Source organism: Kogia breviceps, chromosome 3, assembly GCF_026419965.1.
Source record: "Kogia breviceps isolate mKogBre1 chromosome 3, mKogBre1 haplotype 1, whole genome shotgun sequence".
NCBI classification, from domain to species: Eukaryota; Metazoa; Chordata; class Mammalia; order Artiodactyla; family Physeteridae; genus Kogia; species Kogia breviceps.
In genome coordinates, this window is record NC_081312.1 from 73107105 (window position 1) to 73251283 (window position 144179).

The following is a 144179-nucleotide window of genomic DNA, read 5'->3' on the forward strand; positions in this document are numbered from 1 at the left end:
AAAAGGTAGATATATGGAAATGTATAGCTGATTCACTTTGCTATACAGCAGGAACTAACACAACATTGTAAATCAACTGTACTCCAATAAAAATTAATTAAAAAAGAAGTATTCCTGAATCAAGTAGATAGATTGAATTGCTTCTTCCTTGGGACTTTGCATTTCTCACACCACATGTCGTGTTGAAACCAAATTCCAAGGATTTAACTAAATGGCTGCACATAGAATCCAGAAAAAATAAGTTGATTTCCTTTTGTACTGGACATTATACCATGGACACTGTACACTCATCTAGTGCTTTCTAGATGAGTTTTTTATAAGTTTTTTTCAGACAGAGGGCATAATGAACTGATCAATGCTTTATGGGGCCTATCTTGATGCTTTAGACACCACGGGCCACAAACAAGATTTATCTAATTTCTTGAATTATCTAATTATAATCATATAGCTCAAGGATGGAGCTTTCCCTAGACAGTGAATATAAATGTATTGCCATTCATGTTTTCATTCAAATATCAAAGCCCCAAGGCCCCACCTCTTGAAGGAGGTAGGAGTCTATTTTACAGAATTCTCTTATACCAATATTTCTGAGAATCTCCAACAGTGCTGACAAATGTCCATAAGTCTGTCATGATGGTCACAGCATGCAACTGCTTCCTGATAAGGATCATGTAGCCTAGGCACCACCATCTTACTAAGAAGCCATTCAAAGCTGGAATTCTATTCCTAATTCAATTGCTGCCACTGCCATAACTAGATCAGAAATCCTTCTCAATGATTTTTGAAGTGAGAAGGAGAAAGCTTTTTCTGCGTTATGCTTAACTGATGGGAGTGGAGGTGGGGTGGGAGTGAGCCCTTTAATTAGAACACAGAACTGCAAAGCTTTATAGCAGCTATCAATAACTTTCACTCACTGTCACAGCTAGTAAAACCATGGCTTTGCAGCCCAGGGTCTGTTAGTCCCACAGACATGCCAGTCATATCTAGCCATCTAATCTTGCTACTGCTTTTAGGTGACTGATTGCCTAAAACCTTAGCACCTTTGCTACTGTCAACGGGTCCCTCCAGCACTATTCCTTACCACTGACACCACAGTAGTAGTTGGAGCTGGCAAGCCAATGACACCACCAGCATTGCTACTAGTCTTGCTGAGTAACTTACAGTCCCTGGGTTCATTTGACATAATAAAGTGCTACTTGCTCAAGCTGCCTATTGTACATTGTTATGTAGCTCTCCCCTCATTCACCTGGGCAAAGGTGATACAGTGAGAAATCTTGTGATTGTTCTTTAGTGTTCCCTTAGAATGTGTACCCAGCAAAGTTGTCTGAGATCAATTCAGCTTTTTCAATTTGTGCATGCACGTAGCTATATTCAGGTCTTCTGCACTCCACCCTGACCTCCCACTCATCCCATGTATGGCTGGATTCGGATGAGTTCTGGTGACAGCCACCTAGCTGTATGAGAATCAATACTTCTTTCTCCCTTCAGCCCACTATACCGGGCTCACTATTTCAGTCCTTGTCTTTTATCATGAAATCTCTCAGGGGTCCTATTTCCTTTCCTGGAAAGGACTCCATTAGAGTTACAGTGGTCCGTTTGATATGTCAGTATAGGCTTGAACCTCATTGGTGGTCAGGTCCAATTCTTCTATTTTATCTCATGAGATCTCCCATCCCAATATAAATTAGTGAATGTAAGTGATATGGGGCACATGAAGTGGCATTTGAGCGCTTTATCCTGACCATACCAGACATCTATATTCACCACATATCAAAATTATTTTAAAAGTTTTCTAAAGTCCCTGGAGAAGACCAAGGAATTTAACAATTTGACCATTACCATGCTTAGCTATTCAGAAGAGTCTTTGTCAGTACATTTGTATGAGATAACTACCTGAGGCTCTGCACAGAGCCACCCAAAAAGAGCGAACAGTGCAAGGCACTCAGAGAGAGCTGACAAAAGTGCCTGTTCATACCAGCCAGACTGGGCACACTCATTCAATAGCCAATATGTAAAATTCATAATGACTGCCTTCCAATCAAAACCTATGAGACACATGAAGAAGCAAGAAAGTATGAACCATAATGAAGAGAATATTCATCAAAAGAAAAAGACAGAATTGGTACATATGTTAGAATTAGCAGAGGGCACTGAAACGTTCTTATAACTGCATTCCATATGTTCATAAAGTTAAGTAGAGATATGAAAGCTATAAAAAAGATTCAAACAAAACTTCTATAGGTGAAAACTTTAATATCTGAGATGAAAATTATACTGGATGGGATTAGTGGAAGTTTAGATATTGCAAAAGAGAAGATTGAAAGATTGATGACTGAACACATAGCAATAGAACTAATTCAAAATAAAATACAGACAACAAATTTAAAATGAACAATGAGCTGTTGGAGAACTTCAAGTTACCAAATATATGTGTGATTAGAATTGCCAGAAAGGAAAGGGAGAAATATTGAAAGAAATAATGTATAATTATTTTTCCAAATTTGAGGAAAACTGTAAACCCACAGATCCAAGCTCAATGAATCTCCAGCAGAAGAAACATAAAGAAAACTACACCAAGATACACAATAATCAAGGTGCTCAAGACCAGTACTTAAGAGAAAACCTCAACAATTGCAGCAGTGGAGAAAGACACGTTACATGAAGAGAAACGCACAGACAGCAGCAGGTTTCTTGTTGAAAACAATAGAAGTAAGAAGAGAGTGGAGGGAGGGGGGAAGGGTAAGCTGGGACGAAATGAGAGAGTGGCATGGACATATATACACTACCAAACGTAAAACAGATAGCTAGTGGGAAGCAGCCGCATAGCACAGGGAGATCAGGTAGGTGCTTTGTGACCACCTAGAGGGGTGGGATAGGGAGGGTGGGAGGGAGATGTAAGAGGGGGGAGATATGGGGATATATGTATATGTATAGCTGGTTCACTTTGTTATAAAGCAGAAACTAACACACCATTGTAAAGCAATTATACTACAATAAAGATGTTTAAAAAAAGAAAGTGCAGCAACATCTTTAAAGTACTGAAATTTTAAAATAATAATAAAAATATAAGCACCAACTTAGAATCCTATGCCCAGCAAAAGTATCTTTCAAACTGTAAGGGAAATAAAAAATTTTTTCAGAAATATGAAACCTGAGAAAATGTATTATGAGAGGACTTGGACTATAAGAAATCTTTAAAACCTTCTTCAGGCAAAAGTAAAATGACACCGGACAGAAATATGGACCTACACAAAGTAATGAAGAGAATGGAAACAGCAGCACATGGGTAAACATATGAGATTTTCTTCTAACTATTTAAATATCTTTAAAAGATAATTGACTATTTAGACAAAAATAGTAATGTGGCATGTATAATATGTATAAAAGTAAAATATATGACAACAGTAGCACAGAGGCTTGGAGGAGAGACATGGAAATGTACTATTGTAAGTATCTTATAGGTGAAATTGTATAATGCCACTTGAAGGTAAGGCATGATAAATTTAAAATGTATACTATGAATCCTATAACAATCACTAGAATAACAAAACAAGAAGTATTGTTATAGGTAATAAGCCCGAACAAAGAAGATAAGGTGAAATTTTAAAAGACTCAATTATTCCAAAATTCGACAAGAATAGAGAAAAAGAACAGCAGAATAAATAGAAAACAGAGAACAAAATGGCAGATTTAAATCTAGCCTTATCAATAACCATATTAAATAAAAATGGTCTGAACACCCTAATCAAAAGGAAGAGATTGTCAGATTTGATTTTTTAAAAAGACCCAACTGTATACTGTTTAAAAATTACCTGTAAAATATGAGACAGATATAAAAAATAAAGGAATATAAAAAATATGGTATACAAACACCATATAAAGGCAAGAGTGGCTATATTAATAACAGACTAATTAGAATTCAGGACAAGGAATGTTGTAAAATTTAGGAAGGGCATTTCTTAATAATAGAAGTATTAACTCATCAAATACAACAATCCTAAATGTGTATGTAACTAATAACAGAGATGAAAAGACAAGCAGACTCACAATTATGTTTATATTATTTATAAAGAGACATATTTTAAAGAATTCGCTCACACGATTGTGGAGGCTGCAAGTCCGGACCCCATAGGGCAAGCCGGCAGGGTGGAGACTCAGGCAGCTGTTGATGCAGCCGTGATTGCAGTGGTTCACAAGGGAATTTTTTAGGATGAGAGAATATTTTATATTTTGATAAGAATGAGATTCCATGGGTGAAAATCTTCATTAAAAAGTATCAAACTGTTCACAAAAGAGTACATTTTAGTAAATTATACTCTAATAAAATTAAAATTAGAGCATTTTTTAGGATACATACTCAATGTAACAAGTCAAATAGAAGAGTATTTTAAAATGTAATAATCCACCCTAGCTAAAATCCCCATCCCTGGAAACAGTGGTTAAAAAACTTATCTATGCTGAATTCCTTGACACCACTCTTTTCTTCTTATTTACCAGCTTTCTCTGTTCTTTACTGGAAATTCTGATTCTGCTGGCCTCTAAATAACAGGGCTCTTCAGTATTCTATATTAAAACCTTTTCTTGAATTGCTCTATACGGTCTTCTTGCTGATCTTACATTTATTTATTACCTCCAAACTGATGGTTTCCAAATCTAATATCAGTGACAGTCTCTTCCTGCAAGTATCTCTCCCTAAATGTCCCATAGGAATCTCAGTGAACATGTTATATTTCCCCAAATCTGCCCCTTGCCTGTGTTCACTTCCCCGTTGAACCACACTTTCATTTACTTAACCTTTTTGCTTGAAACTGGGAAGTCCATCTAGAAAATGACGGGCAAAGAACAGTAAACGTTCAGATTCACAGCAAACCCTGCCTTTACTACATGCTTTTCAGCCTCCTTCTAGCGAATATTTCTTTGACTCGAGAGAAAATGACCTAGTTAATTTTACCTGCAGTAACCAGGTATGTCTCCTACATAGTCTGTGGAGGGAGGGTTATACAGAAAGTTGCCATGCCCTTGGATGGTCATCCCGGGTTTCCACTAGCTTGACAGTTCAAGCCACGTTCCCTCTCACCTCACCATTTCTTACCAGACTATTAGAATAGATTCCTAACTGGCTTCTTGGCTCCAGTCTCCAAATATTCAATGCAGGCACCTCTCCCCACATTGCTGCTAAGTATATTTTCTAGGGAAAAAAATGTACCAATGATTTAGGATGGTGTGTGAGGCTCTGCATACAGGATATGTCATAGCTGCACATGCCATGCCTCTGCCATACGTTATTCTCCAAATTTGAAATGTCGATTTGCCCTCCAGCTTTTGCTTCATTCACTTCTTCAGCCTAAAATGCACTTTTCACCACATCCCTACACACCAAGAAAAATTCCCAATTATTTTTCAAGTCTTAGACAAAGCATTATCTGTTCAATGAAAATGTCCTGACATCTCTCCTTACTCCAGTCCTACTATAACTCATTTTATGTCCTCTGTGCTTAACCAGTATTGTCTTATACTATAGCACCTATTAAATATTTTTACTTTATATGAAGAAATGTCTTGTGATTTATAAAATTTTTATATTCAGGACCCAACACAGGATATCTCAATCTTTGTACTACCAACATTTTAGACCAGGTAATTCCTTGTTGTTGGGGGCTACCCTGTGCACTGTCGGATGTTTAGTTGCATCCTTTGCTGTTAAATAGAACTCCCTCCACCTCAGTCATGACGATCAAAAATGATTCCAGGCATTGCCAACATCCCCTTCGGGGAAAAATCACTCTGGATGAGAACTACTGGCCTAATACATATCTGGGCACATAAAAGCATGTGGAATAAGAATATATATTGCTTTTCAGGGCAATCAATAGCAGGAAAAAGCGGAACTTAACATGTCCTATATTTAGCCTTGAGACGAGAGGGATGCAGTGGATAAAGAGAGGACCAAGGCAAAAGCTGCAACGTTGGAGCCTGAAGTGGGGGAAAAGGAAAGGTTCCATGTGGAATCAAAGCAGGATCAAAACATGAACGCATCCTCTTTTCTCTTTACAAGAGAAGTCCAAGCTACTCAGTATAGAGACAGACTTTTAAGTCTGGTCCTCACCCTTAACCAGAAAGAGGACTGTGTGGATTCCCAACATAAACATGATTGAACCTGAAAGCATATCCAGAATGGGCAGGAATGTGCTCCAATATCCTCACCCAAAGTGCAAATAGCTTTCATTGGTTCATGAAGGTGAACAATAGTTAGATATTTCCTCAAACTTGATCACTGCCTTCCTGGATACTTGAGAAGGAATGATGAACTCCACTCCAATGGAATAGAAATGAGGTAGAACCTCCTCCCTTCCCAGTTCTGGATTTGGTCACCAAGATTTGAAAGACACATACAGAAACAACTGCAGAAGGACCTGGATTTTAAAAAGCAGGGTTTTTGGTTTTGTTTTTTTTTTAGGATAGGTCAAATATATTTTTGCACTGAAATAAAGAACATGTGAGAGTCATAATAGAAATGCAGAAATCATAAATAGCAAAGCTAATGCCAACACAGCAGCAGTACAGAAGATCAGCAAAGAGGCATGACTGAATGTTAAAAATAAAATAGGTTCTGAACAGACTTACTGAATATAGGAATTTTTTTGTTTTGTTTTCTGAAGCCAGTGTAACAAATGATGGTAATAGTAACTTTGGCAGGCTGCTAAAAAGCTGGTTATATCAAAAAATGATTCTCTTTTCCCTTGCAAAAATAATATGAAAATGAAACTGGGATATTTATTTCCCCTTTTAACACAGCAGGGATCACTTACAGCAAATAAGCCTAACAACACTCCGATGCGGGAAGCACTGATGCTGTTAAGAACTGACCATTGTCATTATCCATACAATGCATCAAATGCCCAAACCGTGCCTAACAACAGTCTTTTACCTCAGCCTTCTGCTTTCAAAGTGCTGTTTCTTTTTCCCCATAAAATCGTAAAAGAGGTTATTAAACAGAGCAGAAGGTCCTCACATATTCTCTCTCTCACCTCATCCTATGCTGAGTCCCAGAAGGAGAGTAAGTAACCCAAAATGTAGCAACAAGATTAGGATACAGATGTGGAACAACTTACTGATTCAACAATTATTGTTCTTGTTATTCAGCATCTCCATTGTGTCAGGACTTTGTATCAGGTTCTGTGCCAGTAAAATATATGTATATTAACAATCCGAGGAAACATTTTTTTCTGGAGCTTGAGAATTGTTAAAGAGAACAATAGGCCATGAAGCAACTGTATGTTTACAAATCAGGCTGCTTAGATCAGAGAGAAGAATCAAAGGACAGCTGGGAATCTTCAAGGGGCCTCAATCAATGAAGAATTTCAAGGAGAATGTTTAATTGTTAAAGGTGCATGACAGACACTTAAAAGTAGAACAGACCCTTATCAACCTGAGAGAAAATTAGATTTAATAGCACTTGAAATCAGAGGGGTGAATTAAAGGGCATTAATATGGCTGCACTGGCAGCCTTGACAAGGTGGCTCCGTCTCTCTGAGCCTCATTTTTCTCATTTATAAAATGTTACAGAACTAATTGCTTCTTCATAGGCTGGTTGTGAAGTTTAAGTGAGGTAATGTACCTTGCACATGCACAAGCAATGGAGTTGTTGTTACTATTATTGCAATGAGTTCCACGGCATGAACTTAAAATTATTGGACAGGAGAAAATGCACCAAACTGATCAAAAGCAATTGTCTCTTGATAACTGGGATTAGAGGTGAACTGATTTCCTTCTTTCTACTTTTCTGCATTTTCCGTATTTTCTATAATGAGCATACATTATGTTATAATCAGTAAAACATCAGCCTTTAAAACAGATTTTCAATTTAACTTTATTGAATGAATTATTTTGTAGGATAATCAATGTTAATCCAACTCCCATAATCAAGTGGCTTTTGGATAAACAAATCCTTGATCATATTGAATACTTAAATTGTGCCAAACATTGTCCTAAGCCACATGCAGAAATGGGAAAGCATGCTTCCGGGCTGCAGGGAGATAAGCCTTGTGAATAAATGTCTTCTTTCCTCTGTCTCTCCACAAAAGCAAATAAACTGCCATCATGTACATAGACCTGCATGAAAAAGGTACCAAAGTCCAACCTTTAAAGGTTCAGGATTGGGAATTAAATGATGTGAGTTCAACTGCTGGTTAATATTCATCAAATATTAATTGACTGCCTACTATGTGCTGGACATTTTCTAGGCATGAGGAAAACAGCAGTAAACAAACAAGTATGTAGTTTTGGATGTGGTTTTTTAATCTTTCCATTCCCGTTTTCTTACTTTTCCAATGGAAAGAAGTAAATGAAATAACATATAGTGTCCAGAATAAAGCAAGCACACAGCATCCTTCTGTACTGAATCTTTCCCATCAGCATTCAAATGTACTGGTAAATGTCCCATTTTTTAAATAATAATAAAATTTATTTGATTCCACCTCCCCCTCTAGTTCCCAATTTGTTTTTCTTCTACTGCTGATGGACTACCCTGTGGGTAAGAATTGTCCATACTCACTGTTTCCAACTTCTCTCCTCCCATTCTCTCTTGAACACATTCCAAACAGGGATTGGCCCAGAAATTGCCTTTGTCAACAGGGATTCAGCTAGTAAATACTATGCCTTGTGCAAATTAGGAAATGGCACCCATCTGAATGGATGCATTATAAATAGCTGTGCCCTCCACATGGATGTAGCAGATGCAGGGAGTATTTCACAACCACTTACCCATTTGAACAGACCTTTGTACAATGCATAAGCAGCACATCCACAGTGATTCTGCTTCTTATGACTGCCAGTGGTTAAACCTACTGATCAATTCTCAGCTCTTATCTTACCTGCATTATCAGTAACATATGCCAGGGTGGATTCCTACCTCCTCTTTGAAGCACCTTCTTTATTCTTTTTCTCCTTGCTGGTTTCTCTTTTTCCCCCAGCTTTATTGAGATATAAGTGAAATGTAACATTGTATAAGTTCAAGGTATACCGTGTGATGATTTCATACATGTATGTACTGTGAAATGATTACCACAATAATTTTAGTTAACACCTCCATCACCTCACCTAAGTACCATTTGTGTGTGTGTGTGTGTGTGTGCACACATGTATGCACGGGTGCGCCTGTTTGGTGAGAACATTTAAGATCTACTCTTCTAGCAACTAAGTAAATAATAGAGTATTGGGAACTATAATCAACATGCTGTACAAAAGCTCCCCAGAACTTATTTATCTTATAACTAGAAGTTTATACCCTTCAACCAACATCTCCCCATTTCTCCTTCCCTCCAGCCCCTGGCAAGCACCATTCTAACTCTCTGATTCTATGAGTAAAATGCTGCATAGTCTTACCTATTTGTGGAATCTAAAACAATAAAAGCAAAAAAAATATCAAAGTCATAGAAACGGAGAGTAGAAAAGTGATTGCTAGGGGCTGGAGGAAATAGGGAGATGCTGGTGAAAGGGTACAAACTTTCAGTTATAAGATTAATAACATCTGAAGAGCTAATGTAAAATATGGTGACTATAGTTGATAACACTATATTGTATAACTGAGTGATTTTAACAACAAAAAAAATATTTGTCTTTCTCTGACTTCTTTTGCTTGGCATGATGCTCTTAAGGTCCATCTATGTTGTTGCAAATGGCAGGATTTCCTTCTTTCTTCTGGATGAATAGCTTTTTATTGTTATATATATATATATATATATATATATATATATATATATATATACCACATTTTTTTATCCATTCTTCTGTCGATGGACATGTAAGTTGTTTTCATGTCTTGGCTATTGCAAGTAATGCTGAAATAAATAAAGGAGTACAGATGTCTTTTCAAGATACTGATTTCATTTCCTTTGGATATATACCCAGAAGTTGGATTGCTGGATCATGTGGTAGTTCTATTTTTAATTTTTTTGAGGAAGCTCCATACTGTTTTCCACAGTGGCAGCACCAGTTTATGTTTCCTCCAACAGTGTACAAGGGATCAATTTTCTCCACATCCTGGCCAACACTTGTTATCTCTTGTCTTTTGATAATAGCCATTCTGACAGGTGTGAGGTGATATCTCATTGTGGTTTTAATTAGTGATGTTGAGTACCTTTTGGCTATTTGTGTGTCTTCTTTGGAAAAATGTTATTCAGTTCCTCTGCCCATTTTTTAATTGGATTATTTTGGGGGTTTTTGTATGATTTCTTTATATACTTTGGATATCACCCCATGTCAGATATATAATTTGCAAATATTTTCTCCCATTCCACATGTTACTTCTTCACTTTGTTGATTCTTTTTTCTGTATGAACTTTTTAGTTCAGTGTAGTCCTATTTGTTTAATTTTTGCTTTTGTTGCTTGTGCTTTGGTGTCATACCCAAAAAATCTTTGCTGAGACTGATGTCAAGGACTTTTTTTTCCATATGGTTGTTTAGGAATGTGTTTTTTTGTGTGTGAATTTTCCCAGTTTTCCTCTTGTTATTGATTTTTAGTTTCATGTCACTGTGGTCAGAAATATACTTGGTATGATTTCAGTCTTCTTAAATTTGCTAAGATGTTTTGTGACCTATTATATGACCTATACTGGAGAATGCTCTGTGAACACTTGAGAAGAATGTGTATTCTACTGCTGTTGGATGGAATGTTCTGTATAAGTCTGTTAGGTTAATTTGATCTAAAGTATATTTCAAGGATGCTTCCTTATTGATTTTCTGTCTGGATGATCCATCTGTTATTGAAAGTGGTGTATTAAAGTCCCCAACTATTATTGTATTGTTGTCTATTTCTCCCTTCAGGTCTATAAGTATTCGGTCATATACTGGGTACATATATTTTTATGATTGTTATATCCTCTTGATGAATTAACCCCTTTATATTACATAACCTTTTTTGTCTCTTGTTACAGTTTTTGACTTAAAGGTCTACTGTGTTTGATATAAATATATCCACTCCTGCTGTCTTTTGATTTCCATTTGCATGCAGTATCCTTTTCCTTCTGTTTACTTTGAGCCTGTGTGCCCTTAAAGCTGAAGTGAGTCTCTCATAGGCAGCATATAGTTGGCTCTTGTTTTTTACCCATTCAGCCACTCTATGCCTTTTGATTGGAGAATTTAATCTATTTACATTTAAAATAATTATTGAGATGTAAGGACTTACTAATGTTATCTTACAGTCTTATGTGTTGTGTTGTTTTGTTTTTTATAGTTCCTTCATTCCTTTCTTCCCCTCTTGCCACCTCCCTTTGTGACTTGATTTTATATGTGCTTTGATTCCCTTCTCTTTATCTTTTGTGTATATACTGTAGGTTTTTGCTTTGTGGTTGCCATGAGATATATATAAAACATATTACAGATTCAACAGTCTATTTTATGTTGAAGCTAATGACTTAGCTTTAATCTCATATGGAAATTACTCTTTTACTCACCACCATTTTGTTTTTGATGTCACAATTTACCTTTTATATTGCATATCCATTAACAAACTATTGTAGCTACAGTTATTTTTATGCTTTTGTCCTTTAATCTTTATACTAGAGTTAAATGTCTAATACACCACCCTATTACAGTATTAGAGTATTCTGAATTTGAACATGTGTTTTCCTTTACCAGTGTGTTGTATATTTTCATATGTTTTTATGTTACTAGTTAGCAACCTTTTATTTCAACGTGAATAATTCCCATCAGCATTGGAAGGCCCTGACCCATGAACTCCTGTATCCAACTGCCTCTCAGTCATTTCCCCTTGGGTATCTAATAGGCAACTCAAAGTTAACAAGGCCAAAACTGAGTTTCCAATCACTTCCCATCATTCTAATTGTTCAGACCAAAAACCTAAGAGTTACAGAATTCCTTCTTTGTCTCATACCTCTGCATCCACCTGTAAGCATATTTATCAGCACAACCTTCAAATGTTGAAGGAATTCAACAATGTCTTACTACCTCTGTCATTCATAGTTGGTCCAAACCAACACCATCATTCATCTATTATTTCAGTTGCTTCCTAACTGGTGAATCTGCTTCTGTTCTGGTGCCCTTTCAATCTATTTTCCACGTAAGTCAGAGTGAGCTTGTTAACATTCAAGTCAGATTATGTCACCTGTCTGTTTAAAACCTCCCAGTGGTTTCCCAGCTAAACCATAGGAAAAAGCCAGTGATGGCTCCCCTTGGCATCTGGCCTGAATTGCCTCTCTGACTTCATCTCCAATACTTCTGCCGCCTACACACACTATTCATTTCTCTTCTGCCACATTTGCTGATTTATTTTTCCTTGAGCACACCAAGCACACACACACTTACCTCAGGGATTTTTCTACTTACTCCTCAAATGTTGGTCTTTGTTTCTTCCCTCAGAAAGCTCCCTTATTTACTCCCTACTTTCTTCAGATGTCACCTTCTCAATGATGCCTCTGTGAACACCATCTTTAAACTGCAACCCTCCATTTTCCTTTCTAACCTTATTATACAATAATATAAAATATATTTTACTTATATTTTGTTTGCTTTTTGTCTCCCCCCAAAATAATATAAGCTCTACACAGGTAAAAAAATTTTTTGTCTTAACTGTTTTATTCCTAGAACCTAAACCAGAGCATGACAATTAGTAGGTGCTCAATACAAATTTGTTGAATAAATATATTCATATATATGTATATATTAAATAATTGGAGGAATATATAACTATTAAGAGTGGCACAGATTTTTACTTGACTATTTGCAAACAGCAGCACCAAAGAAGATTCAGAAAGGGGAGGTGAGTCCAATGATTCTGGAAGTGACTAACCAAATGCTTGCAGTGACATGGCAGAATACAGGTGCTGGGGAAGCAAAGGCAGTAGGAATCCCCATTTGTGAAATTTACCAAATTTATATTTCTTTCATTCTCAAGCACAGATCAAACTCAGATGACTGTAAAGAAGATTCCTAAAGAGACAAATTAAGTAAATTATATAGGTCAGAGAAATTTAAGGAGATTAAAAGTGTAGACTAGTAAAATAGGCATGTGTAGACATGTTGAGGTTCACTGCTATCACCAGTATCTTGCTCTCCTTTCTTTTCTTTTCATGCCCCTGCAGTTAGTTATGGTCATTTGATCAGCCCCGGACAATGAAATGTGAACTGCACATCCACTTGCCACTACCTGTGCTTAGCAGTTTTCTTTGTATTTATCATGTTTGGTGTTCTGTTCACTGTGATTCTTGAATCGGTGGACTGATATCTTCTATCTGTTTTGGAAAATTCTTAGCCATTATCTTTTCAAATATTGCTCTATCCCGTTCTCTCATCTCTTTCTGATACTCCAGTTATACACATATTAAGCCATTTGTCTGTATCTCTTATGTCCTTTATGCTTTGTTATTGTTCTTTTTAGTTGTTTTCTCTCCTGAGTTCCATAATCATGTCTTTTGCCTTGTTCAAGATGATGGCAAAATTCATTTAAAATTTTGAATATTTTAGTTCCAGAATATTCATTCTTTTTTACAGTTTCCAATTATTTAATAAATTCTTCTATCTTTTCATCCTTTTTGTCAATCTTTTCTCCAATTTCTTTAACTTATTTAGTTATTTTATAGTCTTTTCCAATTCAACATATACGTGTATCTGCTTCTATCAATGATTTTCCCCCTAATTATTGGATACATTTTCTTGCTTCTTTACAAGTCTTTTAAGTTTTTATTATGTACTAGACATCATACATAAAATAAACAGTCTAAAATTGATCTAATTTTCTCCAAAAAATGGTTTACTCTATCCTATGTTGTGCAGATGAGTTGAGAGGCTGATCAAAACAATCCTATCAGGAATTGAGTTTAGTCAAAGCTAGGTTTTAGCTTTAATTAGAATCATTCCACCTCTAGTTTCAAGTATCTCCAGGAGGAAATTTGTCATCTGTATGTTGTAGACGCCCTCCCTCTAGTGAGACTTTTCCTTCAAAGCACCATGAGACTGTGGGGGATTTTACTGTCTTTCTAGTCCAGACCCCAAGATCCCCTTACTACCCTAGCACTCAAATATCCCATGGAAAAAACATACCAGGAGTTTGAGATCCTTCTAGATTCCAGTCTTTCACACTAGCTCATGTGGCCATCAAAAGCTTTGCTGGTTTCTCTTTCCCCCGATTGCACCCTTCTCTCTGTGCCAAGCACATCCCCAGTCCATCTCCAGGCATGGCAAATGCCACCACGGAAGCAAATATCTTGTGAGCTAAATTCACCAAGCCTCTCTATCTCTAGAGTTTCACTTTATTTGTTTATTTTTTCCTTCTAAAGCTTTCCTATGTCTGTAAATACAATGTCATAAATATTGTTTTTTATTTTTCTTAGTTACAGCTTGCCACTACCTCTTACATCATAAATACCCGTGAGTCAAATTCTGTATTTAGGCCTTTAGTTGGCTAAACCTAAACATAGCACTTTTATGTTAATCACTCTTAGGCTTTAAGTCCACTGATCAGGCTTTGAAATATTAATTATTTTATTCAAAACATTAGAAATTATTGCCAGTTCTGTCTCCTCTAATACTTAGATTTGCATATCATCTGTATATTCAATCAACAAATTAGCTAGGACTAAGTTACTCTGACTAGGATCAACTACAAATCTTTCTGATGAAATATTAGAAAACTTTGCTGGAATTGATAACTCCATCAATTAACACTCTTTAAGCAAATATTCAACCAGATGTTAGATCATTCTTCACTAATGCTTCTGTCACTTCTTCACCTACAAAAGAGATTATCAATGGGAGCTAAAGGGGCAAGATACTTTAGAGCAACTGTGGCAGGCTGGCTTAATTTCCCTAAAACACCTAAAGCAGTCAGTTGTTTTGAAGTTGATAACTTGTAAGTTAAAATTATAACTCAATAGTTGTAATAGTAGCTTAGAAGTGGTAGTACATTATTCAAAATATTTAAAATCATTGCAAGGTGAATAGATAAAACATCCATCTTAAATCTGAAAGCACAAGTCACTGAAGAAAATACAGGTCTCAGATCTGAACCATAACAGAAATTAAATTCTAATAAAGGAAATCAGCACATAAAATAAAGATGTTCTAGAAGTGGTATTTGTGAGAAAATGGTAAGAGAAGAAGCACTTTTCATCTGTACAAATATATTTCCTTTTGTTGCTGTAAATTATACAACAATTTTTAAAAATTTGATTTAGTTTTATTTCAAAATCAACACATTTTTACTATGCTTTTAAACCCATATATGTAGGTTTTTCAACACTGATTGTATATTAGGATTACCCAGGTGTCTTTGTTTTGAAGTCCATGAGGAGCCCAAGCATTAGTATTTTTTAAAGTACTAATACCAGAACCTCTGGGAAAGGAGCCCATGCAATGTAATTTTTTAAAAAGACTTTTTTAAAGAATAGTTTTAGGTCTACAATAAAATGGAGAGGAAGGTACAAAGATTTGCCATATATCCACAGCTCCCACATATGCGTGGCCTTCCTTATTATCAATATTGCTCATCAGAATGGTACATTTTTACCAAGGATGAACCTGCATTAACATATCATAATCACCCAAAGTCTATAGTTTACCTTAGGGTTCACTCTTATTGTTATACATGCTATGGGTTTGGAAAAATGCATAATAAAATATATCCATCATTGTAATATCATACAGAGAATTTTCACTGCCCTAAAAAATCCTCTGTGCTCTGCCTATTCATCTCTTCCTCATCCCACCCTTGGCAAACACTGATCTTTTTGTCTCAATAGTTTTTTTTTTCCCAGGATGTCATATAGTTGGAATCATACAGTATGTACCCTTCTCAGACTGGCTTGAGCTCTCACATAGTAAAATGCATTTAAAGTTCCCCCAGGTTTTTCATGGCTTGATAGCTTTTTTTTTTTTTTTTAGCACTGAATAATGTTCCATTGAATTAATGTACAATAGTTTACCCATTCACCTACTGAAGGATATCATGGTACTTCCAAGTTTTGGCAGTTATTGATAAAGATGCTGGAAAAATTTGTGTGCAGGTTTCTGTGTGGACATAAATGTTCAGCTCCTCAGAGTAAATATAGAGGAGTGAGATTGCTGAGTCAGATGGTAACAATATGTTTAGTTTTGCAAGAAACTGCCAAACTGTCTTCCAAATTAGCTGTGCCATTTTGCATTTCTACCAGCAATGGTTGAGAGTTCCTATTGCTCCATATTTATATCTAAATTTCATTCATTTTATCTGATCCCCTTGGATCTAACAACCTGGATTTATTTCTTATTCATATTTGACTTCATTTCTTTTTTGACCCACTCTGAATTTACTGACTATATCTTGATCAGTTCCCCAGCTTAGACCGAAGTTTCTTAAGAATTCAGTATTCATCAACTTCCATTGACCCACATAGACTATGTGTAGGGAAAATCCTACCCTTACGTACTGTTGAAAATTGCTGCTTTATAGAGTTGCCCCCTCATTGAAATACTGGGCATGATTTTCCAAGATCACAGTCAACTTCATTCATAGTTTGGGCAAGTAGAATGGAGGTCAAAGATGACACACCACAACTTTCCTTATAAGTGAATATATGTTTCAAACCTAAAATCCAGCAGCTGGAGAAGATCAGCAAAGGCAAAACAAGGCTGGTAAAGGGTGTGGGCATATCAGGTAGTGAGAGGAGGTAAAATAGATTTGTTGCAGGAAAGAAAGTGGGGTGTGAGAGGATGGTCACATCCCAGGTCTCAGGAAAGTCCCTGGGATAGCTGCTGAGTGTGGGTTCTTGGCTTTGCACAGGAAAGAATTCAAGAGTAAGCCACAGTAAAGTGAAAGAAGGTGTATTCAGGGAGGTACACCTCCATGGACAGAGTGTGGGCCATCTCAGAAGGCCATGGGAGAGAGACACTCCACAGACAGAGTATGGGCCATCTCAGAAGGCAAGAGGCCCCAAAATATGGCATGATTAGTTTATAGGGGTGGGTAATTTCATAGGCTAATGAGTGGGAGGATTATTCCAACTATTTTGGGGAAGGGGTGGAGCTTTCCAGGAGTTGGGTCCCTGCCCACTTTTTGGCCCTTTATGGTTGGCCTCAGAACTGTCGGCCTGTGGGTCTGTTATTTAGCGTATGCTAATGTATTACAATGAGCGTGTTAGGAGGCCCAAGATCTACTGGAAATCAGTCATCGGCCATCTTGAACCTAGCTGGTTCTAACCAGTTTATTTTGTGTCCTCAACAGCTATGTCATTCTTTTAAAGGTTGTGCCCTGCTCCCTTCCTGTCTCTGGTTGACTTTTGGAACCAAATTAGAATGAGACCAGAGCAGAATCCTGGTAGCAGTAAGTTGGATCACACTGCCATGTGATTGTATAGGTGGCAAAGATGGTAGTACTTATGTTCAGGAGTTCCGACATGGGGTCCCTAAAGGAATGTTCTGTGACTCAGAGAAAGTCTAAAAATTATAGAAGGTGAACTGAACAAGAACCTAAAAGTCATTACTTGAGTTAGAATTACAGATCAGACAAACAAGAAGCATGGCTCCATACCAAAGCTTAGCGATCATTCAATCAGAACTCCATACCACTTCCTGCCTCTGCCTCTGCCTCGAGCCCAAATTACACCAGGAAGAAACACTGATGTAGATCATAGATTATACAATCAATAGGCCCAATTATGTTAGAATTGAGCTGGGCAGGAAGGTGGTGGTAGGTAGATAGATAGCATGGACCAAGTAAATAAGTCAGGAGCCAGTGAAACAGAGAGATAACACTTTTCTGAAATGAATTGACAAGAGGTTGAGTAGGTGGAAGCAAGGTTGAATGTTGCCTCCAAGCTGAGAGGTAGAGAACAAAGGAGGTTCTGTGCTTAATGACTGCTCTGGGACCAAGAAGTGCTTATGAGCAAGAAGCTAGGTCAATGTCACCTTGTTTTATCATCTTTCTTTTTAAACATCTTTATTGGAGTATAATTGCTTTACAATGTTGTATTAGTTTCTGCTGTATAACAAAGTGAATCAGCTATATGTATACATATATCCCCATATCCCCTCCCTCTTGCGTATCCCTCCCACCCTCCCTATCCCACCCTTCTAGGTGGTCATAAAGCACTGAGCTGATCTCCCTGTGCTATGCAGCTTCTTCCCACTAGTTATTTTACATTTGGTAGTGTATATATGTCAATGATACTCTCTCACTTCGTCCCAGCTTACCTTTCCCCCTCCCTATGTCCTCAAGTCCATTCTCTATGTCTGCATCTTTATTTGTGTCCTGCCCCTAGGTTCATCAGAACCTTTTTTTTTTTTTTTTTAGATTCCATGTATATGTGTTAGCATACGGTATTTGTTTTTCTCTTTCTGACTTACTTCACTCTGTGTGATAGACTCTAGGTCCATCCACCTCACTACAAATAACTCAATTTCATTTCTTTTTATGGCTGAGTAATATTCCATTTATATATGTGCCATATCTTTATCCATTCATCTGTTGATGTACACTTAGGTTGCTTCCATGTCCTGGCTATCATAAATAGTGCTGCAATGAACATTGTGGTACATGACTCTTTTTGAATTATGGTTTTCTTGGGGTATATTCCCAGTAGTGGGATTGCTGGGTCATATGGTAGTTCCATTTTTAGTTTTTTAAGGAACCTCCTTACTGTTCCCCACAGTGGCTGTATCAATTTATATTCCCACCAACAGTACAAGAGGGTTCCCTTTTCTCCACACCTTCTCCACCATTTACTGTTTGTAGATTTTTTGTTGCTGGCCTTTCTGACCAGTGTGAGGTGATACCTCATTGTAGTTTTTATTTGCATTTTTCTAATGATTAGTGATGTTGAGCATCCTTTCATGTGTTTGATGGCAATCTGTATATCTTCTTTGGAGAAATGTCTATTTAGGTCTTCTGCCCATTTTTGGATTGGGTCGTTTGTGTTTTTGATATGAGCAGACCACTTATCAGGCCATTGATCATGCAATGAATGCAAAAGGAAGTTGGGAACTGAACTAATTAATAAGTCAAAGATCACTATAGATAAAATAAAAGCCAGTCTGTGCAAACTGTAGGCTGATAACTTAAGGGAACAGAAAGAACAGATGCTGACAACTTACACAGCAATGTCTTCCAGTCTTGGAATTGTGGATCCTCGGGGAGACCCTGAACTATTGTTAGGAATGTTTAGATCCATAAGCATTCCAGGCATTTTCAAATGATGAGATAATGTGCTTGCATATATACTACTCTTTTCAAATGTCTGTTGATGCTATAAGATTAATCAAATGTAAATTAATTTAAAAGATATATTGTTTTATTGAATTCATAGAAGTTTATTTTCATTTTGTATTTTCTAAGCAATTGCAAATTCTAAAATATAACTACTGTCAGTTATTGGTCTGACAAAATGTTTGACGTGAGAAAATATTTCTCATAGTCACATAGGCTGAGAACTATTGTTTTAAAGGAAAAGAGAGAGGCAATATCACCCCAAGGAGCAAGCAGCTAGACTTGGGTGAAGGCAGTGTGATAAAGTAGAGAGAACTCAGTTCAGATCCCCTCTGCACCATTTCCTAGCTGTGAGCAAATTATTTATCTTTCTATGGCTGTTTTGTCATTGTTAAAATGGTTATAGTACTATCCAAGTTTAGAGTGTTGTTGCAAGACTTAATGACAATGTATGCAAAGAATCTGGCACATAATAGCTACCCAATAAATTGTAACCATTATAGCTACTGCAAAAAAGAAGATGATTAATAGTGAGAAACACATGAGATTCAAAATAAGGAAAAGTAAAGAAGGCTGAAGAATTGGTCAGAGAAATGTAAATACAGAGTCAAGGTATAGGGAGATGAGAACTTTACTCCTGGATCTGCCACTAAGGAGGTGAACATAAATAAATTACTTAACTTGTGGACTCCAGTTGCTTCCTCAGGAAAATGAAGTAGTTGGTCTCATCTTTAAAACTGTATGATTTTCCTGTGATTACTTTTAGGGAGAATAAGAATGTCAATCCCAGATACAGGAGTTGGTTGAGCTGTTGAGTAATTAGTGTACAGTCCCTCTAGCTTCCTGATCTCTGCTCCGGCCTCACCCCTTGTAAGGTCTCACAGAACCTACAAGTAGGGACCAGGCCTGCAGCCAACCAGGTTCCAACCACATAGGTTTCTAAGAGTTCTCTCCAAGTCAGGTATGTGGATTTAGAATGAATTTCCCAGTCACTATGGTGATTGGTTTCCTGTGTTATAATAAACACCCAACCAAGACCTATTCCATCTCCCAAGTGATACCGAAACATGGCCTCTGTACACCAGTGCCAGATTAAATCTTGGAGTTTTGGGTGAAGTAGAAAGAAATAGCTTTATTGCTTTGCCAGGCAAAGGGGGCCAGAGTGGACTAATGTCCTCAAAATTGTGTGTCCCGAGCTGGAGGGGGTAGTGAGGAGCTTTATATTGATGGTTCAAAGAGCAGGGCATGATCAGCTCATGGACATTCTTCTCACCGGTTGGTGGTAAGGTAATTGGGAGTCAGCATTATCCACCTTCTGGTTCCAACCAGTCTGGGGTCTACGTGCTGTGGGCAGCATACAGTTAACTTCTCCCACCTAGTGGGGGTTTCAGTATCTGTGAAACAGCTCCAAGGACATGGATCAGAACATTATCTATAGTCCTTGTGGAAGAACTAAAAGTCCTTGACTTTGTTTTGTTTTTGTTTTGTTTTTGTGGTACGCGGGCCTCTCACTGCTGTGGCCTCTCCCATTGTGGAGCACAGGCTCCGGACGCGCAGGCTCAGAGGCCATGGCTCACGGGCCCAGCCGCTCCACGGCATGTGGGATCTTCCCGGACCGGGGCACGAACCTGTATCCCCTGCATCGGCAGGCGGACTCTCAATCACTGTGCCACCAGGGAAGCCCCTTGACTTTGTTTAACAGCTAAAATATTATTTTGTCTTGCTTGACTGTTTTCCTTTCTTTCTGCATTTTTTCACTTCTCTGATTACATTTATTCTTTGACTAAAGTTTTTTCTACAGGCAAAAGGCAGGCAAAGGACATGCATGGGGGTTCATTCTGGAAAGGCCTCATAGGATCCTGCTCAGTTACACAAATACTATGAAATCCTTGTCTCTCAAACACAATCCCCGTTTGTTTCCACAGTGTTTGGATGCTTCCTTCCCTCCACATCGTCTCACTTTTCACAGCCACTTCTCATTACCCTTTAATATACATAACTCTTCCTTACTAATAGCTGTATAAAAATAATGCTGTACAATTGTACCATGAAAATAATTTTGTAAAAAGATGCCATGATTGGTGCAAGCTCCTACTTATAAACTTTTATCTGGTTTCCAAGTTTTATTTTATGAATAATGCCACCCCCCCAAAAAAAGTCAATTTACTTATGTGTTTATGTATTCATACATTTATTTCTATAGGATAGGATCCCATAGTTTAGTATTTCTAGTTGAATAATGTAGTTTTAATTTTAATAACTACGCCAAATTGATTTCCACAAGAGCCTGCAATAATGCATATTTCTATCCTTAATATCTGAAAATGTCTTCTTCTATAATCTCCACCAGCAGTAGGTATTATTTTTTGGGTAATTTTTGCCAATATAATGAATGGAAACTAAGTTCTCAGTATAACTTTGATTTCTCTGAAAATTGGGTACAAAGTCAGGCTCCACTTATTTTCATACATGTATTTGTGATTTGAATTTGCTCTCTTCCAAAAAGTTTTTTTGTAACTTTGGTTTGTTTTCCTTTTGGGCGGTTTGTTTCTTTGTTATCAGTTTGTAAGAACTTTCTCTCTACTATAGATGGTCATCATAAACTATGTATACTGCCACATGTGAATCAAGCTGCTTTATTCCTCTAGCACTTAGGTTTTGATCTTTGATAGTACTTTTCACTAAAGGCACCCCTATTCTTTGGGGCAGGAAAAAAATCAAGATGGGCCTGGAAAATGCTGTTGCTAGAAAACAAGGATGCTTTAATACCTGAAACAGTGCTGAAAACACAAAAACACTGTCTAAAGGGGTCTGCACTAGCCAATTATAACAACATGAGTATCAAAAGGAAAACAAAAATTCTGGTTGACTGGAACAGGTTGTTTTTGTGAAAAGCCATCTGTAATCATACTCAAAAAAAAAAAAAATGGAAAAGTGAATGTAAAAAGAATTGATGAATTTATATAGTTTTAATGAGAAGAGTATTGATTTGTGCAGGCCTTCTGTTTATTCCATTAAGTATATATTTGTGTATAGAAAATAGATATACATTTTCTCTACCAGTCTAAGTAGAGTGGATAGAGAAAACAGGAGATAGACTGGATAATATCAGAGAATTTGGCCCAAAAGATGGGCATGATGTATACAAAGAAATTTTACATTGCTTCTGAAGAATATAAAAAATAAATGAATGAAAAAACATGCAATATTCTTTGATAGGAAGACTCAGTATCATACAAGTTTCAATTTAGTATAAAAATTTATTGTAACCTAATAGCAATAGAGGTTGTTTTATTTTGTTGGACTGGGAAATTAATTCTAAAGTTTATAGGAAAATTTAAAAATATATATGAAAAGAACAATAATTTTGGAAGTATATTTCTAACATATAAAAAAATGTTAAACAAAAAATTTAAAACTTTAGAGAGTGCCCAAAATTATGCAACTCATAAAGAGACTTCATACATAATAAAGATAAAATTTCTAATTAGTGGGGAAAATTATTCATGAATGGCATTCAGGAACAGAGAAATGATTTAGAAAATTATAAGGTTTTATCCCAAATGTACCAATTACATTTAAATAAATGTAATAAAGTTTAAAAAATTAAAATGGAAATTATAAATTATTAGATGTCTTATAAATACCTTTTCTCAAGTTAAGAAATTCTTTCTCTGCCTGGGGGTTGGTTTGTTTTTGAATGGATGCTCAATAATATTCAGAATTGTTTTTGTTTTGCTTGAGATCAAGCAAGCTGACTTTTCCACTTTAATATATATTAATGTGGTGAATGATATTTCTAGATTTTCTTTTCTAAACCATTATTTCATCTCTGGGATAAATAAAACTTGGTCATGCTTTACTAATATTTTAATAAACTTTCTTAGTTGCTTTGCACATATTTTCTTTGAAATTATCAATGATCATGAGTGATATTGGTCCATGATTTTTGTTTTTTCATGGTGAGTTTGGCTTAGTTTCAAAGTTATACTGGCCTAATAAAATAAGTAGTAAAAAATCTTTTTCTATTTTCTGGGAAAGTTTGTATAAAATAGGAATAATTTGTCTACTACTTGGTAGAAGTCATCTGTACAACTATCTGGATTTCATTTGCTCTTTATAGGAAATTTTAAACTTCTGATTTGACTTCTTTTTCTTAAGTCAATCTTTTATTATAATATAATTAGAAAATTTATTTCAACTTAACAGTACCTTCTTCTAAATATATATCTTTTAAAAAAATTTTATTGGAGTATAGTTGATTTACAACATTGTGTTAGTTTCAGGTGTACAGCAAAATGAATCAGTTATACATATATATACATCCACTCTTTTTTAGATTCTTTTCTCATATAGATCATTATAGAATATTGAGTAGAGTTCCCTGTGCTATACAGTAGGTCCTTACTAGATATCTATTTTATATATAGTAGTGTGTATATGTCAATCCCAATGTCCCAATTTATCCCTCCCACCTTCCCCCATGGTAACCATAAGTTATTTTCTACAACTGTGACTCTATTTCTGTTTTGTAAATAAGTTAATTTGTACCATTTTCTTTTTAGATTCCACATATAAGTGATATGTGATATTTGCCTTTCTCTGTCTGACTTACTTCACTCCATATGACAATCTCTAGGTCCAACTGCGTTGCTGCAAATGGCATTGTTCCATTCTTTTTAATGGCTGAGTAATATTCCATTGTATATATGTATCACATCATCTTTATCCGCTCCTCTGTCAATGGACACTTAGGTTGCTTCCATCTCTTGGCTATTGTAAATACTGCTACAGTGAACATTGGGGTGCATGTATCTTTTTGAACTATGGTATTCTCTGGATTCCCAGGAGTGGAATAACTGTATCATGTGGTAGTTCTATCTTTAATTTTTTTAAAGAACCCCAATGCTGTTCTCCATAATGGTTGTACCAATTTACATTCCCAACAACAGTGTAGGACGGTTCCCTTTTCTCCACACACTCTCCAGCATTTATTGTTTGTAGACTTTTTGATGATGGCCATTCTGATAGGTGTGAGATGATACCTCATAGTTTTGATTTGCATTTCTCTAATAATTAGTGATGTTGAGCATCTTTTCATGTGCTTTTTGGCCATCTGTGTATCTTCTCTGGAGAAATGTCTATTTAGAACTTCCACCCATTATTTTGATTGGGTTGCTTGTATTTTTGATATTGAGCTGAATGAGCTGTTTGTATATTTTGGAGATTAATCTCTTGTTCATCACTTATTTTGCAAATATTTTCTCCCATTCTGAGGTTTGTCTTTTCATTTTCTTTAAGTTTTCATTTGCTGTGCAAAAGCTTTTAAATTTAATTAGGTCCCATTTGTTTATTTTTCTTTTTATTTTTACTCTAGGAAGTGGATCAAAAAGGATATTGCTGAAATTTATGTCAAAGAGTGTTCTGCCTATGTTTTCCTGTAAGAGTTTTATAGTAACTGACCATACATTTAGGTCGTTAATCCATTTTGAATTTATTTTTCTGTATGGTCTTAGAGAGTATTCTAATTTCATTCTTTTACATGTAGCTGTCCAGTTTTCCCAGCACCACTAATTGAAGGGACTGTCTTTTCTCTACTGTATATTCTCACCTCCTTTGTCATAGATTAGTTGACCATAGGTGTGTGAATTTGTCTCTGGACTTTTTAATCCTGTTCCACTGATCCATATTTCTGTTTTTGTGCCATTACCAAACTGTTTTGATTACTGTAGCTTTGTAGTATAGTCTGAACTCAGGGAGGCTGATTCCTCTAGCTCTGTTTTTCTTTCTCAAGATTGCTTTGGCTATTCAGGGTGGTTTGTGTTTCCATATGAATTGTAAACTTTTTTGTTCTAATTCTATGAAAAATGCCATTGATAATTTGATAGGGATTGCATTGAATCTGTAGATTGCTTTGGATAGTATAGTCATTTTGACAACATTGATTCTTCCAATCCAAGAGCATGGTGTTCCATCTGTTTGTGTCACCTTTGATTTCTTTTGTCAGCATCTTATAGTTTTCTGAGTACAGGTCTTTTGCCTCCTTAGGTAGGTTTATTCCTAAATATTTTATTCTTTTCGATACAGTGGTAAATGGGATTGTTTCCTTAATTTCTCTTTCTAATCTTTTGTTGTTTGTGTATAGGAATGCCAGAGATTTCTGTGTATTAATTTCGTATCCTGCAACTTTACCAAATTCATTGATGAGTTCTAGTAGTTTTCTGGTAGCATCTTTAGGATTTTCTATGTATAGTATCATGTCATCTGCAAACAATAATAGATTTACTACTTCTTTCCTAATTTGGATTCCTTTTATTTCTTTTTCTCCTCTGATTGCCATGGCTAGAACTTCCAAAAAAACGTTGAATAAAAGTAGCTAGAGAGGAACTCGTTGTCTTGTTCCTGATCTAAGAGGCAATGCTTTCAGTTTTTCACCATTGAGAATGATGTTAGCTGTGGGTTTGCCATGTATGGCCTTTATTATGTTGAGGTATGTTCCCTCTATGCCCACTTTCTGGAGAGTTTTTATCATAAATCAGTATTGACTTTTGTCAAAAGCTTTTTCTGCATCTATTGAGATGATCATATGGTTTTTATTCTTCAGTCTGTTAATGTGGTGTATCACATTGATTGATTTGCATATATTGAGGAATCCTTGCATCCCTGGGATAAATCCCACTTGATCGTAGTGTATGATCTTTTTAATGTGTTGTTGGATTCAGTTTTCTACTATTTTGTTGAGGATTTTTGCATCTGTGTTCAGTGATATTAGCCTGTAATATTCTGGGTTTTTTTGTGGTATCTTTTTCTGGTTTTGGTATCAGGGTGTTGGTGGCTTCATTGACCTTGGGATTGTTGCTTCCTCTACAATTTTTTGGAACAGTTTCAGAAGGATAGGTCTTAACTCTTCTCAAAATGTTTGATAGAATTTGCCTTCGAAGCCATCTCCTCCTGGACTTTTGTTTGTTGGGATTTTTCAAATCACAGTTTCAATTTCATTATTTGTCATTGGTCTGTTCATATTTTCTATTTCTTCCTGGTTCAGTCTTGGAAGTTTGTACCTTTCTAGACTTGGCCCGTTTCTTGTACATTGTCCATTTTATTGGCATATAGTTGCTTGTAGTAGTGTCTTATGATCCTTTGTATTTCTGTCAGTTGTAACTTCTCCTTTTTCACTCTTAATTTATTGATTTGAGCCCTCTCCTTTTTTTTCCTGATGAGTCTAGCTAAAGATTTATCAATTTTGTTTATCTTTTCAAACAACCAGCTTTTAGTTTCATTGACCTTTTCTATTGTTTTCATCTCTATTTCATTTATTTCTGTTTTGATCTTTATAGTTTCTTTCCTTCTACAAACTTTGGGTTTTGTTTTATTCTTCTTTCTCTAGTTGCTTTAGGTGTAAGGTTAGGTTGTTTGAGATTTTTCTTGTTTCCTTAGGTAAGATTGTATTGCTATCAACTTCCCTCTTAGAACTGCATAGGTTTTGGATTGTCATGCTTTTGTTTTCATTTGTCTCTAGGTTTTTAAATTCCCTCTTTGATTTCTTCAGTGATCCATTCATTGTTTAGTAACATATTGTTTAGCCTTCATGTGTTTGTGTTTTTTACAGTTTTTTTCCTGTAATTGATTTCTTTTTTTTTTTTTTTCTTTTTTTTTTTTTGCGGTACGTGGGCCTCTCACTGCCGTGGCCTCTCCCGTTGCACAGCGCAGTCTCCAGACTCGCAGGCTCAGTGGCCATGGCTCACAGGCCTAGCTGCTCTGCGGCATGTGGGATCCTCCCGGACCGGGTTACAAACCTGCATCCCCTACATCGGCAGGCGGACTCTCAACCACTGCGCCACCAGGGAAGCCTCCTGTAATTGATTTCTAATCTCATAGCATTGTGGTCGGAAAAGATGCTTGATACAATTTCAATTTTCTTACATTTACCACGGCTTGATCTGTGACCCAAGATGTGCTCTATCTTGGGGAATGTTCCATGTGCACTTGAGAAGAAAGTGTATTCTGCTGCTTGTGGATGGAATGCCCTATAAATCAATTAACTCCACCTGGTCTAATATGTCATTTAAGACTTGTGTTTCCGTATTGATTTTGTCTCAATGATCTGTCCATTGGTGTAAGTGGGGTGTTAAAGTCCCCCACTATTATTGTGTTACTGTTAATTTCACCTTTTATGGCTGTTAGCATTTGCCTTATGTATTGAGGTGCTCCTATGTTGGGTACATATATATTTACAATTGTTATGTCTTCTTCTTGGATTGATCTCTTGATCATTGTGTAGTGTCCTTTCTTGTCTCTTGTAACAATCTTTATTTTAAAGTTTATTTTATCTGATATGACTATTGCTAGTCCAGCTTTTGATTTCCATTTGCATGGAATATCTTTCTCTATCCCCTCACTTTCAGTCTGTATGTGTCCCTAGGTCTGAAGTGGGTCTCTTGTAGACAGCATATATATGGGTCTTGTTTTTGTATCCATTCAACCAGTCTATGTCTTTTGGTTGGAGTATTTAATCCACTTAAATTTAAGGTCATTATCAATATATATATATATTCATTTTGCCATTTGCTTAATTGTTTTGGATTTGTTTTTGTCGGTCTTCTTTCTTCCCTTCTTCTTTGGCTCTCTTCTCTTGTGGTTTGATGACTAGTGTTGTGTTTGGGTTGCTTTTCTTTTTTTGTGTGTGTGTCTATTGTGGTTTTTTGGTTTGCATTTTCCATGAAGTTTTGATATAGCAGTCTATATATGTACAAGTTTGTTTTAAGTTGCTGGTCTCTTAATTTCAAATGCAATTCCCATTTCCTGAATTTGTATTCACCTGCTCTCATGGTTGCTGGTTTTGATACTATATTTGTGTGTAGATGATTTCCTACTATTACTTTACATTTCCTTTACCAGTAAGCTTTCCCATATATGTTTTTCTTTTTTCTAGTTGTGGCCTCTTTTTTTTTTTCTGCCTAGAGAAATTCCTTTAGTATTTGTTGTAATGCTGGTTGGTGGTGCTGAATTCTCTTAGCTTTTGCTTTCCTGTAAAGCTTTTGATTTCTGTCAAATCTGAATGAGAGCCTTGCTGGGTAGAGTATTCTTGGTTGTAGAGTTTTTCCTTTCATCACTTTATATATATCATGCCACTGTCTTCTGGCCTGCAGCATTTCTTCTGAAAAATCATCCGATTACCTTATGGGGGTTCCCTTGTATAGTATTTGTTGCTTTTAATATTTTTTCTTTGTATTTAATTTTTGTCATTTTGATTAATATGTGTCTCTATGTCCTCCTCCTTGGATTTATCCTGTATGGGACTCTTTGAGCTTCCTGGTCTTGGGTGACTGTTTCCTTTCCCATGTTAGTAACATTTTCAGCTATAATCTCTTCAAATATGTTCTCAGGCCCTTTCCCTTTCTCTTCTTCCTCTGGGACCCTTATAATGCAAATGTTGGTGTGTTTAATGTCCCAGAGGTGTCTGAGATTGTCCTCATTTCTTTCATTCTTTTTTCTTTGTTCTGTTCTGTAGCAGTGATTTCCACCACTCTGTCTTCCACCTCACTTATTCATTGCTCTGCCTCAGTTATTCTGCTATTGATTCCTTCTAGTGTATTTTTCATTTCAATTATTGTATTGTTTATCCTTTAAATTTTCTATCTCTTTGTTAAACATTTCTTGTATCATTTCGGTCTATGCCTCCATTCTTTTTCCAAGATTTTGAATCATCCTTACCATGATTACTCTGAATTCTTTTTCAGGTAGATTGCCAGTCTCCTCTTCATTTAGTTGTTCTTGTGGGTTTTTACCTTGTTCTTTCATCTGCAACACATTTCTCTGTCACCTCATTATGTCTGACTTTCTGTGTTTGTGGTCTCCTTTTTGCAGGCTGCAGGATTGTAATTCCTCTTGCTTCTGGTGTCTGCCCCATGGTGGCTGAGGTTGGTCCAGGGGCTTGTGTAGGCTTCCTAGTGGGAGGGACTGGAGGCTGCCCTCTAGTGGGTGGGGCTGGGTCTTGTCCCTTGGTGGGCAGGGCCATATCAAGGGGTGTGTTTTGAGGTGGCTGTGAGCTCAGTATGACTTTAGGCAGCCTGTCTTCTGATGGGTGGGGCTGCGTTCCTATCTTACTGGTTGTTTGGCCTGAGGCTTTCCAGCACTGGAACCTGCAGTTTTTTTGGTGGGGCCAGGTCTTGGTGCTGAAATGGGGACCTCTGGGTGATCAGTATCAGCTCTCACTGATCACTATTCCCTGGGAACTCCACTACCAGTGTCCTTGCCCCCACAGTGAGCTATAGCCAACCTTTGCCTCCCCAGGGGGCCCTCCAAACCCCTAGGTAGGTCTAGGCCATGTTCCTATAGAGGTACTGCTTTGTGCTGGGTTCCAGTGCATGTGAGACCTAGTGTGCATCCTCCAAGAGTAGATTCTCTTTTTCCCCCAGCCCTGTGAAGCTCCTACACTCAAGCCCCACTGGCCTTCAAGGTTAAATGCCCTGGAGGGTTCTTCCTCCCAATCCCAGACCCTCAGACTGTCTTGGAGTGCTATTTTTATGTGGAAACATCCCTGTGTAGCCTGCATGGGTTTAATATTTTTTGGTGCAAGGGCTGTTTTTAATATAGATGTCTTCCACCTCTTTCCTCAGTGTGTGCTGGCCATTATCCCCTTGACAGGAGGTGTGACTGATGTTGTGGTGACCAGAGCCTGCACTGGATATTGAGCATGGCCTCCCCTTTGCTCTGTGGTTGGTAGTACCCTGTCAGGGGACGGGTATGCTCTCTAGTTATTGGACTAGAGGCCCCAGATCTGTTTCTTAGCTGTGTTTCTGATCTTTGGTGTGAGGTAGGTGGGATTGGAGCTCTCCCACTGGGAGAGAAGCCACTGAGTATTCCTTCTCTGGAGTGGTTCACCTGTGGATGTGCTCTGTTGTGTCACCTTTCACCCACTGTGTGAATTCTCAGATTACATTGTTGTTTGCACTGCTCTCAGACCCACGTTAACTGTAGATATACTGTCAATTGGCCATGCTGTCTCTCAGGCATTGTTTTTACCAGACCACCAGTGTAGATCCACTGAAGTCACATCCCAGAATTGCACTAATCATGGATCTGGACTCATCATGGATGCCATGCGGGCAGCTCAGACTCTTGCCTGGCCCAACCCCCATGTGTATGTGTCCATAAAGGCCATAGCTGGTAAAGCTAGACCTGTCTTGGCTGTGGGAGCACTCATCATTCATTTAGATGTTCTGCAGGCACTGAGTTTACAAAGCCAGTCGTGGGGGTGTAAATCCGCAGTTTGCGCAGCCATGAGGAGAGATTTCAACTCTTCTTCCCTGGGGCTCAGCTGTGGTTTCAGCTCCACCTCTGTATGTGGGCCACCACAGGCGTCTGCTCCTGAGGCTGCCCCAAAGCACCCGAGCCTGCCCCAGCAGGGAGGGGGTGCAGAGGAGGTGGTGGCTGGGGGCACAGGAGCCCACCCTGGTGGGAGCCCTTCCTAATACCCAGGGAGGCAGGGGCCGGCACATGGGGAGAGAAGATGCAAAGGTGGCCCTGCCTTTTGCTTGTCATTCAACAATGGCACTTCTCTTCTATTGTGGTCCAGGCTGCCTCCACGATCATTCCCGGTTGCAGAACTCCTCACCCCTGTTCCCACTGGCTGTCTCCTCACAGCCAACAGCAATCCTCTCCTCAGGTCTGCACTCCAAACCCCACGTTCCAGTACCCAGCCCCATTGCATGAGCAGACACACATCCCAGGCTGGGGCACACAGGGCTGTAGCACGGACCATCTGCATAGGTCTCACTCTGTCCTGCCTACCACAGACAGGTTGCTGTGCTCTCCTCTGAGCCCCTGAAGTGCCCCTTCCATTCCAGCTGATCTCTCGACTGGTGAGGGGGTTTCCACAGATGTGGTAACTTCTCCTCTCCTTCAGTTCCCCACCAAGGGGTGCAGGTCCCATCCCACATCCTCTCCTCTTTCTTTTCCTTTTTTCTTTCTTTCATCCTACCTGGCTATGTGGGGATCTTTCTTGTCCATTTAGGTGTCTGAGGTCCTCTGCTAGAGTTCAGCAGGTCTGTGAGAATTGTTCCATTTGTAAATGTATTCTTGATGCATTTGTGGGGAGAGATGAACTCCATGTCCTCCTACTTCTCAGCCATTTTACTCCTCTTGATTTGATTTCTTTGATAGCATTGGGACTATTCTGGCTTCCTACTTTATCTTGAATAAATTTTGAAAAATTATATTTTTCTATGGAATTGTCAACTTCATCAAATTCTGTAATCCTCCATAACTGCTGTATAACAAACCATCCCAAAACCTAATGGATTAAAATAACACCATAATTTATTGTGCTCACTAATCTGCAATTTGGGTGGAGTTTAGTTGAATGGCTTGTTCCTGCTCCACATGACATTAGCTGGGGAGGCTAACTGAAGCTGAATGGTCCATCTCCAATATGGCTCACTCATGTGGATGGTAAGCTCTCTGCTGGGACCTGAGCTGGGGCTGTTGGACTCAGGCCTCCATTATTCTCCATGTGGGTATTGCCACAGAATTGGTTGGAGTCCATAAAGCAAGATGGATTGGTTCCAGGCATGAATGTTCCAAGAGACAGGAAATGGAAGCTGTCAGTCTCCTAAAGCCTGAGTGCATGAATGGAACACACCATAATTTTTCCATATTCTATTGGTAAAATTATCATAGAGCCCTTCCAGAATTAAGGACAACAGACATGGATCTCATGTCAAGGAATTGTTATTTGATCACTACAATTTACTTGTATAAAATTATTCATTTCGTTTTATTACCATTTAAATATCCTGTCTGTAGTTACATTTTCATTTTCATTCTTACGAGTATTTGTTTTTCTGCAACCCCCCTTTTTTTCCCCTGTCTTGTTAGTTAATTTTTTTTTAACATCTTTATTTGAGTATAACTGTTTTACAACAGTGTGTTAGTTTCTCCTTTACAACAAAGTGAATCAGTTATACATATACATATGTTCCCATATCTCTTCCCTCTTGCGTCGCCCTCCCTCCCACCCTCCCTATCCCACCCTTCTAGGTGGTCACAAAGCACAGAGGTGAACTCCCTGTGCTATGCGGCAGCTTCCCACTAGCCATCTAATTTACATTTGGTAGTGTGTATATGTCCCTGCCACTCTCTCACTTCATCACAGCTTACCCTTCCCCCTCCCCATATTCTCAAGTCCATGCTATAGTAGGTCTGTGTTTTATTCCTGTCCTACCCCTAATCTCTTCATGACATTTTTTTCTTCTTAGATTCCATATATATGTGTTAGCATACAGTATTTGTTTTTCTCCTTCTGACTTACTTCACTCTGTATGACAGACTCCAGGTCTATCCACCTCATTACAAATAACTCAGTTTCATTTCTTTTTATGGCTGAGTAATATTCCATTGTATATATGTGCCACATCTTCTTTATCCATTCATCTGTTGGTGGACACTTAGGTTGCTTCCATGTCCTGGCTATCGTAAATAGAGTTGCAATAAACATTTTGGTACATGACTCTTTTTGAATTATGGTTTTCTCAGGGTATATGCCTAGTAGTGGGATTGTGGGGTCATATGGTGGTTTTATTTGTAGTTTTTTAAGTAACCTCCATACTGTTCTCCATAGTGGCTGTATCAATTTACATTCCCACCAGCAGTGCAAGAGGGTTCCCCTTTCTCCACACCTTCTCCAGTATTTATTGTTTCTAGAGTTTTTGATGATGGCCAATTTGAACGGTGTGAGATGATATCTCATTGTAGTTTTGATTTTCGTTTCTCTAATGATTAATGATGTTGAGCATTCTTTCATGTGTTTGTTGGCAATCTGTATATCTTCTTTGGAGAAATGTCTATTTAGTTCTTCTGCCCATTTTTGGATTCGGTTGTTTGTTTTTTTGTTATTGAGCTGCATGAGTTGCTTATAAATTTTGGAGATTAATCCTTTGTCAGTTGCTTCATTTGCAAATATTTTCTCCCATTCTGAGGGTTGTCTTTTGGTCTTGTTTATGGTATCCTTTGCTGTGCAAAAGCTTTTTAGTTTCATTAGATCCCATTTGTTTATTTTTGTTTATATTTCCATTTCTCTAGGAGATGGGTCAAAAAGGATCTTGCTGTGATTTATGTCATAGAGTGTTCTGCCTATGTTTTCCTCTAAGAGTTTGATAGTGTCTGGCCTTACATTTAGGTCTTTAACCTATTTTGAGTTTATTTTTGTGTGTGGTGTTAGGGAGTGTTCTAATTTCATACTTTTACAGGTAGCTGTCCAGTTTTCCCAGCACCACCTATTGAAGAGGCTGTCTTTTCTCCACTGTATATCCTTCCCTCCTTTATCAAAGATAAGGTGACCATATGTGTGTGGGTTTATCTCTGGGCTTTCTATCCTGTTCCATTGATCTATGTTTCTGTTTTTGTGCCAGTACCATACTGTCTTGATTACTGTGGCCTTGTAGTAAAGTCTGAAGTCAGGGAGCCTGATTCCTCCAGCTCCATTTTTCGTTCTCAAGATTGCTTTGGCTATTCGGGGTCTTCTGTGTTTCCATACAAATTGTGAAATGTTTTGTTCTAGTTCTGTAAAAAATGCCAGTGGTAATTTGATAGGGATTGCATTGAAACTATAGATTGCTTTGGGTAGTAGAGTCATTTTGACAATGTTGATTCTTCCAATCCAAGAACATGGTATATTTCTCCACCTATTTGTATCATCTTTAAATTCTTTCATCAGTGTCTTATAGTTTACTGCATACAAGTCTTTTGTCTCCTTAGGTAGGTTTATTCCTAGATATTTTATTCTTTTTGTTGCAATGGTAAATGGGAGTGTTTTCTTAATTTCACTCTCAGATTTTTCATCATTAGTGTATAAGAATGCCAGAGATTTGTGTGCATTAATTTTGTATCCTGCTACTTTACCAAATTCATTGATTAGTTCTAGTAGTTTTCTGGTAGCATCCTTAGGACTCTCTATGTATAGTATCATGTCATCTGCAAAAAGTGACAGCTTTACTTCTTCTTTTCCTATTTGGATTCCTTTTATTTCTTTTTTTTCTCTGATTGATGTGGCTAGAACTTCCAAAACTAGGTTGAATAAGAGTGGTGAGAGTGGGCAACCTTGTCTTATTCCTAATCTTAGTGGAAATGGTTTCAGTTTTTCACCATTGAGAACAATGCTGGCTGTGGGTTTGTCATATATGGCCTTTATTATGTTGAGGAAAGTTCCCTGTATGCCTACTTTCTGCAGGGTTTTTATCATAAATGGGTGTTGAATTCTGTCAAAAGCTTTCTCTGCATCAATTGAGATGATCATATGGTTTTTCTGCTTCAGTTTGTTGATATGGTGTATCACGTTGATGGATTTGCGTATATTGAAGAATCCTTGCATTCCTGGAATAAACCCCACTTGATCATGGTGTATGATCCTTTTAATGTGCTGTTGGATTCTGTTTGCTAATATTTTGTTGAGGATTGTTGCATCTATGTTCATCAGTGATATTGGCCTGTAATTTTCTTTCTTTGTGACGTCTTTCTCTGCTTTTGGTATCAGGGTGATGTTGGCCTCGTAGAATGAGTTTGGGAGTGTTCCTCCCTCTGCTATCTTTTGGAAGAGTTTGAGAAGGATAGGTGTTAGCTCTTCTCTAAATGTTTGATAGAATTCGCCTGGGAAGCCATCTGGTCCTGGGCTTTTGTTTGTTGGAAGATTTTAAATCACAGTTTCAATTTCAGTGCTTGTGATTGGTCTGTTCATATTTTCTATTTCTTCCTGGTTCAGTCTCAGCAGGTTGTGCATTTCTAAGAATTTGTCCATTTCTTCCAGGTTGTCCATTTTATTGGCATAGAGTTGCTTATAGTAATCTCTAATAATCTTTTGTATTTCTGCAGAGTCAGTTGTTACATCTCCTTTTTCATTTCTAATTCTATTGATTTGAGTCTTCCTTTTTTTCTTGATGAGTCAGGCTAATGGTTTATCAATTTTATTTATCTTCTCAAAGAGCCAGCTTTTACTTTTATTGATCTTTGTTATTGTTTCCTTCATTTGTTTTTCATTTATTTCTGATCTGATCTTTATTTCTTTCCTTCTGCTAAATTTGGGGGTTTTTTGTACTTCTTTCTCTAATTGCTTTAGGTGCAAAGTTAGGTTGTTTATTCGAGATGTTTCCTGTTTCTTAAGTTATGATTGTATTGCTATACACTTCCGTCTTAGAACTGCTTTTGCTGTATCCCATAGGTTTTGGGTCGTCGTGTCTCCATTTTCATTTGTTTCAGGTATTTTTTGATTTCCTCTTTGATTTCTTCAGTGATCATTTCCTTATTAAGTATTGTATTGTTTAGCCTCCATGTGTTTGTATTTTTTACAGATCTTTTCCTGTAATTGATATCTAGTCTCATAGCGTTGTGGTCAGAAAAGATACTTGATACGATTTCAATTTTCTTAAATTTGCCAAGGCTAGATTTGTGACCCAATATATGATCCATCCTGGAGAATGTTCCGTGAGCATTTGAGAAAAATGTGTATTCTGTTGTTTTTGAATGGAATGTCCAATAATTATCAATTAAGTCCATCTTGTGTAATATATCATTTAAAGCTTGTGTTTCCTTATTTATTTTCATTTTGGATGATCTGTCCATTGGTGAAAGTGGGGTGTTAAAGTCCCCTACTATGATTGTGTTAGTGTCTATTTCCCGTTTTATGGCTGTTAGTATTTGCCTTATGTATTGAGGTGCTCCTATGTTGGGTGCACAAATATTTACAATTGTTATATCTTCTTCATGGATCGATCCCTTGATCATTATGTAGTGTCCTTCTTTGTCTCTTGTAATGGTTTTTATTTTAAAGTCTATTTTGTCTGATATGCGAATTGCTACTCCAGCTTTCTTCTGATTTCCATTTGCATGGAATATCTTTTTCCATCCCCTCACTTTCAGTCTGTATGTGTCCCTAGGTCTGAAGTGGGTCTCTTGTAGACAGCATATATATGGGTCTTGTTTTTGTATCCATTCAGCCAGTCTGTGTCTTTTGGTGGGAGCATTTAATCCATTTACACTTAAGGTAATTATTGATATGTATGTTCCTATTACCATTTTCTTAGTTGGTTAGGGTTTGTTATAGTAGGTCTTTTCCTTCTCTTGTGTTTCTTGCCTAGAGAAGTTCCTTTAGCATTTGTTGTAAAGCTGGTTTGGTGGTGCTGAACTCTCTCAGCTTTTGCTTGTCTGTAAAGGTTTTAATTTCTCCATCAAATCTGAATGAGATCCTTGCTGGGTAGAGTAATCTTGGTTGTAGGTTTTTTTCCTTCATCACTTTAAATATGTCCTGCCACTCCCTTCTGGCTTGCAGAGTTTCTGCTGAAAGATCAGATGTTAACCTTATGGGGATTCCCTTGTGTTATTTGTTGTTTTTCCCTTGCTGTTTTAACATGTTTTCTTTGTATTTAATTTTTGACACTTTGATTATTATGTGTCTTGGCTTGTTTCTCTTTGGGTTTATCCTGTATGGGAGTCTCTGTGCTTCCTGGACTTGATTGACTATTTCCTTTCCTATATTAGGGAAGTTTTCAACTATAATCTCTTCAAATATTTTCTCAGTCCCTTTCTTTTTCTCTTCTTCTTCTGGGACCCCTATAATTCGAATGTTGGTGTGTTTAATGTTGTCCCAGAGGTCTCTAAGACTGTCCTCAGTTCTTTTCATTCTTTTTTCTTTCTTCTGCTCTGCAGTAGTTATTTCCACTATTTTATCTTCCAGGTCACTTATCCATCCTTCTGTCTCAGTTATTCTGCTATTGATCCCATCTAGAGTATTTTTCATTTCATTTATTGTGTTGCTCATCGTTGCTTGCTTCCTCTTTATTTATTCTAGGTCCTTGTTAACTGTTTCTTGCAATTTGTCTATTCTATTTCCAAGATTTTGAATCATCTTTACTATCATTATTCTGAATTCTTTTTTCAGGTAGACTGCCTCTTTCCTCTTCATTTGTTATGTCTGGTATGTTTCTATCTTGCTCCTTCACCTGCTGTGTGTTTTTATGTCTTCTCATTTTGCTTATCTTACTGTGTTTGGGGTCTCTTTTTTGCAGGGTGCAGGTTCGTAGTTCCCGTTGTTTTTGGTGGCTGTCCCCAGTGGCTAAGGTTGGTTCAGTGGGTTGAGTAGGTTTCCTGGTTGGGGGGACTAGTGCCTCTGTTCTGGTGGATGAGGCTTGATCTTGTCTTTCTGGTGGGCAGGTCCACGTCTGGTGGTGTGTTTGGGGATGCTGGTAGCCTTATTATGATTTTAGGCAGCCTCTCTGCTAATGGATGGGGCTGTAGACCTGTCTTGCTCTTTGTTGGGGATAGGGTGTTCAGCACTGTTCGTTGCTGGTCCTTGAGTGAAGCTGGGTCTTGGTGTTGAGATGGAGATCTCTGGGAGATTTTCACCGTTTGATATTGCGTGGAGCTCGGAGGTCTCTTGTGGACTAGTGTCTTGAGGTTGGTTCTCCCACCTCAGAGACACAGCCCTGGTGCCTGGCTGGGGCGCCAAGAGCCTTTAATCCACATGGCTCAAAATAAAAGGGAGAAAAAATAGAAAGGAAAGAAAAAGAAGGAAGGAGAGAGGGGAGGAAGGAAGAAATGAAGGAAGGAAGAAAGCAAGAAAGGAAGGAAGGAAGGTGGAGAGGAAGAAAGGGAGGAAGGAAGAGAGGAAGGGAGGCAGGAAGGGAGGAAAGAATGGGGGAAGGAAGGAAGAAAGGAGGGAAGGAAGGAAGAAAGGAAAGAAAGGGAGAAGACAAAATAAAGTAGGATAAAGTATAGTTATTAAAATAAAAAATAATTATTAAGAAGAAAAATTTCCATTAAAAAAAAAAAAGGGTCGGTCTAACCCTAGGAAAGATGGTGCAAGCAAAGCTATACAGACAAAATCTCACACAGCAGCACACACATACACACTCACAAAAAGAACAAAAGGGGAAAATAATAGTATATCTTGCTCCCAAAGTCCACCTCCTCAACTTAGGATGATTCGTTGTCTATTCAGGTTTTCCAGAGATGCAGGGCACTTCAAGTTGATTGTGGAGCTTTAATCCGCTGCTTCTGAGGCTGCTGGGAGAGACCTCCCCCTCTCCTCTTTGTTCGCACAGCTCCTGGGGTTCAGCTTTGGAGTTGGCCCCGCCTCTGCGTGTAGGTCGTCCGAGGGCATCTGCCCTTCGCTCAGACAGGACGGTGTTAAAGGAGCAGTTGATTCGGGGGCTCCGGCTCATTCAGGCTGGGGGGAGGGAGTGGCATGGGCGCAGGGCGAGTCCGCGGCGGCAGGCCGGCGTGACGCTGCACGGGCCCGAGGCACGCCGCGCGTTCTCCCGGGGAAGCTGTCCCTGGATCCCGGGACCCCAGCAGTGGCGGGCTGCACGGGCTCCCGGGAGGGCTGGTGTGGAGAGTGAGCTGTGCTCACACACAGGCCTCTTGGTGGCGGCAGCAGCAACCTTAGCGTCCCACACCCGTCTCTACTGTCCGTGCCAACAGCCGCGGCTCGCGCCTGTTTCTGGAGCTCCTTTACGCGGTGCTCTTAATCCCCTCTCCTCATGCCCGAGGAAGCAAAGAGGCAAGAAAAAGTCTCTTGTCTCTTCGGCAGCTCCGCGCCCGTTTCTGGGGCTCCTTTAAGCGGCGCACTTAATCCCCTCTCCTCGCGCCCAGGAAGCAAAGAGGGAAGAAAAGTTCTCTTGCCTCTTTGGCAGCTCCAGACTTCAGCTGGACTCTCTCCCGGCCAGCCGTGGCGCACTACACCTTCAGGCTGTTTTCACTATGCCAACTCCAGACCTTTCCCTGGGATCCGACTGAAGCCCGAGCCTCAGCTCCCGGCCCCCGCCCGCTCCGGCGGGGGAGCAGACAAGCCTCTTGGGCTGGTGAGTGCTGGTCGGCACCGATCCTCTGCGGGAATCTCTCCGCTTTGCCCTCTGCACCCTGTTGCTGCGCTCTCCTCCGCGGCTCCGGATCTTCCCCCTCCGCCACCCGCAGTCTCTGCCCACGAAGGGGCTTCTAGTGTGTGGGAGTCTTTCCTCCTTCACGGCTCCCTCCCATGGGTGTAGGTCCCGTCCCTATTCTTTGTCTCTGTTTATTCTTTTTTCTTTTGCCCTACCCAGGTATGTGGGGAGTTTCTTGCCTTTTGGGAGGTCTGAGGTCTTTTGCCAGCGTTCGATGGGTGTTCTGGAGGAGAAGTTCCACATGTAGATGTATTTCTGATGTCTCTGTGAGGAGGAAGGAGATCTCCGCGTCTTACTCTTCCGCCATCTTTAAGCCATCCTCTATGATCCTTTTAATGTGCTGTTGGATTCTGTTTGCTAGTATTTTGTTGAGGATTTTTGCATCTATGTTCACCAGTGATATTGGCCTGTAGTTTTCTTTCTTTGTGACGTCTTTGTCTGCTTTTGGTATCAGGGTGATGGTGGCCTCGTAGAATGAGTTTGGGAGGGTTCCTCCCTCTGCTATCTTTTGGAAGAGTTTGAGAAGGATAGGTGTTAGCTCTTCTCTAAATGTTTGATAGAATTCGCCTGTGAAGCCATCTGGTCCTGGGCTTTTGTTTGTTGGAAGAGTTTTAATCACAGTTTCAATTTCAGTGCTTGTGATTGGTCTGTTCATATTTTCTATTTCTTCCTGGTTCAGTCTCGGCAGCTTGCGCATTTCTAAGAATTTGTCCATTTCTTCCAGGTTGTCCATTTTATTGGCATAGAGTTGCTTGTAGTAATCTCTAATAATCTTTTGTATTTCTGCAGTGTCAGTTGTTAATCTCCTTTTTCATTTCTAATTCTATTGATTTGAGTCTTCTCCCTTTTTTTCTTGATGAGTCTGGCTAATGGTTTATCAATTGTACTTATCTTCCCAAAGAATCAGCTTTTACTTTTATTGATCTTTGTTATTGTTTCCTTCATTTCTTTTTCATTTATTTCTGATCTGATGTTTGTGATTTCTTTCCTTCTGCTAAATTTGGGGTTTTTTGTTCTTCTTTCTCTAATTGCTTTAGGTGCAAGGTTAGGTTGTTTATTCGAGATGTTTCCTGTTTCTTAAGGTAGGATTGTATTGCTGTAAACTTCACTCTTAGAAGTGCTTTTGCTGCATCCCATAGGTTTTGGGTCGTCGTGTCTCCATTTTCATTTGTTTCTAAGTACTTTTTGATTTCCTCTTTGATTTCTTCAGTGATCACTTAGTTATTAAGTAGTGTATTGTTTAGCCTCCATGTGTTTGTACTTTTTCAGATCTTTGCCTATAATTGATATCTAGCTCATAGCGTTGTGGTTGGAAAAGATACTTGATACGATTTCAATTTTCTTAAATTTGCCAAGGGTAGATTTGTGACCCAATATATGATCTATCCTGGAGAATGTTCCATGAATACTTGAGAAAAATGTGTATTCTGTTGTTTTTGGATGGAAGGTCCTATAAATATCAAGTAAATCCATCTTGTGTAATGTATCATTTAAAGCTTGTGTTTCCTTATTTATTTTCATTTTGGATGATCTCTCCATTGGTGAAAGTGGGGTGTTAAAGTCCCCTACTATGATTGTGTTACTGTCGACTTCCCCTTTTATTTGCCAGTTAATTTTATCTGTACTCTTCTCAGAATCAAATTTAAGCTTGGTTGATTATATTATAGTTTTACTATTAATCTCTTTTTTTCCCCATTGTTTCATTCCATTTTTTAAGGTTAATTCTGCCATTATTCTAATTTCTTCTTTTGGATGACTTTTAATGTAAGCATTTAAGGAGATGTATTCTCCAGTCAAGTAACTGAATAAAAACTACCAGAGCAGGCCTGACTGATGTTCTTTGAAAGGCTTTATTACAAGGTTGGACCTTGGCTGGTATCTAGTAACTTGGATTTTTTGGAGGGTTCCCACCATTAATTGACAACAGTGGTTCACTGTGCGTAAATTGTGTAAGCAATATCATTTATTCTGAACACCTGCTTTCATTATGGGAATCTGGAATTTGGGTACTTACGAGGCAAGGGTTACCTATGTGATCAGTTCCCAATAAAAACCCTGGTCATTGAGTCTCTAATGAGAGGCCCTGGTTGGCAACATTTCTTACTTGTTGTCAAAAGTCCTTGCTGTGTGAATTGAGCATGCCCTGTGTGATTCCACAGAGAAAGGACTTTTGGAAACTTGCTCTTGGTTTCCCCCAAACTTCACCCCATGTGCTTTTTCTCTTTGCTGATTGCACTTGGCTATGACTTATTACAGCAAAAGGGTACCATGAGTACAGCTATATGCTGAGTCCTGTGAGTATTCCTAGCAAATTATGGAACTGGAGGGTCATCTTGGTGACCCCAAAACAGTAACAATTTAGCTTCATTCTGCATATTTTGACATATAGTCTATTCATACTTACTCATTATAAGTTCCATTATGATGTTTTTCTTGGACCTGTCACTTATTTGGAAAGAGACTGAAATATCGAGTTATAATCTTTTTAAAACATTTTTATTATTAATTTCTTACCTAGGTGCATTGTGGTCAGAGAGCTGATATATGATATTAACACTGACATTTTTGACACTTCTTCCAGGCCTAGTATATATTCAGTTTTCATAGATGATGCAATTATGTTTGTAAGAGATGTATATGTATTGTCAAATCATCATTTGCAGTTGTATGATTCTAAGTACTGTCGACTGAAAAACCACACAACGTAAAAACTGTGAGTTGAGTTTATTGAGTGTCTTACTGAGGACTATAGCCTAGGAGGCAGCCTCTTAGATAGCTCTGAGAAACTGTTCTGAAGAGGTAAGAGGGGAAATCAGTATTTATGTGATTTTGGCTAAGGGGTATGTGCAACCAAGCACATATCCCAGTAACTAGTTGCTGCTAGTCCTGAGGAACAAATACCTTAGTTAATGGTTTTAGTGCTTTTCTAAGTATGGAAAAATGCAAGAATTAGGGTTCATTAAATTTTCTCCTGAAAATATCTAACTCTCTAAAGGCCTGTTCTGCCAGTTTTCCTAGAGCACAGAGTACCTCATTTCTTATTTCTAACCCAAATTCTTTTCAGGGTTTGTTGAAGTTCAGGAACTCCAGTAGCCAGTGACTTAATTATTGTAGAGCTGGGTGGCAAGTGACATCCTTTCACTGGCAGTGCCTCCTAATGGTCATAAATTCAACCAAGGTTTGGGAAGCATTTCATGACCATTTTGTCCCAAAGTGCTAGGGACGCTTATTCCTAGGCTAGAATTTCATTGATAGGCTATTCAATGTGCTATTACTGGACTAGGTCCTAATAACGGTAGACAAAACTCTCTGGATTATGTTTTACTAGTCTGTTATAGTCCAAGAAAAGAGTACCTCTTGTTGCTTCTCCCCCCACACAGAGTTACACTATTATAATCATTGATCTCATAGAACTATATATTTGATGGATCATTTCACATCACTTAGTCATCAGTATTTTTATTGGAGACCTAGTCAGTTGCACATTTGGTAATGCAAGAAACAACAATCTTGTAAAATAGGCAGAGTACAAGTAATATAGCTAGTATAATTAGTAAGGTCATAAGGAAGAATTTAAGCCAAGGACTTTCATTAGGCACAGCCCAGTATATCCCCAGGTCATTTGACCAAGTTTGTTCTGTACCAAGTGCTATCTTTAAATGTAATGATATACTAGCATTGTTCATAAGGCAACTAGCCCAATTTCCTAGTGTTATTAGGCTGATATCCCTAGTATGGCTTCATTGTTCCCAACATAAGTGCTTTTAAACTTAAATAGTCATAGCATGATGTTAGCCATATAAATCCATCCCATAGCTGAGGGAAGTTATATTTTTTGACTGAAATTTAGCTCAATGCTCTGATTAAGCTTGAATAACTTTAAATAAAATTCTTATTTATGGCCATGGTCAGAGCAAGTGTGGTTGATTTGCCAAGTGAGGGGATCTCATTTAATAATATCAACTGTGGCCTGAGCACAAATACAATTTCTTTCTTCTAGAATAAATTTCCTAAGGGCCATCCAATTAGGGCCTTGGAGTAGAGAAGTCTACATAAGTAACCCAGAAGTACTGGACTTAGGTAATTAACTATAAACCCAACAGTTGTGATGATTTCTAAACTCTGCATAGGATCATACTCATGACAGAAAAATATTTGATTTATGCAAAAGTCCAAGAAATCCAAAAAATGCTATTAATAATCATGTGGGTCAGGTGAGGCATCTTGGGATAGCTGTCTACTGCTGGTGTCGTCATCTTCTCATCCTGATGTGGGTGTAGTTTGTCCTCTTTTAAAGCATTGTTTTAAGGTGATTTTGAGGTCAGCTCTATAGACTGGTCTGGTGCAGGGGCCCTTTTTAAGTGGGAAGTATAAATCCAAGAGTCAATTACTCTTAGTTATGATGCACATGAGCTAGTCAAGAGTATCTAGTAAGGGCCTTTCCATCTAGGCTGGAGTGGGTTATTTAAGTGTTGTCTTTTCCAGCATACATAATCTCCTGAGTGTAGGTCATGAGATATCTGATCTTCATTTAAAGATAGATTATTGTGATAAGCTTCAGAAACAAGCTTACAATGTCCTTTTAATAACTCAATTAAATTTTACAATAATGTTAGAATAATGTAACATAGCAACAAGCAACTATCTGGGCAGTGAATCTTTCTTTGGCAGTAAACACAGCACTAGAATCCAACATATACTGAAACATCTTAAAACGACTCTCGATTTTACCAAATATAGCCAAATTAAGACTAATTTGTTTGTAAAATAAGTCTGGTTTCAATAAACTTAGCCAGATTATTTATATAAGTAAGCATAACTGATCATACGGGCTTTTTAAAATTGGCTTTGCTGGAACTTTTCATAAGAAAACTCAGATTAAATTTTTAAAAGGCCTCTCAAGGCCAGGAAAGCCACGTCAAGCGTTTGCCATCAGATTTCACCTGCAATATCTATAGATATGGGTGAATTCCTCTCTTCTTGAGGTCCCCAAAGTAACTTCAGATTCCTGCACCTGTGAGGAGGTAACCTTCCTTATTTGCCTGATAAGGCTGCTGGGAATCTAAGAGTTTCCAGTTTCTGGAGTGATCAGGTAGAGAGAAAAGATAAATGTTCCAGTTTTGCTTACAAAAGTATAACTTACTAAATTGCTGCAAGTCATAATTAGCTTAAGAGGAAACATTTCCTTATATCTGGAAAACACAGATTAAAAGCCAGTAATATTTCAGAAAAAGCATAAAAATTATAACCATATTAATCAGTTCACTCAGTCCTATGTAACTAATCCTTGATCTTTTGCTAACAGTTTTATGAAGGCATCAGCGTTCCCATTAGAATGCTTTAATTTCTTACCCAGTTCAGGGGTATGATCTGGAATTTATTAGAAACCTTTACTTTTCAAAAAATCCTTCTTAAGAATCTTCTTGAAGATTAAACTTTTTTGCAAAGGCATCAGAGCAAAACAATAACTGTCTATGAATGACAAAAGATTTTTAAAGGCATGGTTAAAGACCTGATTACAATGCAATTGACTTGGTTACTGCTGTGACATACAATATTTTAAGATAATAAGCAGAATTAAGACATAACATTTTACTGGGACATACTAGAGTTTTAGGAACCCCATATAATTTCTAGAATAGGAAAACCTCAGCTTGCTACAGGTCAAACTTCAATTAGAATTTTATCTTTGGGAAGTTTGTCAAAAATATCAAAAAGTTTTTAAAACACTTGACCAGATAGGATCATAGGTCACTGTGAAACAATACTTACTCACGTAACGAAAGTGACAATTAAAGATTTCAAAGGCAAATACAGAAAGTTCCAACAGATTACCTAAAAGATAAAAAATCTTTACAATCTGTTCTCAAAAGCAGATCAATATTTTAAGAAAACTTTGTCCTCTTAACATACAGAGAACCAAATTCAGGTTTTGCACCACTTTACCTTTAATATTAAAATTAATTTACAGTTCAGCTTATTCTACTCTTAGGTCTAACCACACACAGAATTGCTTTCTAAAGTTTCTTTTTTATTCCCTCACAAATCTCCTACAACTTTCTATATTCATATTAATTTGTCCCTTATTTTCTTTCCCATTTAGAAATAACCAGCTTTAGGGCCAAATTACTTTCTTTCCCTTAATAAAATGCATTTCTATTTCTTATAACTGTTTTCTTGCATACAAAGATGTTTTCCTTATTAATTTTAGTAGTTTTAATTACAATATTTTAGTTAGAATTCTCAACTCTTAAAAACCTTAGTTTCTAGTGAAGACTAAGAAGCAAGCAATTATGAACTGTCTTTTACACTAGCATTCTGTAGATTGGCAAACATAAATATTTATAATTTCTAAAAACAAGTGCTTTCTTATAGAAAATGCCTCAATGTGGCACAAAATATATTAATAGTCCCACATACCTGTAGTCTCTCTGTAAAAGGAAGTCAATGTTCAGCAATTAATGTTTCAGTATTTTATTTTATTTGGGAATTATCTAGATATTCAATAAACTTATATTGTTGAACTTAACAAAACTCTAAAGTTTTAAGTTGCCAAAAATATGGAGAAACTATTTTTAAGTAGACATTCCTAAAACATAATTGTTCCTAAAGGGTTTACCTAAAGGCTCTCATCCCATTTACATTTAATTTACTTATAAAAATTCATCATACCAAGGTATTTTTCTTGCTGACAAATTTTGCAACAGATATAATAATTTATTTGACTTCTAGTAATTCTAGGTACAATAAAATTATTATGCTTAATGTTGATGACTATAAAGACATATTAATTTAATACTGAATATTTCCCAGATCACATGAGCCTTAAATTCCTTTGGGTTAGTTGCTTTTACATTTCTGAGAATTTATATAAGTGCTTAATTTCCTTTAAGCCAATTAAATATAGCTCATTAACAAATTTGATAAAACTGTCCATAGTAAAGTCATATCATATCTATAAGGTACACACAGACATACATCCATATAGATAGACATCTCAGTTTTATTTTAAAACTTAATCATGAATCAGGTATTATAATATAAAACTCACTAGTTTATAAGTAATAGTTGGAATAAGTCAAGTTTACTCACTTGAGTTTAAAAAGTTCTCTTTTCTTATTCCCCCTGCCACCTTAGTCTCAGGAATTGGAGACAGTCTAAATAAGATAAGAGTTCTTGATAGTCCTGGTAGAACATTTACATCGCAAGGCAAAGGGAGAGACATGCAAGTTCCTCCTAGAAAGACTTATTCCCTTAGGATCAGAATTCTGGAAAGAGAGCTTTGTTCTGGATCTCTCTAGCTTTCTTTCCTTCCCTGAAACCCTAGGCTTGGTCTTCCTCTCCCTGCCAACCTGGTTTCTTTGGGAGGTCACCAAAACCCTGAAGGGTGCTAGATCCTGCTAGGGGTGCCCTCTAGCCTGTAGTGCTTGCATCCTTCATTTGGGTTTCACCAATCTCCTGGGTGAAAGTGGCTGTCTAGACTAAAATGTGCCAAAAGGGACCAAGCACTTGATATAAAGCCTATTAAGCCCAACTCGTAAGGTCTGAGACCGGTGGGAGGAGGAGCTAGGCTCTGAAAAGTGCAGGTATGAGTTCTGGAGTTCAAGTGAAATACAGAAATGACTCCTTGGCTGAGCTGAGTGAGTGATGTTAAAAAATTCAATGTTAGAAACTTGCCCAAGATGGCAGAGTAGAAAGATTCTGATCTCATCTCCTTTCATGGACACACCAAAATTACAGCCATTTATAGAGCAACTATTAATAAGAAAGTCTGGAATCTACCAGAAAATATTTTCTACAACTAAAGATATAAAGAAGGAACCACAGAAGATGGATAGGAGGGGTGGAGTCGTTGTATAGTTAAGACCCATAGCCCTGGGTGGGTGACCCACAGATGGAAGAATAATTACAACTGCAGAGGTTCTCCCCAAGGAGAAAGGGGTCTGAGCCCCACAGCAGTCTCCCCACTCTAGGGGTCCCACACAGGAAAATGAGCACCCAGAATGTTAGGCTTTTTTTTTTTTTTTTTTTTTTTTTTTTTTTTTTTGCGGTACGCGGGCCTCTCACTGTTGTGGCCTCTCCCGCTGCGGAGCACAGGCTCCGGACGCACAGGCTCAGCGGCCGTGGCTCACGGGCCCAGCCGCTCCACGGCACGTGGGATCCTCCCAGACCCGGGCACGAACCCGTGTCTCCTGCATTGGCAGGCGGACTCCCAACCACTGCGCCACCAGGGAAGCCCAGAATGTTAGGCTTTGAAGGCCAGCAGGGCTTACTTTTGGGAGAGCCATGGGGTTGTGGGAAATAGACTCCACTCTTAAGGTATGCACACCAAATCTCACATGCTCCAGGACCCAAGGCAGAAGCAGTAACTTGAAAGGAGCCTGGGTCAGACACACCTGCTGTTGTTGAAGAGCCTCCTGAAGAGGCAGGAGGCAACTGGAGCTCACCCTGGGGATATAGACACTGGTGGAAGCCATTTTGGGGAGTTCGTTCTATCACCAGAATACTGGTGCTGGCAAGTGCCATTTTTAAATCCTCCCTATAGCTTGTTAGCCTCAGGATCCAGCTTCACCTCTGCCCACGAGCCTATAGGCACCAGTACTAGGAAGACTCAGGCCAAGCAACCAGCTGGGGAGGGAACCAGCCCCAGCAACCAACAGGTTGACACTAAATCTGGGAATACTGGCCATACAACCACCTATCCCAGAACCCAGCTCTGCCCACCAGTGAGCCAGAACTAGCCCCAGGAGCTCCCAGGGTTCTGCAGCCAACCACTTCATGACTTGGCCCAGCCAACCAGCAGCTAGCATCCTCTGCACAAGGTAGGGCCTGGCAACAAACCAAACTGGGGGCCAGCCATGCCTACCAGATTGCCCACACTAGTCAGCCTGCCACAACAGAAGGACCCATGCAGCACATATAGGGTGCAGCCCTAGAGCATATAGCTCTGGTGACCTGAGGGGAATGTGCTGCTGGGATGCATAGGCTGTCTCCTACAAAAGGCCACTTCTCCAAGGTTGGGAAATTTAATCAACCTACCAGATACATAGAAATAAAATCAGCAAATTAGGCAAACTGAGGTGACAGAGAAACATGCTCCAAACAAAGGAAAAAGATAAAACCCTAGAAGAAGGCAATATAACTGGGAAAGCATTCAAAGTAATGATTGTAAAGATGATCAAAAAACTCAGGAGAAGAATGGATGAACAGAGAGACAATTTACAAGTCTTTAATAAAGAGATAATATAAAGAAGAACCAAACAGTGATGAAGAATACAATAACTAAATTGAAAAAAAACCCCAAAATCTATAACATATATGCACAAAAGAGATAAAGAAATCTAAACATAACAATGAAGATAGCCATTAAGTCACAAGGGAAGAGAACAAAAAAAAAGAACTACAACAGAAAAACACCAAACAATTAACAAAATTGCAATGAGTACATACCTATCAATAATTACTTTAAATGTAAATGGGTTAAATGTAAATGCACAGATCAAAAAATATAGAGTGGCTGAACTGATACAAAACTCATATATATGCTCCTACAAAGACTCACTTCAGATCTAAAAACAAACTGAAAGTGCAGGGATGGAAAAAGGTATTCCATGCAAATAGAAATGAAAAAAAAAAAAAAAATCCAAAGTAGCAAAACTTATATAAGACAAAATAGACTTTAAAACAAAGAGTAACAAAAGACAAAGAAGGACATTACATAATGATCAAGGGATCAATCCAAGAAAATATAACCATTGTAAATACATATGCATCCAACACAGGAACACCTAAATACATAAAGTAAATATTAACAGACATAAAGAGAGAAATCGATAGTAACACAATAATAGTAGGGGACTTTAACACCCCACTTACATCAATGGACAGATCATTCAGACAGAAAATCAATAAGGAAACAATGACCTTAAATGAAACATTATACAAAAAGGACTTAATAAATATATATAGAACATTCCATCCAAAAGCAACAAAAGACTCATTCTTTTCATGTGCACATGGAATATTCTCTGGGACAGATCACACGCCAGGCCACAAAACAGGCCTTGATAAATTCAAGAAAATTGAAATCATTAAAAATTAAGAAAATTGAAATTTCTCATCTTTTCTGACTACAACATTGAGACTGGAGATCAACTACAAGAAAAAACACTGCAAAAAACACAAAGATGTGGAGGCTAAACAATATGGTACTAAACAACCAATGGATCACTGAAGAAATGAAAGAAGAAATTAAAAAACACCTGGAGACAAATGAAAACAAACACAATGATCCAAAATCTGTGGGATGCAGCAAAAGCAGTTCTAAGAGGGAAGTTTATAGTGATACAAGCCTAATTACTGAGTGGTTTTCCCTATGGAATTGTTGCAGGGTATGAGGACTCTGCCTCCACAACTCATAAATTTCTTGGTTGCCTGAGAAAGTGGTAACTGACCAGGAGAATCCTTGTCCTTCTTTGGAGTCAAACTCTCATGTAATATCTTCACTTTTATCCTTACAAATTCTGTCAAGGTAGACAAATTGAGGAAAGACATCAGGTCAGCTTCCTGCCTAGTTACCCAGGCAAAGCCTCCTTTGTACTCTAAGGCTGACCAAAATAATCCCAGTTGTTTCTCTCAATGGGGGTAATGCCAGGGTCTCTCAACTGAGCAAAATTATACTAATATTTTTCAACTGGGGGTAACCTCAGTGTCTTTCACCTGAGTAACATATAGTCACCTCTTCTTGAACCTAGGTTCAAGGATAACCTACTCTTCATAGTGAAGAGTTTATCAACCTCTGAATAAACTCTGAATCTTCCACCAAAAACGGGAGATCCAGTATCAGGAGAGACTCACAAAGGAAGCTGATGGGCACAAGGGGCCCTGCTGGTACCAAGGCTCCAGATCCTTATAGGGTTCAGGTGAAGAAGAGAAGTCTGCTCTGGGTCCCTTCATAGTCACCAAAACTGTTGACAAAAAACAAAACAACAAAGTAAACACACAACATTAAAGCTGTGAGTCGAGTTTATTCAGTGTCTTACTGAAAACTGTATATAGCCTGGGAGACAGATTCTCAGATAGCTCTGAGAAACTATTTCAAGGAAGTAAGAGGAGGTCAGTAACTATGTGATTTTGGCAAAGGGTGAATGTGCAACCAAGCACACATCTTGGTAGAAGATTATTAGTTGTTGCTAGTCACAAGGAACAGATATCTTATTTAATGGTTTCAGTGCTTTTCTAAGTATGCGAAGATGCAAGAATTGGGGTTCATTAAATTTTCTTTTGAAAACATAACTATCTAAAGGTCTATTCTGCCAGTTTTCCCACAGCACAGAGTGCCTCATTCCTAAGCTCTGACCTGAATTCCTTTCAGGGTGTGTTGAAGGTCAGCAACTCCAGTGGCTAGTAACTTAATCCTTATAGAACTGGTTGGCAAGTGACATTCTTTAGTTGGCAGTACAAATTATAAACATGGATTTCAAGGAAGACAAATTACTGAAGGAGTCCCTTTCTCTGGATCAATTAAAAGTGGCTCCTCTTGGTATTTTCTAGGAATTCCAGACATGAAGAAATCTAATATGGGGAATTAGGTACTTCCAAAATAACTAGAAGGCCTGACAGATCAAAGGTCAAAGAAAATAATGGCAAGTTTTTAGGAAATCAGGACATTGTAAAAATGATGAAATCATGGTTTCATTTTCCTGCATCCCTGAGGCAGCTGATTCACAGAAGACCCAGATACCTCTTGTGATATTGTAATTTTTAATAATACATATATATTTGTTCTTTGTCCCAGTTGCTGGCACAGAGCTCCTAAATAAAATCTTTGGAATTTCCTAAGAGATAAGAATGTTAAAGATGTCTTTTGTTATTCATAACAAACTCCTTTCAACCAGACCTGAGTTTATGTTAATGAAGTGACTTGTGGAAAGCCTCTAAGCCAGAGGAACCAATCTCCTGGTTAGAGGGTTGGAACTTTAGCACCCCCAACCTCCCAGGAGGGGAAAGAAGCTGAAGATTGAGTTCAATCACCAATGTCCAATGATTTCATCAATCAGATCTAAGTAATGAAGACTCCATATGAGCCTACTGTTTCCCCATACCTTGTCCTGTGCATTTCTTCTCTCTGGCTCTTCCTAACTTACATCCTTTTATAATGAACCAGTAATCTGGTAAGTAAATAGAGGAATTTTCCAAGACAGGAGTGTTTTTCCTCTTTTACCTCTGGTATCTGCCAAAGCCCACACACCACCTTCTCCAGAGCAGTCAAGGCTTCTGCTTCAAGTAGCTTCAAAATGTCACAGGATGTTTCTCATGGTAGAATCTAAGCTAGAAATCTTAGGGCAAGGGAGTTAAGAAAACACATCTGCTGCACTTCCTGTCCCTGAAAACCAGGAGAAAAAATAAGAGTTGGGACAAATGCTGGTTACAAAATAAGCAGGCAAAATGTACACACACACACACACACACACACGCACGCACAAGGAAATAAAACCCCACACTATGTAGCACAGTAGACCAACTAAAAGACAGGTAGCCTCTCCTGCAAGCTGATTCAGAGCCACAAGAGTACGTAGGGCTCCGAGAGCTGGGTTTAGTTTCCACTGAAACCTTGTCATCAACGTTGTATAGGATGCAATACCAGCAGGTGTCAATGTCCTTAAGTCAAGCTTATTAATCTTGTGGTTTAAATAATCTTCACTTTTACTGATTTGGGGCTGCTCTATTCATCAATTAATGAGAGAAATGTTGTAATCATTTACTATGATGGTGTATTTATTGTTTTCTTGTAATTTTGTAAATTTTTTATATTTTTAAGTATATACAATTATAGAGTCACTATATCTTCCTGGTGAATGAATATTTCTTCAATATGTAGTGATTCTATTTACCTTTTTTTTGCCCTGGAATCTACTTTATTTGAGATGAATATAGGCATACCAGTTTTCTTTGAATAGTATTTGTCTGGCATATATTTATTTCATCTCATCTATTTCAATCTTTCTATGTTATTCTTTTTTAGGTTGATGCCTTATAAATAAATAGCATTAGCTAGATTTTGTAGGATTTTTATTCAGTCTGAAAATTATTGTCTTTTACCTAGAAAGTTTGTACATTTGCCAGGAAGACCTATTTATTTGAATTTATTTCTACCATATTATTTGTCTTATTTTTTTCTATATTCCTTTTTTCTCTCCTTGAATTCTTTTGAATAAATTAAATATCTTTTGTTTTCATCTTAAAATATTCCTATACTAGTTTGGAAGTTAAATATTCTGCTTCTATTCTGTAGGTATTTACCTTTACATTTTAACTTGCCAACTTAGTTTCTAGATTTAAACAGTATATTACCCCCTCCCAAATATTGCAATTAGATTGTACAGTTATAACAATGACTGCCTTCATAAATTACATGCTACGTTTCTAGTACTTTAATTCTGTGTTGCTAGTACTTTAACTCTATCTCCTCTAATTAGCAAAAATTAGATATTACTATTGTTGTTTACAGTTCACATTGGTTTAGAATTGTTCGCATGTTTTCTTTCTCTAATAAATGATCCGATAAATAGCACATCTCCTACTTGTTCAGACTACGAACTAATTAAAAGATAAGCAAGAAGGATTCATGCATATGGGGAAAAAATGACTGATATTCAAGAACATGGCTTAAATCTGTGGCAAGAGAGCTTCATAATACTGAGCCAGAGAAAGAGAAATCTACCCACAGGCAGTGTGAAAATGTGGGTCCCTCTCTACATGGGAGTACTCCCCTAGAAACATGGATGGAGGAGCAAAGTGGAACTTGTGCATCCTGCAAATAGGCGTCTGATCACAGTCTACAGCACTAGTGCTTTTGTTATATGTTAAGTACCTTATAATAACAGGTTTTGTAATCAGTATAAAATACTCTGTTCTGTCCATTTCTTAAGAATTTGAAGCATTTAAATGAAGATGAAAGTTTAACTCTACTTTCTAATCTTCAAAATATACACTTTTTCAATTCTATATTTAGCTCAGGGAAATTTTCTTCTATATTGTTTAATTATTGCCTTTCTTCCATCTGTTCCCCCCATTTTTTCTGGGACACATATTATTGGTATATTAATTTTCCTGTATCTCTTTTGTAGGCATCTTATTTTCCCTATGAGATTTATAATTCTTTGATCTTTCCTTTTATATTTTATGAGTTAATTTTTCAGACCACTAATTCAAGTTTCAACAATGATTTTCTTCAACTAAAATTCTCTGACAATATTGTTTTAATTGTTTTTTAAAAATTTCTAGGAAGAACAGGGTATCTTATCAAAGGGTTGGTACAGGAGCACATAACACTGAGGTATTTAAAATATATAGCAACATATACACACTACTGTATATAAAATAGGTAATAAGGACCTACTATATAGCACAGGGAACTCTACTCAATACTCTGTAGTGGCCTGTATGGAAAAAGAATCTAAAAAAAAAGAGTGGATAAATGTATACATATATAACTGATTCACTTTGCTGTATACCTGAAACTAACACAACATTATAAATCAACTATACTCCAATAAATTTTTTTTTAAAAACCCAATAAAATATATAGCAAACAGCATTAAGAAGTGTTTTCAGCTAATTCTAATGGTTCAAGATCAGAGTTCCATTCCTTAAGAAACTGAAATACTAGGCAAATTAATGAGCTTGTGCAAGGGATATATGATAAGACACCAGTAATCAAAGCTGGAGTAAAAGCAAGGAGAGCATAGTGAAAATTTGGCAGACATCCTGTCATTAATATAGGGGCCAAAGTTCAAAATTAGGTATTCAGAAAGCTAATCTTGTTGCTTTATCTAAAGGATGCTCCATAAATGACTGCCTTATATGAAGAATGAGATGATGATGAGCATCTAGAGATCCAGGTGTGACAGGAGTCTGAGTATTAAACTGCCCCTGTCTGCTTCTAGAATAAATTGTTTTCTAATACCAACAAACTAATGGATTTAGGGTTTGGAGAGCAGGTCAGCAAAGGTGGTGGCTCCTTATTTATGTGGATCAGGCCCACTGATTGTTTGCAAGTGAGGGGATGTAATATCATCCATATTAATAGTGGAGATAATCCTCATGCAACAATTCCAGAGTCTGCACATGCTATTTACACGAAGTACTGAAATAGAGTATACCATTTCTAGCGATGTCTGGGATAACATATTGGGTCAAGGTTGGACAAAGGGAGCAAAATGAGCATGGGAAACAAAGTATAGTTCACAGAATTCACAATGCTGCAACTGCTATTCAATGTGATGGGAGGAAATAAACCACCCCATGGCAGGAACAGAGGATGAATCTGTCCAGATCAAGAGAGAAATGGCCTGTGTGGGAAAAGGATGGTTGGAGAAGCATTTGACAAATGTCATCAGTATTAACAGAAAGGTCAAGGAGAATAAGAGTAGAGGGGAAAAACTGAGAACAATTGGAAAAATAATCAATATCTAGATTTTTAGAAGAATTCTGAAGCCATGAATACCAAGGCTAGCCATCATGATTTTGCTGAGAGAATCAGCAAGATAAAACAGAAGGTCAGTGTACTGATGGAGTGAAGATGATGTTTTCTCATCCATCTGACAACAAATATATGCATCATGTGTTGTGATCTGTGGCTGTCTCTAGAGCTTTGATCACTTATGAATGTTATTTCATCATATGCATGATATGTGTGTGGGGGGAAATCCTATATAAATGATTGGGATTCCTGCAACGTGCACCTCACAGCTGCATGCAGTTTGTAAATAATTGAACAAGATTTTCTTGCCACTGCCAACCTCCCAGGTGAGTTAGACATAGGACACATTAAAATAAAGTTAGATCAGTGTAGTTCCATCTGGGCTTGTTATCATGTGAAGACCATCTTGTAATGAAGAATACTCAAGGATGATATCTGAAACAATAGTTCCTCAGGTTGATGAGTTCAGTAATGAATCACTGTGTGATTTCCTTCCCAGATTGAGTAAAACAGCACTTGAGTTCCAGAAAACACTGAAGTGCTTGTAAATGAAGCAAACAGATGTCTGGTGAAAAACAAGGCAGGGCATGCTCATACAGGGGTCAGTGTCTTTATGGTGAAACAAAATCCCCTCATCAAACTCATATGAAAGTATTTCTTTCATATTGAATAATTCTGATTTTGTGAGAGAGGCTTCTCTCCAAGTGGGTTGATTGTAACCTCTATCTAATGTAACTGGACCAATATTAAGAATCTGTTTATTATTTATATTATTTATATCTTCACACATAGAGTCTGCAAGGGTATATATCTTACTTAATCATGCATTCATTCAAGAATTATTGAAAAAGCACCTAATGTGTGAAAATGTTAGTTTCAGATGGTAAAATAAAACTGAATTAGATCTAGCGTTGACCAAGAGGAGCACACTAACAGGAAGATAATTAATATCCATTACTCACCAGAATATGCTATATTGTAATATAGTCCATAAGAAAAGTATAAAGTATTATAAAAGTTCTGTTTTGTTTTTAAGCTGAAGAGAGATTGGAATAGGCTACTTTGAGGATGGGATATATGAACAAGACAAAAAAAAGTTAAGATCTACTTATGTAAGAATATACAGTATTGGGAGAAAACCCAGTGATCAAAGGAATGGAGAAATGAATAATAGTAGAATTGTAAACTTGAAGGGACCACAGGGGACATTTGATTCAGGAGATATGTAAAATATCTTGATTCAAAATAATTTCTATTAAGTTTTATAATATTTGATTAATAATTATGATAATTAAAATAATATTATTATATATTGCCTTATTTGTATATAAGTGTATGTCTTTGTGGGCCCGTAAGGACAGGAATCATGTATATATTTACATTCCCACAGAAAGTGCTTAGTATGTAGTTGGCCAGCAAAAATACTTGTCAGGTCAAAACAAATATATGGAAGAGTATGGTTTTAGAAACGGTGGGTGGACCACCTCCTCTGGTTACTTTTTGTTCCCCTTTCACTTTGAATAATAAGATATGATTTCTGCATATCTTCATTCTCCATAGCTTCTTTTACCCATTTTATTACAGTCCTTATAATGCACATCTCATTACTTTCTTCAATTTTCATGTGACATGACATCATTTCCTTCATGCCCCTCATTAGATTATTTAACCTGCTCATCTCATTACACCTTTCCCATCTTGCATCTCTTCACACCTCTTAAACATGCACACCTCATTACACAGTTCTTACATATCTCATTACACGATTCCATTTTTGTATCTCATTGTCATTTCATTTCTGCATCTTATTACATTAAAACCTAGTTCCCATTATATCTTACATATTTGGAAAATTTATATAGTCTACCTTCTTTCTTTTATGCATCTAATTATATGGCCTCTCCTTTATGTGACCAGCTCATTACACTTTTCCTTTCACCCATCTCATTTCAGTTCTGAAGGATGCCAATCTCACAGGACACTTCCTGAGACAGCTCATTACACCATCTCACATATTCACTTCATAACAGCTTTTTAACATATATGTCTTATTGCATAGAACTCTTCATGAATCTCATTAAAATCTTGGAAGGTATGCATCTCACTATCCTCTCATGCATCCTGTCACTGCATCACAACTACATATCTCATTAAAATATTCATTTTTATTATTTTAATATGTCCCTTTTAAAATAAACTTTCTATTTGCGAATATTTCAGTACTTCATTACATTTTTTATTTCAATGTATAATGAGAATAACCACATATCTTTCAAAAACGGGGTTTTCTTAAATACTATTTCATATGTCTTTAAATTATTACATTACATGGATGCTTCTCAAACTGTGCTCTGGGGATGTTAACAGATATGCAGTAAAAATAAGTTCAAATACCTTTGGGTTAATAATAATTTTATAAGTTTACAGAGGTTAACAAAAATTAATTAAATAAAAAACTTATTTGAGGATTTCTTGGAGTTTTTTATATGCTCTTGAGAGCTACACATATTCAGAAAAAAGGTCTGGCTTGTAACATTTCTCAAAGGGATCAGCCATAGAACACATATTATCTGCTCACAAAACTTGTGTCCCATAGAGCACAATTTAAGAAAGTCTGCAGTGTAATATTTTATATATTCATATCTATATGCAGTTCTTTATTTACCACTACTTATTTTACTTGCAATTCTACATAGCTTTCTGGAACTAATGAGTGATTCACTGAGTAATACCTCATGACAGTGGTTCCTAAACTCTGGCAAGTAGCAGCCTCACCTGAAGAACTTGGTGAAAATACAAAGACCTTAGCTCCATCCTGTTTCAGCAAGCCTGGCCTTTGTGTGCTTTATTAGCTTTCCAGGTGACTCTGATACACACTGAAGTTGGAGAACTACTGCTTTATTGAGTGCTTACTGTATCACATTCTATGTGAGAATACATAATGACATACCAAGACATGGGCCCTAATCATGAAATTATAACAATGCAATGATCATGGCTGCTTTCTTTCTCCTTGGCTACTAGAAAAAGACATGCAGGTACTTTTTCCCAGTGAGTTGGCCTGCTTATCTAACTGCTACCAGGACACTGAAGCTATTTGCTTAGCGGTTGGAGCACAAGCTTTGACATCAGACAGACCTCAGTTTGAATCTCCTTTCTACCAACATCTGATGATTTTGGCAAAGGACACTACATCTTCGGGCATCAATTTCCTCAACTGTAAAATTGGGTAATGATACTTTCTTATAGCATTATTGTTAGGAATAAATGAGCTTAGTACAAAGAAAATTCTTATCACAATCACTTGCACAGAGTGGCTCCTCAAGAAATAATAACTATTATTGGTAAGTTTATTTTGACCCCCATATGCCACATTAAGTTGACTGCCTTTTGAAATTACTACTACTGTGTATCAACTGATAATCAGTAAACAGAAGTAAGGATTAAATGAAGACACATAATTTCCCATGTGATCATCAAGAAAGATTGTACTTAAAAACTACAACTTTTCCTGTGTACTAGGGACTTTACAAACCTTAGCATATATGGCAGATTACCATCCTATTATAGGACAAAAATCCAGAAGTTACATGCTCATACATGCATAATAAATGGTGTGGTAGTGATCTAGACAATAGAAAACCTCAGTGCCTGTCTCCAAAGTTGAGTGATCTTTAGATAAGTTGTTTCGCTTCTGACAGTCTTAATTTCTTATCACCTGTGCAAATGACACTAACAATCCTTGACTAAAACATTGTCATCATCACATAATATCATCCATGTGAAAATATATTATACAAAATATTTAATACAACCCTAAGAGGGGAATTTGTCATTATTTCTCAACATTTTTCAGAAAAGTTAGCTCTCATGAGAACCTCAGTTAATTACAAGTGTATTTGCAGATAGCAATCTCTTAACTATTCACACTGATTCTTTGAGAGGCTCAGGCACACACCTAGAGATTCTGATTCATGAGATCTTGGATGAGGACAAGACAAAGATACTTTTTGTAAAAGCAACCCCTTTCCATCCCCAAGTTTATGCAGGAAAGCTGATAAAGAATCCTGGAGGAGTGGTTCTCAAACTTGCCTGCATACTGCAATCAACTGAGGAGATTTAAAAATAGGATGCCTGGGTCCCACCAACAGAGATTCTGAATTATTTGATCATGGTGGGATCTGGAAGTCAGAATCTTACAAGGCCCATGGCTGATTCTAATGTGCAATAAAGCTGAAGAACCTCTGCCCTTTCAATTCAAAGGGCCTCTGGCTCTACAATCTGTTTTTCACTTGAAATAGGGAGTCAGTTTGATTTCTATATGTTGTCTTTCTATTGATCCCCAGCATGGTGGTCTCCTTTGGAACCATTCTTTCTTCCTAATTACTCTAGAGCTCTTTTAAAAATACTGACACCAATCCCTGTCCTTTCTCAGAAGTACCTGGTCCAATAATTAGGGAATTTCATGATTGAAGTGAGGAACAACTTTGCTTTCACTGGCCTATCGGTTTCACTGGCCTCCTCAGCACCTAGCATCCTGCTGACATCTAAAGCTCACTGAATAGATGGTTACTGACTAAGCCCTGGCCATGAATATTGCCCAAATCAGATTTTTAATTAGCTATACTAATCAGAATTAGTATACGTACTAATTCTACAAGAATCAGAAGCAAAGTAAAACTATAGCTTATTTTCTTTACAAACCAATTCCAAACTTAAATTGAGAAAATGTTGCCTGCTAGGAGATGTATATACTTTTGGAGGGCATCTCCGTACTCAGATCCAAACATCACTTTAGGTTAATTCTAAAGGTGAAACAATGTCTTCTCTTAATGTTATGATTATATTACATTAAATGAGGAAAGACGTTGGCAGGCTCTAGAGTCTACATGTTTGTAGAGAACTACCTTTAAGCTTCTTTGTCTCTATATTTCTCTATATGATAGAAATGACATTAATTCACTGGCCTTACATAATATATTGTTCCTCACAAATTATGAAGGATGGTTCCCCAATACTACAATCTTACCAAAATATCAAAAAATAACACATAAATATCCCAGATTAAATATGAGCAAGTAAAATTCTGATTCAAAATATTCAAGAGTCTAAAACTCAATGAAAGCAAAAGTAAGATCATGTAAGAAATAAAAGGAAAACAAAAAATATTTGAAAAAGAATTTAAAAAAAACCGAGAGGGCAGACAGAAGAAGCAAGAATAATGACAATCCTGCAGCCTGTGGAACAAAAACCACATTCACAGAAAGATAGACAAGTTGAAAAGGCAGAGGGCTATATACCAGATGAAGGAACAAGATAAAACCCCAGAAAAACAACTAAATGAAGTGGAGATAGGCAACCTTCCAGAAAAAGAATTTAGAATAATGATAGTGAAGATGATCCAGGACCTCGGAAAAAGAATGGAGGCAAAGATCGAGAAGATGCAAGAAATGGTTAAAAAAGACCTAGAAAATTAAAGAACAAACAAACAGATGAACAATACAATAACTGAAATGAAAACTACACTAGAAGGAATCAATAGCAGAAAAACTGAGGCAGAAAAACAGATAAGTGACCTGGAAGACAGAATGGTGGAATTCACTGCTGTGGAACAGAATAAAGAAAAAAGAATGAAAAGAAATGAAGACAGCCTAAGAGACCTCTGGGACAACATTAAATGCAACAACATTCGCATTATAGGGGTCCCAGAAGCAGAACAGAGAGAGAAAGGACTAGAGAAAATATGTGAAGAGATTATAGTCGAAAGTTCTCTAACATGGGAAAGGAAATAGACACCCAAGTCCAGGAAGCGCAGTGAGTCCCAAACAGGATAAACCCAAGGAGAAACACACTGCAACACATAGTAATCAAATTGGCAAAAATTAAAGACAAAGAAAAATTATTGAAAGCAGCAAGGGAAAAATGACAAATAACATACAAGGGAACTCCCATAAGGTTAACAGCTGATTTCTCAGCAGGAACTCTACAAGTCAGAAGGGAGTGGCATGATATATTGAAAGTGATGAAAGGGAAGAACCTACAACCAAGATTACCTGGCAAGGATCTCATTCAGATTCCATGGAAGAATCAAAAGCTTTACAGACAAGCAAAAGCCAAGAGAATTCAGCACCACCAAACCAGCTCTACAACAAATGCTAAAGGAACTTCTCCAAGTGGGAAACACAAGAGAAGAAAAGGACCTACAAAAACAAAAACAAAACAATTAAGAAAATCATCATAGGAACATACATATCGATAATTACCTTAAAGGTGAATGGATTAAATGCTCCAACCAAAAGACACAGGCTTGCTGAATGGATACAAAAATAAGACCATATATATGCAGTCTACAAGAGACCCACTTCAGACCTAGGGACACATACAGACTGAAAGTGAGGAGATGGAAAAAGATATTCCATGCAAATGGAAATTAAAACAAACCTGGACTAGCAATAGTCATATCAGATAAAATAGATTTTAAAATAAAGAATGTTACAAGAGACAAGGAAGAACACTACATAATGATCAAGGGATCAATCCAAGAAGAAGATATAACAATTATAAATATATATGCACCCAACATAGGAGCACCTCAATACATAAGGCAACTGCTAACAGCTATAAAAGAGGAAATCGACAGTAACACAATAATAGTGGGGGACTTTAACACCTCACTCACACCAATGGACAGATCATGCAAAATGAAAATAAATAAGGAAACAGAAGCTTTAAATGACACAATAGACCAGATAGATTTAATGGATATTTATAGGACATTCCATCCAAAAGCAGCAGATTACAGTTTCTTCTCAAGTGTGCACAGAACATTCTCCAGGATAGATCATATCTTGGGTCACAAATCAAGCCTCAGTAAATTTAAGAAAATTGAAATCATCTTAAGCATCTTTTCTGACCACAATGCTATGAGATTAGAAATGAATTATAGGGAAAAAACTGTACAAAACACAAACACATGGAGGCTAAACAATACGTTACTAAATAACGAAGAGATCACTGAAGACATCAAAGAGGAAATCAAAAAATACCTAGAGACAAATGACAATGAAAACACAACAATCCAAAACCTATGGGATGCAGCAAAAGCAGTTCTAAGACAGAAGTTTATAGCTATACAAGCCTACCTCAAGAAACAAGAACAATCTCAAGTAAACAATCTAAACTTACACGTAAAGGAACTAGAGAAAGAAGAACAAACAAAACCCAAAGTTAGTGGAAGGAAAGAAATCATAAAGATCAGAGCAGAAATAAATGAAATAGAAACAAAGAAAACAATAGCAAAGATCAATAAAACTAAAAGCCGGTTCTTTGAGAAGATAAACAAAATTGATAAACCATTAGCCAGACTCATAAGAAAAAGAGGGAGAGGACTCAAATCAATAAAATTAGAAATGAAAATGGAGAAGTTACAACAGACACCACAGAAATACAAAGCATCCTAAGACACTACTACAAGAAACTATATGCCAATAAAATAGACAACCTGAAACAAATGGACAAATTCTTCGAAAGGTATAACCTTCCAAGACTGAACCAGGAAGAAACAGGAAATATGAACACACAAATCACAAGTAATGAAATTGAAACTGTGATTAAAAATCTTCCAACAAACAAAAGTCCAGGACCAGATGCCTTCACAGGTGAATTCTATCAAACATTTAAAGAAGCGATAACACCCAACCTTTTCAAACTCTTCCAAATAGTTGCAGAGGAAGGAACACTCCCAAACTCATTGTATGAGGTCACCATCACCCTGATACCAAAACCAGAAAAGATACTACAAAAAAAAAGAAAATTACAGACCAATATCACTGATGAATATAGATGCAAAAATCCTCAACAAAATACTAGCAATCAATCCAACAACACATTAAAAGGATCATACACCATGATCAAGTGGGATTTATCCCAGGGATGCCAGGATTCTTCAATATATGCCAATCAATCAATATGGTGCACCATGTTAACAAATTGAAGAATAAAAACCATACAATCATCTCAATAGATCCAGAAAAAGCTTTTGACAAAATTCAACACCCATTTATGATAAAAACTCTCCAGAAAGTGGGCATAGAGGGAACCTACCTCAACATAATAAAGGCCATATATGACAAACCCACAGCAAACATCATTCTCAATGGTGAAAAATTGAAAGCATTTCCTCTAAGATCAGGAACAAGACAAGGATGTCCACTCTCACTATTATTATTGAACATAGTTTTGGAAGTCCTAACCACGGCAATTAGAGAGGAAAAAGAAATAAAAGGAATACAAATTGGAAAAGAAGAATTAAAACTGTCACGGTTTGCAGATGACATGATACTATACATTGAGAATCCTAAAGATGCCACCAGAAAGCTACTAGAGCTAATCAGTGAATTTGGTAAAGTTGCAGGATACAAAATTAATGCACAGAAATCTCTTGCATTCCTATACAGTAATGATGAAAAATCTGAAACAGAAATTAAGGAAAACTCCCATTTACCACTGCAACAAAAAGGATAAAATACCTAGGAATAAACCTACCTAGAGAGACAAAAGACCTGTATGTAGAAAACTGTAAGACACTGATGAAAGATATTAAAGATGATACCAACAGATGGAGATATACCATGCTTTTGGATTGGAAGAATCAATATTGTGAAAATGACTATACTACCCAAAGCAATCTACAGATTCAGTGCAATCCCTATCAAATTACCAATGGCAATTTTTACAGAACTAGAACAAAAAAATCTTAATATTTGTATGGAGACCCAAAAGACCCCGAAGAGCCAAAGCAGTCTTGAGGGAAAAAAACGGAGTGTGAGGAATCAGACTCCCTGACTTCAGACTATACTACAAAGCTACAGTAATCAAGACAGTATGGTACTGGCACAAAAACAGAAACATAGATCAATGGAACAAGATAGAAAGCCCAGAGATAAACCCACACACCCATGGTCAACTCATCAATGACAAAGGAGGCAAGGATATACAATGGAGAAAAGACAGTCTCTTCAATAAATGGTGCTGAGAATACTGGACAGCTACATGTTAACGAATGAAATCAGAACACTCCCTAACACCATACACAAAAGTAAACTCAAAATGGATTAGAGACCTAAATTTAAGACCAGACAGTATAAAACTCCTAGAGGAAAACACAGGAAGAACACTCTTTGACATAAATCACAGCAAGATCTTTTTTGCTCCACCTCCTAGAGTAATGGAAATAAAAACAAAAATAAATAAATGGGACCTAATGAAACTTCAAAGCTTTTGCACAGCAAAGGAAACCATAAATAAGATGAAAAGACAGCCCTCAGATTTGGAGAAAATATTTGCAAATGAATCAATGGACAAAGGATTAATCTCCAAAATATATAAACAGCTCACAGAGCTCAATATTAAAGAAACAAACAACTCAATCCAAAAATGGGCAGAAGACCTAAAATGACATTTCTCCAAAGAAGACATACAGATGGCCAAGAAGCACATGAAAAGCTGCTCAACATCACTAATTATTAGAGAAATGCAAATCAAAACTACCATGAAGTATCACCTCACACCAGTTAGAATGGGCATTATCAGAAAATCTACAAACAAATGCTGGAGAGGGTGTGGAGAAAAGGGAACCCTCTTGTACTGTTGGTAGGAATGTAAATTGATACAGCCACTATGGAGAACAGTATGGAGGTTCCTTAAAAAATGCAAAATAGAATTACCATATGATCCAGCAATCCCCCTACTGGGCATATACCCAGAGAAAACCATAATTCAAAAAGATACATGCACCCCAATATTCATTGCAGCAGTATTTATAATAGCCAGGTCATGGAAGCAACCTAAATGCCCATTGACAGACGAATGGATAAAGAAGATGTGGTACATATACACAGTGGAATAATACTCAGCCATAAAAAGGAACGCAATTGGGTCATTTGTTGAGACGTGGATGGATCTAGAGACTATCATACAGAGTGAAGTAAGTCAGAAAAAGAAAAACAAGTATCGTATATTAACACATGTATGTGGAACCTAGAAAAATGGTACAGATGAACTGGTTTGCAGGGCAGAAGTTGAGACACAGATGCAGAGAACATACATATGGACACCAAGGGGGGAAAGCCGTGGGGTAGTGGGGATGGTGGTGTGATGAATTGGGAGATTGGATTGACATGTATACACTGATGTGTATAAAATTGATGACTAATAAGAACCTGCTGTATAAAAAAATAAATAAGACTCAAAATTTTTTTTAAAAAACGAATAAAAAAATCAATAGTATACATCAATTCAAGGTCAAAATAAGACAAATGAAATGCGGTACAAAAACACTTGATAAAATTTAGTACAATTAATGATATTTTAAAGATTTCAAAAATGAAGAAAAACAGGAAAAAAACCCTACAACACTCATTTTGGAGAAATGCTAGTAGCATTTTTTTAAAAAATCTAATTTTGGCTGCATTGTGTCTTCGTTGCTGTGCACGGGCTTTCTCTAGTTGCAGCGAGTGGGGACTATTCTTCGTTGCAGTGTGCCAGCTTCTCATTGTGGTGTCTTCTCTTGTTGTGGAGCATGGGTTCTAGGCACATGGGCTTCAGTAGTTGTGGCATACAGGCTCTAGAGCGCAGGCTTAGTAGTTGTGGCATGGGCTTAATTGCTCCACAGCATGTGGGATCTTCCCAGACCAGGGCTTGAACCCGTGTCCCCTACATTGGCAGGCGGATTCCTAACCACAGCCCGACCAGGGGAGTCCTGCTAGTAGCATTTTAATTAAAATCCAGAACAATGTAAATATGTTTAGAAGCTGATGTTTATTTAACATAGTTTTGGAAATTTGGGCCAATGTAATGAGATGAAACAAACATGGTAAGTATAGATATCAGGAAGTAGGTGTGAAAATTATTTTCACGTGATATAATTTTCTGTGTGAAAACCTAAAAGATAAAGTTTTGTATCTCATGATTGGACTGCCAAAATATCAATATACATAAATATGCTCACTGTCTGCCAGCACTGTCCAATCCAAATAAATAATTTTTAAAAAATCCATTTTCTATGATAGTTTAAAATATAAAGTATTGGAAATAATTTTAACAGGAAATGTGAAGTACCTTTGTATCTGGTGGTTATAAAGCTGCTAGGAGATCAGGTTTCTATTTTATCTATTTATTTCTCTCACACCATACGAATTTGCTGTTCTTCTCATGGGATTGCCAAAAACAAAAGGAATAACCCAAGGAAGCTGCACTTAAATGAGAGGAGTTATATTAATTTGATCTAAAACATAAAGATTACAGCATTTAAAAAAAACATTATTTGTATAAGCAAAGACGGGTCCCAGCTTGTGGTGACTTCACAGATGTCAGTGTCTCACTTTGAACCATCCCTAGGCATTCTCCTCCAGCCACTGCTACATAACAGTATATGATCAAGCATCTATAACCCAAAGTGCAGCCGTGTAAAAGAATGGGTCCTTCTGATGGGGTGGTAATATTTGAACCCCTAATCTCCAATTCTGGTGACTCCATGAGTTTGTTCAAGTCCCGTGTAGTGAATGGGGCCAATGTATAAATGCTTCTCTTCTCAGCTCTTCTGAGGCTCATAGCAAGACTGTACTTCCCAACCCATGTGAAGTTAGGTGAGGACATGTGACTCCCTTTGGCCAATGAAATATGAACAGAAGTCAGCATGTGTTACCCTTGGAAGAAAGATATAAGAGCAAGCGTACTATGTATCACCTCACCACAGAAATAATGGAAGCACATGTTGACAAGGAGCTTCCACTAGCCTGAGACCCTGAGTAACTATAATTGGCCAAGCCCCCAGCCAACCCACAGTGAGGAAGAAAGAGATACATATTGTGTTATTAAAGAAATAGGTCCTGATTGTGTTATGCCATTGAGATTTTGGAACTGCTTGTTACCATGGCCTTATGTTACCATAGTCTGACTAAAGAAAGTTCATTTTAGGGTTTTTACAGAACTAGAAGTAGCCAATGAATCAGTGGCCATTGATTCATTAGCTAATCTAATGAGATAATATTGCTACCCAATTGCTATCAAGCAAGAAAAAGTTGGTAAAGTCAGCTATGAGTGTGATTCTAAGTAGCATGGAAAAATCTAACTCTGGACATTATATTGTCACTGTCATCAAAATCAATGGAATGTGAAATATTAAGATTAAAGTATTACTCAGTGATCTAAGGGTTGTAGAATAATAATTGAGTTCTTCCTTATTCTTTTGCTGAAATACTGCCTCTATATTTCTTTGGACTGAGAGCCAGCTCACTTTTTAAAAGGTGTGGTCACTCTGCCTCCCTGGAGCCACTGGGTAAGATGCTTGTCCTACACGGAGAGGTAAGTAGGAAGGAGATACTGTGGGAGGGAGGAGAAAAGAGAAAAGGAGAGACAGAGATTCAAGGGAAATATGTGCATACTATAACCTCTTGAATTTTTTCCTGGAAGGAAAAATAATGATTTAAATTTAATAAAGAAAGAGAAGAGGAGGAATAGAGACAAAATAAGAGTCAAAAGACAGAATACATGGGGGGAAGGGGAAAAGACACAGGCATAAAAAGAGCACTAAGAAGGAAAAAAACTAAATAAGAGAAACTTAAAGAAACTGTTGAATGCCTGCATGATTTTCTAAGTGCCTCAAAGATTTGTTTTTCTAATAAGATGAACACAACTGATATAATGCTATTCATAAATAACCAGATCACCTTTTGCAGCACAAATTGTATTTTCAGCTGACTAGTTTATAATAAATAAAGATTCAGGAAAGTGCATGCTTCTTGAGATTGGGTCATTTAGAAACTTCCATTCCATTAAAAGTAAGTTTTATTTCCTTGACAAAGGCCACTAGCTGAAACGTCAGTTGCCTGTTCTAATGGACGACACCTATAAGTAAAATAAACATATTTTTAATGGAATAGATTGTCAAAGAGACCTTATTGCAAGATAGCATGCACTTTGGTGAATATTTATTGCTGAATTAAAGAGATCCTAATATGGAAGGACAGTAGTTCCTCTTCATTACCTTTCCTTGCTATATAAAGGCAGGAATTTTTAAAATTCTCAAATTACTTTCAGAATTTACCAATCATTGTGTAAAAACTTAACATACATAATAAACACTATGACTAATTTGAAATAAACCTGCTAGTTTATTTCAAATTAATAACGTGTATATTATACATTAATTTATAGCATAATTATAAATATTAATATTATGATGCTCAAATTAACCATATTTTCTGCCAACCAAAATTCTTATTCCATTTATCACCAATACCATTATTTGTTACTCTACAACATTTAGTTGGTTTGCAATATATTTTCAAACAGTAACAACCAAATCCAAGTCTATTGATGAAATACACAACTGAAATGTCAAGCTATATTTTTTAATTAAAAAATTTGGTGATATATTGTATTTTAAATTCTTGACTGGGGAAAAATATCTATACTTATATTGGATTTAGGTATAAGGTTTCAACTGGTGAGAAATGAAAAGATGACATAAGATAAGGTAGCTCATTCAAGTTAGTAGAAATTATACCAAATTGGTATAATTGCCTTGGGGGCAAGGGAAAAAAAATGCCAGAGGTGTTTGTTCTAAGAGGTGTTTTTGATGTGTTGTAGATTTACAAAATCTAATATTTTCAAGTTATGAAGGATCTTTTGAAATCATGTAATTATGTCTTTTATTTTCAAGATTAATAAATTAAGCCCCAGAAAGTTCAGATGGTTTGGTAAGATTCCTAACCCTGGACATTTGTACAATTAGAGCCAGAGCCTTGATTCTTTGGAGAGAAATATACAAGGTGTTCCCTTCAAAGCTCTGTGCTGCTCTGCCTGAATCATAACCACTGTAGTCAATATTCCTGCCTCATGTTCCACATTACATAAAAAGCCTTCATGTCTGGCCTATGTGCAAGTTACCTATTGCTACTTAAAAAAAAAAAAAATCACACTGAAACTTAATGTCCAAAATAACAGTAATTATTCATCATCTTTAAGAAATTTGGGAGCAGCTCAGCTAGGTGGTTTTGGCTCAGGGTGTCTTAGGAAGTTCAGTCAGATGTTGGCTTGAGCTGCAATCAACTGAAAGCTTGAGCTGGATAATCTCCTTCCCAGATCTACTTTGCTCCCAGGACTAGCAGATTGCTGCTGGCTATTGCTCAGAGCCCATCTGCACAGTGGCTGGCTTCACCCAAAGTGAGAGATCCAAGATTACCAAGGTTAAAACTTCAATTCCGTTTATAACCTAGCCTCAGAAAACATAATGTCTCTCCCACCATATTCTATTGGTCATATAGAACCAATTCTAATTAAATGTGAGAGGAGACCACACAAAGTCATGAAGACCAAGAGGCAAGGATTATTGAGAACAAACTTGGAGGCTGACTACCACAGTCTGCCTCATGGTCTCAAACAGTTCATGTCACTCCCACATGCAAAATACTGACCCACTCCCAAGGCCCACAAAAGTCTTATTCCATTATAGCAAAGATTTCTAGGTTCTCATTCCAAAAAAAAAGAAGGTTCAGATACAAAACGAGGCTCCTTGGCTATGGTTCCTTCACTCCTTGAATAGAGTCTTCCTCAATTTCAAGATCTATGAACTTAAGAGCAAAGATGTCTGCACACACACACACACACCATACAATGGTGGGAAAGACCTAAGATGACTGCTGTAGAACCATTCAAAAAAGGAGAAAACAGGAAGTACATAGGGGTTACTGGTTGTTAAAAATTCTGAAATCCAGCCAGGCATGTCTTGGCAGTTTCTGGATTAGGGCTGGGCCTTGTTCTCTAGGAATGATCTTCACAGCTCTGCCCTCTGGGGCTTTTTTCCCACCCTCTGAGTCTTCCTTCTTTTTCCTTGATAAATGGCAGTATCTGTAAGTGAATATTTTTCTCTGTCTGCTTCCTGTCTATAGCAGTTAAGAGGTTCAAAGGCCTCTTTTCTTTTGCACTCTCTGTCCTTTTTACTTCAAGGTGACAATGTTTACCATGGTATAATTCTCTTAAAAACCTATGGGCTTCCGGGCTTCCCTGGTGGCGCAGTGGTTGAGAGTATGCCTGCCGATGCAGGGGACACGGGTTCCTGCCCCGATCCGGGAGGATCCCACGTGCCGCGGAGTGGCTGGGCCCGTGAGCCATGGCCACTGAGCCTGCCAACCGGAGCCCGTGCTCCGCGACGGGAGAGGCCACAAAAACAAACAAACAAACAAAAAGAACCTATGGGCTTCCTATAAAACTATTGGCTTCAGTCCACTAGACAAAATCCACACAATAAGTCCTTCTCTACCTTGAGATTCTTGGAAAGTTCCTGTAGGCCAACACATTTAATATTCATAGGAGCCCTATTGTTGAATGAGAATCTATGAAGCACAGCGTTAAGATTCTTAAAGGAATTTTTTTTCTGTTTGAGGCACTACTTAAAATCTTCCTGAGGTTTTAATAGTTTTTCAATCATACATTCAGTTTCATCTTCAGGAGTTATCAAAATGTGATCTGAGGACACCTGGGGCTCCTCAAGACACTTTCAGAGTCCACAAGGTCAAAACTATTTTCAGAATAACATTAAGACATGATTTGTCTTTTTCTGTCTTATTATCCCATGCAGTAGAATTTTCCAGAGGTAGACCTATTTTATCTTCCAGCTGTCTTCTATCAAGTCAGGTATTAAAGAAATTTGCAAACATGTAAAAGAATGACATTCTTCTATTTTTTTTGTTTTGAAACATATTTTTTATAAAAATATATCATTGTGTTACCACGTATGTGTGTTGTTTTAAATTCCTCAATTTTCATTCCTAAATCAATAGATATATAACACACATACAAAAAGCATTTTGGGTTTTGGAGTCATTGTAACAGTACAAAGGGCACTAAGATCAAAGTGTTTGAGAAATACCACTTTAGATTTTGTTTTGTTTACAAAAGAGTGTGTTCATTCAATATATTGCTTATATATTAGCTATTATTATAAAGATGCTCTGCAAATAGTACAAATAACAGCAATAAAAAATAATCCAAAATAAAATAAAACAAAACCTGTACTGCAAAGAATCACAGGACAGACTGCCTGACTTAGAGATGAGTAAAGTAGTACTAGAAGGTTTTTTAATAAGATAATTGTCTAGCATTCAAAATTGTATTTTTTTCCCCCTATGGAAACAACATGTGGACCACAAAGACCCAATAGTGCATCTTTCAAATGGAACCCAACGCAAAATAGGCAGTACCTATATGATTTTCTCTTCCTTTGACTGAGGAAGCTAGGTACAAGCAAGATCTCATTCTTACAACAAATATGGATAGATCCAACAAATATGGATAGATCCATATGCACAAGCCTAAACTCAACCAACAAATCAGATTAAAAGGAAAGGGCAGATGCAATACACACATAGTCATTATGTGTGTTTATACTATAGGAAACATTTTTCTAGGATAATTGAACTAGTAGCTGGAGCCATATCTTATTATCTGAATCAGAACAATTCACTGTTTAGTCATCTCCAACCTAGCCAAAAGCCAACAAAAATATTAACCAGACTGTTGTTATTAACATGGTATCATATGCCATCTTAAAGGTATTTCCAAAGAAAGACTTCTTTTTGTTAGAGCTTAAGTTTAAAATCAGATATGAAATGAAGTTGATTCTTGAGTAAGATTTCAATACTGTTAGGTAAAACATTGAGTATCTTAAGCTTTCAGATCATTTTGTGCATTCAAGAAATGTCTGTCACTTCACTTTAGTTCCATGCTCAATCATTTAGAACAAAACACAACACAACAAAAATCCCAATCCATTCAGCCAGCTCAACAAAAGGCTTTGTGTGGGTGTGTGTTAGAAAGTAATTATGAGGTTTTTATTTCACTAATTATTCTTCAGCCTTTGAAATGTCAGTGTAGGTCAAAGTAGCAGCCAATGTTTTGAACCAGATCTGAATTCAAATGAGGAGACCACTGAAGGAATAACAAGAAAAAGAATCAACAGTAAGTAATTTGACATTATGAGTGACAGAAAATGAGACTCAAGGTCACGGGAATTTAAAAGTTTCTATCCAGAGAACTTCAAAAACCCCGAAGTGTCATGCAAAATTTATTTTTTAGATACAACATGATTAACAATGCCTTTATATCCACACTGCATTGGTGTTCTAAGTATAAATTAAGACTTAATTAATGAGATTATTTTAAAATATTTTAAAAATTACAAAATCATATAGGGCTTTTTCTTCCAAGCAGCCATTTTGGGAGATTATAAATTCATACTGAATATTGTATAACTGCTCCAAACATTTTCCTTGACTCTTCTTGAGAAATTATTTTTTTGAGCTGAGTTCATAAATTAGAGGATTGATCCCACTATGTTATAACAAAATTTCATTTTTACAAATATTAAATTGTGATACTTTCTAACTTCAACAGAAAATAAGTGCATCCTCTGAGAAGTGAACATGAGTAAAACAGGCAAATTGATTGACTGTCTCTTATAATAACTAATATGCATGAATATGCTGATTTTTTGTTCATAAATTATCTCAGGAAGGTTAGTAGACTTAGGTGTAACACTGATTTCCCTGACCCCAAGCCATCAGCATCAGCTAAGTTTACACAATAAAAGCAAACCAGATTGGAGTAAAGTGATTCCATTCATTTCAGTCATGCTCATGCCTGATACCTGTTGTCCTGACCACATTGATCAAACAATGGTCTCCATCAATCTCTGCAACAGTAGAATTGAGCAGATTAGTTGTGCTGTGGCCTGTTCATTTCACCTTCTCTAGATACAGCTCAATCTGAGAGGAGAAAGGGGAGTAAGCTAAGAGAGGATAGAGGGATCTCTCTGACTTTATGACAATCACCTCATCCCTCTTCTTTGTTCCTAAATTTTGAGTCTGGTGGGTCTAATGTGTCCTAGCCTCTTGCTTCTTCATGTGTGGTCCTCAGACCTGAAGGCCTGGCATCAACTCAGGTACCTTCCCAGACCCATAACTGAGACTCTGCATTTAACAAGAACTCCTCCCACCCTCATGATTTCTTTGCACTTTAAATTTAAGAAGCACTGGTCTGGCCATAGCTACGTTTGGGGTTGATGGAGCTCTCCATATTAAGCAAGTGCATTATATATAAGGTCTGACAAAGTTTGTATGTCTGGAGACCAGGAGAGGTGCTCAAGAAGAATACACCAAGAGACCAAATAAGGATTTCAGAAAAATTTCCCTAAAACGGATCAAAGTATCCCTTTCACTAGAATCTAAACTGTTTCTAGAACAGAAACACTGTCTGCAGGTTACTTTGGCTTGCCCAATTCCCGACGCTCTAGTGCAGCACTGTCCAACAGAAATAAAATGTGTGCCACAAGAGTGAGCCACACATGTAACTTTAAATTTTATCCCACATTAAAGGGACAAAAATAAACAGGTAAAATTAATAATACATGTACTTTAACACAATGTATCCAAAAGATCATTAATATTTAATCAATATAAAAATATTAATGATATAGTTTACATTGTACTAGGTCTTCAACATCTGGTATGTATTTTACACTTACAGCACATCACAATTACAACTAGACATATTACAAGTGCTCTGGAGATATACTTAGCAGTGGTAACCATATTGGATAGCACAGTTCTGGCCCAAAGACCAGGATTCTAGCTAAGCCCATTTTCCCTAAATCCTGTGTGATTTGGGGCCCATACTTAACTACTTGTGTTCTAATGCATAATTTAGATATTTCTATTATGTTTTAATTTGTTGCTTGTATGTGTGTCTGTTTGTGTGCGATTTATTTTTCTCCAATTTGAAGCATGTCCGAGTAATGTACCTATAGCTTTACTGAGATAATAACTATTTCCGGTGAGTTCTACTCCTTTCAAACTTACTAAATTAAGTTTTAACCTAGGTTAATAAGTACTTTCTCTTAGCATATTCTTCTTGCCTATTCCCAGACAATTTAGAACAAAGAAAACTCAACTTTCCAGGTACCCCATTGTGGATTTAGTAACATGGAAGCTGGGCTTCTCTATTTTTCAGTTTCTTTATCTGAAACAAGGGAAAATAACAGTGTGTCCATTGTAAAGTTGTGAGGATTAATTAAGGTCATGCATGTATTGTAGTCCATAACCTGAACTATAAGTTCAATAAATACTACTTATCATTAATTTTAGTCTCCCTTTAACCTTAATAATAGTTGAGGGACTGAAAATGATAATGTGACCCAGGATGGGGGCCTAGGCATGGAATAGATTATAAGAATGATAAACTCTCATATCAGGGCCACTACCTTCAACACTAAACCGGTATCTTATGTTTAAGGTTTTTGTTTTAGCCACTTTGGGTTCTCTTTTTTTGGTACTAAGTTCTGTATTAGTAAAGATAAAGTAGGTTATTCTGTGGTAAATAAATAAATAAAACTGGAATCCCAGAGGTTTAATACAGCAAAGTTTTGATTCTTGTTCAAGTCATAGTCTGATGTGTGTCAGGTGGCTCTCTGGGGTGATGGTTCGCCAAATGGAGACACAGGGATCTAGATCTTTCCATATTGTTGGACTGTCATTTTAAACACCTGGCCTCCAAGATTTCCAAAAAAGAGAGATATAAAGCATGGGTAATGAGCCAGGTTTATAAACAGGCCCAGAAATGGCATGCATTATTTCCATTCATATTCCACTGACCAAAATATAATCAGAAAACAACAAGCTAATTCCAAGTCTACCTCTGTGCCCAGAGAGGGGACTAGGAAACAATTTGGAAAACACATAACACTGTTTTTGGCACAGGCTGATATTTTGTACATTTGGAGTGCAGAATGCAATATTTTAAAAAAGCATTTCTCCCAAGTGTCTGGGTGCGTATGGCGGGTTAGGCTGTGGATGGAAGGAACTAAAAAGCATATGGAAGGAGAAAATGACATGCCTGCTTTGTATGTATGCAACAGTCAAAATTTGAAATCAAGGAAAAAATATAGATGTATCTTCATTTAATAATGTCTCATGCTTATTTAGTCCAGTACAGTTTTTAAAGTCATAAAGTACTTTCAAATTTCTATAAATTATCATATTATATCTTCAATATGATAATTTAGAAATTATAAATTAGCCTTGTAACGTAGGTGGTGCTTTTATTCCCCATTTTACAGATGAGTATGAACTGAGTGTTGGTAGGTTCAGTGACTGCCATCCAAGGTGTCTAATGCCAAAAGCAGGACTCAGCCCAGGTGCCAGAGGGCCCCAGAACTCAGCATCCCATCTAGGCTGGCATTGCTTCCAGTGCAATGGCAGACATTCCCCTGGACCCTGGGTAAACGTCAGCCGAACAAGCTCACTGCGTTACAAGGCTTCACTTCCATCCTCAAACAGTTCCAACTACTCAATTTAACTGTCATGGATTGTTTCTTATTCTGTTTTAGGGACCATAGAAAAGGCCAATCCTTCTTTTTTTTTTTTTTTTTTTTTTTTTTTGTGGTACGTGGGCCTCTCACTGTTGTGGCCTCTCCCGTTGCGGAGCACAGGCTCTGGACCCGCAGGCCCAGCGGCCATGGCTCACGGGCCCAGCCGCTCCGCGGCATGTGGGATCTTCCCAGACCGGGGCATGAACCCGTGTCCCCTGCATCGGCAGGCGGACTCTCAACCACTGCGCCACCAGGGAAGCCCCAATCCTTCTTTTATATTAACTCTTTTAATATTTAGAGATAATTATACCTGTTCCCCAACCCTAATTCTTTTAATATTTTTTTCCAAACATTCCTCAATGGCATTCCTAGATTTTATTGTCTCCATATTATGCTTTAGTTTGTCAACATCCCTTTTAAAGCTTAATGCTCACAAATAAACACAACATTGTGTATGTGATCTGAGATTGCCATCTCTCTCAAGCAAGAGTGATGCACTGCATGTCAAACCCCATTCTTTACCCCTCCTATTCCCGATGACTCTCTTTTACTGCTGCACCTCACTGCTTGGACCTGTCCCCTCTCACTAAGGGCTCTATACATTGGGAAATATCGGAAAATTTAAAATACAACTCTGTAAGTTTGTTTCTCTGTGGTAATCTTCAAGCCTGAAACTATTCTAAAAGACTCAATAGGCACTGAACTGATATTTGTTCAGAAATATTTTACCAAATAATCTTGACTGCATACTGCCCTATGAGTTATAGAAAAGTATGAAATAGTAAGAGAAATCTTTATATATTTTATTTTACATTGTTAGTTTTAATTTAATTTAATTTTACACTTACTATGTGCCAGGGTCTGTGATGTAGAATGGATTAAAGTGGCAAACAAAACAATCATGGTCTTAGCTTTCATGGTGCTAAGAGTCTAGTGGGAAAGACAGACATTGCTCAACCATTATGCAAGTAAATATAAAGTCACACCAGTGATAAGTGCTTTGAGAGAGCAAAGGGACCTCTTCTAGAATGGGGAGTAATTTTTGAGGACATAGAGATTTGTGATCTGAGTTATGAATAAGAAGTTGAACTAGGATGGTTGGAACCCCAATCTCATGCTCTATGCATTATACATTCTGTCTTGCTAAAGGAAAGAGAAGAATGCCTGTCCTGGAAAAGTTTCTCATACAATGGAATTTCCAGCATAAACATAATAACAAACATATATAATAAGGAGCAAAACAACTCATGTATACCCTTTAGAGACAGACAATCCTACAGTGATTATTTTACAAAGAAACTCACGTGCTGAGAAAGAGGGAAGTACAGCAGACTAGAAAGGAGAAGTAATATAATCTGAAACATAATTTGAAAAGGCTTCCAACAACCTGGTTCATTATTAGGGTACTAGAGGAAGCAAAGGTGAGGTTTGAGAGATGAGGTTCTAAATGGTGTGATGGCACGTGCAATGCCTTGGAGGCAGGAGAGAGAAAGGGTGACATATCCTGACCTCAGTTCTCAGGAGGAATCTCACACACATTGTTACTTAGAACAAGGTCTGTCTACTCATGAGAAACCGACTCGCTTTCTTCATTATAAGAAACCAGGTGTGATGGACTTGTGAGGACCAAGTACAATGTGGACTCCCCCTCACCTACATGAGTTCTCCTATGCTCCCCAAATTGGACCTTTTGTGTCACATTAGTTTTGCCTGAGCAAATCAAGGTTCTGAAATACGGCTTTTGCCAATTAAAAAAATAAGGGAAATGATTCTTCAATGTATTATACTCATTTCAAAAGAAGTTAGAGTTATGCATTGCAAAAAGTACATTGGTTTTCTGTTTCTGAAAGGTCTTCACTTGATTGACCTTTCCAGTTTGGTGTATGTAACATTCTAAAGACTTTAGAAAGATAAACATAAACTGTGCTAATGAAACTTTATACCCCATCACTTTCTCAGCTGGCAACTTTTACAGAGCAAAATGATAAATTTCAAATCTGCCATTGTTTAACTATTCTGGACTTTCCAAGGACAGTGTTAATAGGTACATTCCTTGACTGGAACTGACAACACATAAGTCTTTTAAAGGCTGGTAGAAACCTCAGAAATGTGTGCAATAGAGTTTGGCTATAAAATTGGGTTGCTAAAAAACAGGCTATTTCCCATACTGAAATTACAGCGAACGTTCATATTATTTTTCAAAGTCTGAGGACAATCAACTTAATATGGCATTTTCAATGGGATGTACTTCTTCAGTAAAAATATTTCTGTATTATAAAATCCTTCTTTAGCATTTCCTTTTCAGTCCTTTGGTATCTAGATGCATTTCTTTTCCCCTCAATTCCGTGATTAGGCAGAACTTCTATCTTTTCTATCAAGGACATTTGAACAGAATGTAGATTTCAGGCTTGTTTTGTCTATGGCTCTAAAAACGCAGAGCATTGTTTTAATGTATTTGATTTTCTTTAGAGTCAACATTCCTTCTTGCATTTAAATGTAATGATGTAAGTCAGGGCTGACACCCTGAGAGCTGTCTGCAGCTTTTGCTTGGTCCCGTTTTTATTCACCTCCTCCACAGATTCCAGCACATTCTACATTGTTTATCCCAATCACTATTACACTAAGCGAATAAACAAACATTGTTCTAGTTTACATGTAAAGCAGTTTCCTCGTAGAAAAGATCCATGGTGATTCACTATAACACAGAAAAACCACACAGCTCCTATCAAACCTGTCATATCGCGGAGTTGTATTATGTTCAATTCTACGCAGAAAATTGAACACCCCTTTAAACTGCACATAAAACACAGTTCATGCAACATCATTTTAGAGACCAGCAGTGTCTTTCGAAGTTCAACACAGTCTGTCCTCCAGGTCTTGAAGAGAATCATCTTTTCTTTGATTGAACACCAAATGAAGCTGTTGGCTTGCATTTGGGGTCTGTACTGCATGAAGAATGTGTATCTTTGAATCCGAGACTGACATTCAGCACTGTGAGATGCTCACACTCTGGAAGGCTTCCGGGAAGAGCAGGTGCTCTTCTCGTGGCTCATCTGCACTCTGAGATGCACGCTGTCTCCATGGCAGATGCTCGTGGAGTGCAAGAGCAATAGACTCCTCTGCCTGCAGTTAATTCACCTTTTCTTTCTCTTTGCCCTGCCTTCCACTAACCTCCTAACTCCCCTTCTCCTCCTCTTTGCTCCCCTCTCTATCCTTATACCCCTACCTTTTTCTTCCCTTTTTTCTGTAGAACATGTAAAATGGAATGGTTATACAAAGATTATGTAATGCATTTCCATTGTGCTACTGGGAGATGTGCTTTGTCAGGCCAGTATTACTATGCAGCTCACAGAACCACAGACATTTTTTTCAGCTAGAGAAGAATTAGAGATAACCCTGTGAAGTGGTTTCCAAATTATATTTTAGCACTGGAATCTTTGGTTTATAGAAAATTCTACATGGGATCATAATATATAAAATTGATGAAAGTGGAGCTGCTCTTTGAAACAAAGAAGTAAGAAGGGCCCAGAGTCCCTCATCCTCATCCTCCTTCTTGCCTTCAAGAAACCCTGGTCTCCTCAAGAGAAAAACCTTGGTCTTATGCTATCCCCCTATCTGAGGACCAGAAAGATCAAATATGTTATCCCAGGTAACACACCTTTTAAGTTACAAGGACATAACCGCAACCCAGCTTTCTGTACCTGGGAATTGTACGTGATTTTGCTCTTATCTTAATAAAATGTGAATTCAGTGCTGATGAAAACACAGCATGACCTTGAGTGAGGGGTGGAATAGTTATGTAACTTCAGTAAACATTTATTTAGGATTTATACCGTGCTAGGCAGTGAGCAGGTGTTACAAATATAAAAAGAAAGATTTATTCTTTCAAGATGCTTTAAGTCCAATAGGTGGAAAGGTGCATAAAACAAAAGAAAAACAATAACCCTGGAGTTTGAGGAGAATAAAACATAGAAGGAGCCTTCTACCTTCCCTGTGGGGTCACAGAAACCTTGACAGGGGAGGTAGTTTTTAGCTGGGACATGGAAGGACAGGAGCTGACCAGGAAAATGATATTCAAGCAGAGGATCCAGCATGGCCAAAGGCATGGAGGAATGAAAGGGTCTGGCATCAGCCACGAACTACCAAGTATCTTGGTGGGGCCACAATATGGGAGAAGAGATGGTGAGCACTGAGGCTGGAGAGGTCAAAAAGACCCAACAGCTATTTATCTTGTGAGAAACTGGAGAGAATTCAGGAATTCTGAGCAGGAAAATGATGTGCAAGTTAGAAAAATTATTTTACAGTGAGAAGGATGCAAATTAGAGCTGTGACAGTGAGGGTGATGATGAAGTATAGAGTCAAGAGGATTAGTTCTATACTGGGTGTGATGGATGAGGGTAAGAGATAAGATAGGGCCAGGTTTCTAGTTGGAACAACTGGGTAGATGGTTGTCAGTCCTTGGACAGGAAATATAGAAGGGAGATCAGACTTGGGGCTCCGAGAAAAGAATGATTGTTTGGTTTTTTAATATAATGAGTCAGAGGAGAAGATTTGGGGTCCTGATGAAAAAGTCTTGTACTCTTAGGTAAAATGTTAAGAAGAGAGTCAAAGATTTTTAAAAGTGGTAGAGGTGAGGCCAGAGGGCAATGCCAGCTTGTATGTGGTAACCAAAACCTTGAATAAGATCTCTCCGAAAGACCACGAGGGTGAAAAATACAAGAGAGCAGAAGAAAGGGCCCTCAAGGACTCCAACATCTAAGTGATAGGTATAGAGTGAACATCACACAAACAAAGCTGAGAAGCAGCCACCAGAGGCAGAAGATAACCACCCTGGAGAGAGAAGCATCATGGAAACCAATCCAAATGAGGAAAGAACCTCATGGAACAGGGAGTAGTCAACTGGGTCAAATTCCACTGAGTAGCCAGGTCAGATGAGAACTGAACATCCATCACTGACTGTGGCTACAAGAAGGCTGTTTGTGGTCTTTGCTGGCAGGTTCGCAGAGGGACAGGGACAGAGGCTGAGCCTAGCGCTAACTGACTGAGGAACAGACGTAAAGTGAGCAGCGGAGATATTCATTGTAGATTGTTATTTCAAAGAACTTTCCTATGAAGGGAAGGAGAAATACAGGTTTTTAGCTCAAAGAACATGGAAAGTAAAATTAAGGTTTTTCTTAATATAATAAGAGAAATTTGAGAGAGACCAATGAAACTGGCAAGGCTGAAGATCCAGGAGACAGAAAATGGCAAAAGGAGGTTAGTGCAAAGGAGCTAAGAGAGGATTCCCAAACCCTGGAGGCAGTAATGGTCTTGAACAGGTGGGAGATGTGTGCAAATTTAGATGTTTCTAAACAGTGAAGTTGAATCTGAGAGTGTTCTTTACAGACAGCTAAATGCTAGAAGTGAGAGAGAAGGCAAATGAACAGTTTGAAGACAGAAGTTTGGAAGAGTCCCTGAATGCAATGGCTGAGGACAGGAAATGCACGGATAAGCACATGTGCAAAAATTGCCCATTCATGTTGAAGGATAACTGAGCTTAGAGACATTAGTTTCTGGTTCCGATCTAGTTTCAGGCAGATGTCCATTCTTAATCCTAGCCTTAGGGGTTGGATGCAGCAACATTATACCCAAGTATCAAGGGGACATTGGAGCAGAAAAGAAGGAAAGTTTGCATTCTGAAAATTTTCAAAGTTATTAAGACACTCAATTTCCCTCCAGAAGATTTAATCATCTTCTCTAAATTCCATCCTGACTTCCTACGCCCTCAGGCAGAGACGAGCCAAATTTCTCTTCTTCCTACCAGCAGCACATTCCTCCTACTTTGCATTTACTTTCAACTCCCCTTTCCACTTTCGAGTGTCATTAGGACGAGTGACAACAATGGGTGCCTCTTCTGTCTACAGGATGGTTGTGTCATCCTGTAGACAGAGGCAACTTGCAGGCCATGAGAGGGCAGGTATGTTCTCTCCATTAGAGGAAGATGATACTGGATACATCATCGCAGACACTCCCTATCTTGATAAGGTCGGTTCATAACAATCTGTCTTTGTAAAAGCCACACTGCATTCAGGTGCTATTGCCTCCCAGAGTGTTTTCACCGCTAGAATTGCTCTTACAGATTGTGTGTGGGGGATCAAATTAAGTCATTTCCCTCCTACCCTTTTGCTACCTACTTGGAAATCATTGGTACAAATGATGGCTTGCCTAAGAATAGCAATGCAATCCAAACAACCATATCCACCTCAGCGAACCATGTCACTGGCTTGGGTATTCCACTGGCTGCTAATTAACAGTGACACACATTAATGGCCCCAGCAGCAGAGTCAACACAGCATTCATAGTGTTGTAATGCAGGCAGAAATGATAGATACTGACGTCTTCTCTCCAGCCCCAAGGAAGAAGGGGGGAAATGAAAGTCACATGACAGCAGATATCCTATGGAAACAACTCTCTAAGGCAGCAGGCTTCCCAAACCTGAAAGAAGGAGAAAGTGCTGTACAAAAGTGAGTTCCTTCTTCTGGATCTCTGAGCAATTTTATGTTGAAATTTAATAGAAATGTGAACTTAGTCCTGAACAAAATAAAGGAGATTTACCACCAGGTGGAGTTTGGAGGAGGGTTAGCAGGGGCAGGATGGCACCAAGCTTTTATTCTAAAACCTTTCAGCATCTGTACAGAGGTGGGTTTAAAGGCCTTTAAAAAAAAAAATCCCCCTTAGCCTTCCACAGCATCCCAAATGGATTCTTCAGGAGCCCTGATAAAGAAGCCATTGGGTTACTTGGCCAAGATGACCCAATAACTAATCTGTCTGGTACCCTCAGGCTTTGTACAGTTCCAAGTAGGCAGCAGGTGCCCATTAAATACCTGTCAGTTAAATGAATAAGCCCACCCTCAACTGTTATCCACTTAGCCCTGACTAGCCTATCAGATTACAGTCTATGCCTATCTCAAAGCAATGTCCAGAGAGGCTGCGAGAAGACAAGTTTGAGATGGGGCTGGAGGCGAGGGGACTTGGAGTCAGGGAACAGCTGCGGAGGGAGGAGAGGAGGGTTCTGGGTAATGAAGGGCAGCTCCAGGGCCTCAGGCACCTGCCAGGAGAAAAGAGGACCCGACAAGGGGGTGATAGCAAAGATAAAGATGTCTGTCTGGGAACCTCAGAAGGCACCTGAGGGGGTGCCTCTCCCTTCTGGGGAGCAGTGAATCCCAGCCCCCTATTCAGATTCTGCTCTTCTGTTGCCTCTTCCCCCCAGTCTCCAAGGGAAGCAGACTGTGTTTGTTTGTTATGCACAGCGCTGCAATACACAAACAGATTGACATAAATTTATGCCAGCCTTTCTTGTTTAAAAACATGAATTATTCAAGAAATATTACAATATTAATTAGAAATCATTAAAATACGAGTGTTGGGGGAGGGAGGAATGAGATGGTGCATTAGCAAAATTGCATTTAGCCCAAACATAAAATGTGCCAAAGCTGCTTAATCATTGTTTTGATAGTCAAAATACCATAACACCAGAGTTTCACAGAACAGGGGAAAGGAAGGCTCCTGGAAGCCTCTGCTTCCCATTATTATTGGTGAGATTAATTATTTATGGAGCTCCAGCAGTGTACGGGGTGCTCCAGAAGACACAAATAAGACAAGGTTTCTGCCCGAAGGGCATAGGAGCAAAATCAGAGCTGCACGGAGTTCTGACACACACACCCACCCAGTGATTAATGATTGAGAGGACTAGGGGCTTTGGCTTTGACTTCTCAGTTTGCTCAATGTTTTGAGTTTTCAGCCTTCAGAGGAATCACAAAGTGAATGTTGTTACTAAAGAATGCCATGGAAGAAGTAAGTTATCAGGAGCCCTATAAATTAATAAATTATACAAATCTGGAAGGTCAATATCTCATTTACAAACGGGTCTGGAGGATTCACTACTGATGGTGATTATTTCATATTTATGGATCCACAAAACACAAAATGCACACATGGCATAACTTCTGTACATTTTAAAGGTTACAACGCGGGTAAATGTGGATGTCATGCATACAAACATGACACTGGCACTGACATGCGGTACTCATTTTAAAAAGGGACTTCAGGGTGATTGACATAATAGCGCATGTGAAAGAAAAAAACAGGAAACACAATGACTTAGTTTATCTCAGTTTAAGAGGGGCCATTTCGATAGCTGAATTAACTATTTCATGGTTGGGTATCATTCAGAGGCTGCTGCAGTGGAACACCGATAGAATCCTCGTGACCTTAATTGATTACAATCGCTTTCACTCAGCACCAGAAGATGTTGAATCGATCAGCAAGTGATTATCACACCCTGCAGGATATGGGCAGGAAAGAGTGAAAGCAGAGTTGCAGAGAGCCGGAATTGGAAACTAGTTCATCCTCTTGCTCCATTTAGCTTAGTTTATGCCCAGCAAGGGACTGCGGTCACGCCCAAACACTATCAGCACTGACTTTCACAGGGACGTGGTGGAAGGAGCCACTGAATCTTTCAGGAACACTGAAATTGACATAACCTCAGAACAAGCCAAGGACATCCAGGCCTGGCTGTTTCTCCCTCACTTAGAATGTGAGTCTGTTTTGTTGCATGATAAAAAGCACCTAGTCTATAGCTACCTGACAGTGGGGGACTTTGTCTTACTTCCTTCCAATCCCAGGTCAGCTTCCACATATTAAGAGGAAGACATGGAAGGTAAGGTTTGAAGCTAGCACGGCTGGAGCAGAGAGTCAGGAAATCAAATGGGTCCGAACAGAAACGTACAGTAGCTGAAGGAGGAATGAATCCAGAAACAAGAGGTGGGCAAGCTAAGGAAAGACAAACCCGGAAAAGCCAGTCTCAAATACAAGTTGCAAATCTAGGTGCCATAGCAGATCAAAGTCTTGGGAACAGTAACAGTCACAAAGCGAGGGATGACTGAATTCTCCAGGGCCTGCTTCAACTGACTTTTTATTCCTTTTCACAATTCTCGTGGGCGTTTCCTCTCGCGGTGTGCCTCTAGTTGCTGAGGGAGCCCCTGACAGCCTGCATTGGCCCCAGTATGCTCAGTAAATATTTGTGGGGTGAATGACTCAATGATTTTAATTTCGGTTCAAATCCATCTAGAGACCAGCAGATGTTCAGGGAAACTAAATTAATGTACTTCCCACTCCACGTATATAAATTGACCAATGTTACTAACAGGAGTGGAGACAGGGGTTGGAACAAATGTGACTATAAAAATCAAAGCTAAGTGAGACAGTTATAGAACCTTCGAAGTTGGGTAGTTCCCCAAACTCATTAGGTAGCCTCCAAATAATAATTGATTTGTAGCATTTGCATTCGTTTCTTGCATACTGCCCAGTATTGCCATCTATTCCTTCTGGTACTGATACTTTTTTACCTTGTGCATCTTTCTCTCCACTCTGCTAAGACAAGAGAATCTGTCTTCAATCACTCTGAGTTCAGGTAAAAACATATATTAACTAATTCTCTTTTTTTCTCTCTCAAAACACACACACACACATACCACATTCACACAGAATGGGAAACTAGTATATTAGCTTTTTCATTAGATCTAATTTTTTTAGGAATGTTTCTTTTAACTTCTGGGAGCAGAAATAGGAGATATTTTTAAGGCTGCAATAATAGGCTGTAATAACAGGCCAGAAAAACAACCAGTAGACTAAAATAAAGGTACAAATTCATTTGGAAGAAAATACAAGTGTAATGAGATACTTGACCCCACAAACATGACCTCAATAGCTGATCAAAAGCATTGTGCTTTCCAAATAATCAGGATGCAGTTTAATATAGTAGTAACTGCCCAGGTTACAAGATCAACTGTCACAGTCTGAATTTTCTTGAGTTTATGTTTACAAGCTCTGAATATCTCTGCAGTACAAAAAGCTCAAGGAAACATACCTCACTTGAAGAGCGGAACTGACCAAATGCTTCTAGACTGATTTATTAACTGAACAGACATCCAGGTTGAGTTTAAGTTACTCTTCTACGACTCTGTTTCTGCTACCAAAGCAAAATACAGGACAGAAGTGGTAACAAAGATGACAAAACTTGATTCAAATGGTCACGCTCCAGTTAACATCATGGATTAAAACTCCTTATCTCATACTTATATCCTCTGGGGTATAATGTAAGCCAAAAAGAAGCATGGCACCTCTCAAAGGGGAAATTTTAAGATGAGTAGAAATATGCATGCAACACACACACAGATGCACACATGTGCACATACATGTTCAGCACCATGTTTTTTATGAATATTCTCTTAAAAGTTAGATATTACTTGAAACTGCCTAGGTGTGCTCCAGACTGATTCATTAACAACCTCTGGGATTTGATAGGATCTTTTGGAAAAAGGAAATGTCCCGAAGTACCACAGCCATTAGTTGAACTAGGGGCCAGCCTACCCAGACCTGAGAATCCTCTAAGCCACCATTGTGGTGTGCTGCTGGCAATACCCATGGTGCTCTCAGGACCCTGGAGATCCCAGAGCAAAAACAAGAGGGAGGGCTGCTGTCTACTGGCCGGAAGGCCCACCCAGGGCCGCATAACTCTTACTATTCTTATTCAAAACTCAACAAAACTCAGGGAATCTGCATCTTGCCTGCTGCAAAGGCTCTCACATTAACACTCAATGTCAGTCAATCCTGACCTCAGTGTCCAGTATACGTCTGGAGAATGATACCATGACAACTGCCAATCACTCTCCCCTAGACTTTCCTTTACTCTCCCACATCATTTTCAGTTCATAGATTACTAAATGCTAGGAGTCTAATGCTAATGGTTAATGCTAATTAGAATTAGTGTATACCATAACACACTGACATATTCAAAAGTAGACATGATGCCTGTATTCAAGTGTGTCAAAACTGCAGGAAGAGATGGTTCTTTCCATCCTATCATTATATAAGAATACACTCCATAGCAACCCACCTACAGATGTCTTCAGATGTCTTGTCATCATAAATTCTTCCCTTTGGAAGCCTAGTATGATGGCAACTCCTCCAACCTTCTGGATAGAGATTGGGATACTCTATATGCTACACTGGTACCACAACATAAGACAGAATTTACTGCAGCAGGAAAAAAATAACCAGGGGTCTCAGAATGAAACCCTCATTCCAATGCTTCTTACTACTTATTTTTTTAAAAATGAAAGCCTCAGGGAATCTGGATCTTGCCCATTGCAAAGGCTCACGTAGAATATGATTGTACTAATATTGGTGCTGAGTTTGGGTGTCATCTGTGGGCAGAGGTGCAAAGGCTGTATGGAGTCTTAACCCCTCCATACTGGAAAGCTACACGTCCCTAAAATTAAAGCCAAGAAACCAGAGCAGAGGAGACAAGTAAATATCCCCTTTCCCTGTGGCACCTCCTGCCTAATGGGAATCGTAGTTAATGATCTGAATCGAAAGCGAAGTCTTGTTTTATGGAATGCTCACTCTTTGTTAAGCAAAGCTGTTTGGGTGAAGGACCATTCTATTGATTTAAAAATTGATTTCTTTTTTCCCCCTTCATATAACTAAAACATGGCTCACAAATCACAGCTCTTTTATTCTTCTGACTGCAACCTAGGCTGAATCTCTCCCAACCTACTCACTCAGGGATGTCTGATAGAGGAAGTGGGAACATTTGGACAGAGATTGTTCAAAATTCTATTAAAGGTTTCAAGTGGCTTCCTTTGAACATTTGGTAATTTATATTTCGAGTCCCTTGGTGTAATTATTGTAATTATCATTAATCATCAACTTCCAGACCCAATCGAAATACAGAACACTGGAAAGGTCAAAGCAATGGAGAATTCTACTATCCTTCATAGAAGATAGGAGGCATTAACATTCTGAGGCTCCACTTGTGTGACAAAGATTGTAATGAAAACAGAAAATTGCACAAGATTAATGTTCTCATGATAAGAATCATCATAAGGAAAAGAGAAAGTGGAGCCAACTTAACCCTCTCCTGTCACAGAGGCATGGTGATGAGCTGGGTTGAGGCTAAGGGGCCGGCTGTAGCAGTGTGGTCTGACCCTGCTGAAGATGATCGTGTCTTCCTTCTTTTGTGGAGTAACAAAAGATAGGAAACTAAGGAGCATGGCAGGTCATGGTTGGATAATTCAGTGGACTCCTTCCCTAGATAACTATCTCCAGTTCAAATCACCCACTTGATCTTCAGACCCACATCACAACTGTCTGCTAGAAATCCACCTGCATGTCCCAAACAGGACTCATCACCTCTTCCCTGAATAGAATCCATCTCCTGTGAACAAAATAAGATAATGCTCCAACAGCAAATTCTGGAGGCAACCACACCAGTTTGGCCAACTATTATGTGATCCTGGGAAAGATACTTTCCTTTTCCATGCCATTTTCCTATTTGTAAAATGTGCTTAATAATATCTACTCCAACGTGTTATTTTAAAGATAAAGTGAGGCAATATACATAAGTTGCTTAGCCCATAGAAATGCTCAATAAATGTCAGCTATTTTTTTTTTACAATACAATCCCTTTATTATTAATATGAAGTCCATCCAGTTAAGCAGAAGAAGCTAAATCTGGGAATTATTCTATATTTCTCCATCTCTGTCACCCATACACAAGCAGAATAGGACCAGATTCTTTCAGTTATAACTCCTTAACCCTCCTCAGATCTTTCCTTTTAATTTTCATTGCTTCTGCCTTAATTCAGACCCTCAGAACTCTTCCCCGTATGAAATTGATGACCATCTTCCTGCCTCTAGACTTGCCCCATTCTAAACCATCAGGCACATTGGAGCCAAAATTCTCTTCAAAAGCATAAACATCACAATGCCCTTCTCCTGCTTCAATTCCATCAGTGGCTTTCCAGCCCACCTACTGGAGCTCGATTTCTGTAGGAAGACATGTAAGGTCTCCCGTGACCCAGCCCCAGACTCTCTTCTTTCCATCCTCACTCCTTTTCAGCACTTCCACATTCCCCATGCTCCAGACACACTCAATTTCCTGAAATCCCAGCGGAGTCCTCAGTTTTTCTTGCCTCCAACCCTTGTCAATGCTGTCCCCTCTCTCTGAAACCAACGTCCTTCTCTATCTGGTCAATCCCTTCTCATCCTTAAATGACTCAGCACAGGCTCCATTGCCTATCAGAAGCTTTCCCTAAGCCCTCTTCTCCCTCAAGTAGCTTTAAATGTTATTCATATGCCTTTAAAATACTCCTCTCTCAATATTTATGTTTTATTTTATTGTATGTAGGTCCCTGTCCCCCACTGGGCCATGAACTGGAAAACAGACACTGTTCTCTCAGCTCTGTGAAGCTGTTTCTTAGCCTTGTGTCTCACATATAGGAGAAGCACAATAAGTTTCCTTGAATAAATTCACACATCCTTCTTATCTCTCTTGCTATATAAGAGTATAAATGAGATTCAAAGTGAAATAAAAGTCAAGTACTTCTTTTTGTTTCTTATTCACCATTAAGATGGGACATGAGTTGAAAAAAAAAAATACTAAACGGAAAATAAAGATTGTGGATTATCTATGCATTTCCAAGATCATTCAGGGTCTTTGCATTGTTGATAGAAGACAATGTATGGCCTGCTGAAATACACCAGCAGGCTAAAGATAATTGTGGAAATTTGCTACATTTCCCCCCTTAAATTGTCCCTGTATAATAGAAAAAGGAATAAGAGACATTATGAAGAAGAAAAATTTTAAAGCTAACTCTTGGGGAGGAGGAAGATGGCGGAAGAGTAAGACGCGGAGATCACTTTCCTCCCCACAGATACATCAGAAATACATCTACATGTGGAACTGCTCCTATAGAACACCCACTGAACGCTAGCAGAAGACCTCAGACCTCCCAAAATGCAAGAAACTCCCCACGTACCTGGGTAGGGCAAAAGAAAAAATAAAAAACAGAGACAAAGGATAGGGTCGGGACCTGCACCAGTGGGAGGGAGCTGTGAAGGAGGAAAGGTTTCCACACACTAAAAGCCCCTTCGTGGGCGGAGACTGCGGGTGGCGGAGGGGGGAAGCTTCGGAGCCACGGAGGAGAGCGCAGCAACAGGGTGCGGAGGGCAAAGCGGAGAGATTCCCGCAGAGGATCGGTGCCGACCAGCACTCACCAGCCCGAGAGGCTTGTCTGCTCACCCACGGGGACGGGCGGGGGCTGGGAGCTGAGGCTCAGGCTTCAGTCGGATCCCAGGGAGAGGACTGAGGTTGGCTGGTTGGCTGCGTGAACACAGCCTGAAGGGGTTAGTGCACCACGGCTATCCGGGAGGAAGTCCTGGAGAAGTCTGGAGCTGCCGAAGAGGCAAGAGACTTTTTCTTCCCTCTTTGCTTCCTGGTGCACGAGGAGAGGGGGTTAAGTGCGCCACTTAAAGGAGCTCCAGAAACGGGTGCGAGCCGCAGCTATCAGCGCGGACCCCAGAGACGGGCATGATACGCTAAGGCTGCTGCTGCCGCCATCAAGAAGCCTGTGTGCGAGCACAGGTCACTCTCCGCGCCTCCCCTCCCGGGAGCCTGTGCAGCCCGCCACTGCCAGGGTCCTGGGATCCAGGGACAACTTCCCTGGGAGAACACACGGCGCGCCTCAGGCTGGTGTAACGTCATGTTGGCCTCTGCCGCCGCAGGCTCACCCCGCACACCATGCCCCTCCCTCCCCCCCCCCCACCCCGGCCTGAGTGAGCCAGAGCCCCCGAATCAGCAGCTCCTTTAACCCCGTGCTGTCTGGGCGAAGAACAGATGCCCTCAGCAGACCTACACGCAGAGGCGGGGCCAAATCCAAAGCTGAACCCCGGGAGCTGTGCGAACAAAGAAGAGAAAGGGAAATCTCTCCCAGCAGCCTCAGAAGCAGCGGATTAAAGCTCCACAATCAAATTGATGTACCCTGCATCTGTGGAATACCTGAATAGACAACGAATCATCCCAAACTGAGGAGGTGGACTTTGAGAACAAGATATATTATTTTTCCCCTTTTCCTCATCTTGTGAATGTGTATGTATATGCTTCTGTGTGAGATTTTGTCTGTATGGCTTTGCTTTCACCATTTGTCCTAGGGTTCTGTCCGTCCGTTTTTTTGTTTGTTTTTACTTTAAAAACATTTTCTTTCTAATAATTATTTATTATTTTAATAACTTAATTTTTTAATCTTACTTTATTTTATTTTATCCTCTTTCTTTCTACTTTTTCTCCCTTTTATTCTGAGCCGTGTGGATGAAAGGCTCTTGGTGCTCCAGCAAGGAGTCAGTGCTGTGCCTCTGAGGTGGGAGAGCCAACTTAAGGACACTGGTCCACAAGAGACCTCCCAGCTCCACGTAATATCAAACGGCGAAAATCTCCCAGGGATCTCCATCTCAACGCCAAGACCCAGCTTCACTCAACGACCAGAAAGTTACAGTGCTGGACACCCTATGCCAAACAAATAGCAAGACAGGAACACAGCCCCATCCATTAGCAGAGAAGCTGCCTAAAATCATAATAAGGCCACAGACACCCAAAAACACACCACCAGACGTGGACCTGCCCACCAGAAAGACAAGATCCACCCTCATCCACGAGAACACAGGCACAAGTCCCCTCCACGAGGAAGCCTACACAACCCACTGAACCAACCTTAGCCACTGGGGAAAGACACCAAAAACAATGGGAACTACGAAACTGCAGCCTGCAAAAAGGAGACCCCAAGCACAGTAAGATAAGCAAAATGAAAAGACAGAAAAAAAAACAGCAGATGAAGGAGCAAGGTAAAAACCCACCTGACCTAACAAATGAAGAGGAAATAGGCATTCTACCTGAAAAAGAATTCAGAATAATGATAGTAAAGATGATCCAAAATCTTGGAAATAGAATACAGAAAATGCAAGAAACATTTAACAAGGACCTAGAAGAACTAAAGAGGAAGCAAGCAATGATGATCAGCACAATAAATGAAATTAAAAATACTCTAGAAGGGATCAATAGCAGAATAACTGAGGCAGAAGAACGGATAAGTGACCTGGAAGATAAAATAGTGGAAATAACTATTTCAGAGCAGAAGAAAGAAAAAAGAATGAAAAGAACTGAGGACAGTCTCAGAGACCTCTGGGACAACATTAAATGCACCGACATTTGAATTATAGGGGTCCCAGGAGAAGAAGAGGAAAAAGAAAGGGACTGGGAAATTATTTGAAGAGATTATAGTTGAAAACTTTGCTAATATGGGAAAGGAAATAGTTACTGAAGTCCAGGAAGCACAGAGAGTCCCATACAGGATATATCCAAGGAGAAACATGCCACGACACATATTAATCAAACTATCAAAAATTAAATACAAAGAAAACATGTTAAAACAGCAAGGAAAAAACAGCAAATAACACACAAGGGAATCCACATAAGGTTAACAGCTGATCTTTCAGCAGAAACTCTGCAAGCCAGAAGGGAGTGGCAGGACATATTTAAAGTGATGAAAGAGAAAAACCTACAACCAAGATTACTCTACCAGCAAGGATCTCATTCAGGTTTGATGGAGAAATTAAAACCTTTACAGACAAGCAAAAGCTGAGAGAGTTCAGCACCACCAAACCAGCTTTACAACAAATGCTAAAGGAACTTCTCCAGGCAAGAAGCAAAAGAGAAGGAAAAGACCTACAATAACAAACCCAAAACAATTAAGAAAATGGGAATAGGAACATACATATCGATAATTACCTTAACTGTAAATGGATTAAATGCTCCCACCAAACGACACAGACAGGCTGAATGGATACAAAAACAAGACCCATATATATGCTGTTTACAAGAGACCCACTTCAGACCTAGGGACACATACAGACTGAAAGTGACGGGATGGAAAAAGATATTCCATGCAAATGGAAATCAAAAGAAAGCTGGAGTAGCAATTCTCATATCAGACAAAAGAGACTTTATAATAAAGACTATTACAAGAGACAAGGAAGGACACTACATAATGATCAAGGGATCGATCCAAGAAGAAGATATAACAACTGTAAATATTTATGCACCCAACATAGGAGCACCTCAATACATGAGGCAAATACTAACAGCCATGAAAAGGGAAATCGACAGTAACACATTCATAGTAGGGGACTTTAACACCCCACTTTTACCAATGGACAGATCATCCAAAATGAAAATAAATAAGGAAACACAAACTTTAAATGATACATTAAACAAGATGGACTTAACTGATATTTATAGAACAATCCATCCAAAAACAACAGAATACACATTTTTCTCAAGTGCTCATGGAACATTCTCCAGGATAGATCATATCTTGGGTCACAAATCAAGCCTTGGTAGATTTAAGAAAATTGAAATTGTATCAAGTATCTTTTCTGACCACAACGCTATGAGACTAGACATCAATTACAGGAAAAGCTCTGTAAAAAATACAAACACATGGAGGCTAAACAATACATTACTTAATAACGAAGTGATCACTGAAGAAATCAAAGAGGAAATCAAAAAATACTTAGAAACAAATGAAAATGGAGACACGACGACCCAAAACCTATGGGATGCAGCAAAAGCACTTCTAAGAGTGAAGTTTATAGCAATACAATCCTACCTTAAAAAACAGGAAACATCTCGAATAAACAACCTAAACTTGCACCTAAAGCAATTAGAGAAAGAAGAGCAAAAAAAACCCCAAAGTTAGCAGAAGGAAAGAAATCATAAAGATCAGATCAGAAATAAATGAAAAATAAATGAAGGAAATGATAGGAAAGATCAATAAAACTAAAAGCTGGTTCTTTGAGAAGATAAAAAAAAATTGATAAACCATTAGCCAGACTCATCAAGAAAAAAAGGGAGAAGACTCAAATCAATAGAATTAGAAATGAAAAAGGAGAAGTAACAACTGACACTGCAAAAATACAAAAGATCATGAGAGAATACTACAAGCAACTCTATGCCAATAAAGTGAAAAACCTGGAAGAAATGGAAAAATTCTTAGAAATGCACAACCTGTCAAGACTGAATCAGGAAGAAATAGAAAATATGAACAGACCAATCACAAGCACTGAAATTGAAACTGTGATTAAAACTCTTCCAACAAACAAAAGCCCAGGACCAGATGGCTTCACAGGCGAATTCTATCAAACATTTAGAGAAGAGCTAACACCTATCCTTCTCAAACTCTTCCAAAAGATAGCAGAGGGAGGAACTCTCCCAAACTCATTTTACGAGGACACCAACACCCTGATACCAAAACCAGACAAAGGTGTCACAAAGAAAGAAAACTACAGGCCAATATCACTGGTGGACATAGATGCAAAAATCCTCAACAAAATACTAGCAAACAGAATCCAACAGCACATTAAAAGGATCATACACCATGATCAAGTGGGGTTTACTCCAGGAATGCAAGAATTCTTCAATATACACAAATCAATCAACGTGATACACCATATTAAAAAACTGAAGGAAAAAAACATATAATCATCTCAATAGATGCAGAGAAAGCTTTCGACAAAATTCAACACCCATTTATGATAAAAACCCTGCAGAAAGTAGGCATAGAGGGAACTTTCCTCAACATAATAAAGGCCATATATGACAAACCCACAGCCAACAACGTCCTCAATGGTGAAAAACTGAAACCATTTCAACTAAGATCAGGAACAAGACAAGGTTGCCCACTCTCACCACTCTTATTCAACATAGTTTTGGAAGTTTTAGCCACATAAATCAGAGAAGAAAGGGAAATAAAAGGAATCCAAATAGGAAAAGAAGAAGTAAAGCTTTCACTCTTTTCAGATGACATGATACTATACATAGAGAATCCTAAAGATGCTACCAGAATACTACTAGAGCTAATCAATGAATTTGGTAAAGTGGCAAGATACAAAATTAATGCACAGAAATCTCTGGCATTCTTATACACTAATGATGAAAAATCTGAGAGTGAAATTATGAAAACATTCACATTTACCATTGCAACAAAAAGAATAAAATACCTTGGAATAAACCTACCTAAGGAGACAAAAGACCTGTATGCAGAAAACTATAAGACACTGATGAAAGAAATTAAAGATGATACAAATAGAAGGAGAGATATGCCATATTCTTGGATTGAAAGAATCAACATTGTGAAAATGACTCTACTACCCAGAGCAATCTACAGTTTCAATGCAATCCCTATTAAACTAACACTGGCATTTTTCACAGAACTGGAACACAATATTTCACAATTTGTATGAAAACACAAAAGACCCCGAATAGCCAAAGCAATCTTGAGAACGAAAAACGGAGCTGGAGGAATCAGGCACCCTGACTTCAGACTTTACTACAAAGCTACAGTGATCAAGACAGTATGGTACTAGCACAAAAACAGAAATACAGATCAATGGAACAGGATAGAAAGCCCAGAGATAAACCCACGCACATATGGTCACTTTATCTTTGATAAAGGAGGCAAGGATATACAGTGGAGAAAAGACAGCCTCTTCAATAAGTGGTGCTGGGAAAACTGGACAGCTACATGTAAAAGTATGAAATTAGAATGCTCCCTAACACCATACACAAAAATAAACTCAAAATGGATTAAAGACCTAAATGTAAGGCCAGACACTGTCAAACTCTTAGAGGAAAACATAGGCAGAACACTCTATGACATAAATCACAGCAAGATCCTTTTTGACTCCCCTCCTAGAGAAATGGAAATAAAAACAAAAATAAACAAATGGGACCTAATGAAACTTAAAAGCTTTTGCACAGCAAGGGAAACCATAAACAAGACGAAAAGACAACCCTCAGAATGGGAAAAAATATTTGCAAATGAAGCAACTGACAAAGGATTGATATCCAAAATTTACAAGCAGCTCATGTAGCTCAATAACAAAAAAACAAACTACCCAATCCAAAAATGGGCAGAAGAACTAAATAGACATTTCTCCAAAGAAGATACACAGATTGCCAACAAATACATGAAAGGATGCTCAACAACACTAATCATTAGAGAAATGCAAATCAAAACTACAATGAGTTATCACCTCACAGCAGTCAGAATGGCCATCATCAAAATATCTACAAACAATAAATGCTGGAGAGAGTGTGTAGAAAAGGAACAGTCTTGCACTGCTGGTGGGAATGTAAATTGATACAGCCGCTATGGAGAACAGTATGGAGGTTCCTTAAAAAACTACAAAGAGAACTACCATACGACCCAGCAATCCCACTACTGGGCATATACCCTGAGAAAAACCATAATTCAAAAATAGTCATGTACCAAAATGTTCATTGCAACTCCATTTACAATAGCCAGGAGATGGAAGCAACCTAAGTGTCCATCATCAGATGAATGGATAAAGAAGATGTGGCACATATATACAGTGTAATATTACTGAGCCATAATAAGAAATGAAATTGAGTTATATGTAGTGAGGTGGATGGACCTAGAGTCTGTCATAGAGAGTGAAGTAAGTCAGAAAGAAAAACAAATACCGTATGCTAACACATATATATGGAATCTAAGAAAAAAAAAGGTCATGAAGAACCTAGGGGTAAGATGGGAATAAAGACACAGACGTACTAGAGAATGGACTTGAGGATATGGGGAGGGGGAAGGGTAAGCTGTGACAAAGTGAGAGAGTAGCATGGACATATTTACACTACCAAACATGAAATAGATAGCTAGTGGGAAGCAGCCACATAGCACAGGGAGATCAGCTCGGTGCTTTGTGACCACCTAGAGGGGTGGGATAGGTAGGGTGGGAGGGAGGGAGATGCAAGAGGGAAGAGATATGGGAACATATGTATATGTATAACTGATTCACTTTGTTATAAAGGAGAAACTCACACATTATTGTAAAGCAATTATACTCCAATAAATATGTTAAAATAATAAATAAGTAAAATAATTTGGACCAAAAAAAAAGCTAACTCTTTGCAGGAGCAAGGATGCGGGAGCATTGTACTATACAGCTAGTTTTCTGGAAGTCCATTAAATGAGCCAGCAAGGAAAACCATAATGAACAGTAATTCCACTTGGCCACACAAAGGTACAGAAGCTGAAGGACTCCATTCTAATGCCCTGCAAAGGGTGTGCTATGTTTGTCTTCTTGCCGGAGGCAAGCAGCTGCCATGAGAGTGGTAAACGCCATAGCTGATCCCTCTGAAGAGTCCCTCGCTCCACCCGTACTAATGTGAGAGGATGACAGATTTCTCAGTAGGAGAGTGGTGGCTGGGATCCACTCGGAGGGTTCAAGAGGGTTCCCTGGACACAGAGACCATGGGAGCTGTGCCAGTGGACATTCTCTGGGGTTGGCCTGACCAGGATGGCTGTTTACTCCTGGAGGCAGTGACATTGGAGGAAAACCAGAGTCAAGAAAAGAAGCAGGGCTTCCCTGGTGGTGCAGTGGTCGAGAGTCCGCCTGACGATGCAGGGGACACGGGTTCGTGCCCCGGTCCGGGAAGATCCCACGTGCCGCGGAGCGGCTGGGCCTGTGAGCCATGGCCGCTGAGCCTGCGCGTCTGGAGCCTGTGTTCCGCAACGGGAGAGGCCACAACAGTGAGAGGCCCACGTACCGAAAAAAAAAAAAAAAAAAAAAAAAGAAAGAAAAAAGAAAAGAAGCAAAGTTTGTAGCTGGAGGCCCATGGGGAAAAACAAGGTCAGAAATGGAAAATAATAACATCAGGAGATGGGAGTGAGTGTGAAATGGGACCGGGCGAGTGATTCAGGATGAAGGATGTGGATGAAGCAAGGGACTCACAGGGCAGAACCTTCATGAGCTGCGTCCTGTGCAGAGAGGAGGCCATTTGAGTTCTCAAAGGAGCTGGTCAGGATTAAGCAGCAGGAACTCTTTTGAGGCAGAAGAAAATATTAAAGTTTACTTCAACCACCCATGTTCCCCAACACCACAGTGAGGAAATGGAGAGAAATCAGTCATGAGCCTGGAGAGTAGAGTGACATGGCCACAGAAAGAAAAGAGGAAAAAACTCAGTGCCCCAGAAGCTACATGATGAGTGTCCACACTGGGTCAGCAGCTTGAACAGCAACCATCCTGTCTTCATCTGAAGAGCCTGTAGGCTCCTGATAAAACCCCTGTGAGGGGTCGCAGACAATTCCTCCCACCCTCTGCTGATCTCAGCTGTGATCTGGCTTTCCCCATCCTGTCTATCCCTTTCCTGCTGACAAATTCTTCTGATGGTCTTCTTTGCTTTTTGTTTCATCTCTATAAGATGCTGCCTCTCAGCTCCCTTCCTCTGGGCTACGTGCTCCACAGCCCTCAGGCTTGATGAGAACTCCCGTGTGCTGCATCCAGACCATGCCTGGGGTAGAAAGGAATGTTTCCCCAAGCATGTGTTCATGTGTCAGGGAAAATGCTCATAACAATAAGAATTCTCAAAGTAACAAGACAAACTACTCTTAGCTCTAGACAGAAATGACTCATGGTAGATAAAGAAAATCGAGTTTTGAGGAACAGGATGGTTTGCTAAGTGCCTATCTCTGCATCTGGCATGTAAAAAGACTTTTGTGAAATACAGTCCACTGTATGTTTGGTGCCAAACCCTACATGGAAATGAACTAACACTTCCAAAGAAGATGTAGGATGAGTCCCTAGGAACTTGAAAGTCCTGAGCATGAAAATGAGAGTCTTAGAAGAATGGGAGTTCCATTCATTCCTAATTGTAAATGATCCCTGGGGTTTTGACTGAACGAAGAATATACACTTAGAAATAACAGGTTTGGGGCTAAGCAGGTTATATATCATTAGAATGGGAATTCCCTGTTGAGCTCATCAAAACAACTTTAAAATAATTATAGAGGAATGCTCCCAGATCTGTTACTGTGGAAGGAATTATGTATGACCACGCCCCCCCAAAAAAAACAAGACTTTAAAAATATCCAATTAATTTAGATGAAAAACTACTGGAAAGGGAGTTACAACAAATACTGAAGGCCTAATGGATGATATATAAGACAAAATTGAGATAAGAAATACAAAAGAATAAAAAATAGTTGTCATAAAGATTTATGATCTGATATTCATGGCTAAAGCACTAGTTGAAATGTATACCTTATTGGTTATAAATAAGCTCATTAGAAGAAAGTATTAGTAAGTCTTATTCAATACTGTCTCAAAGGGGGTATCCATTTCACCCCCACTTCTCTGGTGGCTACTAGAGGGGTTGACAGGGCAAACACCAGTGGCTACTGAGAAGCATTCTGCCATCCCAGCAAACCCAGTGCTTTTAGTGCTTATTCCTGAGTTTTAACCAAACCAGAGAGATTGTGTCATCAGGTACTGAGTGCAGACAAGAAGATCATAACCCTGGGGCCATGTGAAATGCATATCCAATGTCAGTACTGCAGTCCAACAACCACATGATTTACATAAATATCCAAAAGATACTGTATGAGTAGAAAGAGTAGTGGAGCAACTTGGGGAGAAGGGGAGAAATAAAGCCATAGTTACTCACATAGTAGTTAACATGGATTCTTTTCTGTTTTAAAAAATAAATTTATTCATTTTATTTATTTATTTTTGGCTGCGTTGGGTCGTCGTTGCTGAGTGTGGGCTTTCTCTAGTTGCGGTGAGAGTGAGGGCTACTCTTCATTGTGGTTCACGGGCTTCTCACTGCAGTGGCTTTTCTTGTTGCGGAGCACGGGCTCTAGGCACACAGGCTTCAGTAGTTGTGGCACGTGGGCTCAGTAGTTGAGGCACACGGGCTTAGTTGCTCCGCGTCATGTGGGATCTTCCCAAACCAGGGCTTGAACCCGTGTCCCCTGCATTGGCAGATGGATTCTTAACCACTGTGCCACCAGGGAAGCCCAAGATCATGGATTCTTACTGGGTTCAAATCCTAACCCCACCAATTACTAGCTAGGTGATATTTGGCAATTTATTTAACCTCTCTTTGCCTTGCAAATTCATTTGTAAAATAGGGATATTAATGGTCCATATCTCATAGGCTGTTGCGTGGATTAAATAAATTAACTCATGGAAAGCATTTAGGAGAATGTGGGGCACATAGCAACCTATGTGTTTGCTATCATTGCTATCCAGTACAGATCATTCAGCTTAGAAATCTAAACATGAAGCAGAGGCTAACATGAAAGTCAGGTCATGGCAACATTAATTGAATCAACAACTATATTTGAGTAGCTGTTACATGTTGTGCCCTTTGCTAGGTACTTGGGATACTACAGTAAATACAGTGAGACTCTATAAAGCAACAAGAGAAATTATAAATTATGTATTTGTGTGGATATCTATCATCCTGAGGACAGAAAGAAAGCTAGAGAGCATTTGAAAATTAAAGCTCTTCCTTCCTTTCCCTCCTTTCCTGGAAAATTTAATCCAAAAGCCATTAGGTGGGATCACCCATGCTGCCAGTCAGGGGGATCCATAATTTCCCAGAGCTGGTGTTGGAGCCCTTGAGAATGAGAAAGGGAAGGTTCGAGAGGGCAGTTGTTATGGGGTGTCGGAGTATGAGTGGGTGAGGTGAGCTTCCAGGTGAGGATGTCACAAACTGAACAGGGTGAGTAGGGCATGGCAAACAGGGATTGATCAAAGGAGTGAATATACCAAAGCTGATGGGAACTAGATTTCTCAGTAATGAAGAAGGAATTTACAAATAAAAAGAGGACACTAGAATAAACCATGTGGTATTGGATTAGAATTGGATACATCCATGTGAACACAGATTTTCCATGCACATAGATAAATGTAGACATATAGACTGAGTCACTATCAACATGATGGTCTATCACCCTTGAATACTTTAGTGTATATTTCCTTCAAACAAGGACATTCTCCTACTTAATCCCATCTGGAAGGATGGGTTTTCCTTCAGGTTTTAGGTGTCAGTGTAGCTGCTGCTGCCACCACAGCAATGCAGATCTGTGGCTGGAGCTAGCCTTGAAGCAGGCCAAGAGAGACAAAAAAAAAAAAAAAAAAAACAGGAGGGAAAATACAGATCTCCCCCACTCTCTCGGGCTGGCAGGACAGGAGCCCCTGTTCCAGTCCTCTAGTTAGAAAGACTGGCTTCTCTCAGAGATTTTACTGCCTGCACCACTGCACAATTCCTTGATATGGCCTGCTCTTGGGTCAAAGCTGGAAATAAAGGAGTTGGTGAAGGAGGGCAACTCACAGTTACCTTAGCAGTTGTTCTTCATGTTTGACTTTCCTCCTCAATCCACCTGCTATTGTTTACATTTCTGTCCTTAGGCAGTTGATGTTGGTATTTTAAGTCAGTCTTTAGTTGTGGTCACTGGAAAAGGTAAATTTTAGAGGCCCTCCTGCAACTTGGTAGGCATCAGAAATCTCAGTTTTTTTTTCTAAATCTGTCAAAAACGAAGGCCAGCTTCCTAACTTTGCAATCAGAGCAGTCACGTGGAGCCCGGTTCTTAGAAGAGCCTTGGGTTAATGTTCTATCGTTGCCATCTTGAAATTCTTGGTGATTTTATCTTTGAACTTGTCTGAGCGAAGTTCAATGGGATAATGGAGCATGTGCATGAACATAGGAGATCCACACCATATGCTTGTGTACTACTCTTCCTTGTTGCCCCCTTTAGCATGTAGCATTTATGATGTTCCCTGAGTGCACAATGCATGGCAGTCAGTGAGTCTCAATGCATGTAGAAGGTAAGTGTACTGTATCTGTAACTAAGTAAGCAGGGGCGCTCACATCCCCAAGAAGCCATACTTTCTGTTAGGACCAGAACTGGCTATGAACACAGAAAGAAGGTAATGGTGTTTTTTAAGAAACACAAATGACCAAGGAAAACTATTATATCCTTATTCATGTTACTTCCCTATTTCAGCCAACAATTTACACTGAAAATGATGATGTAGAAGAAAAGGAAAAGGTAAAAATTCCTTTATAAAATAGTTCCTTTTCCTTTCAGTCCTTCCTTATTTATGAGGGGGCAAACTAGAGAGTATGGGTAGAATGTGAGCAAAGAAAGAAGTGAGCAGGGGACACGGGTTCGTGCCCCAGTCCGGGAAGATCTCACATGCCGCAAAGTGGATAGGCCCGTGAGCCATGGCCGCTGAGCCTGTGCATCCGGAGCCTGTGCTCCACAATGCGAGAGGCCACAACAGTGAGAGGCCCGCATACCACCAAAAAAAAAAAAAAAAATTCTACTTTTGGGCTTCCCTGGTGGCGCAGTGGTTGAGAATCCGCCTGCCGATGCAGGGGACACGGGTTCGTGCCCCGGTCCGGGAAGATCCCACATGCCGCGGAGCGGGTGGGCCCGTGAGCCATGGCCGCCGAGCCTGCACGTCCGGAGCCTGTGCTTCGCAACGGGAGAGGCCACAACAGTGAGAGGCCCGCATATCACAAAAAAAAAAAAAAAAAAAAAAAAGAAAGAAGTGAAAAAAGAACAGCTGAGTTAGTTTCTACTGTTGTGGTAAGAACAAAATACACATGCATATACGAATTGTGTAGTTTCAGTGATTCTGCATATAAGTTAAATGCCCTTACATTTGCACTTAAATTGTCACTGCACAATATAAAGATAAATTATTAGCATGAATTTTACCATTTTAATTTTTTTAAACGTAGAACAACCTTAAATACCTAATAAAAACTACAATGACAAGTCAAGAGATTGACCATAGAACAAAGGAAAAATCTTTGTATTTAGTTCTCTTAATGATGCTTCTTTCCTGATTTTTAAACAAGGGATCCTGCCTTTTCATTTTGTGCTGAAAAGTATGTAGCTATCCCTGTCTGTAACTTTTGGCCTGAATCCAAATCCAATTTTGGATTCTCCTAAGGAGTTCTCAGTTTATTTGTGATATGTTCCTCCCCAGTTCAACTAGCTCATAACCTAATAACCAACCTTCCCCACCCCAAATCCAGCAATAGTGTTGCCCCGTGGGCTGAAATCCACAACACCCTAAAGATGAGACTAAGCACTGGACCTTCTAAATTTCCTTCAGGGGCAGGCAGTTTGACTTGTTGGTCACATTTTTTGTTTGTTTTATATCCTTGCAAGAATATAGCCAGTCCTGTTTGCCTATGTATCAGAAGCAGTAAAATGCCTCAATAATTATATCAGCACTAAATTAAATTGACTCTCAACCTATGCCATAATTTGCCATCATGGATTCCGCACAATGATCAGCAGAGTTGGAATCAGAAAACCTAGGCGGGGCATGCTGTTTAAGATTACATGTTTTCCTGTGTAAAACTGAAGTAGCAATACCAACTTCCAAGAATTTTTCTTGGAGTTATATGAAATTGCAAGTAGCAGCGTATAGGAGTTGCTCAGTAATGCATATATACTTGCACTTGGCTATTGGTCAATTTTGAATCACTGTCCAAGTAGCTTGGCCTGAATTTATTTTGAAGTTCTGTCACCTTCCTCAACCAAGAGATGATTTAAAAAGCAATGCAGCCATTGTAAAATGCCTTGTGAAATAATGCATACTAGGATCTGAAACTGCATATATGGCTTATTAGAGTGATCATATTCCAAAGAGTTGAAGATGTATCTTGAATTAATGTTTCCTTGCCCTTCTCTTCTTGCCTTTATCATTTTTTCTCAAAACTTCAAATCTGAGCATTTTCCTTTGTTCTTACAAAACCATGGAAACTGATCAAATTCTGCCACACTCTTTTCAAAACTCTTCTGTCAGTTCACTGTCATGCTTTTTTCCCACCTGATCAAATCAATGTACAGAATGTCTTAACTTATAAAATTCATAAAAAGAAATGGACTCACCTGCTGCTAAAATGATGACAACACTAGAGATGGCTATGATCAGAACACAGTGATATTTCAGTGGCATAAAATTAAATGCTAAAATTATACTGGACCCTAGTTTATTGTCACATAAACTTAAAAAAAGATATTTTCCAAGAACCTTAGGCTTATCCTTTATCCACATATTTTTAAATTTGGTTCTATTACATGCAATTAGGATACAAAACTAAACACATACAGATGTTCATAAATTTGAACCCCTTTCATTCATAACTTTGATAGGTGTACCTGTTTTAGTTTATGATTCCTATAATTTTCTCTAGGACAGAAGAAAGACACACGAAGTGATGTGAGCTTAAAATAGAAAGGACAAGTGTTACCCAAGGAGGTGGACAATTTACATTTGCCATGTAAATGCAATTTTTTTCAGTTATGTCTCAATTATTTATGATATTAAAGGACAGGGATAGCACAGATGAAAGAATCATAGCATCTCAGGGTTGGAAGTGCTTAAAGGTCCTATAGTTCAATCACTCATATGATGGTTAATTTCATTCCATAGCCTTCTTCCTACACCAAGCAGACTTCCAGCATGTGCTTGAATATCTTTAGTGATGGCAAAAGGCTACCTCATTTCATACTTGAATAATTCCATTAGATTTTGGCTCAATCTAAAGGACAAATCTTTCTATCTCTCCATAACTTCTACACCTATTCTTTGATAATGGAAAACAAGGACCACGCTTTTCAATCTTTGTATCTCTAGTGCTTGTGACAGTGCCCAACTGACACATAGTAGGATTTCATTCAGGTTTATTAAATAGAAATGAAATGCAGATCTAAAAATAGTGTCTGCCAGGCCATATTCTCTCCAGGCCTTGAAGAATTCCTCTTTAGTCATGACTTTGAACTTCATTATCATCTCAATGCCTTCTCATTGAATGACTTTTATTTGTCATCTCTTTCTAGTTATGTTGTCCCCAAAATAAAACAGAATATTGCACATCTTTTCTTACAGGTACAGAGTATAGTGTACTGGGAACCCCATCAACCTAAAAACTACTCTTCAAATAACACAGCCCAGAATTAAAGTATCCTGTTCCAGCGGCTACCTCCTATAGAAAGACACTGATATTAAACCAAGTTCTTTATCAGAGGCTGCTGCTACAGGCCTATATTTTCCTGAATTATATTCATAGATTAAAAAAAAATTATTTTGTTGACACGAGCACAAAACTTCAGTGTAACCTTATTAAAGACTGGAAACATCGGGAGACAGTGAGCATCAGACCAGTTCATGTTTGACCCTGACACTTTTTTAAAAATAAAATTATTTATTTTATTTATTTTTGGCTGCATTGGGTCTTCATTGCTGTGCGCGGGCTTCTCTCTAGTTGTGGCGAGCGGGGGCTACTCTTCGTTGTGGCACGTGGGCTTCTCATTGCGGTGGCTTCTCTTGTTCCGGAGCAGGGGCTCTTGGTGCATGGGCTTCACTAGTTGTGGCACACAGGCTCGCAGTTGTGGCTCGTGGGCTCTCGAGCACAGGCTCAGTAGTTGTGGTGCACGGGCTTAGTTGCTCGGCAGCATGTGAGATGTTCCCAGACCAGGGCTCGAACCCGTGTCCCCTGCTTTGGCAGGCGGATTCTTTCTTAACCACTGCACCACCAGGGAAGTCCGACCCTGACACTACTTATTAATGGCTGTGTAATCTTTACAAAGACCTTTCACTTCTCTGAGTCTCACTTTCCGTTGTTAATAGGGGATGAAATGTCTATTATTTAGGAATTATCTTTTGAAGGACAGTTACAAGAATGGAGGTACCATTTAGTGAATTAGGAAGACTGCAGAAGGAGAAATTTGATAATGAGCAGAAGTTTGGCATCAAGGTTCTATTTTAGATGTGCTAAGTTGGAATGCCTATTAGACAATGAATGGTGAGGTCAAGTAGGCAGTAAAAAAGAAACACATGCCAAGAGTTCAGGAGAAAGGTCTAGACTGGAAATTTAACTTTGGAAGCTCAAAGCTATAGATGTGTATAAGTCATGGAACTTGTAACATTTCCTAGAGAATGAGAATAAAGGAGAGTGTCCTTGGGCCCTCCTATATTGGGAAGAAACAGCAGTGGAGACCAAAAAGGAGAGATCAGTGGGGTAGGAGGGGAACCATCAGAGAATGATATCCTGGGAGGGAAGAGAGTTTCAAGAAAGAGAAATTCATTGCTACTGTACTCTGTTAAATCCTGCTAAGAGGTTGGGTAATTTGAGGAGTCACACATTAGCTCCAATCTCCAGCTCCTTGAACACTGCCTGGTGTGTTATATGTTAAATGTTATAATGATAGATCTTGCTATTAAGTGGTAAATGTTATTATTTTAGATCTTGACTCAGTCATCCAAAATCTTTGTTTATAACTTCCAACTTCAAAAATTTTACCTAATCACAGATTTAAAATAGAAGTCATGACAGATGCATAAGAAACAGCTTTCCAGGGATGAAATCTATTGACTGCTTAGGACACTTTGGTATGGGTGCCAAACCAGTTATGATACATTTAATAATGGTAATACTCTTGCCAAATGTCTCCCTTTCGCTCAAAGGAATAGCATGGAAAATCTGACCTACTGCCCTGCTGCTGAAAAATATGTTACTTGTAATAAATTCCCCAATTTACAGCCTAATACGTCTATCTAAAAAAGAATTGGATTTATCTGATGTGAGTTTTTCTGCAGTGAATTCATGCCAGCTCCTGATGATCCTTTTAACTCTGTACCTAATATCTTCATAATAGCATGTTTTTTAAACTCACATGAGACTGAAGACAAATTCTTTGGTTTGTTTGTGTACTTTTTTCCTACTGCTCTTTATCTTTTAAAAACTAAAAACTATACTTTCTCATCTTCAGTCTGTCTCTCATCTGTGCCAGTTTTTAAAATTTTATATCAGAAATGCACTATCAATATTCCTTCCTGATTAGAAAATCTGCAGTATCTGTAAAGGTAATATTTCCTAATTAACCTTATAAGAGTAAATTGCTGACACAAACCTGCAGACTCAAGAAATTCAATGAACCCCAAACAGGATAAATAAAGGATAAACCCCAAACAGGAAAAGAAAATCATGCTCAGACACATCATAATCAAACCAAGGAAAACCAAATGTAAAGAAAAAAGTCCTGAAAGTAGCCAGAGAAAACAGCACATTACATATAGGGAAATGATAGAAATAACTGCAGATTTCTCATCAGAAATCATGGGGGTTAGGAAAGAGTGGAAATAATATATTTTAAGTGCTGAAAACAGAAAACAGACAACAAAACAAAAAAAAAATCTGTCAATCCAGAATTCCAGATCCAGTGATAATACCCTTCAGGAATGAAGGGGAAATTAAAACATTCTCAGATGAAGGAAAACTAAGAGAGTTTGTCACCATCAGACCTGATACAAAAGAAATGCCAGAGGAACTTTATCAGATTGAAGAGAAGTGGTATCAGAGGGAAAACTCAGAGCTTTAGGAGTGAAGGAAGAGCAACAGAAATGTTAATATTTGGGTAAATGTAGTAGACTATTTTTCTCCTATTATGTTCTTTATAATATGTGTGACTTTTTTTTTTTTTTGTGGTACGTAGGCCTCTCACTGCTGTGGCCTCTCCCGTTGGCGGAGCACAGGCTCTGGACGCACAGGCTCAGCGGCCATGGCTCACAGGCCTAGCCGCTCTGCGGCATGTGGGATCTTCCCGGACTGGGGCACGAACCCGTGTTCCCTGCATCGGCAGGTGGACTCTTTTTTTTTTTTTTTTTTTGCAGTATGCGGGGCTCTCACTGTTGTGGCCACTCCCATCGCGGAGCACAGGCTCCGGACGCGCAGGCTCGGCGGCCACGGCTCACGGGCCCAGCCGCTCCGCGGCATGTGGGATCCTCCCGGACCGGGGCACGAACCCGTGTCCCCTACATCGGCAGGCGGACCCTCAACCACTGCGCCACCAGGGAAGCCCTATGTGTGACTCTTGAAAGAAAAATATATATAACTGGATGGGAAGGTTTAATGTATGTAGATGTAACATAAATGAAAACTGCAACATAAAGACAGGCTAGATGGGACATATATTGTTGTGAGGCTTTTTCTATATTTTACTTGAAGTGGTAAAATATGAGTTATAAATAGACTAGAAAATGAGGTATGTGTATTATAATCCCTAGAGCAACAAATAAAACAATACAAAAAGATATAGTCGAAACGTTAATGGATGAATTAAATGAGATACTAAAAATATTCAAGTAAACTAAAAGAGGATTAAAAAAAGAGAGAAGAGAAAAAAAATTCAGAGGGAATAAACAGAAAAATGATAAAAGAACAGACAAATACTGATATATCAGTAACTACTTTGAATATAAATGGTCTAAAGGCAACAATTAAAAGACAGATTGTCAGATTGGATTTAAAAGATAGATCAAACTCTGTATAAGCTGTCTATAAAAATCCACTTTAATTATAATGATACAGTGAAACTAAAAATATAGAAAAAGATACCATGCAAACACTATTTTAAAACAAAAGCTGCATTGGCTATATTAATATGAGAAAATATAGATTTCAAAATTAGGAAAATCACCAGGAATAAAGCAGTACATTACATAATGATAAAAGGGAAAATTCACTAAGGAAGCGTTAACAAACATAAATGCATGTCCACCTACCAACAGAGAGCTCAGAATACATAAATCAGAAACTGAAAGAACTACAAATAGACAAATCCACAAGTATACTCAGCGACCTAAAGACTCCTCTTACAGTCACTGATACTACAAATAGGTCAATAACCATCAAGGATATAGGAGACTTGAGAAACATTATTGAACTTAACCTAATGACCTTTATGGAACACTCTACCCACAAACAGCAGAATATGCCCTCTGTTCAGGTGTACTCGGCATATCTGTAAGACTGACCATATTCTGGGCCATATTTGGAGGTTAAACAACACAGCTTTATTTCCCTATCTCCTTGGTATGCTCCAGGCACCGGATGAGTGGTAGGGGGGTGAGCATGGCTGCTTAAAGAGGATGCTCAGGGTTGAGTTACTAAATTGAAACCTGAAATAGTCAACCTCACATTTGTCTCTGAACTATCTAAAATATGTAACATTTCTAGTTTATCAATTTTACACGTACAAATTAATATGAAAATAGGCTAAAGCCAGAGTATAAAGCAAAACTGTGGACTTAAAGCATGTATCTCTTTTAAGCAAGTAATACTGGTAAAGATGAGTATTGCTCATTCATTAACGATGCCCCTTCCACTTGGAGATACTAGTGTTGGTTGTAATGAAAGTTACTTTGGGCACTTGAATGCAATTGCAATCCTGGTATTGAGAAATTATGCCTTAATCTATGTGGCTTCAAATGAGAGAATTTTAATATAGTCATCCAGATCATGCTACTCTTTCTGACCACCTTGATCCTCTATTATATACCCTCTTGCACTGATTCTTTCCCATTCAATACCTCAGGTTGCCATTAACACAGGACCCCCCTCTTGATTAATAAGAAAAGGAGCTTAGAATGTGTTTTATCATCTTCAGCTTCCTGGTGTGTGTCAAATACTCTTGTTTTACAAGAAGCAGTTTTCTTGTAGGGCTGTGAGTGTGTCTGCATAATTTTTCATCAAGGCAATAATGTAAGATCCTAAATCACAAGCATTCTTTGCAAGTCCCTTAAGTGTAGTGTAATTTGGAACCGGCAATCCATTTCAAGTTCGGTAAATTAAAGGAGAAATAGCCAAGCACGAGTCGGAAGAACAGGCCTGACTCCTACGCCTGCAATTTCAACCCAATGGCATAAAATGCCAAGCCATTATTCTTCCAATTTAGCTTCCTCAGCTTTCATGTTCAAAACCAAATTCATTCTAAAAGTAATCAGATCAGATAAGGACTGTGTTGGGGAGGAGGGCGGCAGGATGCTAATGACGCCGCGGAGGAAACGGTTGGAAGGTTCTGGTGTTTTAACATTCAGGTTATTTGATGGAGCATATTTTAAAATGATTTTTCCAGGTTAGTTTAATTGGAGTATCAGAAATCCTTTCATCTGTTTTGACAATTGAAATGATGATGTGCAGCCGGCCCCGTGTTTAGACTGTGAGAGACAGGCACATCCGTATTGATGTTCCAGCTACTGAGAATTTAAAAGGACAGGAGCAGCTAAAGGCCGATTAGCCATGGAGAACATTAGCTTCGCTACCTCTCAGAAGGAGACAGACATTACGTCAAGCATGACAAGCCACTCTAGCATAAAAGTCTTAGCGGCCTCCAAGTCTCAGGCTTACCCTTAAGTTATTTCATTAAAATACAAAGTCATGTTGACCTAATTTTTTGACAGGTTTCGAAGACAGTAAAGATTTCCTCCCTTGCCGTACCTACCCTGTCTTCCTCTTCATCCTGCCATAACTCTGGGGACTTTGCCAGTTTCATTCAAGTCCTTGCAGAGCGCCAATCCCTTGTATTTTAATCAAGGTAGAAGCTCCGGCTTTAAATGCTTTCTTCGCTCATCTCCAAACATGTATGCCCAGACACTTCCTCGGCATGGGAACTTCTTTCAATAGCAGCAACTCTTCATGTCCTTGGGGGGAAGAGAGCTACTCAGCATTCAGTGGAGAAGCCGGAACCGCCTGGATCAGTCTCATTATGTAGGCCATATGCAATAAGCCATGGTACCTAACAGCTGCTGGTGGTAGGATTAAGGGGAAAATATTTAATTTGATGCAGGAGCGCGTGTGCATGATTTCAGCCGGAGCTCTTACCTGCTCCCTGGGGTGTGTGTCAGATATATGGTAGAACACAGAAATCATTTAATTGTGTCAACACCATGTTCAGATGTTTGTTTAAAGTAAAATTAGTTTTTGCCGCATACGTTGATTAGTTGACGGGCTATTCAACTGTCACAGAGGCTACTGGATACAAAGACAAAATTGGCTTGGTTAATCTGAGCAAAGGGGAACAAGTCCTCTGAGATCAGGGGAAACACAAGCAATGTAAATTCGGATTAGTCTTTGTGTTCTGTAAATCAATAAAACAACAGGGATGTGTGAAGAATAGGCTAGATCATCTATCAAACTGGTTTTTATTGTGTTTCTATTTCTATCCCCTAGTAAACATGTGCCTTCAGTTTCCCATGAATAAAAGCATTTGACAAAGGAATAAAAATGGACTGGAGTTCACTGTAGATGCAGTGCCAATGACAAAGCAAGGGTTGCGGTGGGTGGAGAAGGTAGCGAGCAAAGATGAGAATCAAAAAGGCTGCTTCCTGCAATCTCAAAGCTAGATTATTCTAAAATTCTAAGGTGACAGGTGGTGAAAGTGAAGATAGATTTTATGTATCTACTGAAATGAAGACTGTACCTCATGCAGAATACTAATCAGGATTTTTTTTTAAAGGCAACTGCATTGTCTTAATGGGCTTTAAAAAAAGAGAGGTGCACACAGGCACACACACACACACACAAAAGAAATCAGCTAAGGAGGCTCGTGTTGCAACCAAGATTTCTCCCCACCAGTCACTTTCAATCACAGAAGAAATAATAAACATACTAAAATAAGCGAATGCTAATTCTGTGGCCCAGTGAGGGGCCTGGCTCTTTTAAAACCAAACAGTCTTCTTGTTCTTTAAGCCCCCTTTTAAAAGCAAGCATTTCACCTGATTGCTTTCATGGAGGAACTCCTTTTATCTGTGTCGACAGTTCACACTGTCATTGTGTGTTACCTTTCCGTGCTCACAGAATCACAGAGTCGCATTCTCAGACCACCCTCCCCAGGCCACGCCACGCCCTGAGATACTGAGGAGAAAGAGGAAGGGAGAGAAAATGCAGATTTTGGAAGTGAGAAGCGGCACATTATAGTGCAGTAGTCAAGGCAAGCTGCGCAGAGTGGTACAAATCTTCCCTTCCGAGTGTCTGAAAGATGGGGGCGTCTTTGCAGCTTTATCTTCCCAGGTGCCCCAGATGGCACAGTGTATTTCTAATGGAAAACCATTCATCTGGCCCCGGGACTGTATGTGTTGTACATCACGATGGTTCATGGAGGAAAGGAGCTCAGACAGCTTAAGCAAAAGGCGCAGGGCATGCGGTTGTGAAGGCATAATGGAAGAGAGGAACAAAAGGGCAGGTGAATGAGTCAGAAGCTGGGGAAGGGGAGAAGAAGGCTGTTATTTCTCCGTAATTCCCCAGGATCCACTCCTGCTTGGGTTGGCGGTGAGAAAAAAACCAATTCAATTTGAAGGTGGTTCAGGATAAATGAACCAGGGAATTGAGCTGCTGGAATCTAATTAGGGACCCCTCAAATTACCACTACCTGCCCAACAGAAAAGTCAAATGGCTACACCAGCCAAAAGGGTTAGGGAAGTTGGCAGAATAAGCAGTCCAGAAGGAGAAGGTTTGCAAACCTTCCAGATTCTATCTCTAAAACTCTTAGAAGTGAATTTTTTTTAATGTTAATGCCATAAGCATAGAAGATTACAAAGCAGAAAATATGGCCACAGAAAGGGCAAATTTGAAAGGCCAGTAGCATCTCCACTCCCTCTGGGGAAAGGCGAGACCCTTGGTATTCCCATCTTCATCCTCAGGGAAGCTTCATAAGAACAAGGCCCAATTCCCTACTACATAGAGAAAGCACATAACCCAGCCTCATAGAGAGATGGTAAATGCTGGTGGATACAGTGACGGGGGTGAAGGAAGGATAGGGTATGCAGGATTGGTCCTCTGAGCTTACCCTTTGTTTCCTGGCATCACACGGTTCAATTTCAATCTTCTGATATCTGCTTATTCAAAGGTGACCCACTTTGGGCTTTGTGTATTTCTCCTTGAGGAGAAATATAGCAGGATATCTAAACATGGTCTTGGGGAAATAGAATTAGAACCAGACTCCGAGTCAAGACATCCAGTGGAGCCCTGACATTCTCACTAATCTGTGTAACTTTTGGAAACTATTTTGAGTGTCATTTAAGCTCATTTGTAGTTGGATCAGAACATCTTTAAGAGCTATTACAGCTTCTAAGTCTGAGGATTCCCCTCACCCTCAAAAGGCACATTTTTGTAGTATTTTCTCAATTAATTTTAGACACATTTTGGTACAAAAGACATGGAATGAACACCCAGAACAATAAAGACCCAGCAGCTGCTGTCACCTCTGAAATTGATTTCCATCCTGGCTCATACTTCAAACCTTTATTCATACACAGCAAATCAAAAATCTACATGAAAGGCAAAATGTACTTTTTTTACTGCATGATTATCGCCATTGCCACTGCTGATCTCTCCCCAAAGCCTTGTAACAACTACAGTTGCCTAGATTTCAGGCAGATCCCTGAGGACAGAAAAGGGAGCCAATAAATTCAAAGGAAATAAGTGAAATGGAATAACGTCGTCCTTTTCTGCTTTCGCCAGGAAAGAAAAAATTATGTTTCAAGAGGTCAATTAAATGAGCAGCTACAGTTTTCCTCCACGGAATAAAGAAGGCTCTCATACCAAACCTTGTACAGAAACACACAGTAATAAAACACATTAGCAGGAAAAAAGATTAGTAGCTAACCACAGCACACATGAATAGGAAATGCGCGCACACACACACACACACACACACACACACACACACACACACACACACACGGTCAACTGCCTATCCCTTAATACGGGATCGCCGTATTGTGTTAAGCCAGGCTGATTCCCCTGTCACCTAGCACATGATGTTCAGATTGTCTTCTACCATCATCAGTGCAGTGGCGGGGAGCTCAGGGAATTCGAGTCTGTTACCAGTCTAAGCCAAACTTAATAGGAAAACTTGCATCAGGAAAATGTGTGATTCATCCCCAAAACAAAAATTCTTGAAATGTATCTGTTCTTTGGATGAATAATTGAGTTTGTCATGTAAAATATTATGTGCTGACACTTTGGGAGGTGACAGTGTGACTTCACATTTATAAAGGTGGGTTTTTTTCCCCCTTAAAGTAGCCAATGTGGGTGGGGGGTGGAAAGGAGTCACTAATGGTTCAATTAAGCTTGAAGGATCTAGAAGGTGGTAACTATCTGACACCTCCCATTGTTCCCCATCCTATTAACTAATAAGTTAGTCTCTGCCTCCGCTGTTAATACTGTGACTCATTTAGTTGTCACCAGAACAATATGAGTTTAAAAGACTAGATTTAGAGAAGAGGGCAGCAGCAGGTGCAGGGCTCAGGAGCACATCCCACATCATCCCCACCCAGTTCAAAAGCAGAAAGCAGATCAAAGCTGCCCCTTGGGCATTCTTTCTGGTTTACAGGTTTACCTTGTTATCAAAGCAGAGAGATTTAAAAAAAAAAAAAACAAAAAACACCTCGCTTGTACTCATTCCAGCACCAGGTTAGCAGATATCCAGGACCAGGACAAAGCTTCTAGTTTTTCTGCCAATATACCTTTCTTTTTCATGCCTACTCCAACCCCCTTAAAAAATAGAAAATAACAAAGAAATCTAGAACTGTATCTACACAAATCCCAAAATACAGTTTCATTTTGAAGTCACGTGATGCTGCAATTATTTGTATGTATACACAACTGATTGCATCAGCTATTCAAAGACTGCTGGAGAGAAAGGGATTGCTCACTTGAGAAGTGGTCACTCGATCCAATTAGCTTAATCATTTGACTTTAACCAGCATGATTCAGTTACCTGAATCATGAAGCAGGCAGACTGAGTTGAGCATTTGCAAACTGATCTTTTTCTGTGATTAACTTTAATGATGACATAAATAACAAATGTGATGCAAAACTGGATAAACCTGTGACTTTCTGAAGGATTCTTGTTTTCCAGGATGTGCAAAGTTTACTCTGAGTAATAAATCCAATTGAAATATTTATTGAACATTTCTAAGTTCAAGATGTTCTATTAGACACTGAAGCAGCACACAATGACTCAGACTTAGTTTCCGGCCTCAAGTTTTCAATCTTAAGCAGAAGATGTATATGTAAAAAGGTATTCATAAGGCAAAGAAAAACACAATGTGCGAAATAAAGTCACAATAATATGTAATGAGAGCAATTAATTGTGAGGGGACAGAAGTCAGAAAAGGCTTGGGCTGGCCCTTGGAGGGTAAGGAAAACAATTAAGAGGTAGCAGAAAGAAATGCCTTGAGGGCCAGCCAGGTAACAAAAATCTGAGGAACACTAGAGGGCTAGAGCTGGCAGCAAACTGTACCATCAATGCCGCACTGAAAAGATTTCAAAGTCAATTTTAAAACTGTCTTGACAAAACAAAATACAGCCGTGGGTCTGATTTGACCTTCCTTGGTCACACGCACTTTAGTTAGTTAGAAACAGAATGATAAGAAAGCACTGCTGGGCTTCCCTGGTGGCGCAGTGGTTGAGAGTCCGCCTGCTGATGCAGAGCACACGGTTCGAGCCCCGGTCCGGGAAGATCTCACATGCCGCGAAGCAGCTGGGCCCGTAAGCCATAGCCGCTGAGCCTGCGTGCTCCGCAACGGGAGAGGCCACAACAGTGAGAGACCTGCGTACCGCCAAGAAAAAAAACAAAAAGAAGAAAAAAAAAGAAAGCACTGCTGACAAAGAAGCAGAGCAAGGCAAGGGCCAGGGACGTGTCTGCCCTCTGATTGCCAACCTTCCTCTCTCGGCACACTTCTCATCTTAATCCAATAACCTCTGGGATTTAGGTCAAAGGTGTTTAGAAGAATTGAGCTTCCCATACTGGAACCCATCATTCAAATTTCTTTCCTATTTGTTCTGACCTTACTCCCCCATGGATGAAAACAGAACTTCACCTTGAACCTTTTCCCCCTCAAAGTAACCCAGAATTTAGAACAGAATTCCTAATGCTTAGGTTTGTCATCAGCCAGTCATCCAGCCAGACCACAGTTACAGAGACCCTTCAGAATTCGTGTTCTGCCTTCTCTTTTTCTCCCCTCCACCTACAGCCTGAGGAGTTGCCCAAGCCCCAGCCTAATGAAGTGAATGCTGCCCCCTGCCGACAGATTTCCCTGATGCCAACTGCCTGTATGTCTCTTGCACCTCTGAATACCGCTGCTATGCTTCTGCAGACATCAGGACTTACCAGGACTCCCCCCAGTTGTTTCTTGGCAGATGCTTGGGCAAAGAATGCTATCCATAAGTCTCAACCTCCTCAGCATCTATAGTAAGTCCATCCCAGCAGAACTAGACCAGTCCCAGGGGGGCTTCCATTTCTAAGACTCAGCCCTCTCCTCTTTCAACCCATTCTGCTTTTGTTCACAGAGCTGTGCTGAGGTATTCTCTGAGGTACGATGAACCTTGATCTATTCAAATATCAAGTACATAAGTCGTTCAATAAATAGGCATTGTGCCCTGCCATGTGCCAGGCCCTCTTCTGGGGAGACAGCTATGAACAAGATAGGCACAAACCCTTCCCTTACGGAGCTGACATTTTTATAGGAGAGACAGACAACAAGTATAATTAATAAGGAAAACTCATAGTATATTAGATAGTGGTAAGTGCTATGAAAAAAAAATGAGCAGAGAAGGAGGACATAAACTGTCATGGTGATGAGGAGGCCAGGGGAAACTCTCTGAGATGGTGAATTTAAGTAAAGACCCTAAGGACATGAGGAAGTTACCAGGGGGCTTTCTCGAGAAAATTAATATGGGCAATGAGACAGCAGGTGAAAAGGCCCCGAGGTAGGACTGTCTCTAGTACTTTCATGACCTCTCCGGAGGCCAGGGAGCAGAGGGTCTAAGGGATCATGTGGGAGAAGAGGCTTATAGGTCATGAAAAGGACTGGGGCTTTACTTTGAGTGAGATGACAGACCATGGGCAGGTTTCAAGCAGGGGAGTAACAGGCTCTGAATTAATGTCTTCACACAGCAAGAGGCCCGTTAGGAGGCAATTGTGATCCAGGTCCAAGGTGAAGGTGGCTTGGATCAGATGAGCACTAGATCCATGTAGTTACACTAAAGGGGGCCTGAAGAGAGGTCATGGAAACATCCAGATGAAGGAGGCTTTGAATGATATGCTAACAAGTTTAGACTTTATTTTCTGAAGAGTGGAAAGAAACTATAGAATTTAAATATCTTAGGAGAATTTTTTTCTACAGAGTTTAAGTATTTTTAGAAAGGGAACTCTGGCAGAAATATTGAAGGTAATTTGAAGAGAAGAAAAAAAGAGAGTTGTCAGCAGATCCTCGTATTGGACAAGGCAAAAGGTAATGCAGAGCTCAGCCAGGAGAGAAGCAATGTACAGAGAAAGACTCTGAAGATACGAGATAGTGAGATATTTGAAGACAAGCAAGTAGGTTTTAATAATCTTCCTATTCCCGGCATTCACTACAGTGCCTGGAACACAAGAGACATTCAATAAGTGCATTCATTCATTCAAAACTATTTATTGAATGGCTTTTTTTTTTTTTTTTTTTGCAGTACGCGGGCCTCTCACTGTTGTGGCCTTTCCCGTTGCAGAGTGGTGCAGGCTCCGGACACGCAGGCTCAGCAGCCATGGCTCACGGGCCCAGCCGCTCCACGGCATGTGGGATCTTCCCGGACCGGGACACGAACCCTTGTCCCCTGAATCTGCAGGTGGATTCTCAACCAGGGTGCCACCAGGGAAGCCCTGAATGGCTTTAAAAAGCAAAATAGATTGGTTTGTTGGTTTCCTGGGGTTACCATAACAAATCACTACAAATTTAGTGGCTTAAAGCAGCAGAAATTCATTCTTTCAGAATTATGGAGACCAGATGTCCGAAATCAAGGTGTTGGCAGGGCCATGCTCCCTCCAAAAACTCCAGGGGAATATCTTTCCTTGCTTTTTCCAGCTTCTGATAACTCCTGGCATTCCCTGCCTTATGTCAGCATAACTCCAATCTCTGCCTCTCTCCTCACACAGTCTCCCTTCTATCTCTCAATGTCTTCATTTTTGTCTAAGGACATCCACCATTCGGTTTGTGCCCCACAATAATCCAGGATGGTAACCCTAATTCACGATGGTATCAGATCTTTATATTAATTATAGCTGCAAAGACCCTATTTCCAAATAAGGTCACATTCACAGCTACAAAGGGTTAGGGCTTGGACAATATTTTTTTAGGGACAGTATGCAGCCCACTACATTTAGATTTATAAAGGCATGATTCTACGGTTAAACTATACAATTTAATCCCCATTTCTGCCATTTAATATCAGTATTTCCTTGAGTAAGTTATTTATCCCCTCTGGGCCTCAGTTTCCCCACCTGTGAAATGGGGTTAATAATAATATATTTTTTTTCCTTAGAGCTATTGTGAGGCTTATGAACCAACCTACGTCAAGTACCTGGCCCATAGTAAATACTCAGCAAATGTTTTATTATTATTATTATAAAATATTGATATACACAGCCAAGCTTCCAGAGGTATAGAGACACAGCACATATGTTATGTGAGGCACATCTTGAGGAATGTGTCAAAGTTAATCAGACACAGAAAGAGTCTGGGGTGTGAGGGAGAAAAGAGTGATAAGGTACAGATGTGAGTTCTAGGCTGAGGTGGCAACAGTTGCAAAACTGTGGAGACTAGAGATATGAGAGCATATTGTCCATTTAGGGACCTACAAATAGCTTAGTGTATCTGCAAGGAAGGGGACAGGGAGAACATGGCCGGAGACAACAGTGGAGAAAATAAGCAAAAGTCAGACCACGAAAAGTCCCAGTGTGCCCTGCTAAAGAGTTAGAATCCATCCTGGAAGCAGTGGAGAACCACAAAGAATGAGAAATCAAGAGCGACATGGGGTGAACATGCTTACATTTCCGAGCAGTCTCTGCAGCTAATGAAGACCACAGCTCTCCAAATGTTGCCTTATTATCTACCACATTAATGAACGTGGGGGACATAACCCATGCTTGCATATACATTTATTTGTTGTATATTTATTTTTTACATGGATGTACTAAAAATACACCAATGTAAAAGCATTAAAAAGCTTTAAAAACAATAATATACAGTTATTTTAATCTTAAATGTCATTTCATTGTCAGTTCAAAAAACTCTTTGCAGCCACTTAAAAATTACCATTAGTAATAATATTTTAGTGAAAATATGTGATTCAATATTTTATTAATTTGAAAATATTAGTTTAACATTTTAGGACACAGTGATTTGAAGCTCTGATTCGAAATTCACTCTAATTGGATATTTAACCTCACAAAAACACATACAGCCAAGACAGGGCCACCTTTTTATACCGCGGGCCTCTCACTGTTGCGGCCTCTCCCGTTGCGGAGCACACGCTCTGGACGCGCAGGCTCAACGGCCATGGCTCACGGGCCCAGCCGCTCCACAGCATATGGGATCTTCCCGGACCGGGGCATGAATCCGTGTCTCCTGCATCGGCAGGCGGATTCCCAACCACTGCACCACCAGGGAAGCCCAGGGCCACCCTTGGCTGTGCTTACTGAATCATGACAATCACTTTTCAATCCCCTCTGCCAATTTCGTACTTGTGAAATTCAGCTTGTAAATTTTCATCTTCCCTGATGTCACTCAGTTGTACAGGAAAACTAATAAGATACAGCATTTTTTTAAAGATATTGGGGGTAGGAGTTTATTAATTACTTTATTTATTTTTGCTGTGTTGGGTCTTCGTTTCTGTGCGAGAGCTTTCTCTAGTTGTGGCAAGCGGGGGTCACTCTTCATCCCGGAGCACAGGCCACTCACTATCGCGGCCTCTCTTGTTGCGGAGCACAAGCTCCAGGTGCGCAGGCTCAGTAGCTGTGGCTCACGGGCCCAGTTGCTCCGCGGCATGTGGGATCCTCCCAGACCAGAGTTCGAACCCGTGTTCCCTGCATTAGCAGGCAGATTCTCAACCACTGCGCCACTAGGGAAACCCTAAGATACAGCATTTTTAACAAAGGTGTTCAGACACACACAAAAATCTATTTCTTTGGAAGATATTCAGAACCAGTTAGAAAATTCCATTTCTAAACTATTTAAGTGAACAGATATGAAAATTATTATATATGGCATATATATTGCTTTTGACAAAATATTATATAACCTGAATATAAAGTAAGAATGAAAGCGTAAATTTAAAAAACTCATATTTAGAGTGTTCTTTCCACAGCAGCAATTTCTTTCAAAACTGTTAATTTCTTAATAATTGTTAATATGTCACTTTAACATGACACAATGAGTTTGTTTTTTCAAAAGTATCTACTCGGGCTTCCCTGGTGGCGCAGTGGTTGAGAGTCTGCCTGCCGATGCAGGGGACACGGATTCATGCCCCGGTCCGGGAAGATCCCACATGCCGCGGAGTGGCTGGGCCCGTGAGCCATGGCCGCTGAGCCTGAGTGTCCGGAGCCTGTGCTCTGCAACGGGAGAGGCCACAACAGTGAGAGGACCGCATACAGCAAAAAAAAAAAAAAAAAAAAAAAAAAAAAAAAAATCTGCTGGGTAATAAATTACTGACAGATAGATGCTTTTCACAGCCAATATGGTCTATACGTCTCTTTGTATTAGTGGGACACTGCCTAACATATTTAAGTCAGACAACACTTAAGTATTTGTTTTAAGGTCAAAAGTGAACTTTGGCGCAAAATATCTTCGTGGTTATGCCCCATCTCATTAACAAAGAACCATAAAGAGTTAGCTATTAAGATAGTATCCATTTATTTAAGAGGAAAAATGCAAACTGTGTGTTCTTTTGTCCCAAGACCAAGAATAATAAAGCCTATCCCCCCAAACTGAATCCTAATTGAGGTACTAGCTCACCTATAAAATACATGCTATAAGAGTTGAAATTAATTCTAACCATCAGTTCATTACCTACAATTGGACTATATAATAGAAGATAAAATGTTTTCAAGGGAAGCTAAAAGGCTGTATAAGAGATGTCTGTGGGAAGAATTGTGAGTGTTTCACGAAGCCCTGTCCCTTACCGTGTGGCAAGGTAAAGGGGGAGCTCTTAAGGCAAGTGAAGGATATTTCGAGATAACTACTCAGAGCTCTTTAGTGGGTCCTCTGGGCTTTGAGGAACACAGGAACTGGTATTGACACATTCAAGATGCTCTGATGTCAGATCAAAGAAAAACAGCTGCTTTGGGATGACCTGTTCATTCTGAGTGGTGAAGGCAAAGGATGGTGAATTTCCCGTGAGTCAGACTGGGTCATCCTAGAGAATAGTGGACCTCCCAAGGCCCCAACTCAGAGGGACCATAGGAAGTGGAAGAGAAGACAGGGTAAGAGAGGGCGTAGAGAGCTGAGGGAAGGGAGACATCTTATTTTGGATGATGGCTTACGGTTTGAGTAATAGACCGAATTGGACATTTTATTACCATAGAGTAACTAGAAAAGCTCAAGATTTCCTCCTGACGTAAGGAAAAACAAGCTACAGCAAGTTTGCAGGGACGGTCATCACAAAGAAGTCCATTCACCCCCAACACGCTAAGGAATGTAAGAGTCATCTCACTATGACAACCAGGCTGGTAAAACGTGTTTCCTGAAATTAAAAGTCCTAGGCACAAAGTAGCTACTCAATAGATGCTTATTATTTGATTAAGGATTGTAAACATTTTAATGATCTTTATTCATTTAGTGCACCGCTGGCAGAGCTATATCTGCAATTTCTGTTGAATACATTGGATCACATAGCTTCTGCCCTTTATGGCTTACTTTCCATTGGAGAAAACTTGTTTTCCTCAGCACAGACCAAATAATGAGGACCATAAAGCTTGCTCTTTTTAAAGCATTTATAGTAAAATAATTTAGTTCTCTGAGTTTGTACATTTCCCCCTACAGAACCAAGTTTTCTTTGGTAGGTTGTTCAACTAAATAATGTTGTAATGAATAATGAATAACAACAATCTACTGCATACAAGCAGATTTTCTCAGACAGTTGCATATGGTAGGAAAGTGTTTGCAGAAAGAGCAGGCCTGGGGAATATTGAGAGTGTTCAATAATGCAAGAGCACAAAGATTGAAACTTTCTTTTGATTCAATATAGTTTGGAGGCTGGTGTGGCTGGACAGAGAATGAAAATGAACATTTAAAGCACTGAGAATTGTACTGAGATGAAAGAGTCTACAAGTATAAATCATAAATTAATCTTCTGCCTAAATGAAATGAAAATAATTCTCATTTAAATCCCATTCCTCCTTCGGAACCCAGTGTGAGCCCCTCTTTCTCTGAGCATCTCTCCCTGGCCTTTTCATCCCCTAGTCACAGTGCCCTGGCCCTCGTCTGAGCAGATCCCACCCACACCTTATCTACACCACAGCTGGCACTTTGTAGCTTTATCCTGAATTACTGGTTCCTGTTCATCTGCAAGTACCGTTTCTCCAACTACTTTTGTTTGTTTACGTATATTTTAGCAGAAGAAGACTACAAATATTTTCTCTGTAATATCTGTAGTACCTAATACCCCACTATCTGAGTAAGCCTAGAGTTGGTCTGTTGACTAGATTTTCCTCAAATCTTTTTGTTAGTTATCTTTGGATGGGTACTCTGGATTGGCATGGAGACAAGAAAGGTACTGAAAAGGAGAAGGGAGAGGACTCTATGTGTCTATGTATAAACAATGTGGTTGAAAGTCAGAGGTATGAATAGATAGATGGCTCTACTAGTCAATAGCCAATTGGAATCCTCCAGTAATTTTCTAAATGTGCTACATACTTTAAATTAGAAAAGCTTATCAATACCTATCTAAACATCACAATAGGGTTGCTGGTAAAAAGGGATAATTTACAGAAAATATTCTGAGATGAAAATGAAATATATAAAAAATTCAATATTTAACTTCACCCTCAGTTTACCTGAAATACTGCTTATTAAATACACCCTTGCTTACACTCTATCAGCCACAGTCAAAGATAACAACAATATTGCAACTGTTACACTAATGTAGTTTAAAAAATTAAACATGATGATGCAAGTGTTATGATATTTTTCCCAGAATTGATTTTCTCTGTACCCATAGGCTATAGAATGCCCTTGACAATTTAATAATATATAACATACATACATACAGATATACATACATATGTATACCTGTTGAGCTTAAATCAGCCAATTTAATTTCATGTCAAGATTGTTGTTTCTGTTTAGAACTTATAGAAGACATTCTGAATTTTTTACATTTCAATTAGTTGAGTATAACTTTCTACAGCTTTAGATTGTAAACCTTCTAGGACAGAGTCCATATTTCTTGTGTAGATCTACAAAGGCCAACTTGAGTGCTCATCACACAAAAGGCTCTTTCTAATTGTTGCAGGCTGAATAGAGAACAGAATAATAGTGAAGGCGGAGAAAACGTGTCAAATTTTGAACTACTTTATGAAGCCTCTCTGGGTCTACTCCTTCAGTGCCTTACCTTGTGAAATCAACAGAAAAAAATAAAACAAAACGAGAGGCTTCTATTCTTAAAGCAAACAAAGAAACAGATGTGTTCAGCTTTCATACTTTTTTTTAAAATCTCTGCCATCCTGCACTGGGTGACAATTCTTTCTTCAGTGTGAAAAGAAACAGTTTGTTTTAGTAATTAACCATCTCCAGGTTCTTTTCTTCCTTAGATATTCTCCAAGTCACACATGTTGTTATTGTGGACAAATCACTATAAACTGAACCAACAAAGAATAAAAGACTGAAGTAAAAATAAACTAATATTCCTTGACCTCACCTACTGGAAGCATATTGTTTTTTGAAATGATTGCTGTGGAAACAGAAAATCATTAATGGTTGAAAGCCTGAGAAGATGCTTTAGAGGAAAAGGTTATGGACATATGAGGATGATAAAAATATTTGTATATAATGTATCGTGCCATAAGTGGCTATGCCTCTACTATTTGTACATGTAACTCTTTTTGGAAGATGAAGATGCTCTTAAATGAAAGCAGTTCCTAAACAACTCCAGTTGAAATCATGGTCTTACTAGTCCCCTGAGAATTACTTCGTGTTCTATAAAAATATACACATTTCTAGGTTGTGATTTTCTAGGTGTTCATAATTCTCTTTTGAGACATGGAGAGTGGTTTTGTTCCATTCAAGGCTGTGAATCAGATCTCTTGACCAGTAACAGTCTACCATGTGTGGATGAAGACCACTGGGTTCAGGGGCTTATTCATGTTTACCCGCCCTCACAAGACAAGGCTCACGTGTGCTCCAGAGCCCTACTGTCTGGTTGTTTTCTGAGCTCTGCCACTTACTACCATGTGTCCTTGGGCAAGGTACTTCCTCCCTCTACCTTCAGATTTCTCATCTGATGAGGCCATAATAACAAAGCCCATCCCTTACAGGTATTGTCAGGGTGCAGGTACGCTTAGAAAAGTACCAGGCATATAGTTAAGCCCTTACAACCTATTAATTATTATTATTACTGAGGCTGGGTCCACTGCCAACCCATTTTTCCTGACTACACACCAAGTGACATTTGCCTCAGCTACTGTTAACCCAAACGGAGCTTTCTTGAGATTTCTAGAATCCTATTTGCCCTCCTGTCCACTTGCTTTAAGTGCAATTTCGACACTATTTATGCAGTCCAAGGTTCCCTTAAGTGTCAAAATGATACCGAAGGATAAAACATTTGTTGACCACAGACCTCAAGGGTCAGACTGCCAAAGATGAAATCCCAGTTTTGCTATGTAAGCCATATGTCTTTGGAAAGGTGTATGAATTTCTGCATGCCACTTTTCTTATCTATAAAATGGATATAATCATAGCCAACTCTCAGAGGACAGCGGTGAAGAGGACATTAGTTAGTGACGTAAAGCATTCACCCTGGTAGCCCAGTGCCTAGCTCAATGTAAACGGTCAAAAGTCTCGGATGGAGACAAAAGACAAATGAAAAATGCAAACACTGCTGTGAAACCCATTGAATTCCCAGAGGAGTCGATGACCTGGAAGTCCCTCCTTCCCCAAGCTGGAAGAAATCACAGAGATAGAAAGTTTCTTGTCACTTCCAGGTCATGAGTTCTTGCTCTGCGGTGGTCCTGGGGCTCTATGAAGCCACATGGGGAGAGGACTTCCCGCAGCATGAAGGGCAGAGAGGATGTCTTGCAGAGCGTTGGGAAGCCCAGACCTCCAGTCGCCCCTCAGAAGCCTGTGCTGCAGAAAATCTGAACCTGGAGGAGGTCGTGCTCTCAGTCAAAGCTTTTCATGGAAATTCTTTCACTCAATCACGCACTCGTCTTACACTACGTTGGATGCTGTGGTAAATGCCCCAAATCAAGACTCCAATCCAGCTTCTTGAAAGAAATACCTGGGGGCGTCATGGGGTTGGGGGAGAACCAACCAACACACACCACTTCCAGTAGGAAGATAGTGGAGGCTTAGTCTGGAATCTCCCACTACTTCTTGGAAATCATCCAGAGAAACAAAGATAATGGAGAAACCCACAAATTTTCAGTGAACCTAGGGTTCAGATAATACCCACAAACTCCAGGTTGTCAGTTGGTATTGCTCAAGTTTTATCTGACCATCAAGCCTATGCCAGAAGTTACGTGTGTGCTCTAGGGGAAAAATAAGGTGTTTGGAGGGAGTCTAGTGATGGTAGAGGTCAGAATGTTCCAGCCAATGACGTGTCTTAGAGGAGAGGGTCTCTCCTGAGAGGAGCTGCTGTGAGCAGAACTCAGGTGGCACAGGGCACTCACAGTGAGGGAAAGAGAGAGAGGACGATCCAGGATATGTCCAGCGAAACCCACTGAGGGCAGATCCCTGAGAGAACCTTCCAAAATACCTTCTAAAAGTGGATGCTCCCTTTGGTGGGCGAGGGCTGTATCCTATGACAGTGTGAAGAAGCAAGGAAGCCCTGGGCTCTCCTGAACCAGGCAGAGGTGCTGTGGTCAGTGAGAGCAAACACAGGGCAGAAGGGAACCACTGGACTCATTTGCATTTTCTCGCCATTGCAGAGCAAGTGCGAACACTATGTGCTGGGCACTGGTCTAAGCACTTACATATATTAGCTCATTTAATCTCAGTAATCTTAAGATTCAGGTTCTCTTTCTATTCCCGTTTTACTGATGAGAAAACTGAGGCACAAGTTTGCCCAAGATCATCAGCTAATAAGCGACAGAAACCAGTACTCAACCCAGAAAGTCTGGCTCCAGATTCTACGTTCTGATCCCTTATCCTGTACAGCCTCCGAAAGGGGGAGGGAGATGGAGGAGTACTTTCCATATATTAAGTAGAGCCCTTTTCTTATCTCTGGAGCAATAGAAGTAGAGTCCCTGAGGTGTAAACCCTCAAAGTACCTGGACACTCCCACACCACAGAACCCTTCTCTTGGTAATCCAGGAAAACAATGACTATTAAGAAAGGCATGTATTCCATATAAATAAAAGTATGGAAAAGAGTAATACAATATTCCTAAGGATGAAAACCCACTAGAAGAATTTTTTCAAAGAGAAGATGAAAGTTATGAATATGAATTAAGAAAAATCTTAGGAAGTTATTGGAATTTTAAAAGATACAAGATATCAGGAATTAAACCTCAGCCAACAGGAAGATATGAAATAGACAAACAGACCTCAAGATAGAAATAGGAAAAAAAAATTACCAGCTAAGAAATTAAGTCTAAATTGTAAAGAACACAAGGAAAATTAGTTAAATTTCAACACAGAAATTAAAAACGTCTGCTTGGCAAAATAAACAAAAAGCACTACAAGCAAAGACAAATGTCAAATGATAAATGTGGAAAAATGCAAACAACTCACATGATATTAAAAGGGATAATATTCCCAATATTTAAAGACACCCTAGAAATCAGTACAAAATGGAACAACCTAGTAGAAATATGGACAGGGACTATGAACAGACAATTGACAAAAACAAAAAAAGACAATATAAATGAACCTTACAAGTATAAAAATATGCCCAACCTCATTCATACTAAGAGGATACAAATTAAAAATACGCTGGTATATCAGTTTTACCTGTCAATTTTGCAAAACCAACATTTTGACAAGATGCTTCATTGGCAAGGCTGTAGGGAAAAGGGCATTCTCCTGCATTACTTGTGGGAATGCCTAGGGAGGGTATTTTGGGGGCATATTTAACAAAATGATAAATACATTTAGCATTTGACTTAGCAGTTCTAATCCTGGGAATTCATCCTACAAATATAGTAGCACACATGACAAATAATGTATACACAAAACTATTTCCTGCAATATTGGTTGTAATCAAACATTTGGAAATTGCCCAGTGTTTTTCAGTTTGGAGCTAGTTAAATTAACTAGGGTACATATACATGAACAAATATGAACTATTAATTATCTCTCAGGTGTGTGGGGCTGGAAAATTAGATAGAAGGGGTAGAGATGAGAGTCATGCTTCTCAGTATTTCTCCTGTTACATCGTTTTGATACTTTTTAGTATTATATACTTGGATTTTTGTGTTTGTTTTTGTTTGAGTTTTGAGGCTTTTACAAAATTTTTACAACACTGACTTTTTGAAGAGTTCAGGCCAGTTTTTTTTTTAAGCTATGCAAATGTTTTACTATTTCCAAACTAAAAAATTAAATTAAAAACTAAAGTGCATACCATGAAATAGCTAAAGACCCATTAAAAGGCATAAATAAGGATCAATCTAGTAGTATTTCAGATTCTATTTTAAAACTAAAAGATTCAGTCAATGAAATGCCACTGTAGAAAAGAAAGAGAAAGAGAGAAAGAAGATAGTTTTTAAAACATTAGCCTCTTTGGAAACTGGAGAAATAGTTACTGGTTAAAATGGCAGCAAGTTGACAGAAACTCAGATTTACTAGCAGAGACCGAGCCTGTGGACTAAATGTGCACATTTTCCCCCCCTGTCTATGGTCAACAACTTCTCACGCTGAGGCCTCTCTAGCCATCTCTAACCAGCTGCAAGGAACTGAGGTAGCAACTCCTACCCAGGTCTTCACATCACTCCCAAGCCTCCGAGAACAATTATCCTCCTTTTCTCTGATAACCACACGTGAAGACCCAGCCCTCACAGCTGAGGCTTTCAAATCCAGAGAATCTTCCTTTCCTTTTGAAAGGAGTCCTGAGCATCCCCAGGCTGGGCCTCCACAGGCCATCACTTTTCGGGCCAAAGAATGTAACCTTTCCTCAGGGAACAATATCCTAAGGATGCCATGGGAAAGACAATTAATATGACAATAAATGAATTATGCACTTAGAAAAGAGAGATTTGGGGATATAAGCCTCATTAAATTCTCATTATTTACAGATGAAGCAGTTTGAATTAACTTGTAGGTGTTTGGGGTTTTTTCTTCAGAATTTTTTGTTTCTTCCATTATTCTACATGCAACGGTTTTGTCATTTTAAGTGCCCAAATTTACAACAAGCATTTAATTATTTTGACAGTATGTAGCCAAATGTGCATCTCACATAAGGAAGCTTTGGTTTTACAAACACTTCCTGTATCGTCCAAGAGAGAAATCTTAAAATCTGAAGGTCTAGTTGGTAAATAATGCCAAGGCCATTAGAAAATAAAAAGGATATGTAGAATTCAGTCATTCTTTTATCGTTCCCATTAACAGTCAATGTGGTAACAAAATATAATGCTGTAAATCCTTCTGAGTTCAGCGAATAAAAAGGCCATAATAAAGGTCAATTTTACCGCCATCAATTTGCAATGATGGGACATTTGGTTGCCAAAGGAAGCAACAAATGCAACCCAGAATTATGGCATCTCTGGAAAAAAATATTGCTATAATGGCAAGAAGTGCTTTGAGGAGATTTACACTGAACCCAACACTTAGCTCTGTTCCAAAATAATAATATGAATTCTTTACAAATTTCACCAACCCTGTGCAGGGCAGTGCAAAATATAAATGCATTGTCATGCCGCCGTGTAATGGAGTCACTGTGCAGCAGATGGAGAAGTTATAATGCATATTTGAAATATATGCAAAAATAGAGAGAAAAATGGTAGTTTTGTGAACAATTAATGCTATCCATAATTACAATGTGCAAACAAAGTAACCACCAGGGGACAATTGCACAATAACGAGATTTGCAGGTATTAATCCTTCTCTGTAAAGGTGAGAATGCAATTTTTGTAAAAACAACAACAGTCAAAACAAGAGCACAAAATAGAAGGGTGGAGACTGTTGCTTTTAATTTTAGGATTTTTTCCATTGGAAAATTGAAAACTAAAATATCAAAGAAGCATTAAAATACCTGAGTGATGCCATGACCCCCTCATCTCCTTCTCTTCTGTGCCTTCACTTGTTTTATCTCAACTGAAACTGGGCTCATCAGCAGGATACCCCTATGTTCCATCCTAATTTATGTTTACGTTCAGAACCATTTGTAAACTAGAGAGAATTCAGAGTGGATATTTATTTGTACAACTGGCTTCTAGGCCAGTAATGGCGGCAGTCCCCATACCTAAATACTAGCCCACCAAGAAAAGAAAAATGTTACATGGGATTAAAAATGACAACTGAGTAAGAGCATGGAACGAACTTTTGTCAAGAGAGTCAGAGGAAGTTTTTAAATGGCTGGGGTTTCTTTGCATAATTAACTTTTTCCTAGGTTACAAAATGCACACTCAATGTAGAAATCACAAAATAAAGAAATTATCTGTAACACCACCACCAAGAAATGAATACTGCAATATTTTACTGTAGTTATAGCTTTCTAGGATCTTTTTCTGTCCATATATATGTATACATGAACATATTCTGGATCATGTTGCAAATACTGTTTTATAACCTGTAGTCATCACTTGATATTATATTAGAAATATATCCCCCATGATTCCCAATACCTGTGAAGTTTTCTATTAACGTCCACATCATAATTTATTTAGTGAATTCATTTTGTATTTATTCAATAAATATGTATTGAGCAACTACCATGGGACCCACTGTTATAGGTGCTAATGCAGCAAAGATGATTAAACAACACTCACTGACTTCAAGGAGTAAAATGTTCACCATGGTGCCTAAATAATTTGTATCACACTGTATGCAAGCGGTTGCTGATCCCAGAAGAGAGTGACAACCACTTTCTAGAGAGTTTAGGTAAAGTTTCACAGAGGAAGTAACAACTGATACGGGTTTTGTAGAATGAACAGACGTCAACAGGGCAATCAAATGGGGATGAGAACTTTAGACAAAGGTAAGAGTATGGATAAACGTATGGAGACCGGAAGTGATGATGGTGTTGCCACACAGGAAATATTAAGTCCTCTTCAACTTTTAAAAATCATTAATTGTAATACTTACAGACACCTGTAAAAGTGGTGTGACCAGGCTTTCTCTGATCAGTGTACCTCTCTCTTTCTTCATCACATCTGACTTAAAAACACAGGTTTTATTTATGCTTCACATTACTTTTGAGTGCGCCCATGCCACTGGTTAGGGAGGAGAGACTATGATGTCTAAAACAAGAAAGAGGATTTCCCTGGTGGCACAGTTGTTAAGAATCCGCCTACCAATGCAAGGGACATGGGTTCTATCCCTGGTCTGGGAAGACCCCACATGCTGCAGAGCAACCAAGCCCGTGTGCCACAACTACTGAGCCTGTGCTCTAGAGCCCATGAGCCACAACTACTGAGCCCGCATGCCATAACTACTGAAGCCCACGTACCACAACAAAAGAAGCCACCTCAGTGAGAAGCCCGTGCACCGCAACAAAGAGTAGCCCCGGCTCGCCACAACTAGAGGAAGCCCACGTGCAGAAACAAAGACCCAAAGCAGCCAAAAATTTAAAACCAAAAAAAAAAAAAGAAAAAGATCACCAGAAACAGGTGGATTCTGAACATTTTAAACAAATATTTTGTATCAATTGAGAAGGGAGATGTAATTTATGAAACTGGCTTTTATTCTAAAATATAGTGGTTCTAATAATTAAAAAGAGGGAAAGACAAATTCTAGAAACATAACTCTAGCTGGAAGTATAACAGATCCCAAATACGTAGTGCATTCAAGGTTATCCAAAGCACATTATCAACTCTTGAAATCCACAGACTATAGCATAACACACAGTAATGGATCCAGAAGGGCTATTTGGGATTAGGTGTGAAGAACTCTTCTGAGACACTTGAACCTTCAGATCAAAGCCATATACAGTCTTCCATCAGCATCCCTGGGGGATTGGTTCCAGGGCCTGCCAAGGACTGCAAAATCTGAGGATGCTCAAGTCCCATAGTTGGCCCTCTGTATCTGCAGTTCTGCATCCTCGGATTCAACCAACCTCAGGTTGTGGAGTACTGTAGAATTTATAGAAAAAAATCCACTTACAAGTGGACAGTTGTAGTTCAAACTTGTGTTGTTCAAGAGTCAACTGTCTAACTGTGTCTCTGTTCTCCATTTCTCCTTGGAGCTATTTGGATTTATCCTTTGATTACCTACTTAGAGATAGTTCACCTGACTTTGGAGTTATTACCCACAGACAGTAACTTCAGTTTGCTTCGAGTTGTGATGCCCTGACTTCCAGGGTTTCCTCTAGACCACAACAACGTTGGGTTCCCTGTAGGGCTGTTAACCTGCCTGCTGTTCCAGAGACCCTCAATCTTTTCACTGGATCCCTCTGAAAAGTTTGGGTGATACATTTAGTATAAATCAGACCCACAGACCAAACCAGAGCATGCCCAACAATGACACAACAAAATATTTACTAAGCAAGGAGTAAATGTAAGGTCCCCACAAATGACACATGATGATGCAAAACTAGTATGAATTCTCACACCACTGTTCTGAGAACTACGTCAATCAATTTTTCAGTCTTAAAGGAAGCTGCACTGGCAGCATTCCACCAGGTAAGGCGCTACGGCCCATACTCCAGGCCATGAAGAGTGATAAACAGCTCTATCCCCAGATTCCAGGGAATGCACTCATAAAGCAAAGCAGAGAGATTCCAACAATGAAAGGGCAACAGGACGATGCTCTCCTCTGATAAGAGGCACCCACTACTGCATTTGTCAATTTAATAGGAATCATTTTAAGCTTTTAGTGCCTGATAAGGGAATTAAATTTTACTTGGTTATTTCCATAGAAACTAAAGAGTTTGCAGAGATATTCAGCATTTGATTTCTTAATCACATCCTCCTAAATGTTTCTTTGAAAAACCAGCATTGGTTTTCAAAGACTGGGAGCTAGAAGCAGGAAGAGCCTGATGGAAAGAAAGGAGTTACTGTTAACTGCTATAGTCTATTAATCAGCTGATATATTAAAAATGCATGTGTTTATTATCAACCTGTTTCAAAACAGAAATGTGCCAATATGTATGTATACATAAACTGCTTCCAGATTCCCACTTGTGGTAAACATGCCTAAATATTTTTCAAGCTATAAAAGGAAACCCAAATAAATACCAGCTGTGCAGGTTTATCTAGGAACAGGAAAGAATATGGAAAGAAGAAAAAGAATGCACTGCTACATCATTAGTGTAAAATGAATCCAAAAGATTGGAAAGTAGGAGTGATGGGTTGTGGGGTTAAAAGGACAGAGAAATAAACAACTCCTTGGTTCCGTAGTGGTATCTTATCCTGGTCATCATCCAGATAGCTGACAATAGAGTCACATATGGCCTGTATCAGTGAAAAGGACACTTCTATTTCTTAATCTCTCAATCTCTCTCTCTCCTTTTTCTTTCTCTGTGTCTTTTTCTTTGTCTCTCTCTCTGTCTCAATCTTTCTGTTCCTCAGTGTAGTGTGAGTCTACATGTATCTCTGTCTTTTCTACGCTTTCCTGTGTGTCTGTGTGTGTTTGTGTGCCTGTCTCTGTCTTGCTCTTTCTTGCCTTCCCTCTTCCTTTCTGTCTTAACAAGGCTCTAACTCTCCCTTTCTTCTCTGTCCCTACCTCAGACTGACTTTTCTGCTTCCAAATGCCCAAGAGCAAACAAGAAAGTCCTAGGCCTTATTTACATTACTTCCCAGAGAACAAAGGATAATTAAATTGAGTCCAGACTTTAGGCTCCCAAGAAAGCATCTAATGGATCCAGGTATAACATTTAGTTCAAACAACTAAGGTCATGGAAGGCACATGGAATCTCCTACCACAAACATGGTCCCACACATTGGGATTGGGGAGGGGTGCAGGCAGTTCTCAGATAAGGGGGCAAGGGAAGGAGACATCCTTCCATGCCAGTGACACATTATACATGAAGATTTTCCCAATTAAGCTAGTTCAAAAAGATGCTCCACTTAACACTTAGGTATATGCCACTTTGACACTTGTTAGTTGTCTTAACTTGAGAAGTTATTTTTCTCTCTGATCGTTAGTAATACCAACTAGCTCACTGGATTGAAGATTGAATATATGAATGTAGGTGACAATATTTATGACCAAGCATTGCACAGGGTCAATACTCAATAAGGGTATGACTGCCCTTACTTACAACATGAGTGAGTGTTACCCTTTCTGTGATTCTGATCTTGTCCTCGGTGCCAGACACAGAACAGGTACTCAGAAATCCCTGTTGATTGATCAATTATGTTAATATTTCTAGGGACCTGAGAACTCAAACCCAAATGAATGTGTTCTATTTCTGATTCTAGTCTGCAGAAGGGATTCCAGATGAAAGAAAGGAACCTACAATCAGACATCAAATGTGTAAGTCAGTAAAGGTAGATGGGCTCAAGAGACTAGAAAGGGTTTAGAATTTTTCTTTTGCTAGGATGACAGACTTCTACAATGACCATAGAGGAATAAATGCTGTAGCAGACAATATTATTCACATATAAAATAATGCCGCAAGTTTTTGACCCTATGTTGACTCTGGTAGTCTCAAGACTTCTGAAAGATGATTTGGAAATGTTCAGAGAAAGACCAGAATCCCATTGCCAAATCTTCCCAATATCTACAACCACATACACAAAACACAAATTTCCTAAGAACAGAGCACTTGTCTGTTTTGTTCCCTGCCATACCCCTGGCACTGATCACAAAGCCACAACATAGTAGATGCTAAGTATATGCTAGCAAAATGAGTGAATTAATGAAATGAAAGAACAAATCCTAACTCCATCCCCAGTAGGGCTGGCTTCATGGGCGTGTGACCAGTGCAGTTTCACAGCTTTCCACACTTAGAATGACCCCATGCCTGGTTTAATGCTCTGTGGTCATCATCTTCAAATTCTTAATCGTTTTTGAGCAAGGGGCCCCCATTTTCATTTTGTACTGGCCCATCAATTATTTAACCAGTCTTGCTTTTCATGGTAGGTAAATAATTCTGCCTCTATACAGCAGTAAACCCAACTGTCTTAGTCCATTGGGGCTACTATAAAAGTACACCACAGACTGGGCAGCTTATAAACAACAGAAATTTATTTCTCACAGTTCTGGAGGCTAGAAGTCCGAGATCAGAATGCCAACAGAGTCCAAGGAGGACCCTCTTTCAGACTGTAGACTTCTCATTGTATCCTCACATGGTGAAAGGGGTGAGGGAAATCTGTGAGGTCTCTTTTATAAAGTCACTAATCCTATTTAGGAGAGTCCTACCCTCATGACCTAAGCACCTCTCAAAGCCCTACCTCCTCATACCATCACACTGGGCATTGCGATTTCATCATATGAACTCGGGAGAGGGACACAAACCTTCACACCACAGAACCAAGGGAAGAGCATCAGGAATGGGAATGCTTGCACTGAAACAGCTGTGAAGCCCCCATGGAGATGCAGACCCACCACGTCACAGATGTTCCAGTCCTCAGCCAGAGCTTCCTGGAGCTTCTGCTTCACTATCCCACCTGGCTTTGGGTCTGTCTCTCAAAGAGGGTACAAACATTATGGACAAATGCCTCTTAGGTTCCAGCTATACTGCTTCTTATACGTTTACTAAATTCCAGAGGCTAGTGGTGGCTCTTATCCACTTGCCTCTCATACCATATATATATAGCTTAATATTGTAGTTATTACCTGTGTATTTTAATGAAGGTTCATAGTTTGGGGTATTTATTGGTCTATAAGAAATCTATGGCTTATTATCAAAGACTTCAAACCAAAGTAAGCCAAATTATTTGTAATTCCAAGACAGATCGCCTAATAAGATATAATGCATTTTTTAGGGGTAAATGTTGACATATTAAATCCACAGTCACATGAAGAGTTAATAGAAAATTTTTTTGACAATCTGTACTTTATAGCATGCTTCCACCTGACATATTTTTCTTTTCTAGTATAATTTTCATTATTTTTTATTTTAATGGAGTGGTGATCTTCAATTCAAAACCCCTGTCTCTGATCATAATATATGTTCTCACTTTCAATGAAAATTTGTTTCTGTCACATAAGAATCCACTGTTATTAGATTCTATTGCAATAATTTATTAATATCAAGTCCATTAAATGATGATACACTAGGCATAGAAAAGTATTCTATACTGAAGAAATAATTTTGCTTCCGTTTTTTAGTTCTTTTAAAATTATTTGGAAGCATTAATAATTATTTTTAAAGGTTTGTCACAGAAGAGAATAAGACAAACATTTGAGACTAAGAAAGCCCATCAGTATGTCTATGTTAACAATTCTGAATTTACTTATTAGTTTCAATCTTCCTCTAGCCCATCACATTTTAAATGCCCCTATTAAAATTATATGAAGACCTTAAGGTATTAAAAGCTCAAGTTAATGAGTGAGAATCAGATTTATCCCTACCCACTGAGTTAAGTAGAACAGTTCCCCTTGAAATCCCCCACTCCTCATTCTTTACTCTTTTAAGTCTTTTTTAGTCTTTTTTAGTCTTTCTTGGTCCAGCATAATATCTCTGCTCAATTCTGAACAATTTTCAATGTTTCAGTCTTTCTTGGTCCAGCAGCATAACATTTCTAGAGAAGACAAAGATGTTCATCCTTTTGGGCACTTACTGACAACATATCTCTGATATGTCCAGCTCTCCTGCTCGTGACTTTCTCACCTCTCCTCTCCTTTGTTCTTATAATTCATCTGCCTGGTCTAGAGAATTCACAGCCTAACCTGAGCATTTAGCACCCTGCACAGAGAATGCTCAGCTCAATTTTCTAAAACAGATAAGCTAAAAATAGCTTCAATTTACACATAGAAGAACAAAGGCTGAATTGGAAAAAGCTGTATACACACACATACACACACACACACATATATACTCCACTGAGTCAGCAGTGGATCTCCCTTAATAAAAACACATTTAATGCAATAGTCACTAATAGTCACTAATAGCTCCAAAACATATGAGTAAGCCATTGTTATTCCAAGAATTGGCACCACTTATTAGTGGTAACTGTTTAAGAACATACAGAACATTCGTTACCATTACCAAACCATTCTGAAGACAACACTAAGCAACACTAAGTAAGCTTTTGCCAGGACTGAGAATACACTGCACTATAAAACCAGGAATGATGCTGTATACTAATTCTTCCATCCATTGTTGGGTGGCTTACATTGCCTACAGAACAAAGAACAGACCCCTCACTTGGTATGAAACTACATATCCTGCCTAATTTTCAAATACATACCTCATATGCTAGATATACTGAAAGTGCCACTTACTACACTTTTGTCTCTCAGCTCCAGACCCGCCCTTCTCTATACTTGGCTTTGTGATGCTGAGGCTGGGGCTCTACAAATAGCATTTCTGCATTGCTAGCATCTCCCTATTTTTGACAGATGGAGGCTGCAAGACTAGAGAAGGAAAAAAGGAATAATTCCTTCCTGTTTCCTGTGTGCTTCCCGTTTACTTCCTGTTACTGTGAACATTATCCTAGTAATGCTTCTTTGGCCCAGAAGTAACCGTTTCTTCCCATATAAGCAACTGAATTCTGTTTGCAATTTTTCTATCGTTTGCAGAACCAGCCTCATAGTTGGCCCCTCAGAGACACCAGTACCAGGCACCTAGCTCCCCTTCCTCAGATGTCTGAGCCCCAGTCCCACACAGCTTCTTCTCCAGACTTCTAGGTTTTAGTAATTCCAATTTCTTCCCATTGTTCCCCTAGCCTTGGTTGCTGTGATTACTACCTCTGTAATAAGTTATTGTTCTTTTTATTTTCTTGCCTTTCATTACCTAGTTAACAATTTTATGCCTAGTTAAAATTATTTACATTAAATTAAGACATGCAGTGAACTAGTAGCCACGTTTAATCTGCTTTAACACCTTGGTGGTTTTGTACCCTTCTCCTGGAATAGTCTCATTTTTTCTCTGGAGACATATGCTTAAATATTCTTCAACACCCATCTTACATATTACTTCTTCTGTGATGTTTTTCTTGACCTCCTTAAATAGAATCACTCACTTATAATTAGTGCAGTTTTAGATTATACATCCTGCTAGTCCGTTAGAACTATAACAATTTATTTACATATCTTTATACTCTACTAGACTGTGAGCTCCATGGAAGCATGGACTAATGCTTTATTCATCTCTGCATACATAGCATTCAGCCCATTATCTGGCACACAGTAGGAATATCACAAATGCTCATTTAATTGATTTGTTTTGTGTTAATGAGTTGCAAGGTTCTCTGGGCAGATTTAGAAATAGTCTTTAGTACCAGCATGTAAGGCTTTTGCTCATGTTCTGATATAAGGGGTCCTTAGAAGGATGCCTTAACTCAAGGAAAATCCCCCCATTAGCCAGTCAACTTTGTCTCAAATTCCATCTTTAGGGAGTACATATCACAGTACCTAGTATATAATTAGCATGAAATAAATGTTAGCTTTTTGTTTGTGTTTGTTTTATTCTGCTTACTCAATAACTAACAAGGGTTCTCTATTTACCACTGACTTAGGCACAAATTCCTCACCAGGAGATTTAAGCAATATGGCTTAGCAATATGGGTCATATTATTTTATCTCTCACTGCCACATAGTTTAAGCTTCTAAAATAGACAAAGACCAACTACATACAGCCCACTCCACAGGCCAAATCCAGACCACCACTTTTGTAAATCAAGTTTTATGGAAATACAGCCAAACTCATTCACTTATGTATTGTTAGCTCCAAACTTAGCCTTCTATACTACTGTCTATGTCTACTACTAACATGTACACTCTTATCTCTATGTATTGTCTACGGCTGCTTTCATGTCACACAGGCAGACTTGAGTAGTGATGACAGAGATCATATGCCCCACAAACCCCCAAACATTTACTATCTGGCCTTTTATGGACAATGTTTGCCGACCCCTGCTCTAGATGATTGCCAATATGGAATTACAACCTGCTCCTCACATTCGATCCACACCACTTTTGCCATTGCTAATGTTATTCCCCCACTTCTGCCTCTCATATCCTATTAGTACCTGAAATTTTTCTGACCCATCCAACTTAAAGGCATTATTCCTTCCTTAGAACTCTTGTTTCATATTTTACCACTCTTATCGCATTTATATTTTTACTTTGAATTATTATTTTATATATATTATACATATAGATATAAATACACACATATACTGATAATATCCCTTCAAATTGATTACAGATTCTTAGAGGATAGGTTCTAGAATTTATATATCTATCTCTTACAGCCCTGAAAATACTTGTAATAAATATTTGCCAAATTGAGTCAGATAGAACCAAATTGCTTACCAGCAGGTTGCCTGTGCTCTTCTCTCAACAGCTTTAGATGCTGGATGATATTACACATCATGGATTAGTTAGTGGGTCAATATAATGAGTTATGACTAGTTTTTTCCTTTGATCTTAATAACATTGCTCAATCCAAAAGAGGTAATTCTTGATTTGACTATGGTTAATTCTTGATTTGACTATGGTTAACAAGTTCTCTAAAAGAAATGAACTGAATCACATTTAAGACCGTATTTGGGGACTTATGGGAAACTATGACTTTTAAGATTAGTGTGTAAGGTACTGAAAGCCTTAGGATCTGAATATGGGGTAGCTTTAACCAGTGATTTGAGCTAATGAGGCTATTAGGTGATTCACCTTACACTTCCCCCAAAGTCATTAGCCACAGAATGATTTTACAGAATTGTTCTGTTGGTGATTATAAAGCAAATAGGAGATTTGAAATCAGGGTAAATTCAGTTTTCTTTTACAATTAAACACTACTTTGGTCTCTCTCTAATTAATATATTCCAATTGTTTTTATCTTGAGCTAAATTGTGAAACTATAAAGGTATACAATTCAATAAATGTGTTTCATAACAAAAATACAATGGAATTAGATGCTCAGAGGCAGGAGTGTAAAATGATGCATTATTTTGCCTTAATAAAAGGAGAATTAATTGATCCTATTTACCTTACTTGTTATCTTTATTACTTAAGAATGGGTTTTTTTTAATTCTAAAAAAGGAGATCCTTCTAGAAATGCTTCTCATTTAACAAAATACTTCCATTCAAAAAAAACAAGACTTCTATTCATACTATTTCCACTGACTCAAGTAAAGTAATATTTCCTCCAAAGTTCCTTAATGAGTCATGGTCAAGTCATCTGGTAAAAGATTCCTCTCTAATAAAAAAAAAAAAAAAGCCCAAGGTTCAAAGTGTATTCTAAAAGGAATACATATGAAAAGTTTGACTTAACTCAGCATGCTTCTTTCTCTTTACTTTATGATGATACTTTGGGTGATATTAATCATATCATAGCTCCATCAATATTACCTGCACTGTTATTTCAACTTGGCAGATTATCTCAGCCAAGAGCAATGATCAAGCATCTGCATGAAAAATGAGAAGGTCTCAAACATCCTGGGCTTGATTCTCTTCCTCAAACATGGAGTGCCACTTATCTACAATAAAGCGTTATTACTGCTCAGGAGGAGACACACCTAGCTATCAAATTCATAAGATACAGAACACAGCAACCTGACGACCAAAACCTGGGATACAATGCCCTATACAGATAGTTCATTTACATGGGAGATGGAAAGTGAAAACGGGTAGCAACAATACTTTGGTCTGACTCCAGCAGTAGGATTGAAGGAGTAAATGCACAGATTTGTATTTTGAAAACTAATAGAATTCAAGGAAGGTCATGCAAACAACAATTTAGGTTACCAGAATGTTGGTGTTTTTGACTTATTATAATTTTGGTGTTTTGATGATGTTTTAGTAGCGTGATAACACTGGAAAGACTTAAGGTATCATGTAGACTAGGGTTCTCCATTTGATAGATGAGGAAAATCAAACCCAGATAGTTGCAGTGCCTGGTCCAAAAATTCCATAAGTGATTAGCAGGAGTAGTAGAATGTGGATTAGAACCTACACCTCTTCAGAATCTACTGTGTATGTGCTTTGTTTACAATAAAGGAAAACTATCACTCTCAAAAAAACAGAAAAATATAAGAAAATAGATTTTTTTTTTTTAAAGACAAAATAGGCCAGAGGGATGGAATAAGCAAAGGTAACCCTACTATTAATACCCTCTAGATGTCACCATCCATGAGCAAAGGCTAGAATCTTCTTTCCAGTTGACTGACCCTTGAAGCTATTACAGATTTACGTATTTGAAATGAGCCAGATTTTGGTCCTTTCCCCAAGAATAAATAAATAGTTATACATGTATATACTCTTGTACAATGTACCTAGTATGAGACGAAGTATAAATTCTCAGGATTTCATCATAAAATGTTTACGGATTTTAATCAAAACTCCCACAGCTCTCATTGTTGGCAGATGAGAAATATAGAAGGAAGGAGAAATACAAGAAAATATTTGACCTAAATAAGAGGTATTGGGGGCCATTTGGGCAAAGTTATCGGTATAAATTTCCAAATATATTTCATGTTTTTACTTTGTTTTTATCTTACTGAATATGAATCATAATAATACTATTATTTACCTAGCTTTTCCTTTATTTTTGCCTCTTCCTAATATGCTTCTCATTCCTGCATGTATTTTTCAAAATATCCATATGAGAGATAATGTCATTGGGCTGGAACACTGTCATAAAATAATAGTTCGCTGTTGCTAGATAAATGCCAGGGTAAAGCTAGACATTTATTGAAAGTAAATGTCGAGGTAAGTTGAGAAACACTGATTGTAAGAAAACATTCTAATACAGTAGTTTCATTTCTGTTGTACCAAATGATGAACGTTGATGTAATCATTTTCTTTAATAGATCTTAGTGTAGTCAAGTTAAAGTAGCTTACTGCTACATTCTGATTGTTGAAGCAACTACATTCTGATTGTTGAAGAAAACCAAACTTGGCATGATATGCAGTCAATCCAACAGCTGTTCATAGGTAACATCCTTAGCTCCGGCTCCACCAAGATATGTGTACCAATGATTTCTCACTAGCAGACTCTAGTTGTATTCCAATTGTAAATAAATTCCAACTGTAAATATCCAATAGATTGGCTATTGCACAACTTTGATATTTTTTCTCCTAAAACATTTATGTTCTATATTCTAGACATATCTTGGCATATATACATATATGTGTATATATATGTACACATATACATACATATATATATATATATATATATATATATATATATATATACACACACAATTTAATGAGAGATGACTAACCTCTTTGCCTACCCTTACAGATAACTAAATGTGCCAGAACAAGTGTGTGGAAACAAAAATCTAGTCCAGATTTTGAAAATGCAATGTTTTGACCTTTCAAAAATTGGCTCCCAAAATACACATTTGCTGTTTTGAAAACACATCCAAAATTTCAGAGAGATGACAGCTTATTGAGCGAATTCTGTTCCAGAAAGTTCAACTTAGCATGGTGGGCCATCCAACCTGGCCTAAGTGAAACCACAGGGGATCCAGAAACAAGAGACTTTCTTAGAATTGAGAAAAAGTATAATTCACTAAGAGGAATTCCTCACTATATTGGAACCACGGAGGAAACGGAGAAAGAGTATCTCACAGGAGACCAGTTTTGCTTAAAGAGAAAAAGAAGATACCAAACTAAATTAATTACCCAAACTTCTTCAATGTTCATAAGTCTGGAAATAGACTTTGAAGTTTTACAGCATATATTTAAAGCAACTTTTCTCAATCCTCTCAGTTCTGGAAGGCAAAGACAGCAGAAGGAACAGAACTCACCTGATGAAAAATACAGTTTGTTGTTGGAGAGAACAAAGATAATAGAGAGGTGACAGTGTATAAAAATGCAATTTCACTTAACTTTTCTGGTCACAGGGAAGGAAGTAGTGGCATAATTGTGTGTGTGTGTGTGTGTGTGTGAGTATATCTATAACATTCACTGCCATAATACATGTTAAAGAAGTCACAACACCAGCTGAAGTTTTCTTGGATTTTAGACAGAATCAACTTTCTATTTGCATACCTGATACACTACATAATGATTTTAAATAATACAGATTCAGTTACCTAACATACTCACCAGATAGATGAATTGTTAAATAACCTTGGGAGAGTTATTTGAACTTAATTGTTCATTTCAGTATCTCCAAAATGTGGATAATAACAGTTCCTATTTTATAGGACTGCTGTAAGAATTAAATAAGATACTTCATGAAAAAGTACAAAAAAAAAGTACCTAGCACAGTCCTAGATCAGGGCACACAATAATTGTTCTATTAACTACCATTTCCATTGATATGCATCATATATTGAACAAGTCAGAAATGACCAGTGGTTGGGAAGGAACAGCAATCCTCGGATAGTCCCTGTTTATGAGACTTAAGTGTCTGGTGAATAAATCTGTTAGACAACGAGGCTGCAAGAAAACACTGTCTGGTTCATTCAATACCACACCTGAACAGTGGATTTTAGTCTATCCCCAGCTACCTGGAAAGGAAAAGACCACGCATTTTTCCTGCTCAGGGAGCTGTCATGTGGTTAAGCATAGTTTTCTCTCTCAGAACTTTGTACAATGACAATGAAACCTCTACTGACCCATTTTTCCTTCTTTCGTTCCATGTAGATTGAGACAGAAAGGAGACTCAAAATAAACTTTTAAAAATAAAACAAAGAAAAGGAGGGTAAACTTGTCCTCCAGCTTTCTGGTTTTTTTTCATCTTTGGTCTTAGGCTGCTGAGAAAGAAGATTTTGATGTTGGGTGTGTTTTTCTCATCTTTCCTCAGGATTGTTGAGTAGTAATAAGGGAGAACTTGCACTACCTTCAGGCCTAACAGACTAGGTCTATGTAGTCAAAACCATAACTTAGGATTTTACTTATGCTTGAAAGGAGGCTGTCAGCATATCTTTCTAATTCTTCCCAATAAGAACTCATAAGTTGCCAGAGACACTAGATATACTTAGACATCTGTCGCCAAAGACCTAAGGATCCAGATAAAAATAATCAATTGTATATACATAAAGACAATTTATTTAGTTTTTAACTTTTAATATAGATGTTCTAGCAACATTGTGCATTTACAGACTTAAATAAAGGACAAGAATAAAGCAACGGGTACATGAGTAGGCTTGAATCTTCAATCAAATTAACACCGCATCCTTTGATCATTCACTTAAAGTGTGGTTCTCAACCTTAGCTAAACATTAGAATCACCCGGGAAATTGTTAAAAGTACTGATGCCTGGGCCCTCCTCACCAGAGATTCAGATTGAGTTTACCTTGGGTGAGGAAAAGATAGTATTTTAAAAGATTCTCCAATGATTCTAATGTGCTACCAATTTTGAAAACCAATGACCAAAGGGATCATCCCAGAGTTTATCTTCGTTTGACATCCCACAACTACAGCAAAAAAGTAGCTCACACATGTACCCACCAGCCTCCAGCAGCTTGTATATGAAGAATTGTGATCTAATAACAAGAACAAAGATTTGCTGGAGATGTCAATGACTGTCTGTTTTGCTTTTTGCTCCTGTGTTGCAATTTGAATGGTTTTATGTTCAGAACAGAAGGGAAATGAATACAATAATGAACTCTATCCACTGGTAAACACGACTAACACCTGCCACACAGGCTAACGAGGGTTATGATGTGCATCTCTGTGTTACATAAAGCTTGATGCAAGAGGATTTTAAAAATTGCTTCAGGAAGGATCTCATTGTAAATATTCTAGCTTAATGGTTTTCTGTTTGTATTTTGTCCAAGTCACAAAGAAAGAGCCATTATTATGACTATACAGGTTTAATTGGTCATGTATTATAGATTCTTATCTTCAATGGACAACACTTTGATTGGTTTCACTAGAGTTCTGAGCTAGCCTGTGGATGGTATGAAATACAATGTATTGGGATGGCCAAAAAGTTCATTCAGGCTTTTTCATAAGATGGACAAACACTGCTCTAGTTCAATAATTGAGGTGATCAATATCATAAACAAGTGAAGTTTTACGATTGTTTTCCTTTAGATTACTCATCTTTATTTCTTACGTATCCCACATGCTCTGATAGCAGTGGGCAGGGTTTAAATCTCAAACTAGGTTAGACTTCTCACAAGCTTGCTACTAATATATTTTTAGAGTTCAGTTCTATTACCTTTGTAAAAACACACATATTATGGTAGATTCATCACAAAATGGATGATTCTCCTGATTGAATGGCCCTGATTCTCCTTCCATCAAGAGGTGAAGTCTATTTCCCATCCCTTGAATCTGGGCTGCCTTGTGACTTATTCTGGTGAACAAAATGTGGCAGAAGTGACAGTGTGCAAGCTCTGAGCATACGTCTCCAGGGGCCTAGGATACTTCTGCTCTCCCCTTCTCTAGGAACCCAGCTCCTGCCAGGAGGACAAGCCTGGACCAGCCTACTGGAGGATGTGAGACCATGTGGAGGAGATCTCAGCTGTCCCATCCTAAACAGCCTGCACCCAGCTGACTTGCATCTAACTACAGTCACAGGAAGGAGCCCAACTGAGATTAGTTAAACCTATCTAAAACCAGAGGACCCACCCAGCAGACCTGCATGTTCATAAGATAAAGAAATGCTTACTGTTTAAGCCACCAGGTTTTGTTGTTATTTGTTACACAGCCTTAACATGACAACAGACAACTGATGCATAGACCATCTGATTTGTAAATAACCTAAATATAAGACAAAATCTTTTCTAAATGCCTACTGAAGTACAATTTCCACACTTTTCCTGAATCACCAGAAGAAAGCAAAGAGAGTGTTTACTTTAGTCATCCCCAATCATACATTCTCACGATTCTAAACAAAATTAAATTACATGTGAATTATAGTGCCCCACAGGGATGTAGTGTCATAGCTAAGGCCAGTCATGAAAGAAAAGACAATTGGCTTTGAACATACAGTAGTCCCTAGAACAATTCAGTCTGGCTGAAAAAACAATGTTGTTTTTATCACACTGCACTTTTACATGTGTGCTATGTTACAGAATTCACTGTTCTTGTTTCTTCCATGTAACTGGTAAAACCCAAACATCTTCAAAGAATAAAGCCAACTGTTTAGTTCCTGATAGCATATGTTGGTACTAGACCACTCTGACCTTGACCTTCTGAACTGTTTCACAGCCAACCAAATACAACTGTCAGCCAAGAGGGTTTGGGGATGGGACAAGGAGATTGATTAAATAAGGTGCCTGAAATAGATACTGTTGAACTCATTTGGCCTTTTGTCCAGAGCATGTGATTCTTAACCTAGCCACTGAGCTGTGGCATGAACCTAATTAAAACCTAATAATATGATAATTATGGAAGGAAAAGGAAATGGTTATTTCAGATTTATGGATGAGAGAGGGCTTTCTCAAATGGCTTTTTC